Source organism: Hyperolius riggenbachi, chromosome 8 (genome assembly GCF_040937935.1).
Source record: "Hyperolius riggenbachi isolate aHypRig1 chromosome 8, aHypRig1.pri, whole genome shotgun sequence".
NCBI lineage: Eukaryota > Metazoa > Chordata > Amphibia > Anura > Hyperoliidae > Hyperolius > Hyperolius riggenbachi.
Window position 1 is genome coordinate 3,474,178 of NC_090653.1, and position 144,179 is coordinate 3,618,356.

Here is a 144,179-nt window from a genome sequence, read left to right on the forward strand (position 1 = left end):
TAATGTGGGCAGCAGACACCTGATCACAATGTGGGCAGCAGACACCAGAAAATCGTAATGTGGGCAGCAGTCACCAGAAAATCATAATGTGAGCAGCAGAAACCAGAAAATCGTAATGTGGGCAGCAGTGACCAGAAAATCGTAATGTGGGCAGCAGTCACCAGAAAATCGTAATGTGGGCAGCAGTGACCAGAAAATCGTAATGTGGGCAGCAGACACCAGAGAATCGTAATGTGGGCAGCAGTCACCAGAAAATCGCAATGTGGGCAGCAGTGACCAGAAAATCGTAATGTGGGCAGCAGTCACCAGAAAATCACAATGTGGGCAGCAGACATCAGAAAATCGCAATGTGGGCAGCAGACACCAGAAAATCGCAATGTGGGCGGCAGACACCAGAAAATCGCAATGTGGGCAGCAGACACCAGAAAATCGTAATGTGGGCAGCAGACACCTGAAAATCGTAATGTAGGCAGCAGACACCAGAAAATCGCAATGTGGGCAGCAGACACCAGAAAATCGTAATGTGGGCAGCAGACACCTGAAAATCGTAATGTAGGCAGCAGACACCAGAAAATCGCAATGTGGGCAGCAGACACCAGAAAATCGCAATGTGGGCAGCAGACACCAGAAAATCGTAATGTGGGCAGCAGACACCAGAAAATCGCAATGTGGGCAGCAGACACCAGAAAATAGTAATGTGGGCAGCAGACACCTGAAAATCGTAATGTAGGCAGCAGACACCAGAAAATAGTAATGTGGGCAGCAGACACCTGAAAATCGTAATGTGGGCAGCAGACACCAGAAAATCGTAATGTGGGCAGCAGTGACCAGAAAATCGTAATGTGGGCAGCAGACACCAGAGAATCGTAATGTGGGCAGCAGTCACCAGAAAATCGTAATGTGGGCAGCAGACGCAAGAAAATCGTAATATGGGCAGCAGTGACCAGAAAATCGTAATGTGGGCAGCAGACACCAGAAAATCGCAAAGTGGGCCGCAGTCACCAGAAAATTGTAATGTGGGCAGCAGGCACCAGAAAATCGTAATGTTTGCAGCAGGCACCAGAAAATTGTAATGTGGGCAGCAGACACCAGAAAATCGCAATGTGGGCCGCAGTCACCTGAAAATCGTAATGTGGGCAGCAGACACCAGAAAATCGTAATGTGGGCAGCAGACACCAGAGAATCGTAATGTGGGCAGCAGTCACCAGAAAATCGTAATGTGGGCAGCAGACGCCAGAAAATCGTAATATGGGCAGCAGTGACCAGAAAATCGTAATGTGGGCAGCAGACACCAGAAAATCGCAAAGTGGGCCGCAGTCACCAGAAAATTGTAATGTGGGCAGCAGGCACCAGAAAATCGTAATGTTTGCAGCAGGCACCAGAAAATCGTAATGTTTGCAGCAGGCACCAGAAAATTGTAATGTGGGCAGCAGACACCAGAAAATCGCAATGTGGGCCGCAGTCACCTGAAAATCGTAATGTGGGCAGCAGACACCAGAAAATCGCAATGTGGGCCGCAGTCACCTGAAAATCGTAATGTGGGCAGCAGTCACCAGAAAATCCTAATGTGGGCAGCAGGCACCAGAAAATCGTAATGTGGGCAGCAGGCACCAGAAAATCACAATGTGGGCAGCAGACACCAGAAAATCGTAATGTGGGCAGCAGACACCAGAATATCGTAATGTGGGCAGCAGACACCAGAATATCTTAATGTGGGCAGCAGACACCAGAAAATCACAATGTGGGCAGCAGACACCAGAAAATTGTAATGTGGGCAGCAGACACCAGAATATCGTAATGTGGGCAGCAGACACCAGAAAATCGTAATGTGGGCAGCAGGCACCAGAAAATCGTAATGTGGGCAGCAGACACCAGAAAATCGTAATGTGGGCAGCAGACTCCAGTAAATCGTAATATGGGCAGCAGTCACCAGAAAATCGTAATGTGGGCAGCAGTCACCAGAAAATCGTAATGTGGGCAACAGTCACCAGAAAATCGTAATGTGGGCAGCAGACACCAGAAAATCGTAATGTGGGCAGCAGACACCAGAAAATCGTAATGTGGGCAGCAGACACCAGAAAATCGCAATGTGGGCAGCAGACACCAGAAAATCGTAATGTGGGCAGCAGGCAGGCACCAGAAAATCGTAATGTGGGCAGCAGTTACCAGAAAATAGTAATGTGGGCAGCAGACACCTGATCACAATGTGGGCAGCAGACACCAGAAAATCGTAATGTGGGCAGCAGTCACCAGAAAATCGTAATGTGGGCAGCAGTCACCAGAAAATCGTAATGTGGGCAGCAGACACCAGAAAATCGTAATGTGGGCAGCAGACACCAGAAAATCATAATGTGGGCAGCAGACACCAGAAAATCGTAATGTGGGCAGCAGTGACCAGAAAATCGTAATGTGGGCAGCAGTCACCAGAAAATCGTAATGTGGGCAGCAGTGACCAGAAAATCGTAATGTGGGCAGCAGACACCAGAGAATCGTAATGTGGGCAGCAGTCACCAGAAAATCGTAATGTGGGCAGCAGACACCAGAGAATCGTAATGTGGGCAGCAGTCACCAGAAAATCGTAATGTGGGCAGCAGACACCAGAAAATCGCAATGTGGTCAGCAGACACCAGAAAATCGTAATGTGGGCAGCAGACACCAGAAAATCGCAATGTGGGCAGCAGACACCAGAAAATCGTAATGTGGGCAGCAGACACCAGAAAATCGTAATGTTGGCAGCAGACACCAGAAAATCGTAATGTGGGCAGCAGACGCCAGAAAATCGTTATATGGGCAGCAGTCACCAGAAAATCGCAATGTGGGCCGCAGTCACCACAAAATCGTAATGTGGGCAGCAGACACCAGAAAATCGTAATGTGGGCAGCAGGCACGAGAAAATTGTAATGTGGGCAGCAGGCACCACAAAATCGTAATGTGGGCAGCAGGCACCAGAAAATCGTAATGTGGGCAGCAGGCACGAGAAAATTGTAATGTGGGCAGCAGACACCAGAAAATCGCAATGTGGGCCGCAGTCACCTGAAAATCGTAATGTGGGCAGCAGACACCAGAAAATCGCAATGTGGGCCGCAGTCACCTGAAAATCGTAATGTGGGCAGCAGTCACCAGAAAATCGTAATGTGGGCAGCAGACACCAGAAAATCACAATGTGGGCAGCAGACACCAGAAAATCGTAATGTGGGCAGCAGACACCAGAATATCGTAATGTGGGCAGCAGACACCAGAATATCTTAATGTGGGCAGCAGACACTAGAAAATCACAATGTGGGCAGCAGACACCAGAAAATCGTAATGTGGGCAGCAGGCACCAGAAAATCGTAATGTGGGCAGCAGGCACCAGAAAATCGTAATGTGGGCAGCAGGCACCAGAAAATTGTAATGTGGGCAGCAGACACCAGAAAATCGCAATGTGGGCCGCAGTCACCTGAAAATCGTAATGTGGGCAGCAGACACCAGAAAATCGCAATGTGGGCCGCAGTCACCTGAAAATCGTAATGTGGGCAGCAGTCACCAGAAAATCCTAATGTGGGCAGCAGGCACCAGAAAATCGTAATGTGGGCAGCAGGCACCAGAAAATCACAATGTGGGCAGCAGACACCAGAAAATCGTAATGTGGGCAGCAGACACCAGAATATCGTAATGTGGGCAGCAGACACCAGAATATCTTAATGTGGGCAGCAGACACCAGAAAATCACAATGTGGGCAGCAGACACCAGAAAATCGTAATGTGGGCATCAGACACCAGAATATCGTAATGTGGGCAGCAGTCACCAGAAAATCGTAATGTGGGCAGCAGGCACCAGAAAATCGTAATGTGGGCAGCAGACACCAGAAAATCGTAATGTGGGCAGCAAACACCAGAGAATCGTAATGTGGGCAGCAGACATCAGAAAATCGCAATGTGGGCAGTAGACACCAGAAAATCGTAATGTGGGCAGCAGACACCAGAAAATCGCAATGTGGGCAGCAGACACCAGAAAATCGTAATGTGGGCAGCAGACACCAGAAAATCGCAATGTGGGCAGCAGACACCAGAAAATCGTAATGTGGGCAGCAGACACCTGAAAATCGTAATGTGGGCACACTGGGCAGCAGACACCAGAGAATCGTAATGTGGGCAGCAGTCACAAGAAAATCGTAATGTGGGCAGCAGACACCAGAAAATCGCAATGTGGGCCGCAGTCATCAGAAAATCGTAATGTGGGCGGCAGGCACCAGAAAATCGTAATGTGGGCAGCAGGCACCAGAAAATTGTAATGTGGGCAGCAGACACCAGAAAATCGCAATGTGGGACGCAGTCACCTGAAAATCGTAATGTGGGCAGCAGACACCAGAAAATCGCAATGTGGGCCGCAGTCACCTGAAAATCGTAATGTGGGCAGCAGGCACCAGAAAATCGTAATGTGGGCAGCAGGCACCAGAAAATCGTAATGTGGGCAGCAGTCACCAGAAAATCCTAATGTGGGCAGCAGGCACCAGAAAATCGTAATGTGGGCAGCAGGCACCAGAAAATCACAATGTGGGCAGCAGTCACCAGAAAATCGTAATGTGGGCAGCAGACACCAGAATATCGTAATGTGGGCAGCAGACACCAGAATATCTTAATGTGGGCAGCAGACACCAGAAAATCACAATGTGGGCAGCAGACACCAGAAAATCGTAATGTGGGCAGCAGGCACCAGAATATGCTAATGTGGGCAGCAGACACCAGAATATCTTAATGTGGGCAGCAGACACCAGAAAATCACAATGTGGGCAGCAGACACCAGAAAATCGTAATGTGGGCAGCAGGCACCAGAAAATCGTAATGTGGGCAGCAGGCACCAGAAAATCGTAATGTGGGCAGCAGGCACCAGAAAATCGTAATGTGGGCAGCAGGCACCAGAAAATTGTAATGTGGGCAGCAGACACCAGAAAATCGCAATGTGGGCCGCAGTCACCTGAAAATCGTAATGTGGGCAGCAGACACCAGAAAATCGCAATGTGGGCTGCAGTCACCTGAAAATCGTAATGTGGACAGCAGTCACCAGAAAATCCTAATGTGGGCAGCAGGCACCAGAAAATCGTAATGTGGGCAGCAGGCACCAGAAAATCACAATGTGGGCAGCAGACACCAGAAAATCGTAATGTGGGCAGCAGACACCAGAATATCGTAATGTGGGCAGCAGTCACCAGAAAATCGTAATGTGGGCAGCAGTCACCAGAAAATCGTAATGTGGGCAGCAGGCACCAGAAAATCGTAATGTTGGCAGCAGGCACCAGAAAATCGTAATGTGGGCAGCAGACATCAGAAAATCGCAATGTTGGCAGCAGGCACCAGAAAATCGTAATGTGGGCAGCAGACACCAGAGAATCGTAATGTGGGCAGCAGACACCAGAAAATCGTAATGTGGGCAGCAGACACCAGAAAATCGTAATGTGGGCAGCAGACACCGAAAAAATAGTAATGTGGGCAGCAGTCACCAGAAAATCGTAATGTGGGCAGCAGACACCAGAAAATCGTAATGTGGGCAGCAGACACCAGAAAATCGTAATGTGGGCAGCAGGCACCAGAAAATCGTAATGTGGGCAGCAGACACCAGAAAATAGTAATGTGGGCAGCAGACACCTGATCACAATGTGGGCAGCAGACACCAGAAAATCGTAATGTGGGCAGCAGTCACCAGAAAATCATAATGTGAGCAGCAGAAACCAGAAAATCGTAATGTGGGCAGCAGTGACCAGAAAATCGTAATGTGGGCAGCAGTCACCAGAAAATCGTAATGTGGGCAGCAGTGACCAGAAAATCGTAATGTGGGCAGCAGACACCAGAGAATCGTAATGTGGGCAGCAGTCACCAGAAAATCGCAATGTGGGCAGCAGTGACCAGAAAATCGTAATGTGGGCAGCAGTCACCAGAAAATCACAATGTGGGCAGCAGACATCAGAAAATCGCAATGTGGGCAGCAGACACCAGAAAATCGCAATGTGGGCGGCAGACACCAGAAAATCGCAATGTGGGCAGCAGACACCAGAAAATCGTAATGTGGGCAGCAGACACCTGAAAATCGTAATGTAGGCAGCAGACACCAGAAAATCGCAATGTGGGCAGCAGACACCAGAAAATCGTAATGTGGGCAGCAGACACCAGAAAATCGCAATGTGGGCAGCAGACACCAGAAAATCGTAATGTGGGCAGCAGACACCTGAAAATCGTAATGTAGGCAGCAGACACCAGAAAATCGCAATGTGGGCAGCAGACACCAGAAAATCGCAATGTGGGCAGCAGACACCAGAAAATCGTAATGTGGGCAGCAGACACCAGAAAATCGCAATGTGGGCAGCAGACACCAGAAAATCGTAATGTGGGCAGCAGACACCTGAAAATCGTAATGTAGGCAGCAGACACCAGAAAATCGCAATGTGGGCAGCAGACACCAGAAAATCGTAATGTGGGCAGCAGACACCAGAAAATCGTAATGTGGGCAGCAGTGACCAGAAAATCGTAATGTGGGCAGCAGACACCAGAGAATCGTAATGTGGGCAGCAGTCACCAGAAAATCGTAATGTGGGCAGCAGATGCCAGAAAATCGTAATATGGGCAGCAGTGACCAGAAAATCGTAATGTGGGCAGCAGACACCAGAAAATCGCAAAGTGGGCCGCAGTCACCAGAAAATTGTAATGTGGGCAGCAGGCACCAGAAAATCGTAATGTTTGCAGCAGGCACCAGAAAATTGTAATGTGGGCAGCAGACACCAGAAAATCGCAATGTGGGCCGCAGTCACCTGAAAATCGTAATGTGGGCAGCAGACACCAGAAAATCGTAATGTGGGCAGCAGACACCAGAGAATCGTAATGTGGGCAGCAGTCACCAGAAAATCGTAATGTGGGCAGCAGACGCCAGAAAATCGTAATATGGGCAGCAGTGACCAGAAAATCGTAATGTGGGCAGCAGACACCAGAAAATCGCAAAGTGGGCCGCAGTCACCAGAAAATTGTAATGTGGGCAGCAGGCACCAGAAAATCGTAATGTTTGCAGCAGGCACCAGAAAATTGTAATGTGGGCAGCAGACACCAGAAAATCGCAATGTGGGCCGCAGTCACCTGAAAATCGTAATGTGGGCAGCAGACACCAGAAAATCGCAATGTGGGCCGCAGTCACCTGAAAATCGTAATGTGGGCAGCAGTCACCAGAAAATCCTAATGTGGGTAGCAGGCACCAGAAAATCGTAATGTGGGCAGCAGGCACCAGAAAATCACAATGTGGGCAGCAGACACCAGAAAATCGTAATGTGGGCAGCAGACACCAGAATATCGTAATGTGGGCAGCAGACACCAGAATATCTTAATGTGGGCAGCAGACACCAGAAAATCACAATGTGGGCAGCAGACACCAGAAAATTGTAATGTGGGCAGCAGACACCAGAATATCGTAATGTGGGCAGCAGACACCAGAAAATCGTAATGTGGGCAGCAGGCACCAGAAAATCGTAATGTGGGCAGCAGACACCAGAAAATCGTAATGTGGGCAGCAGACACCAGTAAATCGTAATATGGGCAGCAGTCACCAGAAAATCGTAATGTGGGCAGCAGTCACCAGAAAATCGTAATGTGGGCAACAGTCACCAGAAAATCGTAATGTGGGCAGCAGACACCAGAAAATCGTAATGTGGGCAGCAGACACCAGAAAATCGCAATGTGGGCAGCAGACACCAGAAAATCGCAATGTGGGCAGCAGGCAGGCACCAGAAAATCGTAATGTGGGCAGCAGTTACCAGAAAATAGTAATGTGGGCAGCAGACACCTGATCACAATGTGGGCAGCAGACACCAGAAAATCGTAATGTGGGCAGCAGTCACCAGAAAATCGTAATGTGGGCAGCAGACACCAGAAAATCGTAATGTGGGCAGCAGACACCAGAAAATCATAATGTGGGCAGCAGACACCAGAAAATCGTAATGTGGGCAGCAGTGACCAGAAAATCGTAATGTGGGCAGCAATCACCAGAAAATCGTAATGTGGGCAGCAGTGACCAGAAAATCGTAATGTGGGCAGCAGACACCAGAGAATCGTAATGTGGGCAGCAGTCACCAGAAAATCGTAATGTGGGCAGCAGACACCAGAGAATCGTAATGTGGGCAGCAGTCACCAGAAAATCGTAATGTGGGCAGCAGACACCAGAAAATCGCAATGTGGTCAGCAGACACCAGAAAATCGTAATGTGGGCAGCAGACACCAGAAAATCGCAATGTGGGCAGCAGACACCAGAAAATCGTAATGTGGGCAGCAGACACCAGAAAATCGTAATGTTGGCAGCAGACACCAGAAAATCGTAATGTGGGCAGCAGACGCCAGAAAATCGTTATATGGGCAGCAGTCACCAGAAAATCGCAATGTGGGCCGCAGTCACCACAAAATCGTAATGTGGGCAGCAGACACCAGAAAATCGTAATGTGGGCAGCAGGCACGAGAAAATTGTAATGTGGGCAGCAGGCACCACAAAATCGTAATGTGGGCAGCAGACATCAGAAAATCGCAATGTGGGCAGTAGACACCAGAAAATCGTAATGTGGGCAGCAGACACCAGAAAATCGCAATGTGGGCAGCAGACACCAGAAAATCGTAATGTGGGCAGCAGACACCAGAAAATCGCAATGTGGGCAGCAGACACCAGAAAATCGTAATGTGGGCAGCAGACACCTGAAAATCGTAATGTGGGCACACTGGGCAGCAGACACCAGAGAATCGTAATGTGGGCAGCAGTCACCAGAAAATCGTAATGTGGGCAGCAGACACCAGAAAATCGCAATGTGGGCCGCAGTCATCAGAAAATCGTAATGTGGGCGGCAGGCACCAGAAAATCGTAATGTGGGCAGCAGGCACCAGAAAATTGTAATGTGGGCAGCAGACACCAGAAAATCGCAATGTGGGCCGCAGTCACCTGAAAATCGTAATGTGGGCAGCAGACACCAGAAAATCGCAATGTGGGCCGCAGTCACCTGAAAATCGTAATGTGGGCAGCAGGCACCAGAAAATCGTAATGTGGGCAGCAGGCACCAGAAAATCGTAATGTGGGCAGCAGTCACCAGAAAATCCTAATGTGGGCAGCAGGCACCAGAAAATCGTAATGTGGGCAGCAGGCACCAGAAAATCACAATGTGGGCAGCAGTCACCAGAAAATCGTAATGTGGGCAGCAGACACCAGAATATCGTAATGTGGGCAGCAGACACCAGAATATCTTAATGTGGGCAGCAGACACCAGAAAATCACAATGTGGGCAGCAGACACCAGAAAATCGTAATGTGGGCAGCAGGCACCAGAATATGCTAATGTGGGCAGCAGACACCAGAATATCTTAATGTGGGCAGCAGACACCAGAAAATCACAATGTGGGCAGCAGACACCAGAAAATCGTAATGTGGGCAGCAGGCACCAGAAAATCGTAATGTGGACAGCAGGCACCAGAAAATCGTAATGTGGGCAGCAGGCACCAGAAAATTGTAATGTGGGCAGCAGACACCAGAAAATCGCAATGTGGGCCGCAGTCACCTGAAAATCGTAATGTGGGCAGCAGACACCAGAAAATCGCAATGTGGGCTGCAGTCACCTGAAAATCGTAATGTGGGCAGCAGTCACCAGAAAATCCTAATGTGGGCAGCAGGCACCAGAAAATCGTAATGTGGGCAGCAGGCACCAGAAAATCACAATGTGGGCAGCAGACACCAGAAAATCGTAATGTGGGCAGCAGACACCAGAATATCGTAATGTGGGCAGCAGTCACCAGAAAATCGTAATGTGGGCAGCAGGCACCAGAAAATCGTAATGTTGGCAGCAGGCACCAGAAAATCGTAATGTGGGCAGCAGACATCAGAAAATCGCAATGTTGGCAGCAGGCACCAGAAAATCGTAATGTGGGCAGCAGACACCAGAGAATCGTAATGTGGGCAGCAGACACCAGAAAATCGTAATGTGGGCAGCAGACACCAGAAAATCGTAATGTGGGCAGCAGACACCAGAAAATCGCAATGTGGGCAGCAGACACCGAAAAAATAGTAATGTGGGCAGCAGTCACCAGAAAATCGTAATGTGGGCAGCAGACACCAGAAAATCGTAATGTGGGCAGCAGACACCAGAAAATCGTAATGTGGGCAGCAGGCACCAGAAAATCGTAATGTGGGCAGCAGACACCAGAAAATAGTAATGTGGGCAGCAGACACCTGATCACAATGTGGGCAGCAGACACCAGAAAATCGTAATGTGGGCAGCAGTCACCAGAAAATCATAATGTGAGCAGCAGAAACCAGAAAATCGTAATGTGGGCAGCAGTGACTAGAAAATCGTAATGTGGGCAGCAGTCACCAGAAAATCGTAATGTGGGCAGCAGTGACCAGAAAATCGTAATGTGGGCAGCAGACACCAGAGAATCGTAATGTGGGCAGCAGTCACCAGAAAATCGCAATGTGGGCAGCAGTGACCAGAAAATCGTAATGTGGGCAGCAGTCACCAGAAAATCACAATGTGGGCAGCAGACATCAGAAAATCGCAATGTGGGCCGCAGACACCAGAAAATCGCAATGTGGGCGGCAGACACCAGAAAATCGCAATGTGGGCAGCAGACACCAGAAAATCGTAATGTGGGCAGCAGACACCTGAAAATCGTAATGTAGGCAGCAGACACCAGAAAATCGCAATGTGGGCAGCAGACACCAGAAAATCGTAATGTGGGCAGCAGACACCAGAAAATCGCAATGTGGGCAGCAGACACCAGAAAATCGTAATGTGGGCAGCAGACACCTGAAAATCGTAATGTAGGCAGCAGACACCAGAAAATCGCAATGTGGGCAGCAGACACCAGAAAATCGCAATGTGGGCAGCAGACACCAGAAAATCGTAATGTGGGCAGCAGACACCAGAAAATCGCAATGTGGGCAGCAGACACCAGAAAATCGTAATGTGGGCAGCAGACACCTGAAAATCGTAATGTAGGCAGCAGACACCAGAAAATCGCAATGTGGGCAGCAGACACCAGAAAATCGTAATGTGGGCAGCAGACACCAGAAAATCGTAATGTGGGCAGCAGTGACCAGAAAATCGTAATGTGGGCAGCAGACACCAGAGAATCGTAATGTGGGCAGCAGTCACCAGAAAATCGTAATGTGGGCAGCAGACGCCAGAAAATCGTAATATGGGCAGCAGTGACCAGAAAATCGTAATGTGGGCAGCAGACACCAGAAAATCGCAAAGTGGGCCGCAGTCACCAGAAAATTGTAATGTGGGCAGCAGGCACCAGAAAATCGTAATGTTTGCAGCAGGCACCAGAAAATTGTAATGTGGGCAGCAGACACCAGAAAATCGCAATGTGGGCCGCAGTCACCTGAAAATCGTAATGTGGGCAGCAGACACCAGAAAATCGTAATGTGGGCAGCAGACACCAGAGAATCGTAATGTGGGCAGCAGTCACCAGAAAATCGTAATGTGGGCAGCAGACGCCAGAAAATCGTAATATGGGCAGCAGTGACCAGAAAATCGTAATGTGGGCAGCAGACACCAGAAAATCGCAAAGTGGGCCGCAGTCACCAGAAAATTGTAATGTGGGCAGCAGGCACCAGAAAATCGTAATGTTTGCAGCAGGCACCAGAAAATTGTAATGTGGGCAGCAGATACCAGAAAATCGCAATGTGGGCCGCAGTCACCTGAAAATCGTAATGTGGGCAGCAGACACCAGAAAATCGCAATGTGGGCCGCAGTCACCTGAAAATCGTAATGTGGGCAGCAGACACCAGAAAATCGCAATGTGGGCCGCAGTCACCTGAAAATCGTAATGTGGGCAGCAGACACCAGAAAATCGCAATGTGGGCCGCAGTCACCTGAAAATCGTAATGTGGGCAGCAGGCACCAGAAAATCGTAATGTGGGCAGCAGGCACCAGAAAATCGTAATGTGGGCAGCAGTCACCAGAAAATCCTAATGTGGGCAGCAGGCACCAGAAAATCGTAATGTGGGCAGCAGGCACCAGAAAATCACAATGTGGGCAGCAGTCACCAGAAAATCGTAATGTGGGCAGCAGACACCAGAATATCGTAATGTGGGCAGCAGACACCAGAATATCTTAATGTGGGCAGCAGACACCAGAAAATCACAATGTGGGCAGCAGACACCAGAAAATCGTAATGTGGGCAGCAGGCACCAGAATATGCTAATGTGGGCAGCAGACACCAGAATATCTTAATGTGGGCAGCAGACACCAGAAAATCACAATGTGGGCAGCAGACACCAGAAAATCGTAATGTGGGCAGCAGGCACCAGAAAATCGTAATGTGGGCAGCAGGCACCAGAAAATCGTAATGTGGGCAGCAGGCACCAGAAAATTGTAATGTGGGCAGCAGACACCAGAAAATCGCAATGTGGGCCGCAGTCACCTGAAAATCGTAATGTGGGCAGCAGACACCAGAAAATCGCAATGTGGGCTGCAGTCACCTGAAAATCGTAATGTGGGCAACAGTCACCAGAAAATCCTAATGTGGGCAGCAGGCACCAGAAAATCGTAATGTGGGCAGCAGGCATCAGAAAATCACAATGTGGGCAGCAGGCACCAGAAAATCGTAATGTGGGCAGCAGACACCAGAATATCGTAATGTGGGCAGCAGTCACCAGAAAATCGTAATGTGGGCAGCAGGCACCAGAAAATCGTAATGTTGGCAGCAGGCACCAGAAAATCGTAATGTGGGCAGCAGACATCAGAAAATCGCAATGTTGGCAGCAGGCACCAGAAAATCGTAATGTGGGCAGCAGACACCAGAGAATCGTAATGTGGGCAGCAGACACCAGAAAATCGTAATGTGGGCAGCAGACACCAGAAAATCGTAATGTGGGCAGCAGACACCAGAAAATCGCAATGTGGGCAGCAGACACCGAAAAAATAGTAATGTGGGCAGCAGTCACCAGAAAATCGTAATGTGGGCAGCAGACACCAGAAAATCGTAATGTGGGCAGCAGACACCAGAAAATCGTAATGTGGGCAGCAGGCACCAGAAAATCGTAATGTGGGCAGCAGACACCAGAAAATAGTAATGTGGGCAGCAGACACCTGATCACAATGTGGGCAGCAGACACCAGAAAATCGTAATGTGGGCAGCAGTCACCAGAAAATCATAATGTGAGCAGCAGAAACCAGAAAATCGTAATGTGGGCAGCAGTGACCAGAAAATCGTAATGTGGGCAGCAGTGACCAGAAAATCGTAATGTGGGCAGCAGTCACCAGAAAATCGTAATGTGGGCAGCAGACACCAGAGAATCGTAATGTGGGCAGCAGTCACCAGAAAATCACAATGTGGGCAGCAGTGACCAGAAAATCGTAATGTGGGCAGCAGTCACCAGAAAATCACAATGTGGGCAGCAGACATCAGAAAATCGCAATGTGGGCAGCAGACACCAGAAAATCGCAATGTGGGCGGCAGACACCAGAAAATCGCAATGTGGGCAGCAGACACCAGAAAATCGTAATGTGGGCAGCAGACACCTGAAAATCGTAATGTAGGCAGCAGACACCAGAAAATCACAATGTGGGCAGCAGACACCAGAAAATCGTAATGTGGGCAGCAGACACCAGAAAATCGCAATGTGGGCAGCAGACACCAGAAAATCGTAATGTGGGCAGCAGACACCTGAAAATCGTAATGTAGGCAGCAGACACCAGAAAATCGCAATGTGGGCAGCAGACACCAGAAAATCGCAATGTGGGCAGCAGACACCAGAAAATCGTAATGTGGGCAGCAGACACCAGAAAATCGCAATGTGGGCAGCAGACACCAGAAAATCGTAATGTGGGCAGCAGACACCTGAAAATCGTAATGTAGGCAGCAGACACCAGAAAATCGCAATGTGGGCAGCAGACACCAGAAAATCATAATGTGGGCAGCAGACACCAGAAAATCGTAATGTGGGCAGCAGTGACCAGAAAATCGTAATGTGGGCAGCAGACACCAGAGAATCGTAATGTGGGCAGCAGTCACCAGAAAATCGTAATGTGGGCAGCAGACGCCAGAAAATCGTAATATGGGCAGCAGTGACCAGAAAATCGTAATGTGGGCAGCAGACACCAGAAAATCGCAAAGTGGGCCGCAGTCACCAGAAAATTGTAATGTGGGCAGCAGGCACCAGAAAATCGTAATGTTTGCAGCAGGCACCAGAAAATTGTAATGTGGGCAGCAGACACCAGAAAATCGCAATGTGGGCCGCAGTCACCTGAAAATCGTAATGTGGGCAGCAGACACCAGAAAATCGTAATGTGGGCAGCAGACACCAGAGAATCGTAATGTGGGCAGCAGTCACCAGAAAATCGTAATGTGGGCAGCAGACGCCAGAAAATCGTAATATGGGCAGCAGTGACCAGAAAATCGTAATGTGGGCAGCAGACACCAGAAAATCGCAAAGTGGGCCGCAGTCACCAGAAAATTGTAATGTGGGCAGCAGGCACCAGAAAATCGTAATGTTTGCAGCAGGCACCAGAAAATTGTAATGTGGGCAGCAGACACCAGAAAATCGCAATGTGGGCCGCAGTCACCTGAAAATCGTAATGTGGGCAGCAGACACCAGAAAATCGTAATGTGGGCAGCAGACACCAGAGAATCGTAATGTGGGCAGCAGTCACCAGAAAATCGTAATGTGGGCAGCAGACGCCAGAAAATCGTAATATGGGCAGCAGTGACCAGAAAATCGTAATGTGGGCAGCAGACACCAGAAAATCGCAAAGTGGGCCGCAGTCACCAGAAAATTGTAATGTGGGCAGCAGGCACCAGAAAATCATAATGTTTGCAGCAGGCACCAGAAAATTGTAATGTGGGCAGCAGATACCAGAAAATCGCAATGTGGGCCGCAGTCACCTGAAAATCGTAATGTGGGCAGCAGACACCAGAAAATCGCAATGTGGGCCGCAGTCACCTGAAAATCGTAATGTGGGCAGCAGACACCAGAAAATCGCAATGTGGGCCGCAGTCACCTGAAAATCGTAATGTGGGCAGCAGACACCAGAAAATCGCAATGTGGGCCGCAGTCACCTGAAAATCGTAATGTGGGCAGCAGGCACCAGAAAATCGTAATGTGGGCAGCAGGCACCAGAAAATCGTAATGTGGGCAGCAGTCACCAGAAAATCCTAATGTGGGCAGCAGGCACCAGAAAATCGTAATGTGGGCAGCAGGCACCAGAAAATCACAATGTGGGCAGCAGTCACCAGAAAATCGTAATGTGGGCAGCAGACACCAGAATATCGTAATGTGGGCAGCAGACACCAGAATATCTTAATGTGGGCAGCAGACACCAGAAAATCACAATGTGGGCAGCAGACACCAGAAAATCGTAATGTGGGCAGCAGGCACCAGAATATGCTAATGTGGGCAGCAGACACCAGAATATCTTAATGTGGGCAGCAGACACCAGAAAATCACAATGTGGGCAGCAGACACCAGAAAATCGTAATGTGGGCAGCAGGCACCAGAAAATCGTAATGTGGGCAGCAGGCACCAGAAAATCGTAATGTGGGCAGCAGGCACCAGAAAATTGTAATGTGGGCAGCAGACACCAGAAAATCGCAATGTGGGCCGCAGTCACCTGAAAATCGTAATGTGGGCAGCAGACACCAGAAAATCGCAATGTGGGCTGCAGTCACCTGAAAATCGTAATGTGGGCAACAGTCACCAGAAAATCCTAATGTGGGCAGCAGGCACCAGAAAATCGTAATGTGGGCAGCAGGCATCAGAAAATCACAATGTGGGCAGCAGGCACCAGAAAATCGTAATGTGGGCAGCAGACACCAGAATATCGTAATGTGGGCAGCAGTCACCAGAAAATCGTAATGTGGGCAGCAGGCACCAGAAAATCGTAATGTTGGCAGCAGGCACCAGAAAATCGTAATGTGGGCAGCAGACATCAGAAAATCGCAATGTTGGCAGCAGGCACCAGAAAATCGTAATGTGGGCAGCAGACACCAGAGAATCGTAATGTGGGCAGCAGACACCAGAAAATCGTAATGTGGGCAGCAGACACCAGAAAATCGTAATGTGGGCAGCAGACACCAGAAAATCGCAATGTGGGCAGCAGACACCGAAAAAATAGTAATGTGGGCAGCAGTCACCAGAAAATCGTAATGTGGGCAGCAGACACCAGAAAATCGTAATGTGGGCAGCAGACACCAGAAAATCGTAATGTGGGCAGCAGGCACCAGAAAATCGTAATGTGGGCAGCAGACACCAGAAAATAGTAATGTGGGCAGCAGACACCTGATCACAATGTGGGCAGCAGACACCAGAAAATCGTAATGTGGGCAGCAGTCACCAGAAAATCATAATGTGAGCAGCAGAAACCAGAAAATCGTAATGTGGGCAGCAGTGACCAGAAAATCGTAATGTGGGCAGCAGTGACCAGAAAATCGTAATGTGGGCAGCAGTCACCAGAAAATCGTAATGTGGGCAGCAGACACCAGAGAATCGTAATGTGGGCAGCAGTCACCAGAAAATCGCAATGTGGGCAGCAGTGACCAGAAAATCGTAATGTGGGCAGCAGTCACCAGAAAATCACAATGTGGGCAGCAGACATCAGAAAATCGCAATGTGGGCAGCAGACACCAGAAAATCGCAATGTGGGCGGCAGACACCAGAAAATCGCAATGTGGGCAGCAGACACCAGAAAATCGTAATGTGGGCAGCAGACACCTGAAAATCGTAATGTAGGCAGCAGACACCAGAAAATCACAATGTGGGCAGCAGACACCAGAAAATCGTAATGTGGGCAGCAGACACCAGAAAATCGTAATGTGGGCAGCAGACACCTGAAAATCGTAATGTAGGCAGCAGACACCAGAAAATCGCAATGTGGGCAGCAGACACCAGAAAATCGCAATGTGGGCAGCAGACACCAGAAAATCGTAATGTGGGCAGCAGACACCAGAAAATCGCAATGTGGGCAGCAGACACCAGAAAATCGTAATGTGGGCAGCAGACACCTGAAAATCGTAATGTAGGCAGCAGACACCAGAAAATCGCAATGTGGGCAGCAGACTCCAGAAAATCATAATGTGGGCAGCAGACACCAGAAAATCGTAATGTGGGCAGCAGTGACCAGAAAATCGTAATGTGGGCAGCAGACACCAGAGAATCGTAATGTGGGCAGCAGTCACCAGAAAATCGTAATGTGGGCAGCAGACGCCAGAAAATCGTAATATGGGCAGCAGTGACCAGAAAATCGTAATGTGGGCAGCAGACACCAGAAAATCGCAAAGTGGGCCGCAGTCACCAGAAAATTGTAATGTGGGCAGCAGGCACCAGAAAATCGTAATGTTTGCAGCAGGCACCAGAAAATTGTAATGTGGGCAGCAGACACCAGAAAATCGCAATGTGGGCCGCAGTCACCTGAAAATCGTAATGTGGGCAGCAGACACCAGAAAATCGTAATGTGGGCAGCAGACACCAGAGAATCGTAATGTGGGCAGCAGTCACCAGAAAATCGTAATGTGGGCAGCAGACGCCAGAAAATCGTAATATGGGCAGCAGTGACCAGAAAATCGTAATGTGGGCAGCAGACACCAGAAAATCGCAAAGTGGGCCGCAGTCACCAGAAAATTGTAATGTGGGCAGCAGGCACCAGAAAATCGTAATGTTTGCAGCAGGCACCAGAAAATTGTAATGTGGGCAGCAGACACCAGAAAATCGCAATGTGGGCCGCAGTCACCTGAAAATCGTAATGTGGGCAGCAGACACCAGAAAATCGCAATGTGGGCCGCAGTCACCTGAAAATCGTAATGTGGGCAGCAGTCACCAGAAAATCCTAATGTGGGCAGCAGGCACCAGAAAATCGTAATGTGGGCAGCAGGCACCAGAAAATCACAATGTGGGCAGCAGACACCAGAAAATCGTAATGTGGGCAGCAGACACCAGAATATCGTAATGTGGGCAGCAGACACCAGAATATCTTAATGTGGGCAGCAGACACCAGAAAATCACAATGTGGGCAGCAGACACCAGAAAATTGTAATGTGGGCAGCAGACACCAGAATATCGTAATGTGGGCAGCAGACACCAGAAAATCGTAATGTGGGCAGCAGGCACCAGAAAATCGTAATGTGGGCAGCAGACACCAGAAAATCGTAATGTGGGCAGCAGACACCAGTAAATCGTAATATGGGCAGCAGTCACCAGAAAATCGTAATGTGGGCAGCAGTCACCAGAAAATCGTAATGTGGGCAACAGTCACCAGAAAATCGTAATGTGGGCAGCAGACACCAGAAAATCGTAATGTGGGCAGCAGACAGCAGAAAATCGTAATGTGGGCAGCAGACACCAGAAAATCGCAATGTGGGCAGCAGACACCAGAAAATCGCAATGTGGGCAGCAGGCAGGCACCAGAAAATCGTAATGTGGGCAGCAGTTACCAGAAAATAGTAATGTGGGCAGCAGACACCTGATCACAATGTGGGCAGCAGACACCAGAAAATCGTAATGTGGGCAGCAGTCACCAGAAAATCGTAATGTGGGCAGCAGACACCAGAAAATCGTAATGTGGGCAGCAGACACCAGAAAATCATAATGTGGGCAGCAGACACCAGAAAATCGTAATGTGGGCAGCAGACACCTGAAAATCGTAATGTAGGCAGCAGACACCAGAAAATCGCAATGTGGGCAGCAGACACCAGAAAATCGTAATGTGGGCAGCAGACACCAGAAAATCGTAATGTGTGCAGCAGTGACCAGAAAATCGTAATGTGGGCAGCAGACACCAGAGAATCGTAATGTGGGCAGCAGTCACCAGAAAATCGTAATGTGGGCAGCAGACGCCAGAAAATCGTAATATGGGCAGCAGTGACCAGAAAATCGTAATGTGGGCAGCAGACACCAGAAAATCGCAAAGTGGGCCGCAGTCACCAGAAAATTGTAATGTGGGCAGCAGGCACCAGAAAATCGTAATGTTTGCAGCAGGCACCAGAAAATTGTAATGTGGGCAGCAGACACCAGAAAATCGCAATGTGGGCCGCAGTCACCTGAAAATCGTAATGTGGGCAGCAGACACCAGAAAATCGTAATGTGGGCAGCAGACACCAGAGAATCGTAATGTGGGCAGCAGTCACCAGAAAATCGTAATGTGGGCAGCAGACGCCAGAAAATCGTAATATGGGCAGCAGTGACCAGAAAATCGTAATGTGGGCAGCAGACACCAGAAAATCGCAAAGTGGGCCGCAGTCACCAGAAAATTGTAATGTGGGCAGCAGGCACCAGAAAATCGTAATGTTTGCAGCAGGCACCAGAAAATTGTAATGTGGGCAGCAGACACCAGAAAATCGCAATGTGGGCCGCAGTCACCTGAAAATCGTAATGTGGGCAGCAGACACCAGAAAATCGCAATGTGGGCCGCAGTCACCTGAAAATCGTAATGTGGGCAGCAGTCACCAGAAAATCCTAATGTGGGCAGCAGGCACCAGAAAATCGTAATGTGGGCAGCAGGCACCAGAAAATCACAATGTGGGCAGCAGACACCAGAAAATCGTAATGTGGGCAGCAGACACCAGAATATCGTAATGTGGGCAGCAGACACCAGAATATCTTAATGTGGGCAGCAGACACCAGAAAATCACAATGTGGGCAGCAGACACCAGAAAATTGTAATGTGGGCAGCAGACACCAGAATATCGTAATGTGGGCAGCAGACACCAGAAAATCGTAATGTGGGCAGCAGGCACCAGAAAATCGTAATGTCGGCAGCAGACACCAGAAAATCGTAATGTGGGCAGCAGACACCAGTAAATCGTAATATGGGCAGCAGTCACCAGAAAATCGTAATGTGGGCAGCAGTCACCAGAAAATCGTAATGTGGGCAACAGTCACCAGAAAATCGTAATGTGGGCAGCAGACACCAGAAAATCGTAATGTGGGCAGCAGACACCAGAAAATCGTAATGTGGGCAGCAGACACCAGAAAATCGCAATGTGGGCAGCAGACACCAGAAAATCGCAATGTGGGCAGCAGGCAGGCACCAGAAAATCGTAATGTGGGCAGCAGTTACCAGAAAATAGTAATGTGGGCAGCAGACACCTGATCACAATGTGGGCAGCAGACACCAGAAAATCGTAATGTGGGCAGCAGTCACCAGAAAATCGTAATGTGGGCAGCAGACACCAGAAAATCGTAATGTGGGCAGCAGACACCAGAAAATCATAATGTGGGCAGCAGACACCAGAAAATCGTAATGTGGGCAGCAGTGACCAGAAAATCGTAATGTGGGCAGCAATCACCAGAAAATCGTAATGTGGGCAGCAGTGACCAGAAAATCGTAATGTGGGCAGCAGACACCAGAGAATCGTAATGTGGGCAGCAGTCACCAGAAAATCGTAATGTGGGCAGCAGACACCAGAGAATCGTAATGTGGGCAGCAGTCACCAGAAAATTGTAATGTGGGCAGCAGACACCAGAAAATCGCAATGTGGTCAGCAGACACCAGAAAATCGTAATGTGGGCAGCAGACACCAGAAAATCGCAATGTGGGCAGCAGACACCAGAAAATCGTAATGTGGGCAGCAGACACCAGAAAATCGTAATGTTGGCAGCAGACACCAGAAAATCGTAATGTGGGCAGCAGACGCCAGAAAATCGTTATATGGGCAGCAGTCACCAGAAAATCGCAATGTGGGCCGCAGTCACCACAAAATCGTAATGTGGGCAGCAGACACCAGAAAATCGTAATGTGGGCAGCAGGCACGAGAAAATTGTAATGTGGGCAGCAGGCACCACAAAATCGTAATGTGGGCAGCAGACATCAGAAAATCGCAATGTGGGCAGTAGACACCAGAAAATCGTAATGTGGGCAGCAGACACCAGAAAATCGCAATGTGGGCAGCAGACACCAGAAAATCGTAATGTGGGCAGCAGACACCAGAAAATCGCAATGTGGGCAGCAGACACCAGAAAATCGTAATGTGGGCAGCAGACACCTGAAAATCGTAATGTGGGCACACTGGGCAGCAGACACCAGAGAATCGTAATGTGGGCAGCAGTCACCAGAAAATCGTAATGTGGGCAGCAGACACCAGAAAATCGCAATGTGGGCCGCAGTCATCAGAAAATCGTAATGTGGGCGGCAGGCACCAGAAAATCGTAATGTGGGCAGCAGGCACCAGAAAATTGTAATGTGGGCAGCAGACACCAGAAAATCGCAATGTGGGACGCAGTCACCTGAAAATCGTAATGTGAGCAGCAGACACCAGAAAATCGCAATGTGGGCCGCAGTCACCTGAAAATCGTAATGTGGGCAGCAGGCACCAGAAAATCGTAATGTGGGCAGCAGGCACCAGAAAATCGTAATGTGGGCAGCAGTCACCAGAAAATCCTAATGTGGGCAGCAGGCACCAGAAAATCGTAATGTGGGCAGCAGGCACCAGAAAATCACAATGTGGGCAGCAGTCACCAGAAAATCGTAATGTGGGCAGCAGACACCAGAATATCGTAATGTGGGCAGCAGACACCAGAATATCTTAATGTGGGCAGCAGACACCAGAAAATCACAATGTGGGCAGCAGACACCAGAAAATCGTAATGTGGGCAGCAGGCACCAGAATATGCTAATGTGGGCAGCAGACACCAGAATATCTTAATGTGGGCAGCAGACACCAGAAAATCACAATGTGGGCAGCAGACACCAGAAAATCGTAATGTGGGCAGCAGGAACCAGAAAATCGTAATGTGGGCAGCAGGCACCAGAAAATCGTAATGTGGGCAGCAGGCACCAGAAAATTGTAATGTGGGCAGCAGACACCAGAAAATCGCAATGTGGGCCGCAGTCACCTGAAAATCGTAATGTGGGCAGCAGACACCAGAAAATCGCAATGTGGGCTGCAGTCACCTGAAAATCGTAATGTGGGCAGCAGTCACCAGAAAATCCTAATGTGGGCAGCAGGCACCAGAAAATCGTAATGTGGGCAGCAGGCACCAGAAAATCACAATGTGGGCAGCAGACACCAGAAAATCGTAATGTGGGCAGCAGACACCAGAATATCGTAATGTGGGCAGCAGTCACCAGAAAATCGTAATGTGGGCAGCAGGCACCAGAAAATCGTAATGTTGGCAGCAGGCACCAGAAAATCGTAATGTGGGCAGCAGACATCAGAAAATCGCAATGTTGGCAGCAGGCACCAGAAAATCGTAATGTGGGCAGCAGACACCAGAGAATCGTAATGTGGGCAGCAGACACCAGAAAATCGTAATGTGGGCAGCAGACACCAGAAAATCGTAATGTGGGCAGCAGACACCAGAAAATCGCAATGTGGGCAGCAGACACCGAAAAAATAGTAATGTGGGCAGCAGTCACCAGAAAATCGTAATGTGGGCAGCAGACACCAGAAAATCGTAATGTGGGCAGCAGACACCAGAAAATCGTAATGTGGGCAGCAGGCACCAGAAAATCGTAATGTGGGCAGCAGACACCAGAAAATAGTAATGTGGGCAGCAGACACCTGATCACAATGTGGGCAGCAGACACCAGAAAATCGTAATGTGGGCAGCAGTCACCAGAAAATCATAATGTGAGCAGCAGAAACCAGAAAATCGTAATGTGGGCAGCAGTGACCAGAAAATCGAAATGTGGGCAGCAGTCACCAGAAAATCGTAATGTGGGCAGCAGTGACCAGAAAATCGTAATGTGGGCAGCAGACACCAGAGAATCGTAATGTGGGCAGCAGTCACCAGAAAATCGCAATGTGGGCAGCAGTGACCAGAAAATCGTAATGTGGGCAGCAGTCACCAGAAAATCACAATGTGGGCAGCAGACATCAGAAAATCGCAATGTGGGCAGCAGACACCAGAAAATCGCAATGTGGGCGGCAGACACCAGAAAATCGCAATGTGGGCAGCAGACACCAGAAAATCGTAATGTGGGCAGCAGACACCTGAAAATCGTAATGTAGGCAGCAGACACCAGAAAATCGCAATGTGGGCAGCAGACACAAGAAAATCGTAATGTGGGCAGCAGACACCAGAAAATCGCAATGTGGGCAGCAGACACCAGAAAATCGTAATGTGGGCAGCAGACACCTGAAAATCGTAATGTAGGCAGCAGACACCAGAAAATTGCAATGTGGGCAGCAGACACCAGAAAATCGCAATGTGGGCAGCAGACACCAGAAAATCGTAATGTGGGCAGCAGACACCAGAAAATCGCAATGTGGGCAGCAGACACCAGAAAATCGTAATGTGGGCAGCAGTGACCAGAAAATCGTAATGTGGGCAGCAGACACCAGAGAATCGTAATGTGGGCAGCAGTCACCAGAAAATCGTAATGTGGGCAGCAGACGCCAGAAAATCGTAATATGGGCAGCAGTGACCAGAAAATCGTAATGTGGGCAGCAGACACCAGAAAATCGCAAAGTGGGCCGCAGTCACCAGAAAATTGTAATGTGGGCAGCAGGCACCAGAAAATCGTAATGTTTGCAGCAGGCACCAGAAAATTGTAATGTGGGCAGCAGACACCAGAAAATCGCAATGTGGGCCGCAGTCACCTGAAAATCGTAATGTGGGCAGCAGACACCAGAAAATCGTAATGTGGGCAGCAGACACCAGAGAATCGTAATGTGGGCAGCAGTCACCAGAAAATCGTAATGTGGGCAGCAGACGCCAGAAAATCGTAATATGGGCAGCAGTGACCAGAAAATCGTAATGTGGGCAGCAGACACCAGAAAATCGCAAAGTGGGCCGCAGTCACCAGAAAATTGTAATGTGGGCAGCAGGCACCAGAAAATCGTAATGTTTGCAGCAGGCACCAGAAAATTGTAATGTGGGCAGCAGACACCAGAAAATCGCAATGTGGGCCGCAGTCACCTGAAAATCGTAATGTGGGCAGCAGACACCAGAAAATCGCAATGTGGGCCGCAGTCACCTGAAAATCGTAATGTGGGCAGCAGACACCAGAAAATCGCAATGTGGGCCGCAGTCACCTGAAAATCGTAATGTGGGCAGCAGACACCAGAAAATCGCAATGTGGGCCGCAGTCACCTGAAAATCGTAATGTGGGCAGCAGGCACCAGAAAATCGTAATGTGGGCAGCAGGCACCAGAAAATCGTAATGTGGGCAGCAGTCACCAGAAAATCCTAATGTGGGCAGCAGGCACCAGAAAATCGTAATGTGGGCAGCAGGCACCAGAAAATCACAATGTGGGCAGCAGTCACCAGAAAATCGTAATGTGGGCAGCAGACACCAGAATATCGTAATGTGGGCAGCAGACACCAGAATATCTTAATGTGGGCAGCAGACACCAGAAAATCACAATGTGGGCAGCAGACACCAGAAAATCGTAATGTGGGCAGCAGGCACCAGAATATGCTAATGTGGGCAGCAGACACCAGAATATCTTAATGTGGGCAGCAGACACCAGAAAATCACAATGTGGGCAGCAGACACCAGAAAATCGTAATGTGGGCAGCAGGCACCAGAAAATCGTAATGTGGGCAGCAGGCACCAGAAAATCGTAATGTGGGCAGCAGGCACCAGAAAATTGTAATGTGGGCAGCAGACACCAGAAAATCGCAATGTGGGCCGCAGTCACCTGAAAATCGTAATGTGGGCAGCAGACACCAGAAAATCGCAATGTGGGCTGCAGTCACCTGAAAATCGTAATGTGGGCAGCAGTCACCATAAAATCCTAATGTGGGCAGCAGGCACTAGAAAATCGTAATGTGGGCAGCAGGCACCAGAAAATCACAATGTGGGCAGCAGACACCAGAAAATCGTAATGTGGGCAGCAGACACCAGAATATAGTAATGTGGGCAGCAGTCACCAGAAAATCGTAATGTGGGCAGCAGGCACCAGAAAATCGTAATGTTGGCAGCAGGCACCAGAAAATCGTAATGTGGGCAGCAGACATCAGAAAATCGCAATGTTGGCAGCAGGCACCAGAAAATCGTAATGTGGGCAGCAGACACCAGAGAATCGTAATGTGGGCAGCAGACACCAGAAAATCGTAATGTGGGCAGCAGACACCAGAAAATCGCAATGTGGGCAGCAGACACCGAAAAAATAGTAATGTGGGCAGCAGTCACCAGAAAATCGTAATGTGGGCAGCAGACACCAGAAAATCGTAATGTGGGCAGCAGACACCAGAAAATCGTAATGTGGGCAGCAGGCACCAGAAAATCGTAATGTGGGCAGCAGACACCAGAAAATAGTAATGTGGGCAGCAGACACCTGATCACAATGTGGGCAGCAGACACCAGAAAATCGTAATGTGGGCAGCAGTCACCAGAAAATCATAATGTGAGCAGCAGAAACCAGAAAATCGTAATGTGGGCAGCAGTGACCAGAAAATCGTAATGTGGGCAGCAGTCACCAGAAAATCGTAATGTGGGCAGCAGTCACCAGAAAATCGTAATGTGGGCAGCAGACACCAGAGAATCGTAATGTGGGCAGCAGTCACCAGAAAATCGCAATGTGGGCAGCAGTGACCAGAAAATCGTAATGTGGGCAGCAGTCACCAGAAAATCACAATGTGGGCAGCAGACATCAGAAAATCGCAATGTGGGCAGCAGACACCAGAAAATCGCAATGTGGGCGGCAGACACCAGAAAATCGCAATGTGGGCAGCAGACACCAGAAAATCGTAATGTGGGCAGCAGACACCTGAAAATCGTAATGTAGGCAGCAGACACCAGAAAATCGCAATGTGGGCAGCAGACACCAGAAAATCGTAATGTGGGCAGCAGACACCAGAAAATCGCAATGTAGGCAGCAGACACCAGAAAATCGTAATGTGGGCAGCAGACACCTGAAAATCGTAATGTAGGCAGCAGACACCAGAAAATCGCAATGTGGGCAGCAGACACCAGAAAATCGCAATGTGGGCAGCAGACACCAGAAAATCGTAATGTGGGCAGCAGACACCAGAAAATCGCAATGTGGGCAGCAGACACCAGAAAATCGTAATGTGGGCAGCAGACACCTGAAAATCGTAATGTAGGCAGCAGACACCAGAAAATCGCAATGTGGGCAGCAGACACCAGAAAATCATAATGTGGGCAGCAGACACCAGAAAATCGTAATGTGGGCAGCAGTGACCAGAAAATCGTAATGTGGGCAGCAGACACCAGAGAATCGTAATGTGGGCAGCAGTCACCAGAAAATCGTAATGTGGGCAGCAGACGCCAGAAAATCGTAATATGGGCAGCAGTGACCAGAAAATCGTAATGTGGGCAGCAGACACCAGAAAATCGCAAAGTGGGCCGCAGTCACCAGAAAATTGTAATGTGGGCAGCAGGCACCAGAAAATCGTAATGTTTGCAGCAGGCACCAGAAAATTGTAATGTGGGCAGCAGACACCAGAAAATCGCAATGTGGGCCGCAGTCACCTGAAAATCGTAATGTGGGCAGCAGACACCAGAAAATCGTAATGTGGGCAGCAGACACCAGAGAATCGTAATGTGGGCAGCAGTCACCAGAAAATCGTAATGTGGGCAGCAGACGCCAGAAAATCGTAATATGGGCAGCAGTGACCAGAAAATCGTAATGTGGGCAGCAGACACCAGAAAATCGCAAAGTGGGCCGCCGTCACCAGAAAATTGTAATGTGGGCAGCAGGCACCAGAAAATCGTAATGTTTGCAGCAGGCACCAGAAAATTGTAATGTGGGCCGCAGACACCAGAAAATCGCAATGTGGGCCGCAGTCACCTGAAAATCGTAATGTGGGCAGCAGACACCAGAAAATCGCAATGTGGGCCGCAGTCACCTGAAAATCGTAATGTGGGCAGCAGTCACCAGAAAATCCTAATGTGGGCAGCAGGCACCAGAAAATCGTAATGTGGGCAGCAGGCACCAGAAAATCACAATGTGGGCAGCAGACACCAGAAAATCGTAATGTGGGCAGCAGACACCAGAATATCGTAATGTGGGCAGCAGACACCAGAATATCTTAATGTGGGCAGCAGACACCAGAAAATCACAATGTGGGCAGCAGACACCAGAAAATTGTAATGTGGGCAGCAGACACCAGAATATCGTAATGTGGGCAGCAGACTCCAGAAAATCGTAATGTGGGCAGCAGGCACCAGAAAATCGTAATGTGGGCAGCAGACACCAGAAAATCGTAATGTGGGCAGCAGACACCAGTAAATCGTAATATGGGCAGCAGTCACCAGAAAATCGTAATGTGGGCAGCAGTCACCAGAAAATCGTAATGTGGGCAACAGTCACCAGAAAATCGTAATGTGGGCAGCAGACACCAGAAAATCGTAATGTGGGCAGCAGACACCAGAAAATCGTAATGTGGGCAGCAGACACCAGAAAATCGCAATGTGGGCAGCAGACACCAGAAAATCGCAATGTGGGCAGCAGGCAGGCACCAGAAAATCGTAATGTGGGCAGCAGTTACCAGAAAATAGTAATGTGGGCAGCAGACACCTGATCACAATGTGGGCAGCAGACACCAGAAAATCGTAATGTGGGCAGCAGTCACCAGAAAATTGTAATGTGGGCAGCAGACACCAGAAAATCGTAATGTGGGCAGCAGACACCAGAAAATCATAATGTGGGCAGCAGACACCAGAAAATCGTAATGTGGGCAGCAGTGACCAGAAAATCGTAATGTGGGCAGCAATCACCAGAAAATCGTAATGTGGGCAGCAGTGACCAGAAAATCGTAATGTGGGCAGCAGACACCAGAGTTTCGTAATGTGGGCAGCAGTCACCAGAAAATCGTAATGTGGGCAGCAGACACCAGAGAATCGTAATGTGGGCAGCAGTCACCAGAAAATCGTAATGTGGGCAGCAGACACCAGAAAATCGCAATGTGGTCAGCAGACACCAGAAAATCGTAATGTGGGCAGCAGACACCAGAAAATCGCAATGTGGGCAGCAGACACCAGAAAATCGTAATGTGGGCAGCAGACACCAGAAAATCGTAATGTTGGCAGCAGACACCAGAAAATCGTAATGTGGGCAGCAGACGCCAGAAAATCGTTATATGGGCAGCAGTCACCAGAAAATCGCAATGTGGGCCGCAGTCACCACAAAATCGTAATGTGGGCAGCAGACACCAGAAAATCGTAATGTGGGCAGCAGGCACGAGAAAATTGTAATGTGGGCAGCAGGCACCACAAAATCGTAATGTGGGCAGCAGACATCAGAAAATTGCAATGTGGGCAGTAGACACCAGAAAATCGTAATGTGGGCAGCAGACACCAGAAAATCGCAATGTGGGCAGCAGACACCAGAAAATCGTAATGTGGGCAGCAGACACCAGAAAATCGCAATGTGGGCAGCAGACACCAGAAAATCGTAATGTGGGCAGCAGACACCTGAAAATCGTAATGTGGGCACACTGGGCAGCAGACACCAGAGAATCGTAATGTGGGCAGCAGTCACCAGAAAATCGTAATGTGGGCAGCAGACACCAGAAAATCGCAATGTGGGCCGCAGTCATCAGAAAATCGTAATGTGGGCGGCAGGCACCAGAAAATCGTAATGTGGGCAGCAGGCACCAGAAAATTGTAATGTGGGCAGCAGACACCAGAAAATCGCAATGTGGGCCGCAGTCACCTGAAAATCGTAATGTGGGCAGCAGACACCAGAAAATCGCAATGTGGGCCGCAGTCACCTGAAAATCGTAATGTGGGCAGCAGGCACCAGAAAATCGTAATGTGGGCAGCAGGCACCAGAAAATCGTAATGTGGGCAGCAGTCACCAGAAAATCCTAATGTGGGCAGCAGGCACCAGAAAATCGTAATGTGGGCAGCAGGCACCAGAAAATCACAATGTGGGCAGCAGTCACCAGAAAATCGTAATGTGGGCAGCAGACACCAGAATATCGTAATGTGGGCAGCAGACACCAGAATATCTTAATGTGGGCAGCAGACACCAGAAAATCACAATGTGGGCAGCAGACACCAGAAAATCGTAATGTGGGCAGCAGGCACCAGAATATGCTAATGTGGGCAGCAGACACCAGAATATCTTAATGTGGGCAGCAGACACCAGAAAATCACAATGTGGGCAGCAGACACCAGAAAATCGTAATGTGGGCAGCAGGCACCAGAAAATCGTAATGTGGGCAGCAGGCACCAGAAAATCGTAATGTGGGCAGCAGGCACCAGAAAATTGTAATGTGGGCAGCAGACACCAGAAAATCGCAATGTGGGCCGCAGTCACCTGAAAATCGTAATGTGGGCAGCAGACACCAGAAAATCGCAATGTGGGCTGCAGTCACCTGAAAATCGTAATGTGGGCAGCAGTCACCAGAAAATCCTAATGTGGGCAGCAGGCACCAGAAAATCGTAATGTGGGCAGCAGGCACCAGAAAATCACAATGTGGGCAGCAGACACCAGAAAATCGTAATGTGGGCAGCAGACACCAGAATATCGTAATGTGGGCAGCAGTCACCAGAAAATCGTAATGTGGGCAGCAGGCACCAGAAAATCGTAATGTTGGCAGCAGGCACCAGAAAATCGTAATGTGGGCAGCAGACATCAGAAAATCGCAATGTTGGCAGCAGGCACCAGAAAATCGTAATGTGGGCAGCAGACACCAGAGAATCGTAATGTGGGCAGCAGACACCAGAAAATCGTAATGTGGGCAGCAGACACCAGAAAATCGTAATGTGGGCAGCAGACACCAGAAAATCGCAATGTGGGCAGCAGACACCGAAAAAATAGTAATGTGGGCAGCAGTCACCAGAAAATCGTAATGTGGGCAGCAGACACCAGAAAATCGTAATGTGGGCAGCAGACACCAGAAAATCGTAATGTGGGCAGCAGGCACCAGAAAATCGTAATGTGGGCAGCAGACACCAGAAAATAGTAATGTGGGCAGCAGACACCTGATCACAATGTGGGCAGCAGACACCAGAAAATCGTAATGTGGGCAGCAGTCACCAGAAAATCATAATGTGAGCAGCAGAAACCAGAAAATCGTAATGTGGGCAGCAGTGACCAGAAAATCGTAATGTGGGCAGCAGTCACCAGAAAATCGTAATGTGGGCAGCAGTGACCAGAAAATCGTAATGTGGGCAGCAGACACCAGAGAATCGTAATGTGGGCAGCAGTCACCAGAAAATCGCAATGTGGGCAGCAGTGACCAGAAAATCGTAATGTGGGCAGCAGTCACCAGAAAATCACAATGTGGGCAGCAGACATCAGAAAATCGCAATGTGGGCAGCAGACACCAGAAAATCGCAATGTGGGCGGCAGACACCAGAAAATCGCAATGTGGGCAGCAGACACCAGAAAATCGTAATGTGGGCAGCAGACACCTGAAAATCGTAATGTAGGCAGCAGACACCAGAAAATCGCAATGTGGGCAGCAGACACCAGAAAATCGTAATGTGGGCAGCAGACACCAGAAAATCGCAATGTGGGCAGCAGACACCAGAAAATCGTAATGTGGGCAGCAGACACCTGAAAATCGTAATGTAGGCAGCAGACACCAGAAAATCGCAATGTGGGCAGCAGACACCAGAAAATCGCAATGTGGGCAGCAGACACCAGAAAATCGTAATGTGGGCAGCAGACACCAGAAAATCGCAATGTGGGCAGCAGACACCAGAAAATCGTAATGTGGGCAGCAGACACCTGAAAATCGTAATGTAGGCAGCAGACACCAGAAAATCGCAATGTGGGCAGCAGACACCAGAAAATCGTAATGTGGGCAGCAGACACCAGAAAATCGTAATGTGGGCAGCAGTGACCAGAAAATCGTAATGTGGGCAGCAGACACCAGAGAATCGTAATGTGGGCAGCAGTCACCAGAAAATCGTAATGTGGGCAGCAGACGCCAGAAAATCGTAATATGGGCAGCAGTGACCAGAAAATCGTAATGTGGGCAGCAGACACCAGAAAATCGCAAAGTGGGCCGCAGTCACCAGAAAATTGTAATGTGGGCAGCAGGCACCAGAAAATCGTAATGTTTGCAGCAGGCACCAGAAAATTGTAATGTGGGCAGCAGACACCAGAAAATCGCAATGTGGGCCGCAGTCACCTGAAAATCGTAATGTGGGCAGCAGACACCAGAAAATCGTAATGTGGGCAGCAGACACCAGAGAATCGTAATGTGGGCAGCAGTCACCAGAAAATCGTAATGTGGGCAGCAGACGCCAGAAAATCGTAATATGGGCAGCAGTGACCAGAAAATCGTAATGTGGGCAGCAGACACCAGAAAATCGCAAAGTGGGCCGCAGTCACCAGAAAATTGTAATGTGGGCAGCAGGCACCAGAAAATCGTAATGTTTGCAGCAGGCACCAGAAAATTGTAATGTGGGCAGCAGACACCAGAAAATCGCAATGTGGGCCGCAGTCACCTGAAAATCGTAATGTGGGCAGCAGACACCAGAAAATCGCAATGTGGGCCGCAGTCACCTGAAAATCGTAATGTGGGCAGCAGTCACCAGAAAATCCTAATGTGGGCAGCAGGCACCAGAAAATCGTAATGTGGGCAGCAGGCACCAGAAAATCACAATGTGGGCAGCAGACACCAGAAAATCGTAATGTGGGCAGCAGACACCAGAATATCGTAATGTGGGCAGCAGACACCAGAATATCTTAATGTGGGCAGCAGACACCAGAAAATCACAATGTGGGCAGCAGACACCAGAAAATTGTAATGTGGGCAGCAGACACCAGAATATCGTAATGTGGGCAGCAGACACCAGAAAATCGTAATGTGGGCAGCAGGCACCAGAAAATCGTAATGTGGGCAGCAGACACCAGAAAATCGTAATGTGGGCAGCAGACACCAGTAAATCGTAATATGGGCAGCAGTCACCAGAAAATCGTAATGTGGGCAGCAGTCACCAGAAAATCGTAATGTGGGCAACAGTCACCAGAAAATCGTAATGTGGGCAGCAGACACCAGAAAATCGTAATGTGGGCAGCAGACACCAGAAAATCGTAATGTGGGCAGCAGACACCAGAAAATCGCAATGTGGGCAGCAGACACCAGAAAATCGCAATGTGGGCAGCAGGCAGGCACCAGAAAATCGTAATGTGGGCAGCAGTTACCAGAAAATAGTAATGTGGGCAGCAGACACCTGATCACAATGTGGGCAGCAGACACCAGAAAATCGTAATGTGGGCAGCAGTCACCAGAAAATCGTAATGTGGGCAGCAGACACCAGAAAATCGTAATGTGGGCAGCAGACACCAGAAAATCATAATGTGGGCAGCAGACACCAGAAAATCGTAATGTGGGCAGCAGTGACCAGAAAATCGTAATGTGGGCAGCAATCACCAGAAAATCGTAATGTGGGCAGCAGTGACCAGAAAATCGTAATGTGGGCAGCAGACACCAGAGAATCGTAATGTGGGCAGCAGTCACCAGAAAATCGTAATGTGGGCAGCAGACACCAGAGAATCGTAATGTGGGCAGCAGTCACCAGAAAATCGTAATGTGGGCAGCAGACACCAGAAAATCGCAATGTGGTCAGCAGACACCAGAAAATCGTAATGTGGGCAGCAGACACCAGAAAATCGCAATGTGGGCAGCAGACACCAGAAAATCGTAATGTGGGCAGCAGACACCAGAAAATCGTAATGTTGGCAGCAGACACCAGAAAATCGTAATGTAGGCAGCAGACGCCAGAAAATCGTTATATGGGCAGCAGTCACCAGAAAATCGCAATGTGGGCCGCAGTCACCACAAAATCGTAATGTGGGCAGCAGACACCAGAAAATCGTAATGTGGGCAGCAGGCACGAGAAAATTGTAATGTGGGCAGCAGGCACCACAAAATCGTAATGTGGGCAGCAGGCACCAGAAAATCGTAATGTGGGCAGCAGGCACGAGAAAATTGTAATGTGGGCAGCAGACACCAGAAAATCGCAATGTGGGCCGCAGTCACCTGAAAATCGTAATGTGGGCAGCAGACACCAGAAAATCGCAATGTGGGCCGCAGTCACCTGAAAATCGTAATGTGGGCAGCAGTCACCAGAAAATCGTAATGTGGGCAGCAGGCACCAGAAAATCGTAATGTGGGCAGCAGGCACCAGAAAATCACAATGTGGGCAGCAGACACCAGAAAATCGTAATGTGGGCAGCAGACACCAGAATATCGTAATGTGGGCAGCAGACACCAGAATATCTTAATGTGGGCAGCAGACACTAGAAAATCACAATGTAGGCAGCAGACACCAGAAAATCGTAATGTGGGCAGCAGGCACCAGAAAATCGTAATGTGGGCAGCAGGCACCAGAAAATCGTAATGTGGGCAGCAGGCACCAGAAAATTGTAATGTGGGCAGCAGACACCAGAAAATCGCAATGTGGGCCGCAGTCACCTGAAAATCGTAATGTGGGCAGCAGACACCAGAAAATCGCAGTGTGGGCCGCAGTCACCTGAAAATCGTAATGTGGGCAGCAGTCACCAGAAAATCCTAATGTGGGCAGCAGGCACCAGAAAATCGTAATGTGGGCAGCAGGCACCAGAAAATCACAATGTGGGCAGCAGACACCAGAAAATCGTAATGTGGGCAGCAGACACCAGAATATCGTAATGTGGGCAGCAGACACCAGAATATCTTAATGTGGGCAGCAGACACCAGAAAATCACAATGTGGGCAGCAGACACCAGAAAATCGTAATGTGGGCATCAGACACCAGAATATCGTAATGTGGGCAGCAGTCACCAGAAAATCGTAATGTGGGCAGCAGGCACCAGAAAATCGTAATGTGGGCAGCAGACACCAGAAAATCGTAATGTGGGCAGCAAACACCAGAGAATCGTAATGTGGGCAGCAGACATCAGAAAATCGCAATGTGGGCAGTAGACACCAGAAAATCGTAATGTGGGCAGCAGACACCAGAAAATCGCAATGTGGGCAGCAGACACCAGAAAATCGTAATGTGGGCAGCAGACACCAGAAAATCGCAATGTGGGCAGCAGACACCAGAAAATCGTAATGTGGGCAGCAGACACCTGAAAATCGTAATGTGGGCACACTGGGCAGCAGACACCAGAGAATCGTAATGTGGGCAGCAGTCACCAGAAAATCGTAATGTGGGCAGCAGACACCAGAAAATCGCAATGTGGGCCGCAGTCATCAGAAAATCGTAATGTGGGCGGCAGGCACCAGAAAATCGTAATGTGGGCAGCAGGCACCAGAAAATTGTAATGTGGGCAGCAGACACCAGAAAATCGCAATGTGGGCCGCAGTCACCTGAAAATCGTAATGTGGGCAGCAGACACCAGAAAATCGCAATGTGGGCCGCAGTCACCTGAAAATCGTAATGTGGGCAGCAGGCACCAGAAAATCGTAATGTGGGCAGCAGGCACCAGAAAATCGTAATGTGGGCAGCAGTCACCAGAAAATCCTAATGTGGGCAGCAGGCACCAGAAAATCGTAATGTGGGCAGCAGGCACCAGAAAATCACAATGTGGGCAGCAGTCACCAGAAAATCGTAATGTGGGCAGCAGACACCAGAATATCGTAATGTGGGCAGCAGACACCAGAATATCTTAATGTGGGCAGCAGACACCAGAAAATCACAATGTGGGCAGCAGACACCAGAAAATCGTAATGTGGGCAGCAGGCACCAGAAAATCGTAATGTGGGCAGCAGGCACCAGAAAATCGTAATGTGGGCAGCAGGCACCAGAAAATTGTAATGTGGGCAGCAGACACCAGAAAATCGCAATGTGGGCCGCAGTCACCTGAAAATCGTAATGTGGGCAGCAGACACCAGAAAATCGCAATGTGGGCTGCAGTCACCTGAAAATCGTAATGTGGGCAGCAGTCACCAGAAAATCCTAATGTGGGCAGCAGGCACCAGAAAATCGTAATGTGGGCAGCAGGCACCAGAAAATCACAATGTGGGCAGCAGACACCAGAAAATCGTAATGTGGGCAGCAGACACCAGAATATCGTAATGTGGGCAGCAGTCACCAGAAAATCGTAATGTGGGCAGCAGGCACCAGAAAATCGTAATGTTGGCAGCAGGCACCAGAAAATCGTAATGTGGGCAGCAGACATCAGAAAATCGCAATGTTGGCAGCAGGCACCAGAAAATCGTAATGTGGGCAGCAGACACCAGAGAATCGTAATGTGGGCAGCAGACACCAGAAAATCGTAATGTGGGCAGCAGACACCAGAAAATCGTAATGTGGGCAGCAGACACCAGAAAATCGCAATGTGGGCAGCAGACACCAGAAAATCGTAATGTGGGCAGCAGACACCAGAAAATCGTAATGTGGGCAGCAGACACCAGAAAATCACAATGTGGGCAGCAGTCACCAGAAAATCGTAATGTGGGCAGCAGGCACCAGAAAATCGTAATGTGGGCAGCAGGCACCAGAAAATTGTAATGTGGGCAGCAGACACCAGAAAATCGCAATGTGGGCCGCAGTCACCTGAAAATCGTAATGTGGGCAGCAGACACCAGAAAATCGCAATGTGGGCCGCAGTCACCTGAAAATCGTAATGTGGGCAGCAGTCACCAGAAAATCCTAATGTGGGCAGCAGGCACCAGAAAATCGTAATGTGGGCAACAGACACCAGAATATCGTAATGTGGGCAGCAGACACCAGAATATCTTAATGTGGGCAGCAGACACCAGAAAATCACAATGTGGGCAGCAGACACCAGAAAATCGTAATGTGGGCAGCAGGCACCAGAAAATTGTGATGTGGGCAGCAGACACCAGAAAATCCTAATGTGGGCAGCAGTCACCAGAAAATCGTAATGTGGGCAGCAGGCACCAGAAAATCACAATGTGGGCAGCAGACACCAGAATATCGTAATGTGGGCAGCAGACACCAGAATATCTTAATGTGGGCAGCAGACACCAGAAAATCACAATGTGGGCAGCAGGCACCAGAAAATTGTAATGTGGGCAGCAGACACCAGAAAATCGCAATGTGGGCCGCAGTCACCTGAAAATCGTAATGTGGGCAACAGACACCAGAAAATCGCAATGTGGGCCGCAGTCACCTGAAAATCGTAATGTGGGCAGCAGGCACCAGAAAATCACAATGTGGGCAGCAGACACCAGAAAATCGTAATGTGGGCAGCAGACACCAGAATATCGTAATGTGGGCAGCAGACACCAGAAAATCACAATGTGGGCAGCAGACACCAGAATATCGTAATGTGGGCAGCAGACACCAGAATATCTTAATGTGGGCAGCAGATACCAGAAAATCACAATGTGGGCAGCAGACACCAGAAAATCGTAATGTGGGCAGCAGGCACCAGAAAATCGTAATGTGGGCAGCAGTCACCAGACAATCGCAATGTGGGCAATGTGGGCAGCAGACACCAGAATATCGTAATGTGGGCAGCAGTCACCAGAAAATCGTAATGTGGGCAGCAGACACCAGAAAATCGTAATGTGTGCAGCAAGTAGTGTTGGGTGAACACCTGGATGTTCGGGTTCGGGAAAGTTCGCCGAACATGGCCGCAATGTTCGGCATGTTCGGGCCGAACCCCGAACTCCCCGAACATCCCGCTTTTGGGGGCCCTATGGGGTCGCAGGCATAAGGGGGGAGCATGCCCCGATCGCGGGGGGGTCGGAAATTCCCCCCACCCCCTCCGCTAGCGCTCCCCCCTCTGCCCGCTTCCCCATACAAAAGTTTCAGGAAGTACCGGTCCGGTGGTAGTGGGTGGCTGGCAGTGGGCGGCACTGTGAAGTGAGTGACTGAGGAGAAGGAGTACGGTACTACTGCTGAACCGCCCGCTGCTCGGCCTCCCTCAACGCGTCACTCTCCGGACTCCTGCTCCTCAGTCACTCACTTCACAGTGCCGCCCACTGCCAGCCACCCACTACCACCGGACCGGTACTTCCTGAAACTTTTGTATGGGGAAGCGGGCAGAGGGGGGAGCGCTAGCGGAGGGGGTGGGGGGAATTTCCGCCCCCCCCCCCCCCGCGATCGGGGCATGCTCCCCCCTTATGCCTGCGACCCCATAGGGGGGCAGTATTCGGCCGAACATGGCGCTGTTCGGCCGAACAGGGGCCCTGTTCGGCCCTGTTCGGCGGCCATTTAGTAGTTCGGGGCGAACCCGAACTTAAAAGGCCGAACACCATCAGGTGTGCGGCCGAACGCGAACATCACCCGAACAGGGTGATGTTCTGCAGAACCTGAACAGTGGCGAACACTGTTCGCCCAACACTAGCAGCAAGCACCAGAAAAAAAAATGCCCCTGTAAAAAGAAAAACAATTCACTTACCTGTCAGGAGTCTCTCCTGGCCTCTGCTGCGCAGCTCCCCGATGATCCTCCTGTGCACTGCAGCACATCTCCCGCGCTGAGTCTGACAGGCAGAGTGCAGGGCTACGGCAAGATGGCTGCCGAAGCCCTGTACTGGAGACACAAATAGTCTCCAGTGTAGGGCTTCTTCGGCGGCCATCTTGCCGTAGCCCTGCTCTGCCTGCCGGAGGAATATGCAGGCTGCTGGAGCAAGCCTGCGTGGAATGAACTGGCGCAGCGTCTATTAGACGCTGCGGCCAGTTCAGCACCTTGCTGTGGGGTCCAGAATCGGGCGGGCGGCGGCGGTGCTCCCCCGCGCACAGTGAGCGGGCCCTAGAGCGGCCCCGGGCCCCCTGCGGCTGATGGGGTCGCATCCCCGGTAGGTACGCCGGTGGGATTTAGCTAGAGTTAGATTTAGCGCATCCATATGGTTATTGCGGATTGGTGGCAGTGACCTGGTCTCTATATGAGATCCCAGATTGCATTTTTGTACATACAATCGAAACTGGACTGTGTGTGGACTCACCAACCAACCCAAAGGTTACTTTGCCTGCAGTGCTGACTGCCTTCAGGATTCCCTCAGGGTCTGAGGCTGAATGGTAACTGCGGCAAAGGGAACAGGAATTGGAGGGTGACTGCGCATACGTCACAAGCTGCACCTTGGTTGTCACATAACAGAGATTTTACCTAACCTAACCTGCTCATCAGGTTCCAGGTGTGACAATGGCATCTGCTGATGTGACTGCTGAGCTCCGCTGCTCCATCTGTATGGAGATCTATAGAGACCCTGTGACCTTGCCGTGTGGCCACAGCTTCTGCCGGGGCTGCATCACACGAACCTGGGACCTCCGGGATGATCTAACGGAACATAAATGTCCTGAATGTCAGCGGAATTACAGCAGGAGGCCTGAGCTGGTGAGGAACACAAGGCTACATAATATCTGTCAGGCTTTTCATGCTACAGAGACAGATCAGGAGCAGACCGGGGTCTTCTGTAATTACTGTGACTTTCCTGTTCCTGCTACTAAATCCTGTCTGCAGTGTGAGACCTCCTTGTGTGACCATCACCTGAGGACACACGATATGTCAGGACACACTTTACTGCCTCCCACCACCTGCCCGGAGACCAGGAAATGCTCCGTCCATAAGAAGATCCTGGAGTATTACTGCACTGAGGATGCCTTGTGTGTCTGTGTGTCCTGCAGACTGGATGGAGAACATCGGGGACACCAGGTGGAGACACTACAGGAGGCCTCTGAGGAGAAGAAGGAGAAACTGAGGAATGATCTGCAGAAACTGATGGCAGAGACAGAGGAGGCTGAGAAAAGAGTCCAGAGTCTGAAGGAATTCAGGAGAAAAGCACAAGAAAAAGCAGATGGAGAATCAGAGAGAGTCACTGCCCTGTTTAGAGACCTCAGGAGACGGCTGGAGGAGCTGGAGAAGAGAGTCCTGAGTGACATCATGAGGCAGGTACAATCCTATGATGACATCATCAGGCACCTGGAGATAAAGAAGGCGGAGCTGTCCAGGAAGATGCGTCACATTGAGGAGCTGTGTCACATGACTGATCCACTGACTGTCTTACAGGAATCAGACACAGGTGACTTGTGTGACACGGAGGACAGACATGATAAGCAGCTCCATGATGGAGGGGATCTGGATGTGGCCGGCATCTCACACACATTACACACAGCAATATCTAATATCATGTTTGGGGTAACTGGGGGGATCTCTGTACAGCCTGCAGACATATTACTGGATGTAGCCACAGCTTATAATTGGCTACATATATCAGATGACAGGAAAACTGCATCCCGGTCACATATAGAGCAAAACCGCCCAGACACACCAGAGAGATTTCAGGAGTATCCTCAGGTGTTGAGCAGCCGGAGTTTCTCCTCAGGGCGACATTACTGGGAAGTGGATGTTGGGGGATCAGGATGGTGGATAGTCGGGATGTGTTACCCCAGTATGGACAGAAGAGGGGGTCAGTCACTGATTGGAGATAATAACAAGTCCTGGGGTTTGTGCAGGGAGGGTAATCTGTACGCAGTGATACATGACAGGAAAGTGATCCAGTTACCTGATGGGATCCCCAGTGATAGAGTCAGGATATATCTGGATTATGAGGCCGGGCAGATCTCCTTTTATGCCCTGTGTGACCCCATCAGACACCTCCACACATATATTACCACCTTCACTGAGCCCCTCCATGCTGGGTTATATGTAAGGAGAGGCTGTATAAAGATATCTGGGAGGAGTCGGGGAAGTGAGAGCTCCGCCCACTGGTGACATCACAGGGAGAGGATTGTGATTGGCTGATTGTCCTGCCAGTAATTACTAGCTGTCTGTGATTTCCAGGGACAATTACTGGTTTCTGTCCTGAACATTTATATCCTGAAATCCTCATTTATTGTCACCTTATATATACATAAAATATTGCCTTCTTGTAGTAGGAGGATCAGCCATACTCCGCCAGGGGAAAAAAAACACATATATAAGTAGATAAATACTTGATCTACTTACATAACACATGTATTGTACTGTCCACGTTTTGATTTCAGTGAATGTTATATAGTAAATGACGAGAATTCTGTTCCTGGTGGGGGCATGACTTTTGGCCACAGTTTGAGGCTAAAAATTGATGTAATTTCTTCCCTAACTTTTTTCTTTTTTCCTCCAATCACTGAGTCACCTCAGCCTTGCTTGTAAACACAATTGAGCAGAGGATCATGTTTCAACTAGGCAGCTAGGCAGGAAACCAAAAGTATTTTATTAATCTTAATTAACCAGAAATACTTACCTGTACCTTTAAGAAAAAATTCCCATGCCAACATCCTCTTAAAAGGTCCCACACTATAATCTGTTATGTCCTACGACGACAGTATCCTCTATCTTACGATCTTCAGAAATACTTACCTGTACCTTTAAGAAAAAATTCCCACGCCAATATCCTCGAAAAGGTCCTACACTATAATACACTATTCAGATGATTAGGTTAATAGCTCATTTAGAGAACCTTTTCACAGTGGCGTACCCAGGGCTTTTGGCACCCGGTGCTGGGTATTAAAAGACAACCCCCCCCCCCCACCTCCTGGAAAAATGGGCGTGGCCACAACCTGCGGCGTGCTTCGTGTGCCGCAGCGAAACATGGGCGTGGTCATGGCCAGATGAGGACGGAGCTAACTGTAATTCAAGGTATTAGTTAGTATAGTTGCCCCCAGTATAGCTAGTACACTTGCCCCCAGTATAGCTAGTACACTTGCCCCCAGTATAGCTAGTACACTTGCCCCCAGTATAGCTAGTACACTTGCCCCCAGTATAGCTAGTACACTTGCCCCCAGTATAGCTAGTATAGTTACCCCCAGTATAGCTAGTATAGTTGCCCCCAGTATAGCTAGTATAGTTACCCCCAGTATAGCTAGTATAGTTGCCCCCAGTATAGCCAGTATAGATGCCCCCAGTATAGTTGCCCCAGTAAAGCTAGTATAGTTGCCCCCAGTATAGCTAGTATAGTTGCCCCAGTAGTATAGTTGCCCCCGGTATGGGGAAAGCTTGGAAGGAGGGGTGGCGGGGAGGGGGGGCCAGACCCCCCACCTCCCTCACCTGGGCCTTCTCCTTCTGGTGCTTCCCCCCTCCTAATCAGCAGCAGCTTTAGATATGCGGGCAGGAGCGGGGGGCGGAGAGGACTTACCTGCTTCCTGGAGATGGCGCACACGTCATCCTCACGTGACGCTGGTCTCCGACTTCTCTCTCACTCACTGCGCTTCCGCTAATCAGGAAGCACAGTGGGCGGTGGAGAAGGCGGAGAGCAGCGTCACGTGACGATGACGCTATGCGCCATCGCCTGGAACGCAGGAAGCAGGTGAGTAAGTCCTCTCCGCCCGCTCCTGCCTGCATATCTAAAGCTGCTACTAATTCGGAGGGGTTAAGCGCAAGAAGGAGGGGACACAGGTGAGGGAGGTGGGGAGTCTGGCCCCCCTCCCCGCCGCTTTCCCCACCACCCCTCCATTCTGTGTTGCTTCCCCCTCTGTGGGAGGCCTTCATGACACCCCCTGGGGCACCCGACACCCGGAGCGGGGCGCCCCCTGCTGCCCCATGGTAGGAACGCCACTGCCTTTTCATGATATGCTAATTTTTTGAGATAGGAATTTTGGGTTTACATGAGCTGTATGCCAAAATCATCAATATTAAAACAATAAAAGGCTTGAACTACTTCAGTTGTGTGTATTTGAATCTGAAATATATGAAAGTCTAATGTTTATCAGTACATTACAGAAAATAATGAACTTTATCACAATATGCTAATTTTTTGAAAAGGACCTGTATATATATATATATAGAGAGAGAGTTGGGCCGAACCTCCGATTTTCGGTTCGCGAACCGGGTTCGCGAACTTCCGCGGAACGTTCGGTTCACGGAAAAGTTCGCGAACCGCAATAGACTTCAATGGGGATGCGAACTTTGAAAAAAAAAATAATTATGCTGGCCACAAAAGTGATGGAAAAGATGTTTCAAGGGGTCTAACACCTGGAGGGGGGCATGGCGGAGTGGGATACATGCCAAAAGTCCCGGGGAAAAATCTGGATTTGACGCAAAGCAGCGTTTTAAGGGCAGAAATCACATTGAATGCTAAATGACAGGCCTAAAGTGCTTTCAAACATCTTGCATGTGTATACATCAATCAGGTAGTGTAATTAAGGTACTGCTTCACACTGACACACCAAACTCACCGTGTAACGCACCGCAAACAGCTGTTTGTGTAGTGCTGGACTGGTGCGCACCATGGCGAGAGTGCAGGTTTTGGTGGCTTTACAGCCCATATGGTCGCCTGGCTGATGTAGCTGAATGACAGAACAGTGACTGTCCAGCTGATCAAATTTGGTCTGACCACAATGAGGCAACGACCTTATTATCGTGGGTGTGCCCCCCGAGACACTCATCTAGGCGCCGGTCATTGCTTCATTGTGATACGCAAGCCCCTTCACCACGGCAAGGTAATGATCACGAAGGGGAATGGGCGCATGTACATGCCTTTTCTTTTGTTGTTGCAGCTGCCCGCAGTGCAGCCAGAAAAATTAGGCAGTCATGTACACGCACCCGAAAAATTATTACAGCAGCCGCTGCTAGCAGCGGCCTAAAAAATTCAGCAATCCGCCTGGAGTCCCGGACCCTGTTGGTGGTGGCGGAGAAGGTAGTCAAGCGGCCTGCAGGCAGACATGCTGTGTGGAGGGACTGGGAGCGACTTAGTCTTCTTGGGGCAGGCCAGGCAGCCAGTCACACGGCGTGCAGGCAGAGATGCTGTGTGTGCGGGGACTGACTTAGTCTTGGGGCGGGCAGCAGCCCTCCGGGATCCATGCCGCATTCATTTTGATAAAGGTGAGGTACTTAACACTTTTGTGACTTAGGCGACTTCTCTTCTCTGTGACAATGCCTCCAGCTGCGCTGAAGGTCCTTTCTGACAGGACGCTTGCGGCAGGGCAGGAGAGAAGTTGGATGGCAAATTGGGACAGCTCTGGCCACAGGTCAAGCCTGCGCACCCAGTAGTTCAAGGGTTCGTCATCGCTGTTCACAGCAGTGTCTACATCCACACTTAAGGCCAGGTAGTCGGCTACCTGCCGTTCCAGGCGTTGGTGGAGGGTGGATCCGGAAGGGCTACGGCGAGGCGTTGGACTAAAGAACGTCCGCATGTCCGACATCACCATGAGATCGCTGGAGCGTCCTGTCTTTGACTGCGTGGACACGGGAGGAGGATTTGTGGCAGTGGTACCTTGCTGGCGTTGTGCCGTCACATCACCCTTAAAGGCATTGTAAAGCATAGTTGACAGCTGGTTCTGCATGTGCTGCATCCTTTCCACCTTCCGGTGAGTTGGTAACAGGTCCGCCACTTTGTGCCTGTACCGAGGGTCTAGTAGTGTGGCCACCCAGTACAGCTCATTCCCCTTGAGGTTTTTTATACGGGGGTCCCTCAACAGGCAGGACAGCATAAAAGACGACATCTGCACAAAGTCTGATCCAGTACCCTCCATCTCCTCTTGCTCTTCCTCAGTGACGTCAGGTAAGTCAACCTCCTCCCCCCAGCCGCGAACAATACCACGGGAAGGTTGAGCAGCACAAGCCCCTTGCGATGCCTGCTGAGGTTGTTCTCCTGCCGCTGTCCCCTCCTCCTCCTCCCCCAAAGAAACACCTTGCTCATCATCCTCTGAGTCTGACTCGTCTTCTGCACACGACTTCTCTTCTTCCTCCTCCTCCCCCCTCTGTGCTGCCGCAGGTGTTGAGGAAACAGCTGGGTCTGATGAAAATTGGTCCCATGCCTGTTCCTGCCGTAACGGTTCCTGGTCACGCTCATTCACAGCTTCATCCGCCACTCTACGCACAGCACTCTCCAAGAAGTAAGCGTAGGGAATTAAGTCGCTGATGGTGCCCTCACTGCGGCTCACCAGGTTGGTCACCTCCTCAAACGGCCGCATGAGCCTGCATGCATTTTCCATCAGTGTCCAGTTGTCGGGCCAGAACATCCCTATCTTCCCAGACTGTTTCATTCTACTGTAGTTGTAGAGGTAGTGGGTCACGGCTTTCTTCTGTTCTAGCAGGCGGGAGAACATGAGCAGGGTCGAGTTCCAGCGAGTCGGGCTATCGCAAATAAGGCGTCTCACCGGCATGTTGTTTTTGCGCTGAATTTCCGCAAAGCGTGCCATGGCTGTGTAAGACCGCCTCAAATGCCCACAGAACTTCCTGGCCTGCTTCAGGACATTCGCTAAGCCAGGGTACTTTGTCACAAATCTTTGAACCACTAGATTCATGACATGTGCCATGCAGGGTATGTGTGTCAGCTTCCCCATATGCAAAGCGGCAAGCAGATTGCTGCCGTTGTCGCACACCACGTTGCCTATCTCCAGGTGGTGCGGGGTCAGCCACTCATCCACCTGTTTCTTAAGAGCAGCCAGGAGAGCTGCTCCAGTGTGACTCTCCGCTTTGAGACAAGCCATGTCTAAGATGGCGTGACAGCGTCGTACCTGGCATGCAGCATAGGCCCTGCGGAGCTGGGGCTGTGTAGCTGGAGAGGAGAACTGCCACTCAGCCAAGGAGGAGGAGGACAGGGAAGAGCATGTAGCAGGAGGAGAGGAGGTGGCAGGAGGCCTGCCTGCAAGCCGTGGAGGTGTCACAATTTGGTCCGCTGCGCCCTGCTTGCCATCGTTCACCACCAGGTTCACCCAATGGGCTGTGTAGGTAATGTAGCGGCCCTGCCCGTGCTTGGCAGACCAGGCATCCGTGGTCAGGTGTACCCTTGACCCAACGCTCTTCGCAAGAGATGACACCACTTGCCTCTCAACTTCACGGTGCAGTTGGGTGTGGCCTTTCTCGAAAAATAAGTGCGGCCTGGCATCTTCCACTGCGGTGTTCCGATGGCCACAAATTTACGGAAGGCCTCAGAGTCCACCAGCCGGTATGGTAACAGCTGCCGAGCTAACAGTTCCGCCACGCCAGCTGTCAGACGCCGGGCAAGGGGGTGACTGGCCGAAATTGGCTTCTTCCGCTCAAACATTTCCTTCACGGACACCTGACTGCTGCTGTGGGCAGAGGAGCAGGAACCGCTCAAGGGCAGAGGCGGAGTGGAGGAGGGTGCCTGTGAAGGTGCAAGGGAGAAAGCGGCAGAAGCAGATAATGCACCTGATGGAGGAGGAAGAGGAGAAGGAGGGTGGCTTTGCTTTTGTGTGCTGCTGCTGCTTTTGCTCAGGTGGCCATCCCATTGCTGTTTGTGCCTTTTCTCCAGGTGCCTTCGTAAGGCACTTGTCCCTACGTGAGTGTTGGCCTTTCCACGGCTCAATTTTTGTTGGCAGAGCGAACAGATGGCTTTGGTCCGATCTGAGGCACACACATTAAAAAATTTCCACACCGCTGAGCCACCCTGGGATGTGGGCACTATGGGGACCTCAGCAGCTGATGCTGAAGGGCAAGTCGGCTGGCTGTACATAGGTGGCGATACATGGTGCCGGACACTGCCACCAGCTGTTTCTGACGAAGAGCTGCCCCAGCTTCTTTCAGCAACTTCTCTCCTCCTACTACTCTCTGACTCCCCCTCTGAACTGTCCCCCTCTTCATCTCCTCTGGGAACATACAGAGGATCCTTATTATCGTCATCATCGTAATCATCCTGCCCAGCTTCGCTTGCCTCAGACAAATCCAAACATGCACCATCAGTAGGTCCTTCATCCTCCTTACACGTTACATCCATAATGTTGCCGCGTAACTCAGACATATGAGCTGGTGAAAATTCATCTGGCTGTAACAACAATGGCTGTGCATCAGTGATTTCACCACTAAATAATTCTTGCGAAGTGTCAAATGCAGCGGAAGTGGTGCTAGTAGTAGCGCTGGTGGCTGAGCAAGATGAGGTGTTCTGTGTCGCTAAATACTCAACCACGTCCTGACAATCTTGGGAGGTGATGGGACGTGCCTTCTTCCGAGCACTGTACTGTGGGCCAGGTCCACACGAAATTACATTTACACGACCTCGAGCAGACCTGCCGGGTGGCCTTCCTCTGGCTCTGGCACTACCTCTTCCTCTACCTGTTTTGTCCATATCGGGTATGCACGGAGTGGTATATCACACTGTGTGCACTCACGTAGGTAGGTGGGTTCACTTAACTGCACAGGTATGCGCACTGATGCGGTGGGTTCACTGAACAGAACAGGTATGCAGTGGCAGGTTCACTGAACACAACAGGTATGCAGTGGCGGGTTCACTGAACAGGTATACAGTGGCGGGTCCACTGAACAGAACAGGTATGCAGTGGCGGGTTCACTAAACAGAACAGGTATACAGTGGCGGGTTCACAGAACAGGTATGCAGTGGCGGGTCCACTGAACAGAACAGGTATGCAGTGGCGGGTTCACTAAACAGAACAGGTATACAGTGGTGGGTTCACAGAACAGGTATGCAGTGGCGGGTCCACTGAACAGAACAGGTATGCAGTGGCGGGTTCACTAAACAGAACAGGTATACAGTGGCGGGTTCACAGAACAGGTATGCAGTGGCGGGTCCACTGAACAGAACAGGTATGCAGTGGCAGGTTCACTGAACACAACAGGTATGCAGTGGCGGGTTCACTGAACAGGTATACAGTGGCGGGTCCACTGAACAGAACAGGTATGCAGTGGCGGGTTCACTAAACAGAACAGGTATACAGTGGCGGGTTCACAGAACAGGTATGCAGTGGCGGGTCCACTGAACAGAACAGGTATGCAGTGGCGGGTTCACTGAACAGGTATACAGTGGCGGGTCCACTGAACAGAACAGGTATGCAGTGGCGGGTTCACTAAACAGAACAGGTATGCAGTGGTGGGTTCACAGAACAGGTATGCAGTGGTGGGTTCACAGCACAGGTATGCAGTGGTGGGTTCAATGAACAGGTATACAGTGGCGGGTCCACTGAACAGAACAGGTATGCAGTGGTGGGTTCACAGCACAGGTATACAGTGGCGGGTCCACTGAACAGAACAGGTATGCAGTGGCGGGTTCACTGAACAGAACAGGTATGCAGTGGCGGGTTCACTGAACAGGTATGCAGTGGTGGGTTCACAGAACAGGTATGCAGTGGTGGGTTCACAGCACAAGTATGCAGTGGTGGGTTCAATGAACAGGTATACAGTGGCGGGTCCACTGAACAGAACAGGTATGCAGTGGTGGGTTCACAGCACAGGTATACAGTGGCGGGTCCACTGAACAGAACAGGTATGCAGTGGCAGGTTCACTGAACACAACAGGTATGCAGTGGCGGGTTCACTGAACAGGTATACAGTGGCGGGTCCACTGAACAGAACAGGTATGCAGTGGTGGGTTCACAGCACAGGTATGCAGTGGTGGGTTCACTAAACAGAACAGGTATACAGTGGCGGCTTCACAGAACAGGTATGCAGTGGCGGGTCCACTGAACAGAACAGGTATGCAGTGGCGGGTTCACTAAACAGAACAGGTATACAGTGGCGGGTTCACAGAACAGGTATGCAGTGGCGGGTCCACTGAACACAACAGGTATGCAGTGGCGGGTTCACTGAACAGGTATACAGTGGCGGGTCCACTGAACAGAACAGGTATGCAGTGGCGGGTTCACTAAACAGAACAGGTATGCAGTGGTGGGTTCACAGAACAGGTATGCAGTGGTGGGTTCACAGCACAGGTATGCAGTGGTGGGTTCAATGAACAGGTATTCAGTGGCGGGTCCACTGAACAGAACAGGTATGCAGTGGTGGGTTCACAGCACAGGTATACAGTGGCGGGTCCACTGAACAGAACAGGTATGCAGTGGCGGGTTCACTGAACAGAACAGGTATGCAGTGGCGGGTTCACTGAACAGGTATGCAGTGGTGGGTTCACAGAACAGGTATGCAGTGGTGGGTTCACAGCACAGGTATGCAGTGGTGGGTTCAATGAACAGGTATACAGTGGCGGGTCCACTGAACAGAACAGGTATGCAGTGGTGCGTTCACAGCACAGGTATGCAGTGGTGGGTTCACAGCACAGGTATGCAGTGGTGGGTTCACAGCACAGGTATGCAGTGGTGGGTTCACAGCACAGGTATGCAGTGGTGGGTTCACAGCACAGGTATGCAGTGGTGGGTTCACAGCACAGGTATGCAGTGGTGGGTTCACAGCACAGGTATGCAGTGGTGGGTTCACAGCACAGGTATGCAGCCAGACAGGAACAAGTTAAGCCTAACTAATCTTTCCCTGAGAGACAGTCTGCAGCAGCTCGCCCTACTCTCACTAACGCAGGCAGCACACGAGTGACCGTAATGGCCGCCGCTGCCTGCCTTATATAAGGGGGGGTGGGGCTCCAGGGGCTAGTGTAGCCTAATTGGCTACACTGGGCCTGCTGACTGTGATGTAGAGGGTCAAAGTTGACCCTCCATGTGCATTATGGGGCGAACCGAACTTCCGCAAAGGTTCGCCTGCGGGACGCGAACGCGAACCACGGAAGTTCGCATGGAACCGTTCGCAGGCGAACCGTTCGGCCCAACTATATATATATATATATATATATATATATATATATATATATATATATATATTAATTTTTTTTTTCCAAAACATTGTTTCCCACTACCGTTTTAACATATCCTGCAACTTTGGTGTTGCTAGGGGGTAAGGGGCCTTTGCTATTAACTGCTAAAGTCGGCGGGAATGGTTTCACTAAGAAGTGTCATTATGCATTTAAATGTAACTTTTTTCCTTTGAAACGTTAAAATCAATTTTCTCAAGAAGTATAAGGTCTTTTTGAAAAATGTTTTTCCATGTCAGAGACAGAGCCCCTAACCATCACACTATCCAGGCAGCTACTGTACCAGATAAGAGCGGTTAGATAAACTACACTCTATTCATCTATAAGTTCATATGGAAAACATACATATATTGGTCAGTAGTTCCAAGGAGGGGTATGCATTTCCAATGGAACAGTGATAACATCACCCCAAATGGTTAAAGACCAATCCAACAATCCAACATGTTTTGACAACATTATAATTTATAGTCTTCATCAGGAAAATAAAAATAAAAAATGTGCTCAATAGTGCATAATAACAGTGACATAATGTGCAGCCCAAGTCAGAGGCTCTTCAGAGGAGTAGTTACTGTAACCACTTCAGCCTACAGTGCTGTTTCACTTTATGCATCCGAGCAACTTTCACCTCTCATTCATTCGCCAATAACTTTATCACTACTTATCAGAATGAAATGATCTACATCTTGTTTTTTCCACCACCATTTAGGCTTTCTTTGGGGGGTACATTTTGCTAAGAATTATTTTATTCTAAATCCATTTTAACAGGAAGATTAGGAAAGAAATGGAATTTATTATTCCTCAGATTTTGGCCATTATATTTTGAAATTAATAAATGCTACCGTAATTAAAACCCATGTATTTATTTGCCCATTTGTCCCGGTTATTACCCTCACCCAATCGAGCAAGTTGGCCCAATATCTTGCAGCATGTGCAATCGACTTATGCGACCAATTTTGACTTGAAATTGGTCGCATTGTGGGTCGGGCATGCACTTGGCGGAACCGTTTTCATGCGATTCAATTATAATAATCAGATGGTGGAGTGGCCGGCAAGTCACCTGATGTATGGCCAACTTTACACAGACAAAATAAGAATGTACAGTTCTATGTAATATGGTCAGGCAATAGGAAACACAGTGTCATTACAGGACTAGACCTGTCTTTTCAGGCAAGATGGAAAACCTCAGGTCTCCTGTCCCTCCCTACACAATACAATCTCAGATTGGATTGTAACCGACCATCAGTGGACAATCCCAACTGCAATCTCCATTCTCATGCTTCTGCTGTGACAGTCAGCTCTGTTTCAGTCATATTAAAGTGATCGTGAAGGGAACCCTGGGAGGTACTTACCTCGGGAGGGGAAAGCCTCTGGATCCTAATAAGGCTTCCCCCGTCCTCCTCAGCAGAGGGGATCCTGCGCTGGCTCCCCCAAAAGTCTGCACGTCACCACTCCTCGCAGGCTCACCACTGGGGCTCCGGGGAAATAGCTCACCCCCAACGGGTCCATAAGTCTCTGCAGCACAACCTATAGACATACAGTATGTCTCTGCTGAGACCGTAGAGGCCTCTTTCTATGGGTTGTGGTGTAGAGACTTATTTCTATAGTTTGTGGTATACAGACCTCTTTCTATAGGTTGTGGTGAGAGAGACCTCTTTCTATAGGTTGTGGTGTAGAGACCTCTTTCTATAAGTTAAAAAAAAACAAAAGTTTGCTTTCTTAAAACAGAAAGAATTTGCGATAATTCAGGTTGGAGTGAGCTTGAGATGTCTCCCACAATGCATCACTGCTGAATATATGCAAATTAACCATTGTTACCCTTAGAAGCTAAACACACCTCCAGAACCGCTGGAATGCAATGATGTGTCAGCTTGTTTCTATAGGTTGTGGTGTAGAGACCTCTTTCTATGGGTTGTGGTGAGAGAGACCTCTTTCTATAGGTTGTGGTGTAGAGACCTCTTTCTATAGGTTGTGTTGTATAGACCTCTTTCTATATATTGTAGTGTAGAGACCTCTTTCTATGGTTTGTGGTGTAGAGACCTCTTTCTATACGTTGTGGTGTAGAGACCTCTTTCTACAGGTTGTGGTGTAGAGACCTCATTCTGTACGTTGTGGTGTAGAGACCTCTTTCTATAGGTTGTGGTGTAGAGACCTCCTTCTATAGGTTGTGGTGTAGAGACCTCTTTCTATACGTTGTGGTGTAGAGACCTCTTTCTATAGGTTGTGGTGTAGAGACCTCTTTCTGTATGTTGTGGTGTAGAGACCTCCTTCTATAGGTTGTGGTGTAGAGACCTCTTTCTATATATTGTAGTGTAGAGACCTCTTTCTATGGTTTGTGGTGTAGAGACCTCTTTCTATACGTTGTGGTGTAGAGACCTCTTTCTATAGGTTGTGGTGTAGAGACCTCATTCTGTACGTTGTGGTGTAGAGACCTCTTTCTATAGGTTGTGGTGTAGAGACCTCCTTCTATAGGTTGTGGTGTAGAGACCTCTTTCTATACGTTGTGGTGTAGAGACCTCTTTCTATAGGTTGTGGTGTAGAGACCTCTTTCTGTATGTTGTGGTGTAGAGACCTCCTTCTATAGGTTGTGGTGTATAGACCTCTTTCTATATATTGTAGTGTAGAGACCTCTTTCTATGGTTTGTGGTGTAGAGACCTCTTTCTATACGTTGTGGTGTAGAGACCGCTTTCTATAGGTTGTGGTGTAGAGACCTCATTCTGTACGTTGTGGTGTAGAGACCTCTTTCTATAGGTTGTGGTGTAGAGACCTCCTTCTATAGGTTGTGGTGTAGAGACCTCTTTCTATACGTTGTGGTGTAGAGACCTTTTTCTATAGGTTGTGGTGTAGAGACCTCTTTCTGTATGTTGTGGTGTAGAGACCTCCTTCTATAGGTTGTGGTGTATAGACCTCTTTCTATAGGTTGTGGTGTAGAGTCCTCTTTCTATAGGTTGTGGTGTAGATACCTCCTTCTATAGGTTGTGGTGTAGAGACCTCTTTCTATAGGTTGTGGTGTAGAGACCTCTTTCTATATGTTGTGGTGTAGAGACCTCCTTCTATAGGTTGTGGTGTAGAGACCTCTTTCTATATGTTGTGGTGTAGAGACCTCCTTCTATAGGTTGTGGTGTAGAGACCTCTTTCTATATGTTGTGGTGTAGAGACCTCCTTCTATAGGTTGTGGTGTAGAGACCTCTTTCTATATGTTGTGGTGTAGAGACCTCCTTCTATAGGTTCTGGTGTAGAGACCTCTTTCTATAGGTTGTGGTGTAGATACCTCCTTCTATAGGTTGTGGTGTAGAGACCTCTTTCTATAGGTTGTGGTGTAGAGACCTCTTTCTATATGTTGTGGTGTAGAGACCTACTTCTATAGGTTCTGGTGTAGAGACCTCTTTCTATAGGTTGTGGTGTAGAGACCTCCTTCTATAGGTTGTGGTGTAGAGACCTCTTTCTATAGGTTGTGGTGTAGAGACCTCTTTCTATATGTTGTGGTGTAGAGACCTCCTTCTATAGGTTGTGGTGTAGAGACCTCTTTCCATAGGTTGTGGCGTATAGACCTCTTTCTATAGGTTGTGGTGTAGAGACCTCTTTCTATAGGTTGTGGTGTAGAGACCTCCTTCTATAGGTTGTGGTGTAGAGACCTCTTTCTATAGGTTGTGGTGTAGAGACCTCTTTCTATATGTTGTGGTGTAGTGACCTCTTTCTGTAGGTTGTGGTGTAGAGACCTCTTTCTGTAGGTTGTGGTGTAGAGACCTCTTTCTATGGGTTTTGGTGAGAGAGACCTCTTTCTATAGGTTGTGGTGTAGAGACCTCTTTTTATAGTTTGTGATGTAGAGACCTCTTTCTATAGGTTCTGGTGAGAGAGACCTCTTTCTATAGGTTCTGGTGTAGAGACCTCTTTCTATAGGTTGTGGTGTAGAGACCTCTTTCTATAAGTTAAAAAAAACAAAAGTTTGCTTTCTTAAAACAGAAAGAATTTGCGATAATTCAGGTTGGAGTGAGCTTGAGATGTCTCCCACAATGCATCACTGCTGAATATATGCAAATTAACCATTGTTACCCTTAGAAGCTAAACACACCTCCAGAACCGCTGGAATGCAATGATGTGTCAGCTTGTTTCTATAGGTTGTGGTGTAGAGACCTCTTTCTATGGGTTGTGGTGAGAGAGACCTCTTTCTATAGGTTGTGGTGTAGAGACCTCTTTCTATAGGTTGTGTTGTATAGACCTCTTTCTATATATTGTAGTGTAGAGACCTCTTTCTATGGTTTGTGGTGTAGAGACCTCTTTCTATACGTTGTGGTGTAGAGACCTCTTTCTATAGGTTGTGGTGTAGAGACCTCATTCTGTACGTTGTGGTGTAGAGACCTCTTTCTATAGGTTGTGGTGTAGAGACCTCCTTCTATAGGTTGTGGTGTAGAGACCTCCTTCTATAGGTTGTGGTGTAGAGACCTCTTTCTATAGGTTGTGGTGTAGAGACCTCTTTCTATAGGTTGTGGTGTAGAGACCTCTTTCTATATGTTGTGGTGTAGAGACCTCCTTCTATAGGTTGTGGTGTAGAGACCTCTTTCTATATGTTGTGGTGTAGAGACCTCCTTCTATAGGTTGTGGTGTAGAGACCTCTTTCTATATGTTGTGGTGTAGAGACCTCCTTCTATAGGTTCTGGTGTAGAGACCTCTTTCTATAGGTTGTGGTGTAGATACCTCCTTCTATAGGTTGTGGTGTAGAGACCTCTTTCTATAGGTTGTGGTGTAGAGACCTCTTTCTATATGTTGTGGTGTAGAGACCTACTTCTATAGGTTCTGGTGTAGGGACCTCTTTCTATAGGTTGTGGTGTAGAGACCTCCTTCTATAGGTTGTGGTGTAGAGACCTCTTTCTATAGGTTGTGGTGTAGAGACCTCTTTCTATATGTTGTGGTGTAGAGACCTCCTTCTATAGGTTGTGGTGTAGAGACCTCTTTCCATAGGTTGTGGCGTATAGACCTCTTTCTATAGGTTGTGGTGTAGAGACCTCTTTCTATAGGTTGTGGTGTAGAGACCTCCTTCTATAGGTTGTGGTGTAGAGACCTCTTTCTATAGGTTGTGGTGTAGAGACCTCTTTCTATATGTTGTGGTGTAGTGACCTCTTTCTGTAGGTTGTGGTGTAGAGACCTCTTTCTGTAGGTTGTGGTGTAGAGACCTCTTTCTATGGGTTTTGGTGAGAGAGACCTCTTTCTATAGGTTGTGGTGTAGAGACCTCTTTTTATAGTTTGTGATGTAGAGACCTCTTTCTATAGGTTCTGGTGAGAGAGACCTCTTTCTATAGGTTCTGGTGTAGAGACCTCTTTCTATAGGTTGTGGTGTAGAGACCTCTTTCTATAAGTTAAAAAAAACAAAAGTTTGCTTTCTTAAAACAGAAAGAATTTGCGATAATTCAGGTTGGAGTGAGCTTGAGATGTCTCCCACAATGCATCACTGCTGAATATATGCAAATTAACCATTGTTACCCTTAGAAGCTAAACACACCTCCAGAACCGCTGGAATGCAATGATGTGTCAGCTTGTTTCTATAGGTTGTGGTGTAGAGACCTCTTTCTATGGGTTGTGGTGAGAGAGACCTCTTTCTATAGGTTGTGGTGTAGAGACCTCTTTCTATAGGTTGTGTTGTATAGACCTCTTTCTATATATTGTAGTGTAGAGACCTCTTTCTATGGTTTGTGGTGTAGAGACCTCTTTCTATACGTTGTGGTGTAGAGACCTCTTTCTATAGGTTGTGGTGTAGAGACCTCATTCTGTACGTTGTGGTGTAGAGACCTCTTTCTATAGGTTGTGGTGTAGAGACCTCCTTCTATAGGTTGTGGTGTAGAGACCTCCTTCTATAGGTTGTGGTGTAGAGACCTCTTTCTATAGGTTGTGGTGTAGAGACCTCTTTCTATAGGTTGTGGTGTAGAGACCTCTTTCTATATGTTGTGGTGTAGAGACCTCCTTCTATAGGTTGTGGTGTAGAGACCTCTTTCTATATGTTGTGGTGTAGAGACCTCCTTCTATAGGTTGTGGTGTAGAGACCTCTTTCTATATGTTGTGGTGTAGAGACCTCCTTCTATAGGTTCTGGTGTAGAGACCTCTTTCTATAGGTTGTGGTGTAGATACCTCCTTCTATAGGTTGTGGTGTAGAGACCTCTTTCTATAGGTTGTGGTGTAGAGACCTCTTTCTATATGTTGTGGTGTAGAGACCTACTTCTATAGGTTCTGGTGTAGGGACCTCTTTCTATAGGTTGTGGTGTAGAGACCTCCTTCTATAGGTTGTGGTGTAGAGACCTCTTTCTATAGGTTGTGGTGTAGAGACCTCTTTCTATATGTTGTGGTGTAGAGACCTCCTTCTATAGGTTGTGGTGTAGAGACCTCTTTCCATAGGTTGTGGCGTATAGACCTCTTTCTATAGGTTGTGGTGTAGAGACCTCTTTCTATAGGTTGTGGTGTAGAGACCTCCTTCTATAGGTTGTGGTGTAGAGACCTCTTTCTATAGGTTGTGGTGTAGAGACCTCTTTCTATATGTTGTGGTGTAGTGACCTCTTTCTGTAGGTTGTGGTGTAGAGACCTCTTTCTGTAGGTTGTGGTGTAGAGACCTCTTTCTATGGGTTTTGGTGAGAGAGACCTCTTTCTATAGGTTGTGGTGTAGAGACCTCTTTCTATGGGTTGTGGTGTAGAGACCTCTTTCTATAGGTTGTGTTGTATAGACCTGCGGAGTGTTGGAGGTTTATGTTAAGTTGTTACATAAAACGCACAGAATCACCGGGCTGCATTATTTGCATACAAGGTAAGTATAATAAGCCCACATAAGCTCACAAAGAAACATTCATTTTTCCTACATAATTCTCAATCTATGCGAGAAGAATGGCTTGTGATCAATTATCCAGACATAATCCCGGAATATCAGGCCTGTCACTGCGGGACGTGACATTAATTGTTTGATATCGGCACAAATTATGCATTTCTTTTATGTTTTTCAGCGTTTTTCGCGGCCTTTGTGTAACTTTTAATGGAAAAAGTCAAATGACAGAAATAATGGCTGTCATTTTAGCAATTACGCTGTAAGTATGCGGCGGGGAAAATGAGAGGAAATCGGTCTTTGTGAAGCGATGACACGTGTCAGCGGATGAATGTCTGGCGATAGTGTGGGCACCCTGGTCACTATGGATAATCGATGAGATGCGATGCAGGTATAACGATAATTGTATGCCCCTCGGGATTGGACCAATCAGAATGGAAAGAACTGGCATTTCAGTAGCTCAGTTTCACGCTGCATGCAATTTGCATTATGTTTGTATGTGAGGCGGGACTATTAGTGTGTCACTACCCATTCCTCACCTCACTTGTCATCAATGACGGGTAAGTGTGTTAAAGTAGATCAGCCTATTTGTTGTTGTGACGTTGACCAATCAGGAGAGCTCTCTTCTGAAGGTCCGCCTTTTAAACCAGATTTGTTTCAGTTCAATGCAAATTATTGATGCCAAACACTGCAAAGCTCACAAACTAGGTCATTGAGTAATTGTGTGTTAGGGTTAGAAAAGTGGGCGGGAACAACTCCAGACAAATACATACCCGGGCAATGCCAGGCCATCAGCTAGTATATAATACTGAACCAGAATATGGTGAACCAGAACTCCCAGGAGTGTATAAGGGGGCTGAAAGAAACCAAAAGCCTCCTTACTAATAAGTTATGAAACTACAGAGGTTTATGACCTTTTAAGGCCGGAACTGGTCATTCCTTTTGGCTTCAGTTAAACTTAAGGTAATTCCTGGTGCACCGGACATTTGTTACGGACATATGATTGGATCCAAGCCAGAATTATAAAATGTTACCCCTTTTCTTATGTTAATTTTCTTTAGAATAAAACTATTTATGCCCTGTTGGCAGAACTGGATGTGCATTCATAAAATGCATATTTAATCCTCTGCTGCAGAGAAATAAACAAATAATTTCATTCTACCGTCTTATGTGTGAAGTCTGTATTCAGACCTAGGGAGAACTAGCTAACAGATTACGAGAAAGAAGACAAGGGGTGTAGAGGTCCACTTTAATAGGCAGCAGAATCCGTCATTAACATGCTGCGGTTATCATAAAGCCAGTAAGCTCTGCTGCTTTTCCTGCTTGGTAATAATGTTGTGGTTTGGCGGTTAGGTCATGGGCACAGCCATTGTCCCCTCCACATTAATAGGGTGCGGAATCCTTCTTTAACATGCTGCGGTTATCACAATGCCAGTAAGCTCTGCTGCTTTTCCTGCTTGATGATAACGCCGCGGTTTGGCGGTTAGGTCATGGGCACAGCCATTGTCCCCTCCACATTAATAGGCAGCGGAATCCTTCTTTAACATGCTGCGGTTATCATAAAGCCAGTAAGCTCTGCTGCTTTTCCTGCTTGGTAATAATGTTGTGGTTTGGCGGTTAGGTCATGGACACAGCCATTGTCCCCTCCACATTAATAGGCCGCAGAATCCTTCTTTAACATGCTGCGATTATCACAATGCCAGTAAGTTCTGCTGCTTCTCTTGATGATAACGCCGCGGTTTGGCGGTTAGGTCATGGATGCAGCCATTGTCCCCTCCACATTAATAGGCTGCGGAATCCTTCTTTAACATGCTGCGGTTATCACAATGCCAGTAAGTTCTCCTGCTTGGTGATAACGCAGCGGTTTGGCGGTTAGGTCATGGGCACAGCCATTGTCCTCTCCACATTAATAGGCTGCGGAATCCTTCTTTAACATGCTGCGGTTATCACAATGCCAGTAAGTTCTCCTGCTTGGTGATAACGCAGCGGTTTGGCGGTTAGGTCATGGGCACAGCCATTGTCCTCTCCACATTAATAGGCTGCGGAATCCTTCTTTAACATGCTGCGGTTATCACAATGCCAGTAAGTTCTGCTCCTGCTTGATGATAACGCCGCAGTTTGGCGGTTAGGTCATGGACGCAGCCATTGTCCCCTCCACATTAATAGGCTGCGGAATCCTTCTTCAACATGCTGCGGTTATCACAATGCCAGTACGTTCTGCTGCTTGGTGATAACGCCGCGGTTTGGCGGTTAGGTCATGGGCACAGCCATTGTCCCCTCCACATTAATAGGCTGCGGAATCCTTCTTTAACATGCTGCGGTTATCACAATGCCAGTAAGTTCTGCTCCTGCTTGATGATAACGCCGCAGTTTGGCGGTTAGGTCATGGACGCAGCCATTGTCCCCTCCACATTAATAGGCTGCGGAATCCTTCTTTAACATGCTGCGGTTATCACAATGCCAGTAAGTTCTGCTCCTGCTTGATGATAACGCCGCAGTTTGGCGGTTAGGTCATGGACGAAGACATTGTCCCCTCTACATTAATAGGCTGCGGAATCCTTCTGTAACATGCTGCGGTTATCACAATGCCAGTACGTTCTGCTGCTTCTCTTGATGATAACGCTGCGGTTTGGCGGTTAGGTCATGGACGCAGCCATTGTCCCCTCCACATTAACAGGCAGCGGAATCCTTCTTTAACATGCTGCGGTTATCACAATGCCAGTACGTTCTGCTGCTTCTCTTGATGGTAACGCCGCGGTTTGGCGGTTAGGTCATGGACGCAGCCATTGTCCCCTCCACATTAATAGGCTGCGGAATCCTTCTTTAACATGCTGCGGTTATCACAATACCAGTAAGTTCTGCTCCTGCTTGATGATAACGCCGCAGTTTGGCGGTTAGGTCATGGACGAAGACATTGTCCCCTCTACATTAATAGGCAGCGGAATCCTTCTTTAACATGCTGCAGTTATCACAATGCCAGTAAGTTCTCCTGCTTGGTGATAACGCCGCGGTTTGGCGGTTAGGTCATGGACGCAGCCATTGTCCCCTCCACATTAATAGGCAGCGGAATCCTTCTTTAACATGCTGCGGTTATCACAATGCCAGTAAGTTCTCCTGCTTGGTGATAACGCCGCGGTTTGGCGGTTAGGTCATGGACGCAGCCATTGTCCCCTCCACATTAATAGGCTGCGGAATCCTTCTTTAACATGCTGCGGTTATCACAATACCAGTAAGTTCTGCTCCTGCTTGATGATAACGCCGCAGTTTGGCGGTTAGGTCATGGACGAAGACATTGTCCCCTCCACATTAATAGGCTGCGGAATCCTTCTTTAACATGCTGCGGTTATCACAATGCCAGTACGTTCTGCTGCTTCTCTTGATGGTAACGCCGCGGTTTGGCGGTTAGGTCATGGACGCAGCCATTGTCCCCTCCACATTACTCCTCACAATGCTCCAACTCTTCGGAACATATTACCTTTCATTCTCCACAAGTCCTTGAGATGTTGCATTGAAGGAACCTGCACAGAATTGTTTCCAGGAGAGAGGCAGTCATCAGAATATATATTTATCCTTCATCTTCAAACAGAAACGCTTCTACAATTACACAGACTGAATGAAGCCTGTTCTGTATAATTCATTTATTCCCTTTGCATCTAAAATACAAACCAGAAGGCTGCCTGCGGAAGAGATTGTCCTCGAAGAACGGCCAGAAAGGAATCCGAGGAAATAGAAGAAGTCGCTTCGCTTTGTAAAGTCTTTTTGTTGGTTGAAATTACTCATCCTGGAGGACAGAGCCAACACGAGACCCCCCGGCAGCTGTGAGAATGGGGATATTGGGGGGCTGCCTTTGTGTTACCAGGAGGAAACAACATGGGGATAACTGGGGATTCAATTACTCCCCCAAATCAGAGCGTAGTAACCAGTTGTTTACGTTTTTTTAGAAAGATGCAAAAAGGATGGAAAAAATGAACTAACAAATTGCAATAGCACATCAATCTTCATTTTCTCTGCAAGACCACAAGGAAGATGAAGGTACGGCCAGGGCCGGGCCGAGGCATAGGCTGGAGAGGCTCCAGCCTCAGGGCGCAGTGTAGGAGGGGGCGCACAATTCATTCAGCTGTCATTCCTAATTGTGTATGAAGCAGAAAGAAATAAGAAAAGGGGATACATAGCAGTGACTGCAAGCCAGATAACTAGATATTAAGGTGTTGGGGAGGTTGTGGGCCCTGTGGCCATCTTAATCTAATAGCAATCAGTGTGTGACAGCTGGGGTGGGAGGGATGGAAGGGCGCACTTTGGTGTCTCAGCCTTGGGTGCTGGAGGACCTTGTCCCTGCTCTGGGTACGGCTGAACAGGCACAAGAGCCGTATTTGGGGTACACTTGAATCGTAGTTTCCGGTCTAACCGAAGATTTAAGTGCAAAAACAGCTACTGAGCCACCTTTGTATAAACATTTTTGGACAGCAGGCCTTACTGTTATAGTGTCCATACAACCATCCGATTTGATAATTATTACCAAATTGTAACGATTGGTGTCAGCTAAACAGATTTTTTGATTATTGGTGATCTGCAGAATCACCAATAATACAGACGCTATACCTGATTATGTGGTGATCTGCAGAATCACCAATAATGCTAGTATAGCCAGACACAGGACTACCAATGTGAGATAGTGTTTGGTGCAACAGTAATGAGGAATATGAAGTCTCCCGAGGAGCGGATGATTCAGACAATACTGCAGCCTCCGATCACCTGAGGAGCAGGCGAGTCAGGCTGTACTGCAGTCAGTGGACACCTGTGGAGCAGGTATCACCAACTGAACTACAGAGAATGATCACCTGAGGAGCGGGTGATTAAGACTATACTGCAGCCAGTGGATACCTGAGGAGCAGGTGTTACAGACAGTGCTGCAAAGGATATTCACCTGAGGAGCAGGTGATTAAGACTACACTGCAGCCAAGGGACACCTGAGGAGCAGGTGTTTACAGACAGTACTGCAGTTGAGCTTCACCTGAAGAGCAGGTGCAAAGCTACAGATCCCTCGCCAGTGGCTAGGCCCGAGGTCAGACAAGCAGAGTAGGCAACGTACGGACAGATAAGGTACAAAGACAGAAGACTGACTCAGTGTTAGGTTCAGGCAGGGTCGGCAACTTATATCAGATAGGCAAAGGTACCGAATCAGAGAGCAGAAGAATAGTCAAACTAGCAGAAGGTCATAACAGATAATACAATGAATTAGTACTTTAAGCTATCAACAGAATCTGGCTAAGTGTGGATCCCCAGCTCCGGCTGGTTCTAGCACACTTTGGGATCTGACTAAGGTCTGAGCGCTCACACGTTAGCATTCGCAACAGCAGACGCGGAGCAACTGACAGACTACCACTATATATACATAGCAGCTTCGCAGCGCCGCCCCAGTCACTCAGCCAATCCGGAGCACTGCTGGAGTCAGCTGACCAGGCAGATCAGCTGACTCCCCTTCTATTTGCATAAAGGTCCTGTCGCCTGGCGCGTGCGTAGCCCTCAATCTATGTGCAATAGAAGGACCAGGCAGAGCAGCAGCATGTAACTGCGTGGCAGAGGCCGCCGGCTGATACGCAGAGATAGCCGCCATGCCACTTGTCTCCGCGGCGGCATCTCCGCTAACCATTACACAAATCAGATGAAAATCGGTGCCACCAAGAGCATGCCCGATTGACGATGCAACCAATTTGAGGCCAAAATTGGATGCATGTATCGATTGCATACCTCCCAACTTTTTGAGATGAGAAACCGGGACACTTAAGCCACGCCCCCAACCACACCCCCTGACACACCCCTAGTCAAAAATTTATATATATATATATGTTACGGCCAAAACCAGAAATCGGCCAATTCTAGAATTGGCCGACCGTTTCTAGAACTGGCTGATTTGACGTCGGCCAAAGTCCAAAATGCTGGGAATTTCTGACATTGGCCGGCCAGTTCTAGAAGCGGCCAAAGTCAGTTGGCCAAAGTCCAAAACGCACAGATCCCAGAACATCGCGGGGGTCCGGTCACCATGAATGGAACTCGGAACCTCCTCTCTGCTCTGAAAGATACACAACAGCATAATACCCTTCACAGGAAAAAAAAACGTTCTTTGTCACAGCGAATACACAATCCTGCAACAAATCAGCAGCGTGTCTACTTCTTGACGAAAGCAGACAAATTTATCATCCTGCGCTTTAAAATTAGCTGCTCTGCCGCGGCAGTCGAGTGACACAGGGGAATGATCAAATTACAGTGGTGATTAGTGATGGCTGGGTGCGCTTCTCTGGGCGCTTTGCATGGCTGGGGGCTTTTCTGGGTGCTTTGCATGGCTGGGGGGGGGGCTTCGCTGGGCGCGTTGCATGGCGGGGGCTTCACTGGGCACTTTGCATTGCAGGGGGTGCTTTGCATGGCTGGGGGGGCTTCGCTGGGTGCGTTGCATGGCGGGGGGGGGGCTTCACTGGGCACTTTGCATTGCTGGGGGTGCTTTGCATGGCTGGGGGGGCTTCAATGCGCACTTTGCATGGCTGCGGGTGCTTTGTATGGGGGGGGCTGCGCACTTTGCATGGCTGGGGGGGGGGGCTTCACTGCGCACTTTGCATGGGTGCGGGTGCTTTGTATGGGGGGGGGCTGCGCACTTTGCATGGCTGCGGGTGCTTTGTATGGGGGGGGGGCTGCGCACTTTGCATGGCTGGGGGGGGGCTTCACTGCGCACTTTGCATGGGTGCGGGTGCTTTGTATGGGGGGGGGCTGCGCACTTTGCATGGCTGGGGGTGCTTTGCATGGCTGGAGGGGGGGGCGCTTTTTGGCTGAGAGGGGGGGGGGGCTTTCGTGTGCGCCGGGAGAGTTGCCTGCACTACTCACAGACCTCAGATCACGGCGACCGAAGAGGCGGGGAGAAGCGGAGAGAGGGAGAGAGGCAGAGCAGCGCGCACGCTACCCGCCCGGACCTATACACTTCACATGCGGAAGTGCCAAATGACAGGCGCTTCCGCACTGAAGTATTCACGTCCTTCGGGTGACTTGTGTGCTTTGCCTCTCTCCGCCTCTTCGGTCCGGTCGCCCTGATCTGAGGTTTGATTAGTGCAGGCAGCGGGGGAGAGCCGAGGGAGCAGGACTTCGGGACTTGGCCGGCCACATACAGCCACAACGAGTTCTGGCCGCCATGAGGGGACATTTCTCGCATTGGCCGCATCAGCCGGCCACTTCTCGTTTTGACCGGCCAGAACCCGAAGTGGCCAGACTTCGGGTTCTGGCCGTAACATATATATAAATTTTTTCTGACTGAATGGTGGGGAGAAGGGTGAGGGTGCCCATGGGTGTGGAGGTAAAAAGAAGGATCGAGGCGCCAGCCGCGGCTGTGGTGTGCGGGATGCGGGTTAAGCTTGCCCCCCCTCCCTCCGAATGTGCCCCCCAGTGTCCCCCTGTATGGCGAGATACGAGCGCAGCAGAGCGGCAGTCTTACCATTCCTCGTCGCATATGGGCATCTCGTCTTCTCCGCTTCCTGTGACATCACAGGAAGTAGTTGGAAGCAAGAGATGCCGTACGCGAGGAAGATGGTAAGACTGCCGCTCTGCTGTGCTCGTATCTCGCCATACAGGGGGACACTGGGGGGCACATTCGGAGGGAGGGGGGACAAGCTTGACCCGCATCCTGCACACCACAGCCGCGGCTGGCGCCTCGATCCTTTTTTTTTCTTCCGCTGCCTCCTCTGCTGCCTGCCGGGACAAAGGGGGGCTATCCCGGGACAGCGGGACCCCTTCCCCAACCCGTGACGGTCCCGGCAAAAACGGGACGGTTGGGGCCCCTGCGATTGGATATGCTGCAAGATGTCGGGCTGACATGCTTAATCTGTGCATGGTAGTAACGGCGTGTAATAATCGTAAATAACGAATATGATGGAAATCCCTGGCTGCTGTCCCGCTTACTTTAACCACTTTACCCCCACGCATACGAATTTCTCCGTCCCTTTTTCCATCCTTTAACCCCCAGGGACGGAGAAATCCGTACTTTCCGCGTTCCCGTCGCTGTCCGCGCTCCCGCTCGTAAACACGCTGCCCGCCGCTAGTAAACTCGCCGCCGCCCGCTCGCCCGGAGATCAATGAACGGGAAAATCCATTCCCGTTCGTTGATCTAAGCCCCGCAATGATCCGCTGCTCTCCGATGGGCAGCGCGATCACTGTGATCTTACCCAGCCTCCAAGTACTTCCTCCAAGCTTCCGGAAGGATGCTTGGAGGTCGCATTAAAACAAAAAGTTACTGTGGCCATCTTGTGGCCAAATAGTAAACTACACCCTACACATTTTTTTCACATACAAATAAATTACTTTTACACAAAAAATTAACTCATTACCTCCCACACTCCCAATTTTTTTTTTTTTTTTGTAATTACATTTTTTTAAAAAAATGTACAATTAAAAAAAAAACATAAATAGTTACCTTAGGGACTGAACTTTTTAAATATTTATGTCAGGAGGGTACAACACTGTTACTTTATAAACTATGGGCTTGTAATTAGGGATGGACGCAAAACTGAAAAAAATGCACCTTTATTTTCAAATAAAATATTGGCGCCAAACATTGTGATAGGGGCATAATTTAAACGGTTTTATAACCGGGACAAAAGGGCAAATACATTTCATAGGTTTTAATTACAGTAGCATGCATTATTTAAAAACTATAATGGCCGAAAACTGAAAAATAATTAATTTTTTTACCACATTTTTCCTATTTTCCCATTAAAACACATTTAGAATAAAATAATTCTTGGCATAATGTCCCACCTAAAGAAGGCCTAATTGGTGGCGGAAAAAAACAAGATATAGTTCATTTCATTGCGATAAATAATAATAAAGTTATAGACGAATGAGTGGAAGGAGCGCTGAAAGGTGAAAATTGCTCTGGTGGTCAGGGGGTAAAACCCCTCAGTGGTGAAGTGGTTAAATGTACCCCCCCCCCCCATGCCCCTGCATTAATCTATTACCTCCTCGACGCCCATCAGACTTCTCTCTTAAGGTTATTTCAGGCAATGGCTCCACATGTTTGTGCCGGCAAGGGCTGCGTCAGGAGGCCAAGTGCCGAAATATTTCCCACTGAAATTAGTCAGGAATCGGCCTGCGGTTTATGGCGGGCAACAGATCTCTCTGCAATCAGATTCAATCAGAGAGAGATCTATAGGTCGATTGGACTCCAAAATTGCTAGATGTACAAGAACCTTTAGAGTGTGTTAAGGGTCAATGTCCAGCTGGCATCAGACAGAAGAATTAGCGATAAAAGGATGGAGAAGCACCAAAATCCTTCACAGTAATAAGTCTCATACAGCAGAATGTTTGTTAGAGAAGACTATCGGCTTTCTCCTTCACCCGACCTAACAGGCGTCAGTGTATACATGACTTGCATTGGCTGATGCCACAAACATGTGACAGCCGGCGACCTATCGACACGAGAATGTGCGCTTTCTCACGTCTTTCTGAGATTTGCAATGTAATCTTGTGAATTCGGGTCTAAGAAAACGGCCATGCCTCATAAAGATGCAGACTAACGATTCAACAGACTCACTCCTCAGGAATCCTGCTGGTCAGGTACAATTCACTCCTCAGGAATCCTGCTGGTCAGGTACAATTCACTCCTCAGGAATCCTGCTGGTCAGGTACAATTCACTCCTCAGGAATCCTGCTGGTCAGGTACAATTCACTCCTCAGGAATCCTGCTGGTCAGGTACCATGTTTCCCGGTGTCAGGGCTCGTTCACTCCAGAGGCGATTTTAGCAAATTTTAAGCGCAAGCTGTTTTTCAAAAACGCCCTGAAAGCGTTTACACCATTATTCTCTATGAGACAGTTCACATCTGAGCGGTTCATTTCCGATCCGCTCAGAGAAGCGCTGCCTGTACCTAGTGATGCTCGGATACCCCTTTTTATTATTCGAGTTTGGTCGAATTCGAATAGTAAATTATTTCAATTCGGTCGAATATTCGAATCGAATATTTTTTTCTATTCGATTCGACCTCGGACTTCGACCTCACTATTCGAGTCGGTATTCGAGCTCATTATTCGAGCTGACTATTCGAATTGGCCTTAAATAGCTTCCAACACTTGTTTTGAGGGTGAATGATGCAAGAAACATCTTTTTTCCCAAGTAACAACAGCAAGTGATTATGTGGGGATGTTCCTTTAAAAAAAAAAAGGTGAAAAGAGAAGTTGTGTCCAGAATTTTGTTCAGTACTGTATATACTTCTTCTTCTTCTTCTTCTTCTTCTTCTTCTTTATCTTCTATATCTTCTTCTTCTTCTTCTATATCTTCTTCTTCTATATCTTCTTCTTCTATATCTTCTTCTATATCTTCTTCTTCTTCTATATTGTCTTCTTCTTCTTCATCTTCTTCTTCTTCATCTTCTTCTTCTTCATCTTCTTCTTCTTCTTCTTCTTCTTCATCTTCTTCATCTTCATCTTCTTCATCTTCTTCATCTTCTTCTTCTTCATCTTCTTCTGCATCTTCTTCTTCTTCTTCTTCTTCTTCTTCTTCTTCTTCTTCTTCTTCATCTTCTTCTTCTTCTTCATCTTCATCTTCTTCTTCTTCTCCTTCTTCTTCTTCTTCTTCATCTTCTTCATCTTCTTCATCTTCTTCTATATCGTCTTCTTCTTCACTTATTTCTCTTTTCAATTTTTTTTTTTACAGAAATGCAGCTATTTTTGAGCGTAACAAATAGCTGGTGGCGCACGCATGTTGGAAGCGCCATTGTATGTGCTCCCTGGCAGTGGAAACACACAGACAGCAGGAGGTAAATTCAGCAGCAGGAGGAGGAGGATGAGTGTGTGGCAGCAGGCAGTCAATGAGGCAGGCAGCGTGACATAATAGCCCTGGTACCTAGCGGTGATACCAGGGCTGTAAATAAACACAACAGGAGGTCCCAGACAGCGGTCGTGCAGCCCACATCGTGTCCAATACACAACTGGGACAACACAGTTTTCAACCCGGGCACCTCAGAAAAATTAAACCTTTTTTTTTTTTTTTTTTATGGTTTTTTGTAGAGATGGGACGACGAATCCGGCGAATCCACGAATCCCTCGAATATTGGGAAATATTCGAGATTCATGGATTCGAATCCCGACGCCATTTCCCTCTTAACGAATCCGCCGAATCCCCGCGCGCAACCGCCGATCCCCCGCTCGTCCTCTTCCGACCCCTCCGCGCCTCCTCCGCTTGCCCCTTGCATAGATGTGAGCATTGGCTCACCTAACACCTGGCCGGGATTCCCTACCTGCCGCCAGCGCAGAGCCGCAGACCCGCAGACCTCTTGCTTCCTCCTCTGTTCCCTCTAGTAACCGCCCGGCGCTTCAGTGATGACGCGTATGCAAATGCCGATCACTAGAGGGAACAGAGGAGGAAGCAAGAGGTCTGCGGGTCTGCGGCTCTGCGCTGGCGGCAGGTAGGGAATCCCGGCCAGGTGTTAGGTGAGCCAATGCTCACTTCTATGCAAGGGGGAGGCACGGGGGACGGAGGAGGCCGTGGGGGTGAGCGGAGGAGGCACGGGGGGGAGCGACACCTACCTACCTACCACTATACCTACCTACTTACAGGCCCCTATACCTACCTAAAGGCCCCCTATACGTACCTACCTACCGGCCACTATACCTACCTACAGGCCCCTATACCTACCTAAAGGCCCCCTATACGTACCTACCTACCGGCCACTATACCTACCTACCTACAGGCCCCTATACCTACCTAAAGGCCCCCTATACCTACCTACCGGCCACTATACCTAGCTACCTACAGGCCCCTATACCTACCTAAAGGCCCCCTATATGTACCTACCTACCTACCGGCCACTATACCTACCTACCTACAGGCCCCTATACCTACTTAAAGGCCCCTTATACGTACCTACCGGCCACTATACCTACCTACAGGCTCCTATACCTACCTAAAGGCCCCCTATACGTACCTACCTACCGGCCACTATACCTACCTACCTACAGGCCCCTATACCTACCTAAAGGCCCCCTATATGTACCTACCTACCTACCTAAAGGCCCCTATACCTACCTACAGGCATCTATACCTACCTACCTACCTAAAGGCCCCCTATACATGCCTACCTACCTAAAGGCCCCTATACCTACCTACCTAAAGGCCCCTATACCTACCTACCTACCTATACTTAAGGCCCTATACCCTGCTACCTATACTGAAGGTCCCTTTAACTACCTACCTACCTACAGGACACTATACCTACCTACCTACCGGCCACTATACCTACCTACCTACCTTCAGGCCACTATACCTACCTAAAGGCCCCCTATACGTACCTACCTACCTACCTACCTAAAGGCCCCTATACCTACCTACCTAAAGGCCCCTATACCTACCTACCTACATACCTACCTATACTTAAGGCCCTATACCCTGCTACCTATACTGAAGGTCCCTTTACCTACCTACCTTAAGGCCCCTATACCTACCTACATACCTACCTATAATTAAGTCCCTATACCCTGCTACCTATACTGAAGGTCCCTTTACCTACCTACCTACCTAAAGGCCCCTATACCTACCACCTACCTATACTTAAGGCCCTATACTCTGCTACCTATACTGAAGGTCCCTTTACCTACCTACCTATACTGAAGGCACATGTACCTTACTACCTATACTGAAGGCCCCTATACCTAGCTACCTACCTATACTAAAGGCACATATACCCTGCTACCTATACTGAAGGCACATATACCCTACTACCTATACTGAAGGCCCCTATACCTAGTTACCTACCAATACTGAAAGCACATGTACTGTGCTACCTATACTGAAGGCCACTATACCTTGCTACTGATACTGAAGGCACATGTACCTTGCTACCGATACTGAAGGCCTCTATACCTTGCTACCTACCTATACTGAAGGCCCATATACCCTGCTACCTACCTATACTGAAGGCCCATATACCCTGCTACCTATACTGAAGGCCCATATACCCTGCTACCTATACTGAAGGCCCATATACCCTGCTACCTATACTGAAGGCCCATATACCCTGCTACCTATACTGAAGGCCCATATACCCTGCTACCTATACTGAAGGCCCATATACCCTGCTACCTATACTGAAGGCCCATATACCCTGCTACCTATACTGCAGGCCCCTATACCTTGCTACTTATACTGAAAGCTACCAATATTGAAGGCACCCATACCTAGCTAGCTATACTGAAGGCACCTTTACCTCGCTACCTATGCCTGGGTACCTATACTGCGGGCAACTATACCACGGATCGCACAATTCTTATGTGCAGGATTCGTTAGATTCGGGATTCGAAAGGTTCGAGATATTCGAGAACCTTTTCAGATTCGGATTCGGATTCGAAAAAATTGTGGATTCGTCCCATCCCTAGTTTTTTGGTTTTGTTTGTACAACCAATTACACAGATATATAGCTATTGTTTGACGTAATAGCTGGTGGCAGAGTGGCAGCAGAATGTAATTCTGTGTACCCTGGCAGTGGGAAACACAGACCGACAGCAGCAGCAGCAGGAGGACTTGTTTTGAGGGTGAATGATGCAAGAAACATCTTTTTTCCCAAGTAACAACAGCAAGTGATTATGTGGGGATGTTCCTTTAAAGGTGGAAGGAGAAGAGAAGTTGTGTCCAAAATTCTGTTCAGTAGATCTTCTTCGTCTTCGTCTTCGTCTTCTTCTTCTTCGTCTTCTTCTTCTTCGTCTTCTTCTTCTTCTTCTTTGTCTTCTTCATCGTCTTCTTCATCGTCTTCTTCTTCGTCTTCTTCGTCTTCTTCTTCGTCTTCTTCTTCGTCTTCTTCGTCTTCTTCTTCGTCTTCTTCTTCGTCTTCTTCTTCGTCTTCTTCGTCTTCTTCTTCGTCTTCTTCTTCATCTTCTTCATCTTCATCTTCTTCTTCGTCTTCTACTTCATCGTCTTCTTCTTCATCGTCTTCTTCGTCTTCTTCTTCGTCTTCTTCTTCGTCTTCTTCTTCTTCTTCGTCTTCTTCTTCTTCTTCGTCTTCTTCTTCATCTTCTTCTTCGTCTTCTTCTTCGTCTTCGTCTTCTTCTTCATCGTCTTCTTCTTCTTCTTCGTCTTCTTCTTCGTCTTCTTCTTCGTCTTCTTCTTCTTCTTCGTCTTCTTCTTCGTCTTCTTCTTCGTCTTCTTCGTCTTCTTCTTCGTCTTCTTCTTCTTCTTCTTCGTCTTCTTCTTCGTCTTCTTCTTCGTCTTCTTCTTCGTCTTCGTCTTCTTCTTCATCGTCTTCTTCTTCTTCTTCTTCGTCTTCTTCTTCGTCTTCTTCTTCGTCTTCTTCTTCGTCTTCTTCTTTTCGTCTTCTTCGTCTTCTTCTTCTTCTTCTTTTTCTTCGTCTTCTTCTTCGTCTTCTTCTTCGTCTTCTTCTTCGTCTTCTTCTTCGTCTTCTTCTTCTTCGTCTTCTTCTTTGTCTTCTTCTTCATCTTCTTCATCTTCATCTTCTTCATCATCTTCTTCTTCATCGTCTTCTTCTTCTTCATCTTCTTCTTCATCGTCTTCTTCTTCTTCATCTTCTTCATCATCTTCTTCTTCATCATCTTCATCATCTTCTTCTTCATCATCTTCTTCTTCTTCTTCTTCTTCTTCTTCTTCATCTTCTTCTTCTTCATCTTCTTCTTCTTCATCTTCTTCATCTTCTTCATCATCTTCTTCTTCATCTTCTTCATCTTTTTCATCATCTTCTTCATCATCTTCTTCTTCATCATCTTCTTCATCATCTTCTTCTTCTTCTTCTTCATCTTCTTCTTCATCTTCATCTTCTTCATCTTCTTCTTCTTCATCATCTTCTTCTTCATCATCTTCTTCTTCATCATCTTCTTCATCTTCTTCATCTTCTTCTTCTTCATCTTCTTCTTCATCTTCTTTTTCTATATCTTCTTTTTCTATATCCTCTTCTTCTTATTATTTTTCTATTTCGTCTTCTTCTTTTTCTATATCTTCTTCTTCTTCTATATCGTCTTCTTCTTCTTCACTTATTTCTCTTTTATATATTTTTTTTAACTAAATGCAGCTATTTTTGAGCGTAATAAATAGCTGGTGGCGCACGCATGTTGGAAGCACCATTGTATGTGCTCCCTGGCAGTGGAAACACACAGACAGCATGAGGTAAATTCAGCAGCAGCAGCAGGAGGAGGAGGATGATTGTGTGGCAGCAGGCAGTCAATGAGGCAGGCAGCGAGACATAATAGGCTGTGTGGTACCTAGCGGTGGTACCAGGCCGTAAATACACAGCATGAGGTTCCAGACAGCGGTAGTGAAGCCCACATCATGTCCAATACACAACTGGGACAACACAGTTTTCAACCCGGACACCTCTAAAAATAATATCACAAAGTATTAATAAAAAGAATATATATTTTTTTTGTTTTTTTAAAGAAATGCAGCTATTTTTGAGCGTAATAAATAGCTGGTGGCGCACGCATGTTGGAAGCGCCATAGTATGTGCTCCCTGGCAGTGGAAACACACAGACAGCAGGAGGTAAATTCAGCAGCAGGAGGAGGAGGATGAGTGTGTGGCAGCAGGCAGTCAGGTAGGAAGGCAGCGTGACATAATAGCCCTGGTACCTAGCGTTGATACCAGGGCTGTAAATAAACACAACAGGAGGTCCCAGACAGCGGTCGTGCAGCCCACATCGTGTCCAATACACAACTGGGACAACACAGTTTTCAACCCGGGCACCTCAGAAAAATTAAACCTTTTTTTTTTTTTTTAATGGTTTACTTTTTTTTTACAGCAAATTACACAGATATAGCTATTGTTGGACGTAATAGCTGGTGACAGAGTGGCAGCAGAAGGTAAATCTGTGTACCCTGGCAGTGGGGAAATACAGACAGGCAGCAGCAGGAGGAATAGAGGAGTAGTGTGAGTGTGGCAGCAGGTAGGTAGGCAGCGTGACATAATAGCCCTGGTACCTAGCGTTGATACCAGGCCTGTAAATAAACACAACAGGAGGTCCCAGACAGCGGTCGTGCAGCCCACATCGTGTCCAATACACAAATGGGACAACACAGTTTTCAACCCGGGCACCTCAGAAAAATTAAACCTTTTTTTTTTTTTTTTTTTTAACCATTTACCGCCATCCTAACGTATTAAAACGTCATGCTTACCGCTATTAACAGCAACATGACGTTTTAATACGTCGCGCATTCCCGCCGCTGCTACCGCCGTGTGTCCGCCGCTACTGCCGCCATTACCGTCGGGATCCCGTGCTGGGCGATTGGGGAAGAGGACTGAACAGTCCTCTACCCAATCGCAGTGCCTGGAGTGAATGGACGTGACCGCGAACAGCGGCTACGTCCATTCACATAAACAGGAAATGTAACAGTTTAATAAAGTGTGTAAAAAAAAAAAAAAAAAAGTGAACACGTCCTATGAGTGTTCACCAGCGCCATCTTGTGGCCAAAAAGTATATTACACTTACAAAATACATACATTTTCAAGTATATACACATCATTAATAAAATTACACTTCCAACCCTCCCCCCCAAAAAAAACACTTGTAAAAAAAAAAATCAGCTTAAAAAAAATAAATAAATAGTTACCTTAGGGACTCAGCTTTTTTTATTCTATATTTTATGGGGGAAAATTAATTTTAATTTATTACATAGGGGCTTGTAATTATGGCCAGAACAAACAGAAAAATAACCACTTATATTTCAAAATAATATACTGTCGCCATACATTGTGGTAGGGACATAATCTAAACGGTTTAATTATTGGGACCACTGGGCAAATAAAACGTGTTTGTTTTATCCACAGGAGAATGTTTAATTTTAAAACTATAAAGGCTGAACACTGAGAAATAATGATTTTTTTTCTTTTTTTTTCTGTTTTTCTCATTAAAATGCATTTAGAATAAAAAAATTCTTAGCAAAATGTACTATCCACAGAAAGCCTAATTGGTGGCGAAAAAAACGAGGTATAGATCATTTTCTTGTGATAAGTAGTAATAAAGTTATTAGGGAATAAAAGGGAGGAGCGCTGACAACTGAAAATTGCTCTGGTCCGTTAGGATAAAAACCCTTGGGGGTGAACTGGTTAATGGTCTACTTTTTTTTTTTTTTTTTACAGCAAATTACACAGATATAGCTATTGTTGGACGTAATAGCTGGTGGCAGAGTGGCAGCAGAAGGTAATTCTGTGTACCCTGGCAGTGGGAAACACAGACAGACAGCAGCAGCAGCAGGAGGAATGGAGGAGTAATGAGAGTAGCTATTGTTGGACGTAATAGCTGGTGGCAGAGTGGCAGCAAAAGGTAAATCTGTGTACCCTGGCAGTGGGGAAACACAGACAGACAGACAGCAGAAGGGCAGTACACAGCAGCCCACTGTAGATGTAAAATGTGTGGCTGCAGGCGACGTAATAGTCAAAGTGAACCAGGCTGGCTTAGTGAGCAGGAGCCAGGAGGTGGTAAAGGGTGGTAAGGCACATTAACGATGGTTCTAAGTTCCGGCAGCCAGTTCATGTCCCCCTCTCGCCGACAACAGGGGCCAGGAACTCGCCTTCCACCCACGCCTGGTTCATCTTGAGAAACGTCAGTCTGTCCACAGACTTGTGAGACAGACGTGAGCGTTTCTCGGTGACCACGCCACCAGCTGCACTGAAGCAGCGCTCGGACAGCACGCTGGAAGGGGGGCAGGACAGCACTTCCAGGGCGTACTGCGCCAGCTCGCTCCAGATCTCCAGGCGCTTGACCCAATACTCCATGGGATCAACAGGGGCATCGCTGTCAAGCCCGCTGTAGGACCCCATGTAGTCAGCCACCATGCGGGTCAGGTGCTGGCTGTGACCGGAGGAGAATGCTGCTGCATGCACCTCCTCTCTAGTCACTGCTGCCGGAGCCTCTACAGTCCTGTAGAGCTTGTTGCTGAGAGACAGCAGGTCTGTGGGGCGCTTGCTGCTGGATGCAGGCACCTGCTGCTGCCTCTGTGCTGGCTGGACAGTGGGGGTGGAAGGCTGGGGGAAGGCTTCCTCCAAGCGCTCAACAAGGGCCTGCTGCAAGCTCCTTATTTGTTGCGCTGGGTCTCCTCCTGCAGGCGGCAGGAACTGGCTCAACTTCCCCTTGAGGCGTGGGTCCAACATCATGCTGATCCAGATGTCCTCCCTCTGCTTCATCTGGATCACCCTGGGGTCATTGCGCAGGCACGTCAGCATGTGCGCTGCCATTGGGAAGAGGCGGGCCACGTGTGCTGGCACATCGACGGCAGTGCTGTCCTCATCCTCCTCCTCTGCCGCCTCATCCTCTCTCCACCCCCGCACCAACTCAGCTGCGCTGTGCTGATCCCCCTCATCAGCAGCAAGGTCAGGGACCTCCACCAAGTCCTCCTCCTCCTCCCCCTCAGAGGTGGACTGTGCAGCTGCTTGCCGCTCCTGCTGGTCCAAGGCTGCCGCTCCCTGTTCCAGCAAAGCATCGAGGGCCCTGTTCAGCAGACAAACCAGGGGCACCCACTCGCAGACCATAGCATGGTCCCTGCTCACCATGTTAGTGGCCTGCAGAAAGGGAGCCAGCACTAAGCACACCTGCTGCATGTGCCTCCAGTCATCATCGGGGACGATGGACGGGATGTTGCTGGTCTTGTCCCTTCTCTGAGCGGCGGAAACAGTGGCCAGGGCAAGGTACTGGTTGACAGCGTGCTTCTGTTCAACCAGACGCTCCAACATCGCCAGGGTGGAGTTCCAGCGAGTTGGAACGTCAAGGATCAGCTGATGGTGTGGCAGCTCCAGCTCCTTTTGCACGTCTTCCAGGCTCGCACAGGCTGCAGCCGAGCGCCGGAAGTGACGCACAACGTTCCTTGCCGTTTCCAGCAGTTCGCCCATCCCCTGGTAGGTGCGCAAGAACTTCTGCACCACCAGGTTCAGCACGTGGGCAAGACAGGGGATGTGGGTCAGGTTTCCCCTGTCTATTGCGGCAACCAGATTGGCCCCATTGTCGGCCACCACCTCTCCGACTCTGAGGCCTCTGGGGGTCAGCCAAATCCTCTCCTGCTCCTGGAGTTTGGCCAACACATGGGTTGCCGTCAGTTTGGTCTTCCCAAGGCTGACCAAGTGCAGCAGCGCTTGGCAGTGGCGTGGCTTCACGCTGCTGCTGAGGCGGGGGGTTTGGCCAGGTGTGCCGGAGGATGGCAGAGGATCGGAGGAACCTGCTGCAGTTCCCCTGACCCTGCGGGGTGGCACCACCCACTGTGTTGCTGCTGCTGCTGTGCCCGCTGCTGCTCTCCCATCCTCACCCCCTTCCACCAAGCTGACCCAGTGGACAGTGAAGGACAGGTAGCGGCCTGTCCCGAAGCGGCTGCTCCAGGAGTCCATGGTGACGTGGACCCTTTCACCAACCGCGTGCTCCAGCCCTCGCTCCACATTGGCCATCACAAAGCGGTGCAGTGCAGGAATGGCCTTGCGGGCGAAAAAGTGTCTGCTGGGGAGCTGCCAGTCTGGGGCTGCACAAGCAAGTAGCGCACGCATGTCGCTCCCCTCCTGCACAAACGTGTACGGCAGGAGTTGGGAGCACATGGCCCGTGCTAGCAAGCCGTTCAGCTGACGCACGCGACGGTTGCTGGGAGGCAGAGCCCTAACCACCCCCTGGAAGGACTCGCTCAAAAGGCTCTGGCGTGGCCTTTTGCTGGCACGGGAATCAGCGGACACAGCAGAGGAGGCCACTGAGGACTGGCTGCCAGAACAGGCCTCAGTGTCGGCGGCAGAAGTTGCAGAGGGGGGAGGAGCAGTGCGTTTCCGCACTCCTGCTGGTGCTGCTGGAGGAGCAGGAGGGCGGGTGGCTGCTGTTGCTGCTGCTGCTGCTGCTACTACAGGCTGTGCAGTGATGGGTGTGGTGCCACTGCCAGCAGCAGATGCCTTCAGCCTCTGGAACTCCTCATGCTGGTGGAAATGTTTCGCAGCAAGGTGGTTGATGAGCGAGCTGGTGCTGAACTTTAAGGGGTCTGCACCTCTGCTCAACTTCCGCTGACAGTGGTTGCAAGTGGCGTACTTGCTGTACACTGTGGGCATGGTGAAAAATCGCCAGATTGGTGACAAAAACAACCCCTACGGCCTGGAGCCGCTGCTGCCTGTCTCCCTATGGTGGTTGGGGGGGGGGCTTGGGTGCGGCTGGTGGTGGTACTGGCAGATGCTGCTGCTGCTGCTGCTGCTGCTGAGCCTGAGACACCAGCAGGCTGTGGGACCTGCCTACTGCTGCCAATGCTTGCAATGATGCGCCTCCTTGCAAGGCCCACAACGCATCCTCCTCCTCCTCCTCAGAGCTGCTGATGATGACATCCACAGGTGCTGGTGGCACCCAGTCTTTGTCTGTCACCGTGTCATCATCATCCTCCCCCTCCTGAAACATGTCCTGCTGGGATGATGACCCCCCAAACTCCTCTCCTGATGCATGGATGGGCTGCTTGACTGTCGCCACAGTCTTGCTATCCAATCCCTCCTCCCCCATCAGCATCTCCTCCTTCAAATCGCCAACAACAGCAGACAGTACCCTGATGGTGCCTGGGGTAAAAATAATGCTGAGTGACAGGTCGCCAACTTGTGACGGTGAACTGGCCTCCTTCCCAGGCCCTGCTGGGCGGCTGCTGCGAACAGGGGTGGTGGTGGTGGTGGTGAGGGTGGAGGCCTCGGATGCAGAGCTGATGGCGGGCTGCTCATCCTCCGTCATCAGTTGCACCACAGTGTCTGCATCCTTTTCCTCAATGGGACGTTTCCGACCCGGCTGGAGGAAAATAGGAGCAGGTACTACACGCTGCTGCTGCTGCTGCTGTGTCTCTGCAGCGTGAGTTGCAGATGCTCCTGCTGGGCGGCGCCCAAGGCGTCCACGGCCAGTGGCTAGAGGCGGAATGTTAGCCACTGACGCAGCTGCTGCTGCTGCTGCGGAACTGTGCATGGTGGTGCGGCCGCTCCCGCGGCTTGCCACAATGCTGCTCCCTCTCCTCCTGATTCCCTTGCTGCCCTTCCCCTTGCCCAAACCGCGCTGGCTGCCACTTCCAGACATCTTTGATGTTTTGGGCGTAAACAAAAAAGTTTTTTAAAAGGGCGGGTGAAAAAGTGGGGTACTTTAATGGAGTGGGTTGGTGGGTGAGGTGACACTAATCACTAAGTGATTAGATCGCTAAGTGATTAGTACAGTACAAATACAAAATACAATAATTCAGTAATCAGTATAAGTGTGAACAGTGAACAGTGAGTGTGTCCCCTAGTACACTAACTAGAAAATACAATAATCAGTAGTAATCAGATTAAGTAGAAGGAAATAGAGTGTGTGTACTGTACAGACAGTGCACGCACACACACACGCAGGAGCTAGCCTATGAACAGTGACTGAGTGTCCCTAGTAGTAAGTAGTAAGTAAGTGTACAACTAGAAATTACAATAATCAGTAGTAATCAGAAGGAAATAGAGTGTGTGTACTGACAGTGCACGCACACACACACGCAGCGCAGGAGCTAGCCTATGAACAGTGACTGAGTGTCCCTAGTAGTAAGTAGTTAGTAAGTACAACTAGAAATTACAATAATCAGTAGTAATCCGAAGGAAATAGAGTGTGTGTACACTACAGACAGTGCACGCACACACACACGCAGGAGCTAGCCTATGAACAGTGACTGAGTGTCCCTAGTAGTAAGTAGTTACTAGTAAGTACAACTAGAAATTACAATAATCAATAGTAATCAGAAGGAAATAGAGTGTGTGTACACTACAGACAGTGAGTGCACGCACACACACATACGCAGGAGCTAGCCTATGAACAGTGACTGAGTGTCCCTAGTACAGTAAGTAGTAACAGTAAGTACAACTAGAAAATACAGTAGTAATCAGAAGGAAATAGAGTGTGTGTACTGTACAGACAGTGCACGCACACACACACGCAGGAGCTAGCCTATGAACAGTGACTGAGTGTCCCTAGTACAGTAAGTAGTAACAGTAAGTACAACTAGAAAATACAGTAGTAATCAGAAGGAAATAGAGTGTGTGTACTGTACAGACAGTGCACGCACACACACACGCAGGAGCTAGCCTATGAACAGTGACTGAGTGTCCCTAGTAGTAAGTAGTAAGTAAGTGTACAACTAGAAATTACAATAATCATTAGTAATCAGAAGGAAATAGAGTGTGTGTACTGAGTGCACGCACACACACACGCAGGAGCTAGCCTATGAACAGTGACTGAGTGTCCCTAGTAGTAAGTAGTTAGTAAGTACAACTAGAAATTACAATAATCAATAGTAATCAGAAGGAAATAGAGTGTGTGTACTGTGCACGCACACACGCAGGAGCTATGAACAAACAGTGACAGTGAGTGTCCTAGTACAGTTACTACAAAATACAATCACTCAGTAGTAAAGGTAGGACAGCAGAAACACTGGTATAATTAGAGTGACCAGATTTTTGTGAGTCCAACCTGGGACGTGGAGAGGGGGCGGAAAGTGGGGAGGACTGAGGAGCGCGTATCGACGAAGACTGGGGGGGGGGCTGCGGCACGCGCAGCGGCGCAAAATGGGCGTGGCCATGACATTGAATGGGGGGAGCTAACGTAATGATGTAACAGCGAGGCATAAGAAAGCAGTGTTTACGCCATGATGTGGACAAACGAGACTTTGCATCATGGGTGTGCAGAAACTGTGTGATGCTAATAGTATACCGTAACCACAAAGCAGCAAACATAGCCATCTATGACCATTAAATAATAAATGCAGTAACGGTTACCCCGGACACCAGAAAATAAACGCAATAGGCAACATGTCAGCACAAAATAACCGCAATGTGGGCAACATGTCAGTATAAAATAAATGCAATGCGGGCAAACATGTCAGTACGAAGTAAACGCAATGCGGGCAAACATGTCAGTACAAAATAAACGCAATGCGGGCAAACATGTCAGTACAAAATAAACAGAATGCGGGCAAACATGTCAGTACAAAATAAACGCAATGCGGGCAAACATGTCAGTACAAAATAAACGCAATGCGGGCAAACATTTCACCAGAAAAGAAACGCAATGCGGGCGTCACAGGAGGACAGCTGCCCACACAGGCAAGGCCCTGAGGCCTAAAGCAGTGTAAGCTTGCCTGCAGCAGCTGTGTCTGTCTCTATGTAACACACAAGCTACTAACTAAAATACAATCTCTATCTAACTAACAACAATATAGGTGTGTATAGGAGGTGTATGTGAGCAAAAACGCTAGGTAGTTGACCACAATAAAGCTCTTGCTAAGCCAAAGCACAAAGGAGCAGATCTCTCTCTGTACAAAGTCAGGCAAGGACGGAAAAACGGAACATGGCGGCCGCTATTTATAGGGTAGGGGCTGGCCAGGGTCCCCCTCTGTGATTGGCTGCCGTCAGAGGGCCTGGGAGCCCTCTGATTGGCTCTAAGGACATCAATCTGGGCTATGACGCTATTCGAGCTCGGTATTCGAGCTCGAATAGCGCTGTTAGCTCGAATAGCTCGAATAGTGAATGGGCTATTCGAGTTCACTCGAATAGCCCATTCGAGTAGCTGCAGCTATTCGGAGCTCGGTATTCGAGCTCGAATAGCTGAAAAAAGAGCTCGAATATTCGAGCTACTCGAATATTCGAGCTCTGCTGAGCACCACTGCCTGTACCATTTCTGAGGCGATTTTGCCTCAATGGAAGGCATAGGAAAAACGCAAAACGCTTTGTACAGAGATTGCATTCGCCTTTTTAAAGGGAACCAGAGATGTAAAGAATAAATGCTCTACCCGATAATTTCGCCACTCTGGTGTGCCTTTTTGAGTGCTTTTTATCCATTATTCCTCCAGGAAATATCCAATATGGCCGCCGGCTCATATTCCTTCTGTTTCCAGGTTATGAGGTGTTCTGGATGTGCTGTCCAGGCTATATGAGACTATAGACAAGAAGGGCTGCTGTAGGCTTTCATCTGTGTGCTTTCAACTTTATTATTCTGGAATGCTGTGTGGCTACCTGTAGGAAGTGTCTCTCATAGTAATGAAACTGCATACAGTAGATAATAATGATGACTGGCTGCACAGACAGAGCACACAGATCACACAGCCACACTTGTCTGTTAGACAGAGATTTTTCCTGCAGCAAGCAGCCCCTGCCATGTCATCACAGCTCTCAGTATGTAAAGCATGAAATTTGAGCCAGGGGGGGAAGGCTTGGGCTTGAGGGCCCGTTTCCACTATCGCGAATCCGCATGCGGGCAACACATGCGGATTCGCACAGTCAGTACAAGTGGATGGGACTGTTTCCACTTGTGCGTTTCCCCGCACGTTTTTCTGTGCAGAAAAAATCTGCAGGGTAGGGGCCTGCAGGCGAATCGCACGCAATGTATTTAATAGGGAAATCGCATGCATTTTCCCCATGAGTTTTTTGCCGCGATTTCGCATGCGATTTCGCATAGGTACCCATGTTAATTCACACAGGCAGTGACATGGTTAAAATCGCATACAGCCTTACCTATGCGAAATCGCATGCGAAATCGCGGCAAAAAACGCATGCGGAATCGCACCCGCATGCGATTTGCCTGCGGTGATTCGCCGGCGATTTCGTAACGCTATAGTGGAAACGGGCCCTCAAAAGACTTCACAGATAAAGTGACTCAGCTACAATGATTCCAGGTCAAACCTCGACTGAATAGTCGGTGGATTCTTATCACAGCTGCTAACAGATAGATTAGACTGAGAAGAATAAAACTAAAAGCAGGGTAGGTGTTTACTGTCATGTTCCCACTGATAAATGTAATAAAATACATGAGGGTGCTTCGTCTCTGGTTCTCTTTAAGAATAAATACATTGTATTTATTCTTTTCCGGATCAATGAGTTGACTTCCTGACTTACGTCAGGAAGTGTAAAAACGCAATCGCTCTGCAAAACCACTTTGAAAAGCGTTTCACAAAAATGGCGTGCAGGTAATCGCCGGCAATCAGAAATAAAAAACGCTTCAAAAAAAGCCAGACGGACACGAGAACGGAACGCAATGTGAACGAGGCCTAAAGGTGGCCGTTACTGATGCAATCCTGCAGCTGAAAACCCACTTATCTATTGGGCCAGATTTCCCATCAATCTGATCCGTTTGGTTAGCGGGTTTTGGGCTATTAATGAGCACAACAGAAAATGTCTGATCGATAAACAGCAGACAGATTGTTTCCGACTGATAAACATCGGTGACAGGAAACAATTAATCGGTTGCAGGATTGCATAGTCAATGGGCTGCACCCGAGCTGAAGCTCTGGTACAAAATGAGATATTTACCTAAAGAGAGAAAAGTCTCAGCATCCTATTAAGGCTCCCCTCAGTGCTCTGATGTCCCTCCCAGATCCTCCACCCTCTCCCCCAGAAGCCCTGGGCCCCTCACTGTAGTGTCAGGTGTCCAGCCCCCCCCCCCCCTCCGCCCGATGGCCGCCCTGCTCCACCCTCTCCCCCAGAAGCCCTGGGCCCCTCACTGTAGTGTCAGGTGTCCAGCCCCCCCCCCCCCCTCCGCCCGATGGCCGCCCTGCTCCACCCTCTCCCCCAGAAGCCCTGGGCCCCTCACTGTAGTGTCAGTTGTTGCTGAGGACTCCCTTTAACAAGGTAACCTCAGATGCCCTCCCCAGCAAGTGAAAATATGCCAGCGGATCTTCCCATTGGTCCATGAACAAGCCAATAGGAATTCTTCTCAGGACACCCACCTTTTTCTGACTCCTGCTGCCGGCGGGGCCCAGGAGAAGACGGGAAATGTTCGAGGGACACAAATGACTTCTAGAGGCTGGAAGAAGCCCCAGGTAGGTAAGGCTAGATTTACTGTAATTATTCCCTTCAGAAGTAGTTACAGGCATCAATGGGAAGCTCTGGCAGCAGGCTTACAGATTCCTTTGGCCGGGCTTGCTGTACTTTAGTATGGAAAGTGCCAGTGGGGAGCGACATGTGAGCGGACGTTTGTCATCTGGGGAAAGATCTCATCACTTCCTGTCTACCCGTGTATGACACCCGATATATGACACCTCATGTATGACACCTGATATATGACACCCCATGTATGACACGCCATGTATGACACCTGATATATGACACCCCATGTATGACACGCCATGTGTGACACCTGATATATGACACCCCATGTATGACACGCAATGTGTGACACCTGATATATGACACCCCATGTATGACACGCCATGTATGACACCTGATATATGACACCTCATGTATGACACGCCATGTGTGACAGCACATATATGACACCCCATGTATGACACGCCATGTGTGACAGCACTGTTACACTTTATACAGCCATTTGGCTAAAGCTGCTTCCATTAGGTCTCACCACTTTTTAAACTTCAGGTTTTTGTTAATTTTTATTCCCAGCTAAAATAAAGCATGAAGAGCAGAGTGTACCTGTGTCTGCGGCGGAGGGAGCGGCGGCGGCGGCAGGATCTTTATTAAAACTCATCCATCAATGTAATTCTGCCTGTCATTATTTAGAGTCGGGCCCCGGCATTGTCAGCCTCATTGACAGGGGCGTATTTCGTACGCGGGATTCGGCTTTTACAATGTTCATTAAAGAATATAGCCGAGCTGTCAGAGCCCTTCGCCGAACATGAGATTTCAATCGAGATTGTCAAAGGAAATATCGGGGGGAAAAGATGAATTTTCTAAATGTGTTTAAAAAGTGACATCTGTTGATATTTTATTAGAGAATGGAGCGAGTGGTGGCCGGGTGGCGTCAGGTCTGAGATTTCCGTGTTTATTTCTCACTGACAGAGTGCGAGAGAGTCCAGGGCATCGGGGGCGTCTGTCCCGGCCTCCGCCATGTCTCACAGATCTCCCCAAACATGAACTCTTTCGCTGGAATTACCACACTGGGAAGGAGACCACACTGGTGAAGGAGACCACACTGGTGAAGGAGAGGACCAGCAGAAGGCTGTTATATGAGGCTTTTTCCTCATATAACAGTAATATGCTGGACTGACTCATATCTAGTCATGGATGACATTGGACAGAAACACTTCAGCTTGCAACGGGCTTGATGCACTAACTAGTGGTAATATTGTCTGCAGCTTAAAGAAAAATCTTTAAAGCAAGTCCTACCTGTGTGTGGTGGGCAGTGCTACTGCTGAGCAATCGTTCACAGCTCGTGCTCTGCAAACACCAGAAGGAACTTCTGAGACTGACCACAAAAGCCCTCGGGTAGCCCACCCCTCACTCAGGACATGATAACCGGACAACTCGTAGATGAACTCAGTGCTGAGAGACACACAGATGCAGCTGCAACTATACGTGAAATGGCCGACCACCTCCCTGATAACTGCTGGGGGACAAAGCCACATTAAGGCCCATACACACGTATGACTAAAGATGGCTGAGCTGATAATCAAGCGTGTGTATGGCAACCCTGACTCCGCCCATCGGATCTACTCACGCAACGGATGGCCAATCACCTTCAAGACGTCGCTCCCCCGCCCATCATGTGACATCACACACACATCACTCCATCATCCCTCCGCAGTCCCCGGCATAGCAACAGTACACGTCACAGGCCCCCCCCCTCCCCTGCATAGTAACAGTACACGTCATCAGCTACACAGCTGACAGTCTGTACTGGCCGGTCCAACAATGTCGCTCTAGAGGATCGGGTTCCAATGCCTGACAGGCGACATACATCATTAGGGACGCTGATTCCGATTCCACGGAACTTAAATTTCCTCATTTCCTCGAAATGTTGCGTAATTCACAAAGTTACAATTATAGCCGTAATCAAAATTTCGCAATTTTCTCAAAATCACGCAAAATTTTGTGTTTATGGGGAATTTCGTAATTACAATCTTTTTTGTAACACAAACAAATCAGAATTTTGTGTTTAACAGGCAATTTTGACTTTTCTCAAAATTGTTTTCCAGTTCAGAGGCTCCTGATGCATTTAAAGCAACAGCACATGCAAGACCCAGAACCAAGTGTCTCAGCATGACCGCTAAGTGCACCTTGGCAAAGAGCACCTGTCTTAAGCTACGTACACACATACAACAACGATCGTTCGTTGTGAACAACGAACAAACTTTTAATTGACGATAGAACGACCTAAGTAAAGTTAGCTTTTAAAGGTGTGTAACGATCTGATCGTTAGAACGAACGTTACATCACGTAAAGCAACTACTGCGCTTGCGCATAAAAATGAAAAGTTTCATGGAGAAATAGTGAAATGCGCATGGCAGGCCTAGTACGAACGACCGTTTACAACGATGTACTACTTTTGCAAACGATCGTCGTTGGAAAAAATCCGCCCAGCTAGATCGTTCGTTTTTAACGATCTAGCTCATCCGTCATTAGACTTAATGGTCGCTGGCTGCTTTTTTTTAAACGATCGTCGTTTGAAACGATCGGGGAACGATCGTTTCAAACGACTATAGTCGCATGTGTGTACGCACCTTTAGAAGTGGCTGCAGATAGAGCCTTCTGATACATTTAAAGCGACAGCATGTGCAGGTACCTTTGCATTAATGAGTGATTTTCCTGAGTCATTACCTAAATGTGCATAATTACTATTAGAAACGAAATTACGCTCATTTTCGCAACTAAAATAACTGTTTATATAGAAAACATGAAATTACAAAATTTTGTGTTAAACACAAATTTGCAACGAAACGCGAAATTGCGAAACCAAAATTTCCCTTACGGAATTCCGAATTACGGTTTGTATGGCAATTACGAAATTACGAATTCTTGTCGTAGCTGCAAAATTCACATCCGTAAAAAGGAAACACGAAATTTCGAAAATTTCGGCTCAACACTAAATCCGACTTACAGCAACTCGGGAATTTTAGCCCAGTCACTGAACTCGGAAGCATTGGACCAATCAGAGAATGGAGAATCATTCTGCAAAATGTTAATTTTCGACCAATCACAAGACTGATTTTTCCGTTTTTTCGCTTTCCATTTTTCCAATTTCCATTTTTCCTATTTTTTTTTCTATTTTTTTTCATTTTCTGATGCAAAAAATGACTAATAAATTACTCCTTAAAAATTGGAAAAACAGAAAATCTGCAGAATCAGCAATAGACATTTCCGACCATCCCTACACATCATACGTGTGTACGCACCTTTATAAAGACACCCAACCAATGACCAATCTCATCTGCTAACTCTCCAACCAACCATCTTCTGGAGGGAGAGGATCAGCGCTGGCAGAGAAAGTGGCAGAGAAGGGGTACTGCGGATAGGTACATTAAGGTTGGTTTCACAGTGGGGCGTTAACGTCCCATGTTAGCAGCAGCCAGTAACGCAGCCTAACTCACAGCACTGTAAAATCAATGGGCTGTTCACAGTGCCCACGTTGGGTTACATTGTAACGCTGCACGTTCTGGGAAAGTGCTGCATGCTGTACGTTATACTGGGCTAAGCAGTGTTAGACATTTTGCACATGCTGCACATGCACATGCTGCACATGCACGTTTGCACATGCTCAGTAATGTTGGAGGAGGAGGTCTCCCCTCCTCCTCTGCAGCCAGCCACATGGCTAATTAATATTCACTGCACTGCGGAGACTCCTGGTGGGACTGTAGTGTTGTCCGGATCATGAACGAATCATTCATTTGATCCGGATCTTTTTGTGAGTCGAATCATCCGGATCATCACAATGAAAGATTCGGTTCACAGTGGATGTCTGTCTGGAAGAAACAGGAACATACAGAATGTACAGTGCAGGGAAAGTCCTGTCCTGCTAGTCATTTCACCCAGTCTGCTTCCCTAGTAAAATGATTCAAATGATTCGGTTCAAATGATCCGAATCCTTAAAAAGATCCGGACTTCCTATCACTATCCTGGAGCGGCTGCTTTGAGATCTGCATAACACGGCACAATCGGACGTCCATCTTCAACACCACCATGCGTTGTGTTAGCGGCACGTTATGCGACCTTAACATCCCCTAAAATGCAACGTCCTGGTGGGAAAGTAGCCTAAATAAACGCGTGCAGAAAAAAAGGCTCACAGTAACGTAGTCAGTAAAATATCGTTTTGAAATACGGATATTTTACTATAAAACGTAATATCGATATTAAATAACAATATTTGACTATTGGCAAACTGAATCCTCCACACCTCCATGCATCGCCCCCTGTGCAGTTGCCTCCTGTCCCCCCCCCCCCCCGCCTCTATCGGGGAACCTCAGCGCAGACAAGCGGTCTCAGCCTGTCTCATCCTCCTCCTCCTCTTCCTGTCTGTCTACATCACCCATGAGACGGACAGACAGCGGGATGGAGACGGCTGCCTGAGGCCTGCTATGGGGACGTACTCTGCGGGGGGAGCTCTGGGCGAGGGAGAGAGGCACCTGGGGGGATGGAAGATGGTGGCAGGAGTTAGTTATCTTATCAGCGCATTTTCCTGGTGTCTGCGCTGTCAGGTTGTTTATTTGCTGGCCGTGGCTGACAGGGATCCTGCATACAGGGAGCGCAGCAGGTACAAAGTTTGCATGCAACAAGTGGACTTCTGGGCACTGCCAATACAGCCAATACAAAATAGCTCTGGTGCCCAAAGATCGCTATTTTGTATTGGCGCCTATGTCGGCGGACATGGCTGCAGAGTCTGGGATGGAGTTTTCAGAATTTCCTCTGAATTATAACTTATTAGCACAAGGCAGTTCTCAGCCATAAAACACGCCTTGTTCAATGTGCCCAAATAAAAATGGTAATCAGTCAATAGTACCGCAGCCATCCGTCACGGTAATCTCCTTCCCCCGCGTCATCGAGAGCCATTCTTTACAGCATCCTAAAATCACTGCCTACAAATTGATATTAAACGAATCGCTGAGGACTTGGGCGCACGAGAGAAATATTACCGTAACACGATTAGCCCCCGCCGCTTGCCTGAGCGAGAAATACCAAACTGATAACAAACGAGGCTGTCTGTGGCAGCCGCAAGATACTTATCGATCACATCCATTCCCAAAACGTCTCCACTGACCCCATTCAGGAATTTGTCAACAGCACAAAAAGCGTCAGATCCTCGAGAGGATAAATGATATAAATATGGCGGGATTTGTGGGGAGATCCGTCATTCTGAGCTGCGGAATCAGGCAAGGCAGAGGAGATAAGGAGGAAGAGGAGAGATAGACGGGATCTGAATTATCCACTCGCCGCATCGCTCGCCATAAGTCATTCGCCGTCGCTGCATCAGGATGAAGCCATCACAGGCAATTGTTTTGATACATGACCCAGTTAGGGCCGAGGTTGCCTTACTACGCTCACAGATGATTCCTGAGTGATTTCCCAGTTAATAAGATCAAAGGATGGAATCTTATTTATCGGGATTATTAAAGAAAGAGATTTAAAATCGCCATTATGTGGAGGTCTGAAAGGCAAAACAATCACATAAAAATAAAAGGGTTTGCTATGAAACGCGTGAGGCGGGCGCTATTAAAGGGGGACTCTCTCCAGGATGCACTATTCAGACATTCTGCGGTTTTGGCATCATGTCCCACCGATTCCTCAGACTTCCCGTGTATGAGGCACAGTTCCCACTTGTGTCAGACCACGTGTGGCCAGCGGGAGGGGACAGCGTAGTGTCCTCTGTGATGGTCCGCTGGAGTCTGGCTGGAGCCCGGGGTGGATGTGGTACCACTTGTGTCAGACCACGTGTGGCCAGCGGGAGGGAATAGTGTAGTATACAGCGTAGTGTCCTCTGTGATGGTCCGCTGGAGTCTGGCTGGAGCCCGGGGTGGATGCAGTACCACTTGTGTCAGACCACGTGTGGCCAGCGGGAGGGGACAGCGTAGTGTCCTCTGTGATGGTCCGCTGGAGTCTGGCTGAAGCCCGGGGTGGATGCGGTACCACTTGTGTCAGAGACCACGTGTGGCCAGCGGGAGGGGACAGCGTAGTGTTCTCTGTGATGGTCCGCTGGAGTCTGGCTGGAGCCCGGGGTGGATGTGGTACCACTTGTGTCAGACCACGTGTGGCCAGCGGGAGGGAATAGTGTAGTATACAGCGTAGTGTCCTCTGTGATGGTCCGCTGGAGTCTGGCTGGAGCCCGGCGTGGATGCAGTACCACTTGTGTCAGACCACGTGTGGCCAGCGAGAGCGGACAGTGTAGTGTACAGCGTAGGGTCCTCTGTGATGGTCCGCTGGAGTCTGGCTGAAGCCCGGGGTGGATGCGGTACCACTTGTGTCAGAGACCACGTGTGGCCAGCGGGAGGGGACAGCGTAGTGTTCTCTGTGATGGTCCGCTGGAGTCTGGCTGGAGCCCGGGGTGGATGCGGTACCACTTGTGTCAGACCACGTGTGGCCAGCGGGAGGGGACAGCGTAGTGTTCTCTGTGATGGTCCGCTGGAGTCTGGCTGGAGCCCGGGGTGGATGCGGTACCACTTGTGTCAGACCACGTGTGGCCAGCGGGAGGGGACAGCGTAGTGTTCTCTGTGATGGTCCGCTTGAGTCTGGCTGGAGCCCGGGGTGGATGCGGTACCACTTGTGTCAGACCACGTGTGGCCAGTGGGAGGGGACAGCGTAGTGTACAGCGTCCTGTAGTGTACACTACGTCCTCTGTGATGGTCCGCTGGAGTCTGGCTGGAGCCCGGGGTGGATGCGGTACCACTTGTGTCAGAGACCACGTGTGGCCAGCGGGAGGGGACAGCGTAGTGTTCTCTGTGATGGTCCGCTGGAGTCTGGCTGGAGCCCGGGGTGGATGCGGTACCACTTGTGTCAGACCACGTGTGGCCAGCGGGAGGGGACAGCGTAGTGTTCTCTGTGATGGTCCGCTGGAGTCTGGCTGGAGCCCGGGGTGGATGCGGTACCACTTGTGTCAGACCACGTGTGGCCAGCGGGAGGGGACAGCGTAGTGTTCTCTGTGATGGTCCGCTGGAGTCTGGCTGGAGCCCGGGGTGGATGCGGTACCACTTGTGTCAGACCACGTGTGGCCAGTGGGAGGGGACAGCGTAGTGTACAGCGTCCTGTAGTGTAAACTACATCCTCTGTGATGGTCCGCTGGAGTCTGGCTGGAGCCCGGGGTGGATGCGGTACCACTTGTGTCTGACCACGTGTGGCCAGTGGGAGGGGACAGCGTAGTGTACAGTGTATTGTCCTCTCTGATGGTCCACTGGAGTCTGGCTGGAGCCCGGGGTGGATGCGGTACCACTTGTGTCAGACCACGTGTGGCCAGCGGGAGGGGACAGTGTAGTGTTCTCTGTGATGGTCCGCTGGAGTCTGGCTGGAGCCCGGGGTGGATGCGGTACCACTTGTGTCAGAGACCACGTGTGGCCAGCGGGAGGGGACAGCGTAGTGTTCTCTGTGATGGTCCGCTGGAGTCTGGCTGGAGCCCGGGGTGGATGCGGTACCACTTGTGTCAGACCACGTGTGGCCAGCGGGAGGGGACAGCGTAGTGTTCTCTGTGATGGTCCGCTGGAGTCTGGCTGGAGCCCGGGGTGGATGCGGTACCACTTGTGTCAGACCACGTGTGGCCAGCGGGAGGGGACAGCGTAGTGTTCTCTGTGATGGTCCGCTGGAGTCTGGCTGGAGCCCGGGGTGGATGCGGTACCACTTGTGTCAGACCACGTGTGGCCAGTGGGAGGGGACAGCGTAGTGTACAGCGTCCTGTAGTGTACACTACGTCCTCTGTGATGGTCCGCTGGAGTCTGGCTGGAGCCCGGGGTGGATGCGGTACCACTTGTGTCAGACCACGTGTGGCCAGTGGGAGGGGACAGCGTAGTGTACAGTGTATTGTCCTCTCTGATGGTCCGCTGGAGTCTGGCTGGAGCCCGGGGTGGATGCGGTACCACTTGTGTCAGACCACGTGTGGCCAGCGGGAGGGGACAGTGTAGTGTTCTCTGTGATGGTCCGCTGGAGTCTGGCTGGAGCCCGGGTTGGATGCAGTACCACTTGTGTCAGACCACGTGTGGCCAGCGGGAGGGGACAGCGTAGTGTCCTCTGTGATGGTCCGCTGGAGTCTGGCTGGAGCCCGGGGTGGATGCGGTACCACTTGTGTCAGACCACGTGTGGCCAGCGGAAGGGGACAGCGTAGTGTCCTCTGTGATGGTCCGCTGGAGTCTGGCTGGAGCCCGGGTAGGATGCGGTACCACTTGTGTCAGACCACGTGTGGCCAGCGGGAGCAGACAGTGTAGTGTCCTCTGTGATGGTCCGCTGGAGTCTGGCTGGAGTCCGGGGTGGATGCAGTACCACTTGTGTCAGACCACGTGTGGCCAGTGGGAGGGGACAGTGTAGTGTACAGCGTAGTGTCCTCTGTGATGGTCCGCTGGAGTCTGGCTGGAGCCCGGGGTGGATGCAGTACCACTTGTGTCAGACCACGTGTGGCCAGTGGGAGGGGACAGTGTAGTGTACAGCGTAGTGTCCTCTGTGATGGTCCGCTGGAGTCTGGCTGGAGCCCGTGGTGGATGCGACACCACTTGTGTCAGACCACGTGTGGCCAGCGGGAGGGGACAGCGTAGTGTCCTCTGTGATGGTCCGCTGGAGTCTGGCTGGAGCCCGTGGTGGATGCGACACCACTTGTGTCAGACCACGTGTGGCCAGCGGGAGGGAACAGCGTAGTGTCCTCTGTGATGGTCCGCTGGAGTCTGGCTGGAGCCCGGGGTGGATGCGGTACCACTTGTGTCAGACCACGTGTGGCCAGCGGGAGGGGACAGTGTAGTGTACAGAGTAGTGTCCTCTGTGATGGTTCGCTGGAGTCTGGCTGGAGCCCGGGGTGGATGCAGTACCACTTGTGTCAGACCACGTGTGGCCAGCAGGAGGGGGCAGTGTAGTGTCCTCTGTGATGGTCCGCTGGAGTCTGGCTGGAGCCTGGGGTGGATGTGGTACCACTTGTGTCAGACCACGTGTGGCCAGCGGGAGGGGACAGTGTAGTGTCCTCTGTGATGGTCCGCTGGAGTCTGGCTGGAGCCCGTGGTGGATGCGACACCACTTGTGTCAGACCACGTGTGGCCAGTGGGAGGGGACAGCGTAGTGTCCTCTGTGATGGTCCGTTGGAGTCTGGCTGGAGTCCGGGGTGGATGCAGTACCACGTGTGTCAGACCACGTGTGGCCAGCGGGAGGGGACAGCGTAGTGCACAGCGTAGTGTCCTCTGTGATGGTCCGCTGGAGTCTGGCTGGAGCCCGGGGTGGATGCAGTACCACTTGTGTCAGACCACGTGTGGCCAGCGGGAGAGGACAGTGTAGTGTACACCGTAGTGTCCTCTGTGATGGTCCGCTGGAGTCTGGCTGGAGCCCGGGGTGGATGCAGTACCACTTGTGTCAGACCACGTGTGGCCAGCGGGAGGGGACAGTGTAGTGTACACCGTAGTGTCCTCTGTGATGGTCCGCTGGAGTCTGGCTGGAGCCTGGGGTGGATGCAGTACCACGTGTGTCACACCACGTGTGGCCAGCGGGAGGGGACAGTGTATTGTCTGCTCTGTGGTCCAGCTGTAGCCCGGAGAAGATGTGTTACCTCCATAGACTATATGGGGGAATGCAGCCGCCTGCCTGTGATTATTGCGGACAGCACAGAAGTGCGACCCGCTTGCTGTTACAGATCCCTAGCAGAGTGATGCTGAGAATACACAATACAATTTCCCGTCCAGTCAACGGAAATCGGGGGATGATTTCCGACCTCTCTGATCTGTTTCTGAACGAGACAGGGATCGATTTTGCAAAGTTATCAGAAAATCGATTCCTTTATCGATTGGGAGCAGTTTGGACATGTCCACACGGTACAACTTCCTGTCACCTGATCACCCGTCGATCGGACAGGAAATTGCATCATGTGTTCCCAGGATAACTCTTTTCTGTCCCTGCAGCTACTATCGATATACATAACATCCGTTATCCTCCAGCCCCAACTCCAGCGGCTGCCCATCCCCCGCTGCATCTAAACACTGTGCTGATAAGCAGCCCCATCAGAAGACAGTTCAATTTCCCACCAGGGCTTCTTATTGGTTCATCATGTGGCCCAATAGGGATTCAGCAGGTGAATTCGCCAACTGGCATCACTCGTGGCACATTTACATTTCTAACTGAACATTCCAGTTATTAGTTTATATGGATTATTATTTCATCTGGTGATGTCGGCTTATTTGTATTTGGAATGCAGCGCGGAGAGACTACATTCTGCAATCCTCTATTCAGTTATTGGAAAAAAACAACTGAAGGAGAAGGAGGCTCACTAAAATCTCAGAAAAAAAGACATATACAGAAGTAGACGGTATACAGAAGAATACAGATGAAGAAAGTATCCAGATGACAAAAGTATACAGATGAAGAAAGTATATGAAAGTATACAGATGAAGAAAGTATATGAAAGTATACAGATGTAGAAAGTATACGAAAGTATACAGATGAAGAAAGTATATAAAAGGATACAGATGAAGAAAGTATACAGATGAAGAAAGTATACGAAAGTATACAGATGAAGAAAGTATACAGATGAAGGAAGTATACGAAAGTATACAGATGAAGAAAGTATATAAAAGGATACAGATGAAGAAAGTATACAGATGAAGAAAGTATACGAAAGTATACAGATGAAGAAAGTATACAGATGAAGGAAGTATACGAAAGTATACAGATGAAGAAAGTATATGAAAGTATACAGATGAAGAAAGTATATGAAAGTATACAGATGTAGAAAGTATACGAAAGTATACAGATGAAGAAAGTATATGAAAGTATACAGATGAAGAAAGTATACAGATGAAGAAAGTATACGAAAGTATACAGATGAAGAAAGTATACAGATGAAGAAAGTATACGAAAGTATACAGATGAAGAAAGTATGCAGATGAAGGAAGTATACGAAAGTATACAGATGAAGAAAGTATACAGATGAAGAAAGTATACGAAAGTATACAGATGAAGAAAGTATACGAAAGTATACAGATGAAGAAAGTATACAAAAGTATACAGATGAAGAAAATATACGAAAGTATACAGATGAAGAAAGTATACGAAAGTATACAGATGAAGAAAGTACACAGATGAAGAAAATATACGAAAGTATACAGATGAAGAAAGTATACAAAAGTATACAGATGAAGAAAATATACGAAAGTATACAGATGAAGAAAGTATACGAAAGTATACAGATGAAGAAAGTATATAAAAGGATACAGATGAAGAAAGTATACAGATGAAGAAAATATACGAAAGTATACAGATGAAGAAAGTATACAAAAGTATACAGATGAAGAAAATATACGAAAGTATACAGATGAAGAAAGTATACGAAAGTATACAGATGAAGAAAGTATACGAAAGTATACAGATGAAGAAAGCATACGAAAGTATACAGATGAAGAAAGTATATGAAAGTATACAGATGAAGAAAGTATACAAAAGTATACAGATGAAGAAAATATACGAAAGTATACAGATGAAGAAAGCATACGAAAGTATACAGATGATGAAAGCATACGAAAGTATACAGATGAAGAAAGCATACGAAAGTATACAGATGAAGAAAGCATACGAAAGTATACAGATGAAGAAAGCATACGAAAGTATACAGATGAAGAAAGCATACGAAAGTATACAGATGAAGAAAGCATACGAAAGTATACAGATGAAGAAAGCATACGAAAGTATACAGATGAAGAAAGCATACGAAAGTATACAGATGAAGAAAGCATATGAAAGTATACAGATGAAGAAAATATACGAAAGTATACAGATGAAGAAAGCATACGAATGTATACAGATGATGAAAGCATACGAAAGTATACAGATGAAGAAAGCATACGAAAGTATACAGATGAAGAAAGCATACGAAAGTATACAGATGAAGAAAGCATACGAAAGTATACAGATGAAGAAAGCATACGAAAGTATACAGATGAAGAAAGCATACGAAAGTATACAGATGAAGAAAGCATACGAAAGTATACAGATGAAGAAAGCATACGAAAGTATACAGATGAAGAAAGCATACGAAAGTATACAGATGAAGAAAGCATATGAAAGTATACAGATGAAGAAAGCATATGAAAGTATACAGATGAAGAAAGCATATGAAAGTATACAGATGAAGAAAGTATACAGAAGTATGCAGATGAAAACAGAGTACAGGGAAAATTACTTTGTTATATTTTTTTTTTTATAAAATACTTTTATTTAAAAAATAACTATTTTGAGGGTTATAAATGAGTAAGGGTTCAAACCCTATTCCCTCGCCTATTTATTGGAGAGGGAGCAAATTTATGGGTAACTGTTATTATTTGAGGGGAGGTTTGTATCCCCTTGAGGAGAGGTAGTGACCCCCAATTCTCTTAGCATGAGGGAGGGATGGGCGGTTTGTCCATAACATCAGACTAAGGTGCTCTGCGAGGGAAGGGAGGGGGCGGAGATACTCCCCTCTTGCTGGGTGCCCCCTAGTACTGCGGGCCCTGTAGGCTTGTATAAATCTCCCTGGTGGACTCTGAATTCCCTGGCTTATAGCAGCTTGCACAAGATAAAGAGATAGATATTGTTTGGAGAGAATGCAATGTGACAGGGATATGGAGGCTGACATATTGGTTTCCTTTTAAACAATACACATTGCCTGGTTGTCTTGCTGATTCCCTGCCTGTAATAAATTTAGCCATAGCCCCTGAACAAGCATGCAGATCAGGTGCTCTGACTCAAGGGTGACTGGATTAGCTACATGCTCATTTCAGGTGTGTGATTCAGACACTACTGCAGCCAAAGAGATCAGCAGGACTGCCAGGCAACCGATATTGTTTAATCTATATATATAAAATCGGATGTATGTGTGTGTGTGTGTATGTGTGTATGTGCCGCGATCACTCGAAAACGGCTGGACCGATTTGAACGAAACTTGGTACACAGATCCCTTACTACCTGGGATGATATGTTCTGGGGGTCTCGCGGCCCCCCTGCACACCTGGGCGGAGCTACAAACAGCAAATCAGATTTCACCCATTCAAGTCAATGGAAAAAATGTAATAGGCTGCCATTCTCACAGTAATCAAGCCAGAGTCCCCACACTTGGCACAGTTGGTCACTTGGTGACTGAGGTTACAAATCCAGGAAAAGTGGGCGGAGCATAAAACAGCCAATCAAAATTCAGCCATTCATTTTAAATGGGAAAATGTAAACTGCAGCCATTCTTACACTGTTAATCGCAGGGTTCTCAAACTTGCCACACTTGGTCACTGGGTGAATAAGATTACGATTTAGGAAAGTGGGTGGAGCCTACAACAGCCAATCAAAATTCACCTATTGCGTTTAAAGGGGAATATTTAAACTGCTGCCATTCTTACACTGTTTATGGCAGAGGTTTCAGACTTGCTGCAGTCAGTCATTGGGTGACTGGGGTCCAAATTCACTAAAGGGGCGGGGCCAAAAACAGCCAATCAGATTTCTTTGCTGGATAAACTGCTTCCATTCACAGATTGTTGATGCCAGGAACCTGAAAGCTCACAAAATTGGTCATTGAGTGACTGTGTGACAAAGTTACACAAAGTGGGCGGAGCCAAAAACAAATTTTACTGGGAAAATATAAACTGCAGCCATTCTTACACTGTTAATGGCAGGGTTGTCAAACTTTGCACAGTTGGTCGTTGGGTGAATGAAATTAAGATTTTGGAAAGTGGGTGGAGCCTACAACAGCCAATCAAAATTCAACTTTTGATTTTCAAAGGGAATATTTAAACTGCTATCATTCTTATACTGTTAATAGCAGATGCCTCAACCCTGGTACAGTTGGTTACTGGGTGACTGGGGTTCAAATTCAGAAAGGGGTGGAGCCACGAATAGCCAATCAGATATACAAAGTATTGATAACAAGTACCCCAAAGCTGATAAACTTGGTAATTGAGTGACTATATGTCAAGGTTACAAAAAGTGGGCGGTGCCAGAAACTTAATTTTTTACATGGCAGGGTTCCCAAACTTGACGCAATTGGCCACTGGGTGCCTGGGATTAATATTCAGAAATGTGGGTGGAGCCTACAACAGCCAATCAAAATTCACCTATTGATTTTCATGGGGAATATTTACATTGCTACCATTCTTACACTGCTAATGGCAGAGGCCTTAAACCTGATACAGTTAGTAATTGGGTGAATGGGGACCAAATTCACTAAAGGGGGTGGAGGCACAAACAGCCAATCATATTTCTTAGATTGATTTCAGCCATTCTGTTATTGGCAGGGTTCTCAAACTTGACACAGTTGGCCACTGGGTGACTAGGATTAATATTCAGGAAAGTGGGTGGAGCGTACAGCGGCCAATCAAAATTCATCTTTTGATTTTCAAGGGGAATATTTACATTGCTGCCATTCTTGCACTGTTAATGGCACAGATTATTATACAGATAAGTGGGTGGAGCCTAAAAAAAGCCAATCAGAATTCACCAGTTGATTTTCAAGGGGAATATTAAAATTACTGCCATTCTTGCACTGTTAATGGCACAAGCCTCAAACTTGATACAGTTGGTCATTGGGTCACTGGGGTTCAAATTCAGAAAAGGGGATAGAGCAGGCACGGGCAAACTTGGCCCTTCAGCTGTTGAGGAACTACAAGTCCCACAATGCATTGCAGGAGTCTGACAGCCACAGTCATGACTCATAAAGGCAAATGCATTGTGGGATTTGTAGTTCCTTAACAGCTGGAGGGCCAAGTTTGCCCATGCCTGGGATAGAGCCACAAACCGCCAATCAGATGTGTTTCATTTCACTGGGAAAATACAAATTATTGATGCCAAGGACCAAAAGCTCACAAAAATGGTCATTGAGTGACTGTGTGTCCAGGTTACAAAAAGTGGGCGGAGCCAAAAACAAATTTCACTGGGAAAATGTACACTGCAGCCCTTCTTCACTGTTAATGGCAGGGTTCTCAAACTTTGCCCAGATGGTCACTGGGTGATTGAGATAAATATTCAGGGAAGTGGGTGGAGCCTATCATAGCCAATCAAAATTCACCTGTTGATTTTCAAGGGGAATATTTAAATTGCTGCCATTTTTACACTGTTAATAGCAGATGCCTCAAACCTGCTATAGTTGGTCATTGGGTGACTGGGGTTCAAATGCTGGAGAGGGGCGGAGCCACAAACAGCCTATCTGATTTGTTTAATTTCTAGGGGAATATACAAATTATTGATGCCAAAGACCCCAAAGCCAGGGGCGTAGCAATAGGGGTTGCAGAGGTTGCGACCGCATCGGGGCCCTTGGGCCAGAGGGGCCCCGAAGGGCCCTCCCTCAACTACAGTATTAGATCTCTATTGCTCCTGTGCTCATAATAATGACTTCTATGGATACTTTGAATAGTGGTTATCATTAACAAACTGTTCCATCCTTCTTGCACCTCTTCCATCCCCTTCTTGCACCTCTGCCACTGTAGTTGCCATTGGTAGGTTTTGGTGCGCCGTATCAATTGTTATGTATAGAGTGTTTGGGGGGCCCCATTGTAAAACTTGCATCGGGGCCCACAGCTCCTTAGCTACGCCACTGCCCAAAGCTCACAAACTTGGCCATTGAGTGTCCGTGCATTAGGGTTAGAAAAAGTGGGCGGAGCCAAAACCGGTCAAATACATACACGGGCAGGCAGTTCCAGGTCATTAGTGGGCGGAGACAAATACAAATTTCACTGGGAAAATGTATACTGCAGCCATTCTTACACTGTTAATGGCAGGGTTCTCAAACTTTACACAGTTGGTCACTGGGTGACTGGGTTTAATATTCAGAAAAGTGGGTGGAGCCTACAAAAGTGAATCAAACTTCACCTATTGCTTCTCAAGGGGAATATTTAATTGCTGCCATTCTTGCACTGTTAATGGCACAGGCCTCAAACCTGCTACAGTTGGTCATTGGGTGACTGGGGTTCAAATTCAGAAAAGGGGGTGGAGCCAGAAACAGCCAATCAGATTTTTTTTTTCATTTCAATGCAAATTATTGATTCCAAAGACAGCAAAGCTCACAAACTTGGTCAGTGAGTAATTGTGTGTTAGGGCCCTTTTCCACCAGCGCGTTTGCGCTGGCTGAATCGCAAAACCGCAAACCGCTAGCGATTTTACAATCGCTACGGTTTGCTTTTTAACATAGGAATCGCGGTAGGTCATTTCCACTACTGCGATTCGCTTTTGTCGGGAACGCGAACGCGCGGCGGAGCGATAATTGCCGCGATTTTGCTATGCAGTGCATAGCATAGCAAAATCGCGGCCGCAAACGTCGGGGGAATCGCCGGTTTTGCGATTCAGCAATCGCTAGCGTTCAGCGTGAACGCTAGCGATTGCAGGTGGAAAAGGGCCCACCGGGTTAGAAAAAGTGGGCGGAGCCAACACTAGCCAAATACATTCCCGGGCAACGCCGGGCAACCAGCTAGTAGGAAATAAAATAGTCGAGATTCTGCAGAAACACTAGGCCATTATTAATTGGGGATAATTCAGGACTGTTTTAATGCATGTATGTTAGCAGTCCGTGCACCCCTTACAGTCTGAGCTTTGTGTGTTGCCTGTAATGAGCGTGCGGACCGGGAATGGAGCAGCAGTTTCCGGATCTCTCGCTGTCGCTTTCCATCACAGATCTGCCCTTGCAGGTGGAAACTAGAGCAAGCTGCTTGATGTCAGTCGCACTCATAAAACACCCTATAAATAGCCCAAAAACAAAGCTTCAGACACGACGCAGGCCGGATAATCAGGCAGAGCAGCATGTCAGAGCGTTGCCCCGCCAAGTCTCATCAACATGACAAGAAGGTGTCACCACCCAGAGGACCTGCGGAGTAATCAATGAATGGCACCTGTCAAATGAGGCGTCACGCGGCCAAACGCCACGGCCGACCGTCAATGAGGAGCGCAAAGACTTGTTCCAAGAGATGGAGATGTCAGAACTGTGAGGATCCATCAGCTGGAGAGATAATGAGTGAGAAGGAGGAATGGCGGGCTCCTCATGGTGAGGAGGGCGAGGTGTGACCTCATGTCTGGGAATATTCCATCACCAGTCAGCCTGTCCTGACATAGTTACTGCAGCTTGTTACTGTGAGGAGCTCTCTGATCGCTGATAACAGCCAGCTGGGCCAAATGTCATCAGATCTGACACCGAATGGCAATAACCATTCTAATTTATACAGTCTGCAGACTAGCTGTCCTTCAGAGCGCGTCACCTCCTGCAGATCTCTATATTCTGTGTACGTCGCCACCGGTGTGTGTGGGTGAGGGGCAAACTTGGCAGTGTGTGTGTACAGTATATATAAATTGTGTGTATTAAGATCAGACATTTATTACATTGCCCACACTGTGCCTATAAGTGGAAAAAAGAAAAGGCCCAAAGACCCAGCCTTGAGGTACCTGATAACTTTTCCCGTATTATGGCCAGTGGGGCAAACTTATCAGAAGAGCTGCAAAGAAAGCTAGAGCAAAAACTGACCTAACAGTGGAGCAGATCTTTAAATCAGGGATTCTAATTGGCTGTTCTGAGCAACTATCCTTTTTTGCCTGTTGAGCTCCACTTTAGAAAGTTTAGAAATGTGCCCGAAGCAATGTCCATGAATTTATTGGATCATCATAAAAGTAACAATTCTGCAGATGCAAATGTCTGCTTACAACTTCCGCCCGATACAGAATGAAGTATTCAGATGCTTGACTGACAGCTCTGGAGGCACTAGAGACCACTCCCTCAGTAGTAGAATGGGCGGGATCTGTCAGGGAGAAATCATGCAACCAGGATGTACCGTCAGTAGGGGGAATGAGTGTGCGAGAGAGGAGCCGCTGTTTGCTGAGGGCACCCTCGGGTCAGGTAAGTGATGCAGCAGCTGCTAATTACACAGGGGAGGCAGAGCAGGATGCCGGGAGTGCAGGGAATCCCAGCAAGGACGGTCTACAGTATTATGTGTATACAGGGCCGGATTTAGGCCAAGGCAACCTAGGCCAAGGCCTAGGGCACCACAGTAGCAAGGGCACCAAAGCAGCAGGCTTAACTGATGCAGCATTTGCAAGCTTGCAACGCAGGGAGATCAGGCGAGTGCCTGACTGCGGTACTCTGCTGCTAGCCGCCTGTGCAGTAGCCACCTTGCTCTCTGTGTACATTTGCATTGTGGCCGGTGGCAATGGACTTGGACATGGACAGTAATGGAGACAGAAAGGAAGAGGATGCTTCTGCACTGGAGATGAGCGGGGAAATGAGTGACACTGATGGTTGCTGCAGTGTGAAGGTGAGCTGGCTACTAATACTGAAGGGGGCGGGGAGGAGGGATTAAGGGAGTCATCTGGCTACCTATACTCGAGGGAAAGGGGAGGGGTCATTTGACTACATATACTGTGGGGGGGTCATTAGCCTACCTATACCAGAGGGAAGGGGTCATCTCGCTACCTATACTGAAGGAAGTGGCCTTGGGCGGTAATGAGTACAAATCCGGCCCTGTGTGTATATCTATGCATTACCAGCTCTAAGTACAGGGTGGCAGTGCATTCTAGTGACAAGGGTCTTACTGCATCCTGTGTCTGTAAGGGCCCGTTTCCACTTGTGCGGTGGGAATTAGTTGCGGAAAACGCAAAAATGAATTTGCACGCAGATGCGAATTTTACCGCAAATTCGCGGGTGTTTTTGCATATGTTAATGAGTATGCGAATTTAAACAGGTCAGTGCCTGTGTGCTTTTACATTGATTTTATGTGAAAACGCCCGCAAATTCGCGGTAAAATGTGCATACGAAAACACATGCGAATTTCCTATTAATTACATTGTATGCGAATCGCATAGCGGTATGCGAATTCTGATGGCTCTGCCGTGCAGATTTTTTTCTGTACAGAAAACGCTCAGGGCCCGTTTCCACTCTCGCGGAAACGGCCGCGAATCCGCAGAGTTTCCCCGCAGGCAAATCGCGCGGGGAAACTCTGCCATAGGGGACAACGGCGCCGCCGGCCGAATCGCTTGCAGTAGCGATTCGGCCGGAAACCCCCACAGAATTCGCGGCGGAGGCTGCGATTCCCATAGCCGTGCATGGCACGGCTGATGGGAATCGCCTGCGATCCCGCCCACCCGCTCAGTGCCGGCGTGCGTCTACGAGACGCACGCCGCACTAGTGGAAACGAGCCCTATGAAATCCTAACAAGTGGAAACAGGTCCATCCACTTGTATTGTCTATGTGAATCTGCACGCAGGAAACACGCAGATTCGCTCTAGTGGAAACGGGCCCTTACACAGATTTCCTATGTGGCAGGAAGTTGTGAAATAAGTTGTTGTTATTCTTGGTGTGTTTGAGGCAATAGAGCCATTAGCCATGAGGATGATTAATATCTGTTTCTCCTGCATTCTACATTGCTGCACACTAAGAAGCTCATGTATATATAGCCTTTCTATCAAGAAGCCATCAATCTGTTTTTCTGTGAAGATGACATCACACGTCAGAGACTTCTGGGCCTATCAGGAGGGACCGGAAATAACACAACTCACTCAAGTTTACAGCAGAGATGTTGTCTAAACAATGATTCACTTAAAGAGAACCAGAGATGAAGCAACCTCATGTATTTTACCTTATAAATCAGTGGGAACATGACAGTAAACACCTAATCTGCTCTTTGTTACATTGTTCTCTGTTTAATTTGCCTGTTATCACCTCTAAGATAAGAATCCCGACTAAGCAGTCGGTCTGGCTTTGCTACAGAATAATTATAGCTGAGACTGTGTTCTTTGCTGTCTTCAAGTCCAAGCCTGCCCCCTGCTGGCTTTGCTCAGGAATCATTATAGCTGAGTCATTATAGCAAAGCCAGAATCAATGCTCAGTCCCGAATTCTTATCTCAGCTAGTCCTGTCGCTGTCCTGTCCCGCCCGGGGGAAGGAGGGGAGGGAGGAATAGCGCTACAGAGGGGGGCTTTGAGGAGCTCCCCCCACCCGCAAGGCACAGCAGAGCGGCGGCGATCAGCCCCCCCCCCCAGCAGGACATCCCCCTAGTGGGGAAAAAAGGGGGGAAGTCTGATCGCCCTGCGTGCCTGCTGATCTGTGCCGCGGGCTGGATAGCCCACGCAGCACAGATCAGCCAAAACACCTGCGGTATTTAAGTGGTTAAACTGAGTCAGAGAGATCTTGGAACTAGCTATTCTTAAAAGGAAAAATGGTTAGTTGCAACCTAACTAGCAAAATAAACGATTACTGCAAGTTTTATTACGACTTCCTGGTTTGATGGTCGCTACCTGAGCATAACATCAGGTTCCGTGTGCTCTGTGTGTTCCTGAATCCTCAAAGACTTTCCCTTATGAACGGATATCCTGGCTTTGATCCTTGGCAATCCTTTGTCTATCGGTTTGTCCTACGTTCCTGTACCTCACCTGATTCGGACTGATTTCCTGATTTTCCTGAACGGACTCCTGGTTTATCCCGGCCTACGTCTTCTGTCCGTGTACCAGCACCTCGTATCGGATTATCCAGTTGCACTCAGCAGTCCCCTTCGGGGGCACCCACCTGGACTCCAGGGCTGCACCCATCCGGCACAGAGGACTCACACTCCCCAGGTACATGACACCACTTTTCTCCTTATCATATGTGGCAATTGGTGAAAATAGCATGTAAGGGGGCTTTGATTGGCCCAATAGGCTGCCTATCACTTGACGGGAAGCCTATTGGGCCAATCAAATTGTGGGAATCACACCCTTTAGGCAGGGAACACACTTGACTTTCAGTTTTCCGCGCGCGTTTTTCTGCATATTTTCTCTGCACACCAAGTGTGTTTCCAGCCAGGAAAACTCGTGCGTTTTTTCACAGCAGCTGATGTAATTGATGGAGAAAACTGACAAAATGCGCAGAGTCATCATGCAGAATGTCAGTTTTTTTTTCTGCGCGTGAACAACACAGTAAGCGCCCTTTTCCACTAGAGCGATTGCCGAATCGCAAAATTGAAAATCGCTAGTGATTTTTAAATCGCTAGGTTTGTTACTTTATCATAGAAATCACGAGAAGTATTTTCCACTACAGTGATTCAATTTGGAAATCGCAATTGCTTTCTGGAGCGATTTTTACAATGATAATGCAATGCAAATGAAAATCGCAATCGCATAACAGAATTAATGACAAATCGCAATCACTGGCGTTTGTGATTTGTGATTGCGATTGCTAGTGGAGTTCTCCGTTTTTCTGTGCAGAAAACGTGCACGAAAACAGTCAAGTGTGTTCCCTGCCTTAAAGAGAACCAGAGATGAAGCAACCTCATGTATTTTACCTTATAAATCAGTGGGAACATGACAGTAAACACCTAATCTGCTCTTTGTTACATTGTTCTCTGTTTAATTTGCCTGTTATCACCTCTAAGATAAGAATCCCGACTAAGCAGTCGGTCTGGCTTTGCTACAGAATAATTATAGCTGAGACTGTGTTCTTTGCTGTCTTCAAGTCCAAGCCTGCCCCCTGCTGGCTTTGCTCAGGAATCATTATAGCTGAGTCATTATAGCAAAGCCAGAATCAATGCTCAGTCCGGGATTCTTATCTCAGCTAGATAACAGACACTTTTAGCAGTGAGGATGGAACAGAGAGCATGGTAAATGTTTTCTCTAATGTTCCCACTGATTTCTATGGTAAAATACACAAGGGTGCTTCGTCTCTGGTTCCCTTTAAATACGCAGGAACTTTGTTATATGTGTTACATAACAAATAAAATGGCTTCTCTTTTAACAATATTCACCTATAAATGATTTACTTAGTGTTTGCCCATTGTTGTACAATCTTTCCACTCGCTGATTTACATTCTGACATTTATCACAGGTGGCTATTAGGGATAATCATGCAAATCATGCAAATATAAACAGACCAATCAAGTCCCACCCAGGTTTAAATTGATTGGTCCATTTTCAAGCTGCATATATTTGCATAAATCTGCATAAACTCTGAAATATTTGCATCTCAATGATCATCACCAGTGACAACAACTTTACTGCTGGCAGGTGCATCACTGTGTATTGTTTGTTTATTGGGGGTTCCAAAATCAGTAGTAGTAACAACACCTGGTCTCCCATAATGCTCTGGGAGAAGTACTCTGCATAGCTAAACAGCCTAGGCTGAGAGTGAGACACCACTGGGAAACAGAAGGTACAAATATAGGAAGTGTTTCTGATGCTGAATCCAAGAACCTTACTGTACAAGTAGGCATCCAGAATAATTTACTGCATTCTGCTGTATGTCACTACAGGGCCTCTTTACTGCATTCTGCTATATGTCACTACAGGGCCTCTTTACTGCATTCTGCTATATGTCACTACAGGGCTTCTTTACTGCATTCTGCTATATGTCACTACAGGGCCTCTTTACTGCATTCTGCTATATGTCACTACAGGGCCTCTTTACTGCATTCTGCTATATGTCACCACAGGGACTCTTTACAGCATTCTGCTATATGTCACTGCAGAGCCTCTTTACTGTATTTTGCTATATGTCACTACAGGGCCTCTTTACTACATTCTGCTATGTGTCACTACAGGGCCTCTTTACTGCATTCTGCTATATGTCACTACAGGGCCTCTTTACTGCATTCTGCTATATGTCACTACAGGGCCTCTTTACTGCATTCTACTATATGTCACTACAGGGCCTCTTTACTACATTCTGCTATATGTCACTACAGGGCTTCTTTACTGCATTCTGCTAGATGTCACCACAGGGCCTCTTTACTGTATTCCGCTATATGTCACTACATGACCTTTACTGCATTCTGCTATATGTCACTACAGGTCCTCTTTACTGCATTCTGCTATATGTCACTACAGGGCCTCTTTACTGCATTCTGCTATATGTCACTACAGGGCCTCTTTACTGCATTCTGCTATATGTCACTACAGGGCCTCTTTACTGCATTCTACTATATGTCACTACAGGGCCTCTTTACTGCATTCTGCTATATGTCACTACAGGGCCTTTTTACTGCATTCTGCTATATGTCACTACAGGGCCTCTTTACTGCATTCTGCTATATGTCACTACAGGGCCTCTTTACTGCATTCTGCTATATGTCACTACAGGGCCTCTTTACTGCATTCCTCTATATGTCACTACAGGGCCTCTTTACTGCATTCTGCTTTATGTCACTACAGGACCTCTTTAACAGATGTGTTGACCAGCCCATTTATTGTATAATATTTACAGTAAATTTTCTATTTTAACTGGATTTTGCCCACTTTGGAGTTCCCCATCAGAAGTTGTGTAGTTCCCCTGATGAAGGGAAGCTTCGTCGCCCGAATATTTAGTGTGGAGGGAGAGACACCTCTCTGACATGCTTATCGATTGTTTCAAACGAGTTACATTTTCACAAAATCTAATTAAATGTAAAGAGATGAATGAAATCAGCCAGATATTCAGCGGTGATCCATTGTGCCATTGATCACTGGCGGATTTCATGCGGAGGAGCAGGAGGTTAATTATACAAAGTGATCGATGGGAGGGGCGGGGATAAGAGGATTCATTCCGATCAATTATACATTTCTCTGGCCGGGTGTTGTCTGCTCCTGATATACAGGTGACATACTGACGTGTCTGCTGCTAATAGCCCACAATGCAATGTGTGATGTGCTAATCTATAACCGTCCCCTCATGACCGCCACACGGCCGAAACATCGCTGCTAACTATATGGAGTGCGCCGCAAACGCCAAACTACTACCCACCGCACACGCCGCGCATGCCTAATGTGTCTCCCGCTAACAGACAACACAGCAATGTGCGACGCGCTAATCCATAACCGTCCCCTCATGACCGCCACACGGCCGCAATATCGCTGCTAATTATAAGGGGTGCGCCGCAAACGCCAAACTACTACCCACCGCACACGCCGCGCACGCCTAATGTGTCTCCCAGTAACAGACAACACAGCAATGTGCGGAGCGCTGATCCATAACCGTCCCCTCATGACCCCACACAGCCGCAACATCGCTGCTAATTATACAGAGTGCACCGCAAACGCCAAAACTACTGTCCACCGCACACGCCGCGCACGCCTAATGTGTCTCCCGCTAACAGACAACACAGCAATGTGCGGAGCGCTGATCCATAACCGTCCCCTCATGACCCCACACGGCCGCAATATCGCTGCTAATTATACGGAGTGCGCCACAGACGCCAAACTACTGCCCACCGCACACGCCGCACACGCCTAATGTGTCTCCCGCTAACAGACAACACAGCAATGTGCGACGCGCTAATCCATAACCGTCCCCTCATGACCGCCACACGGCCGCAATATCGCTGCTAATTATAAGGGGTGCGCCGCAAACGCCAAACTACTGCCCACCGCACACGCCGCGCACGCCTAATGTGTCTCCCGGTAACAGACAACACAGCAATGTGCGGAGCGCTGATCCATAACCGTCCCCTCATGACCCCACACGGCCGCAATATCGCTGCTAATTATACGGAGTGCGCCACAGACGCCAAACTACTGCCCACCGCACGCGCCTAATGTGTCTCCCGCTAACAGACAACACAGCAATGTGCGGAGCGCTGATCCATAACCGTCCCCTCATGACCGCCACACGGCCGCAATATCGCTGCTAATTATAAGGGGTGCGCCGCAAACGCCAAACTACTACCCACCGCACACGCCGCGCACGCCTAATGTGTCTCCCAGTAACAGACAACACAGCAATGTGCGGAGCGCTGATCCATAACCGTCCCCTCATGACCCCACACGGCCGCAATATCGCTGCTAATTATACAGAGTGCACCGCAAACGCCAAAACTACTGTCCACCGCACACGCCGCGCACGCCTAATGTGTCTCCCGCTAACAGACAACACAGCAATGTGCGGAGCGCTGATCCATAACCGTCCCCTCATGACCCCACACAGCCGCAACATCGCTGCTAATTATACAGAGTGCACCGCAAACGCCAAAACTACTGTCCACCGCACACGCCGCGCACGCCTAATGTGTCTCCCGCTAACAGACAACACAGCAATGTGCGGAGCGCTGATCCATAACCGTCCCCTCATGACCCCACACGGCCGCAATATCGCTGCTAATTATACGGAGTGCGCCACAGACGCCAAACTACTGCCCACCGCACACGCCGCACACGCCTAATGTGTCTCCCGCTAACAGACAACACAGCAATGTGCGACGCGCTAATCCATAACCGTCCCCTCATGACCGCCACACGGCCGCAATATCGCTGCTAATTATAAGGGGTGCGCCGCAAACGCCAAACTACTGCCCACCGCACACGCCGCGCACGCCTAATGTGTCTCCCGCTAACAGACAACACAGCAATGTGCGGAGCGCTGATCCATAACCGTCCCCTCATGACCCCACACGGCCGCAATATCGCTGCTAATTATACGGAGTGCGCCACAGACGCCAAACTACTGCCCACCGCACGCGCCTAATGTGTCTCCCGCTAACAGACAACACAGCAATGTGCGGAGCGCTGATCCATAACCGTCCCCTCATGACCCCACACGGCCGCAATATCGCTGCTAATTATACGGAGTGCGCCACAGACGCCAAACTACTGCCCACCGCACACGCCGCGCACGCCTAATGTGTCTCCCGGTAACAGACAATACAGCAATGTGCGACACGCTAATCCATAACCGTCCCCTCATGACCGCCACACGGCCGCAATATCGCTGCTAATTATAAGGGGTGCGGCGCAAACGCTGAAATGACTGCCCACCGCACACGCCGCGCACGCCTAATGTGTGTCCCGGTAACAGACAACACAGCAATGTGCGATGCGCTGATCCATAACCGTCCCCTCATGACCGCCACACGGCCGAAACATCGCTGCTAATTATACGGAGTGCGCCACAAACGCCAAACTACTGCCCACCGCACACGCCGCGCACGCCTAATGAGTCTCCCGGTAACAGTCAACACAGCAATGTGCGACACGCTGATCCATAACCGTCCACTTATGTCTGCCACACGGCCGCAACACAGCTGCTAATTATAAGGGGTGCGCCGCAAACGCTGAAACTACTGCCCACCGCACACGCCGCGCACGCCTAATGTGTCTCCCGGTAACAGACAACACAGCAATGTGCAGAGCGCTGATCCATAACCGTCCCCTCATGACCCCCACACGGCCGCAATATTGCTGCTAATTATACGGAGTGCGCCACAGACGCCAAACTACTGCCCACCGCACACGCCGCGCACGCCTAATGTGTCTCCCGGTAACAGACAACACAGCAATGTGCAGAGCGCTGATCCATAACCGTCCCCTCATGACCCCCACACGGCCGCAATATTGCTGCTAATTATACGGAGTGCGCCACAGACGCCTAACTACTACCCACCGCACACGCCGCGCATGCCTAATGTGTCTCCCGCTAACAGACAACACAGCAATGTGCGGAGCGCTGATCCATAACCGTCCCCTCATGACCCCACACGGCCGCAATATCGCTGCTAATTATACGGAGTGCGCCACAGACGCCAAACTACTGCCCACCGCACACGCCGCGCACGCCTAATGTGTCTCCCGGTAACAGACAACACAGCAATGTGCGACACGCTAATCCATAACCGTCCCCTCATGACCGCCACACGGCCGCAATATCGCTGCTAATTATAAGGGGTGCGGCGCAAACGCTGAAATGACTGCCCACCGCACACGCCGCGCACGCCTAATGTGTGTCCCGGTAACAGACAACACAGCAATGTGCGATGCGCTGATCCATAACCGTCCCCTCATGACCGCCACACGGCCGAAACATCGCTGCTAATTATACGGAGTGCGCCACAAACGCCAAACTACTGCCCACCGCACACGCCGCGCACGCCTAATGAGTCTCCCGGTAACAGTCAACACAGCAATGTGCGACACGCTGATCCATAACCGTCCACTTATGTCTGCCACACGGCCGCAACACAGCTGCTAATTATAAGGGGTGCGCCGCAAACGCTGAAACTACTGCCCACCGCACACGCCGCGCACGCCTAATGTGTCTCCCGGTAACAGACAACACAGCAATGTGCAGAGCGCTGATCCATAACCGTCCCCTCATGACCCCCACACGGCCGCAATATTGCTGCTAATTATACGGAGTGCGCCACAGACGCCAAACTACTGCCCACCGCACACGCCGCGCACGCCTAATGTGTCTCCCGGTAACAGACAACACAGCAATGTGCAGAGCGCTGATCCATAACCGTCCCCTCATGACCCCCACACGGCCGCAATATTGCTGCTAATTATACGGAGTGCGCCACAGACGCCAAACTACTGCCCACCGCACACGCCGCGCATGCCTAATGTGTCTCCCGCTAACAGACAACACCGCAATGTGCGATGCGCTAATCCATAACCGTCCCCTCATGACCGCCACACGCCACTGCTAATTATACGGAGTGCGCCCCGCAAACGCCAAAACTACTGCCCACCGCACACGCCTAATGTGTCTCCCGCTAACAGACAACACAGCAATGTGCGGTGCGCAAATCTATAACCGTCCCCTGATGATCCCACACGACCGCAATATCGCTGCTAATTATAAGGGGTGCGCCGCAAACGCCAAAACTACTGCCCGCCACAGACGCCGCACACGCCTAATGAGTCTCCCGCTAATAGACAACACAGCAATGTGCGGAGCGCTGATCCATAACCGTCCCTTCTTGACCGCCACACGGCCGCAACATCGCTGCTAATTATACAGAGAGCGCTGCTAATGCCGAAACTACTGCCCGCCGCAGTCGCCGCACACACTGGCCGCAATATAATTGCTAATTACAAGCAGTGCGCTGCAAACGCCAAAACTACTGTCCGCCCCAAACGCCGCACACACCTTAGCACTGCTAAATCCAATTATGATTGCCCAATTTTACCAGCTCCATGTAATATAAAGGTCAACAGATAGTGAATACTATGAGTAGACTGTGTAGGTAAACTTGGTCAGTGATTGGCCAATCATAATTGAAAGTGTGTACCAGGCTTCAGTCTCTAGCTGTACCTGCACTCATGAGAACAAGAAAGTTCCAATGCAGCCTCTTTCATTTCTAAGGTTTTTGTTATCAGGACGTAATAAAGACAAAGGCTAACCTCAGGTGTAAAACTGCCTGTCCATGCGCCCCCTGCTGGTCAGAGGTGGTTAGGGAAGCTCTTGTCATGCACAATGCCCGACAGTAGAGCCACCTTGTGGCGATTAACAGGCATTGATCTCAGGATTCACGATTAGCGGGGATAGCTAAATGCGGTACCTGCAACAGAGGGCCGAGATTTTAGAGCGATCGGGATTACAATGCTAAAAAAAGCATTCATTTGCGGTAAATAATTGCAGTAAAATCACCCGCGCTAATTGCTAGCATTTTGCGATTACAAGTGAGAATAGGCCCTATGAGGTACTTATTAGCAATAATAAAATCACTGAATACTGTATTTTGTTTTAACCCCCCAAGACAAATCAGCATATCCCAGCCTCCAGCAGCGGATCTGTGTAACCAGCAGCTGTGAGATTTACCAGCCTCCAGCAGCGGATCTTTGTAACCAGCAGCTGTGAGATTTGCCAGCCTCCAGCAGTGGATCTGTGTAACCAGCAGCTGTGAGATTTGCCAGCCTCCAGCAGCGGATCTTTGTAACCAGCAGCTGTGAGATTTGCCAGCCTCCAGCAGTGGATCTGTGTAACCAGCAGCGGTGAGATTTGCCAGTCTCCAGCAGCGGATCTGTGTAACCAGCAGCGGTGAGATTTGCTAGCCTCCAGCAGTGGATCTGTGTAACCAGCAGCTGTGAGATTTGCCAGCCTCCAGCAGCGGATCTTTGTAACCAGCAGCTGTGAGATTTGCCAGCCTCCAGCAGTGGATCTGTGTAACCAGCAGCTGTGAGATTTGCCAGCCTCCAGCAGTGGATCTGTGTAACCAGCAGTTGTGAGATTTGCCAGCCTCCAGCAGCGGATCTGTGTAACCAGCAGTGGTGAGATTTGCCAGCCTCCAGCAGCGGATCTGTGTAACCAGCAGCGGTGAGATTTGCCAGCCTCCAGCAGCGGATCTGTGTAACCAGCAGCTGTGAGATTTGCCAGCCCCAGCAGCGGATCTGTGTACCCAGCAGTGGTGAGATTTGCCAGCCTCCAGCAGCGGATCTGTGTAACCAGCAGTGGTGAGATTTGCCAGTCTCCATATCCTGTCTGGCTGGTGAGCTGGAAGAGCAGCTCCTCTGCAGAGGAAGTAAACTGATGGCTCAGCGTTTCGGACACAAACTTTCCATCCTCCTGCCCGGAATGTGCGAAGCGTCCGTTACGTCCGACAGATGATTAATCCGGCTCTCATTTAATGCAATTAATCAATTAAGGCTTGTCGGGGACTGATTATTAGTAAAGCGAAGGGCTGCAGCCGATAGAATCCCCCACAGACCAGTCCTGACACCACGAGATGCCTTCCAATCTCATCCAAATAAGAGCCGTATAATTGGTTGTCTCGCAAAGATGAATAGTGTTACCCTCCTAATGCCTTAATCAGATGCCCTACTGTACTTACAGGGCCACGCCCGCACTGCAAAACGCACGGGAGGCAGATACCGTGTATACCCTCTTATCAGACGCCCTACTGTACTTAAAGGGCCACGCCCCTCCTGCACCGCAGAACGCACAGGAAACAGATGCCATATATACCCTCTTATCAGATGCCTACTGTACTTACAGGGCCACGCCCCTCCTGCACCACAGAATGCACGGGAAACAGATATATCCACTTATCAGATGCCCTACTGTACTTAAAGGGCCAGGACACGCCCACAGCGCAGAACGTATGGGAAGCATACACTGTATATACCCTCTTATCAGATGCCCTACTGTACTTACAGGGCCACGCCCACACCGCAGAACACACAGGAAACAGACACCGTATATACTCTCTTATCAGAAGCCTACTGTACTTACAGGGCCACGCCCACACCGCAGAACACACGGGAAACAGATACCGTATATACCTTCTTATCAGACACCCTACTGTACTTACAGGGCCACGCCCACACCGCAGAACGCACGGGAAACAGACACCGTATTTACCCTCTTATCAGACGCCTACTGTGCTTACAGGGCCACGCCCACACCGCAGAACACACAGGAAACAGATACTGTATATACCCTCTTATTAGACGCCTACTGTACATACAGGGCCACGCCCACACCGCAGAACGCACGGGAAACAGATACCGTATATACCCTCTTATCAGACGCCTACTGTACTTACAGGGCCACGCCCGCACTGCAAAACGCACGGGAAGCAGATACCGTGTATACCCTCTTATCAGACGCCCTACTGTACTTAAAGGGCCACGCCCCTCCTGCACCACAGAATGCACGGGAAACAGATATATCCACTTATCAGATGCCCTACTGTACTTAAAGGGCCAGGACACGCCCACAGCGCAGAACGTATGGGAAGCATACACTATATATACCCTCTTATCAGACGCCCTACTGTACTTACAGGGCCACGCCCACACCGCAGAACGCACAGGAAACAGACACCGTATATACCCTCTTATCAGACACCTACTGTACTTACAGGGCCACGCCCACACCGCAGAACACACGGGAAACAGATACCGTATATACCCTCTTATCAGACACCTACTGTACTTACAGGGCCACGCCCACACCGCAGAACACATGGGAAACAGATACCGTATATACCCTCTTATCAGACGCCTACTGTACTTACAGGGCCACGCCCACACCGCAGAACACACAGGAAACAGACACCGTATATACCCTCTTATCAGACGCCTACTGTACTTACAGGGCCACGCCCACACCGCAGAACACACAGGAAACAGACACCGTATATACCCTCTTATCAGACGCCTACTGTACTTACAGGGCCACGCCCACACCGCAGAACGCACAGGAAACAGACACTGTATATACCCTCTTAACAGACGCCTACTGTACTTACAGGGACACGCCCACACCGCAGAACACACGGGAAACAGACACCGTATATACCCTCTTATCAGACTCCCTACTGTACTTACAGGGCCACGCCCACACCGCAGAACACACGGGAAACAGACACCGTATATACCCTCTTATCAGACTCCCTACTGTACTTACAGGGCCACGCCCGCACTGCAAAACGCACGGGAAGCAGATACCGTGTATACCCTCTTATCAGACGCCCTACTGTACTTAAAGGGCCACGCCCCTCCTGCACCGCAGAACACACAGGAAACAGACACCATATATACCCTCTTATCAGATGCCTACTGTACTTACAGGGCCACGCCCACACCGCAGAACACACAGGAAACAGACACCGTATATACCCTCTTATCAGACGCCTACTGTACTTACAGGGCCACGCCCACACCGCAGAACACACAGGAAGCAGATACCGTGTATACCCTCTTATCAGACGCCCTACTGTACTTAAAGGGCCACGCCCCTCCTGCACCGCAGAACACACAGGAAACAGACACCGTATATACCCTCTTATCAGAAGCCTACTGTACTTACAGGGCCACGCCCACACCGCAGAACACACGGGAAACAGATACCGTATATACCTTCTTATCAGACACCCTACTGTACTTACAGGGTCACGCCCACACCGCAGAACGCACGGGAAACAGACACCGTATTTACCCTCTTATCAGACGCCTACTGTGCTTACAGGGCCACACCCACACCGCAGAACACACAGGAAACAGATACTGTATATACCCTCTTATTAGACGCCTACTGTACTTACAGGGCCACGCCCACACCGCAGAACGCACGGGAAACAGATACCGTATATACCCTCTTATCAGACGCCTACTGTACTTACAGGGCCACGCCCACACCGCAGAACGCACAGGAAACAGACACCGTATATACCCTCTTATCAGACACCTACTGTACTTACAGGGCCACGCCCACACCACAGAATGCACGGGAAACTGATATATCCACTTATCAGATGCCCTACTGTACTTAAAGGGCCAGGACACGCCCACAGCGCAGAACGTATGGGAAGCATACACTATATATACCCTCTTATCAGACGCCCTACTGTACTTACAGGGCCACGCCCACACCGCAGAACGCACAGGAAACAGACACCGTATATACCCTCTTATCAGACACCTACTGTACTTACAGGGCCACGCCCACACCGCAGAACACACGGGAAACAGATACCGTATATACCCTCTTATCAGACGCCTACTGTACTTACAGGGCCACGCCCACACCGCAGAACACACAGGAAACAGACACCGTATATACCCTCTTATCAGACGCCTACTGTACTTACAGGGCCACGCCCACACCGCAGAACACACGGGAAACAGACACCGTATATACCGTCTTATCAGACGCCTACTGTACTTACAGGGCCACGCCCACACCGCAGAACACACAGGAAACAGACACCGTATATACCCTCTTATCAGACGCCTACTGTACTTACAGGGCCACGCCCACACCGCAGAACACACAGGAAACAGACACCGTATATACCCTCTTATCAGACGCCTACTGTACTTACAGGGCCACGCCCACACCGCAGAACACACGGGAAACAGACACCGTATATACCCTCTTATCAGACTCCCTACTGTACTTACAGGGCCACGCCCACACCGCAGAACACACGGGAAACAGACACCGTATATACCCTCTTATCAGACTCCCTACTGTACTTACAGGGCCACGCCCACACCGCAGAACACACAGGAAACAGACACCGTATATACCCTCTTATCAGACTCCCTACTGTACTTACAGGGCCACGCCCACACCGCAGAACACACGGGAAACAGACACCGTATATACCCTCTTATCAGACTCCCTACTGTACTTACAGGGCCACGCCCACACCGCAGAACACACAGGAAACAGACACCATATATACCCTCTTATCAGACACCTACTGTACTTACAGGGCCACGCCCACACCGCAGAGCACACGGGAAACAGATACTGTATATACCCTCTTATCAGACGCCTACTGTACTTACAGGGCCACGCCCACACCGCAGAACACACGGGAAACAGACACCGTATATACCCTCTTATCAGACGCCTACTGTACTTACAGGGCCACGCCCGCACTGCAGAACGCACTGGAAATAGATACCGTATATCTACCAATATTGTAGTATGTATATCCCATATGGAAACAAAATGTCTAGGAATAAAAAAAGGCCTCTATGGATGAATAGAAAGGTTAGGGATAAAATGAAGAGGAAAATGAATGCCTATAAGGTCCTAAAACAGGAGAGGACCGAGGCTGCGCTAAGCAATTATAAGGAGTGCAATAAAAATTGTACAAAAGAAATTAGGCTTGGAAAGATCGAAGCTGAAAAACAAATCGCTAGGGATATCAAATCTAACCCAAAAAAGTTTTACAAGTACATCAACTCTAAAAAAAGAAAGGTTGACTGTATAGGACTCCTAAAGGACGAGGGTGGGAACTCAATGGTGGATGACCAAGGTAAGGCAGAGTTATTAAATGCTTTCTTTGCTTCTGTCTTCACAAAAGAAACAGCACTGTTGCAAACTACAGAGGCGGAGGAGTCTCAGGGCTGGTTCAGACGGACGCTTGCGGAGCGTTTACCGCAAGCGTTCGGACCGTCGCGGTAAACGCTCCCATTCAAGTGAATGGGAGCGTTTACACCGAGCTTTTGCGCGCTTTTACCCGAACGCGGCGTTCGGGTCCCGATTTTCGCGAGCGTTCGGGCTGCTCCTGGAAGCAACATGTAGCTTCCAGGGAGCGGCCAACCGCGACGGCTAATGTTCCCCTACGGGGAAAAAAACCGCAACCGCATCACGACGCGACCGAAGGCTACTTAAAGCCTGACCGCGCAGCCGCCGCAACGCCCCCAGACGCGACGCTACGCAGACGTCCGTCTGAACCAGCCCTAAATCTTCTAACTGTAATATTAAATACTTAACGCAGGAAGAAGTGAAGGCAAGACTAAATAAATTAAAAATAGACAAGGCACCTGGCCCGGATGGCATGCATCCTCGGGTCCTAAGGGAATTAAGTTCAGTTATAGATAAACCCCTTTATCTTATCTTTTGTGACTCTCTTGCAACTGGCAGAGTCCCAGTGGATTGGCGTACAGCCCACATTTTCCCATTATTTAAGAAGGGCAAAAAATCTGATCCAGGAAATTATAGACCTGTAAGTTTAACATCAGTTGTATGCAAACTATTTGAGGGGTTACTAAGAGATACTATACATGACTTCATAGTACAAAATAATCTTATTTCTCAACATCAACATGGGTTTACTAAAGACAGGTCCTGTTTGACTAACATGCTCAGCTTTTATGAGGTAGTGAATGCTAATATGGATATTGGGAATGCTGTAGATGTGATATACTTGGACTTTGCAAAGGCCTTCGACACTGTTCCCCACAAAAGTCTGGTGCAAAAGTTGAGGATGCAAGGACTGGGGAAGAGTCTGTGTTCATGGATAGGGAACTGGCTAATGGACAGAAAACAAAGAGTTGTGGTCAATGGATCGTACTCAAAATGGGAGACTGTTAGCAGTGGGGTCCCACAGGGGTCTGTTCTGGGTCCAGTGCTCTTCAATTTATTTATTAATGACCTAGTAGATGCAGTAGTGAGCAATGTTGCTATTTTTGCAGATGATACAAAATTGTGCAGAATCATCAACTCTCAGGATGATAGTGTCATATTGCAACAGGATCTGGATAGGATGGCTATATGGGCACATACATGGCAGATGAAATTCAATGTTGACAAATGTAAGGTCATGCATTTTGGACGTACTAATGGTCTAGCACCATACAAAATAAATGGGATACATTTGGGGACATCAAACTTGGAGAAGGACTTAGGAGTACTCATTGACAACAAGTTAAATAATCGTACTCAATGCCAAGCAGCTGCAGCTAAAGCTAACAAAATTTTGGGATGCATTAAAAGGGAAATAAAAACTCGAGATGCTAGCATAATATTGCCCCTGTTTAACTCTCTAGTAAGGCCACATCTGGAATATGGAATTCAGTTCTGGGCACCACATTACAAAAAAGATATTGCAGTTTTAGAGCAGGTGCAGAGACGAGCAACAAAATTGATACGTGGGATGGAAGGTCTCACTTATCAAGAAAGGTTAGATAAACTGGGTTTATTTAGTCTAGAAAAAAGACGCCTTAGAGGGGATCTAATTAACATGTATAAATTAGGGATGGGACGACGAATCCGGCGAATCCACGAATCCCTCGAATATTAGGAAATATTCGAGATTCGTGGATTCGAATCCCGACGCCATTTTCCGCTCGCCGAATCCCGACGCTGCATCGCCGCGCATCCGCCGCTTCCCCGCTCGCAAGTGTCCTCCTCCCGCTCCCCGCAGCCTCCTCCGCTCGCCCGCCGCATAAATAAGAAGCAGCAGCCTCTCTCACCTCCAGCGTGGAGCCCGGAGCGGCAGACCTCCTGGAGACTTCCTTATTCCCCCTAGTGACTGGCTCTTACTACGTCATCAGTAAGAGCCGGTCAGGCGGCCACTAGGGGGAACTAGGAAGTGAAGTCTGCTGCACTGCACTCCACGCTGGAGGTGAGAGGCTGCTTCTGCTTATTTATGCAGGGCGGCGAGCGGAGGAGGCTGCAGGGAGCGGGAGGAGGAGGATATGACCCAGCTACCTACTGCAGTGTAAGTAAGGTATCCCACCCAGCCTGCTAACTACACTGATCCCCCCAGCCTGTTACCTATACTGATCCCCCCAGCCTGTTACCTATACTGATCCCCCCAGCCTGCTACCTATACTGAGCCCCCCAGCCTGCTACCTATACTGAGCCCCCCAGCCTGCTACCTATACTGAGCCCCCCAGCCTGCTACCTATACTGATCCCCCCCATAGCCTGCTACCTATACTGATCCCCCCAGCCTGCTACCTATACTGAGCCCCCCAGCCTGCTACCTACACTGATCCCTCCAGCCTGCTACCTACACTGATCCCCCCAGCCTGTTACCTACACTGAGCCCCCCAGCCTGCTACCTATACTGATCCCCCCATAGCCTGCTACCTATACTGATCCCCTTAGCCTGCTACCTATACTGATCCCCCCAGCCTGTTACCTATACTGATCCCCCCATAGCCTGCTACCTATACTGAGCCCCCCAGCCTGCTACCTATACTGAGCCCCCCAGCCTGCTACCTACACTGATCCCCCCAGCCTGTTACCTACACTGAGCCCCCCAGCCTGCTACCTATACTGATCCCCCCATAGCCTGCTACCTATACTGAGCCCCCCAGCCTGCTACCTATACTGAGCCCCCCAGCCTGCTACCTATACTGATCCCCCCATAGCCTGCTACCTATACTGAGCCCCCCAGCCTGCTACCTATACTGATCCCCCCAGCCTGCTACCTATACTGAGCCCCCCAGCCTGCTACCTATACTGATCCCCCCATAGCCTGCTACCTATACTGAGCCCCCCAGCCTGCTACCTATACTGAGCCCCCCAGCCTGCTACCTATACTGAGCCCCCCAGCCTGCTACCTACACTGATCCCCCCCAGCCTGTTACCTACACTGAGCCCCCCAGCCTGCTACCTATACTGATCCCCCCATAGCCTGCTACCTATACTGAGCCCCCCAGCCTGCTACCTATACTGAGCCCCCCAGCCTGCTACCTATACTGATCCCCCCATAGCCTGCTACCTATACTGAGCCCCCCAGCCTGCTACCTATACTGATCCCCCCAGCCTGCTACCTATACTGAGCCCCCCAGCCTGCTACCTACACTGATCCCCCCCAGCCTTTTACCTATACTGATCCCCCCAGCCTGCTACCTATACTGAGCCCCCCAGCCTGCTACCTATACTGAGCCCCCCAGCCTGCTACCTATACTGAGCCCCCCAGCCTGCTACCTACACTGATCCCCCCCCGCCTGCTACCTATACTGATCCCTCATAGCCTGTTACCTATACTGAGCCCCCCAGCCTGCTACCTATACTGATCCCCCCAGCCTGCTACCTATACTGATCCCCCCAGCCTGCTACCTATACTGAGCCCCCCAGCCTGCTACCTATACTGATCCCCCCCATAGCCTGCTACCTATACTGAGCCCCCCAGCCTGCTACCTATACTGAGCCCCCCAGCCTGCTACCTATACTGATCCCCCCATAGCCTGCTACCTATACTGATCCCCCCAGCCTGCTACCTATACTGAGCCCCCCAGCCTGCTACCTACACTGATCCCCCCAGCCTGTTACCTACACTGAGCCCCCCAGCCTGCTACCTATACTTATCCCCCCATAGCCTGCTACCTATACTGATCCCCCCATAGCGTGCTACCTATACTGATCCCCCCAGCCTGCTACCTATACTGATCCCCCCAGCCTGCTACCTATACTGAGCCCCCCATAGCCTGCTACCTATACTGATCCCCCCAGCCTGCTACCTATACTGATCCCCCAGCCTGCTACCTATACTGAGCCCCCCAGCCTGCTACCTATACTGAGCCCCCATAGCCTGCTACCTATACTGAAGCCCCCCATAGCGTGCTACCTATACTGAAGCCCCCCATAGCGTGCTACCTATACTGAAGCCCCCCATAGCCTGCTACCTATACTGAAGCCCCCCATACCCTGCTGCCTATACTGAAGGCCCCTATACCCTGCTGCCTATAATGAAGGCCACTATACCCTGTTGCCTATACTGAAGGCCCCTATACCCTGCTGCCTATACTGAAGGCCCCTATACCCTGCTACCTATACTGAAGCCCCCTATACCCTGCTGCCTATACTGAAGCCCCCTATACCCTGCTGCCTATACTGAAGGCCCATATACCCTGCTACCTATACTGAAGCCCCCTATACCCTGCTGCCTATACTGAAGGCCACTAAACCCTGCTGCCTATAATGAAGGCCACTATACCTTGCAACCTATAGTGGAGGCCCCTATACCTTGCTAGCTATACTGAAGACACCTTTACCTAGCTACCTATACTGCGGGCACCTATGCCTGGGTACCTATACTGCGGGCAACTATACCATGGATCGCACAATTCTTATGTGCAGGATTCGTTAGATTCGGGATTCGAAAGGTTCGAGATATTCGAGAACCTTTTTAGATTCGGATCCGGATTCGGATTCGAAGAAATTGTGGATTCGTCCCATCCCTAGTATAAATACATCAGAGGGCAATATAATATCTTGGCGGATGAGCTTTTTGTCCCTAGGCCTTCTCAAAGGACTAGAGGACATGATCTGCGCATGGAGGAAAAACGTTTTAGCCATTTATTTAGGAAAGGGTTCTTTACAGTAAGAGTGATTAAGATGTGGAATGCATTGCCACAGGAAGTCGTTATGGCAAACTCTATACCTGCATTTAAAGGGGGCTTAGATGCTTTCCTTGCGTTGAAAGACATCCATGGCTACAATTACTAGGTAATGCCTAATGATGTTGATCCAGGGATTTTATCTGATTGCCATCTGGAGTCGGGAAGGAATTTTTCCCTTTAGGGGCTAATTGGACCATGCCTTGTAAGGGTTTTTTCGCCTTCCTCTGGATCAACAGGGATATGTGAGGGAGCAGGCTGGAGTTGTACTTTGTACTGGTTGAACTCGATGGACGTATGTCTTTTTTCAACCAAAATAACTATGTAACTATGTAACTATGTATATACCCTCTTATCAGACACCTACTGTACTTACAGGGCCACGCCCACACCACAGAACGCACAGGAAACAGACACCGTATATACCCTCTTATCAGACGCCTACTGTACTTACAGGGCCACGCCCACACCACAGAACGCACAGGAAACAGACACCATATATACCCTCTTATCAGACGCCTACTGTACTTACAGGGCCACGCCCACACCGCAGCACACACAGGAAACAGACACCGTATATACCCTCTTATCAGACACCTACTGTACTTACAGGGCCACGCCCACACCGCAGAACGCACAGGAAACAGACACCATATATAGCCTCTTATCAGACGCCCTACTGTACTTACAGGGCCACGCCCACACCGCAGCACACACAGGAAACAGACACCGTATATACCCTCTTATCAGACACCTACTGTACTTACAGGGCCACGCCCACACCGCAGAATGCACAGGAAACAGACACCGTATATACCCTCTTATCAGACACCTACTGTACTTACAGGGCCACGCCCACACCGCAGAATGCACAGGAAACAGACACCGTATATACCCTCTTATCAAACGCCATACTGCACATACAGGGCCGGGACACGCCCACACCGCAGAACGCACGGGAAACAGATACCGTAAAAAGATAGATACTTTACTAAAATTCTGCATGTTTCTATTTATTATTTGTGTATACCGCCTGGATTTTTCCTTTCTTTGCTGTTACGCAGCACTGAGTTCTGTCACAGTGAACCAGGAGTTTTGTGGAGGCCCAAAAGTACCCAAAAAAAGTTTTGCCAAGTATGAGTTTCCTTTCCTAAACGGACGGTAATTGAAAGCTTTCAGCTTTACAAGAGGAAGAAGTTACCCTGTGAGATACTGGAGTATTCTGCTACCTCTCTACATTGTGAGTCTAAAGGTGGCCATACACTGGTCGATTTGTCATCAGATCGACCAACAGCTAGATCACTCTCTGATGGAATCTGATCAGAGAGGGATCGTATGGCTGCCTTTACTGCAAACAGATTGTGAATCGATTTCACCCTGAAACCGTTCACAATCTGTGGAGCTGCCGCTGCCGCCGCCAGCTATACATTACCTGTTCCGGTCGGCGCGACTCCCCTGGTCTCCGCTGTCTTCTTCTCCGCTCTGGGCTCCAGGGCTGCAGCTTCACTTCACTTCTGTCCTGGGAAGTTAAACAGTAGAGGGTGCTCTACTGTTTAAACTTCCTGTCGGGACAGGAAGTAAGTGAAGCCAGCTTGAGCCCAGCGCAGAGAAGGGACAGCGCTGACAGCGGGGACACGCGCCGGCGGAACAGGTAACGTATTGCAGCTAGCGTCGGTCGTCGGGCATTCGAACGGCGCTATCGACGCACTCCCGACCCGCTGGTGATCGAGTGAAATCTTCCACACAGACGGATCGATGGGAACGATCGATTTCGGACGAAAATCGATCGTTTGGTCAGCGTTTGCGCAATGATTTCACAGCAGATTTGATCACAGTGATCTAATCTGCTGTATTTCGGCGGGAAAATCATTAAGTGTATGGGCCCCTTTAGGTTAGGTACACACATTAGATAAAAAACCATTTGAAACAAAGGACCGACAAACAATAAATTGTACAAATTACATTGTGAAGTTTGCTGTGAATGAGCTCGAGGGACGCCGTCACACAATGATTATCTGACACAAATACCTTGTATTTTCACGGTTATCACAAAAAAAGGAAAAATTTATATTTTTACCTAGAAAATTAGCGAAAAGTTCAAAAGCGAAGAAAAAGTATATATTACCAGACACATTCTTACAGCAAAAAAACACGAAAAGCTATAATTTTTACCATGGAAGTTCACAGGAAGCGCAAAAAACAAGAAAAATAATGAACCTTTCTTCCGATGTCACTTTCGCTCAAAAATGGAATGTGAAAAGAATATTGGCATTTTCACTCATCGAGTCGGGAGATTGTTTGGCAGCAGTCCAGGTTGCTGTCTTTTTTTTAGGGCTGGGCTGGACTTGGAGGGAAAGAACAGGGTTGGCCTTCCCATTCCACACAGGTACACACCTGGCTTTTGCTGCAGCAGAGGGAGATCTCTGGTAATTTGCACATAGAGGCAGCACAGGTGCAGTATGGGGGAGGAGTTTGTGCACGGAGCAGCACAGATGCAGTATGGGGGAGGAGTTTGTGCATGGAGCAGCACAGGTGCAGTATGGGGAGGAGTTTGTGCACGGAGCAGCACAGGTGCAGTATGGGGGAGGAGTCTGTGTATGGAGCAGCACAGGTGCAGTATGGGGGAGGAGTTTGTGCACGGAGCAGCACAGGTGCAGTATGGGGGAGGAGTCTGTGCATGGAGCAGCACAGGTGCAGTATGGGGGAGGAGTTTGTGCATGGAGCAGCACAGGTGCAGTATGGGGAGGAGTCTGTGCATGGAGCAGCACAGGTGCAGTATGGGGGAGGAGTTTGTGCACAGAGCAGTACAGATGCAGTATGGGGGAGGAGTTTGTGCATGGAGCAGCACAGGTGCAGTATGGGGGAGGAGTTTGTGCACGGAGCAGCACAGGTGCAGTATGGGGGAGGAGTCTGTGCATGGAGCAGCACAGGTGCAGTATGGGGGAGGAGTTTGTGCACGGAGCAGCACAGGTGCAGTATGGGGGAGGAGTTTGTGCATGGAGCAGTACAGATGCAGTATGGGGGAGGAGTCTGTGCACGGAGCAGCACAGGTGCAGTATGGGGGAGGAGTTTGTGCACGGAGCAGCACAGATGCAGTATGGGGGAGGAGTCTGTGCACGGAGCAGCACAGGTGCAGTATGGGGGAGGAGTTTGTGCACGGAGCAGCACAGGTGCAGTATGGGGGAGGAGTCTGTGCATGGAGCAGCACAGGTGCAGTATGGGGGAGGAGTTTGTGCACGGAGCAGCACAGGTGCAGTATGGGGGAGGAGTTTGTGCATGGAGCAGTACAGATGCAGTATGGGGGAGGAGTCTGTGCACGGAGCAGCACAGGTGCAGTATGGGGGAGGAGTTTGTGCACGGAGCAGCACAGGTGCAGTATGGGGGAGGAGTCTGTGCACGGAGCAGCACAGGTGCAGTATGGGGGAGGAGTCTGTGCACGGAGCAGCACAGGTGCAGTATGGGGGAGGAGTTTGTGCATGGAGCAGTACAGATGCAGTATGGGGGAGGAGTCTGTGCACGGAGCAGCACAGGTGCAGTATGGGGGAGGAGTCTGTGCATGGAGCAGCACAGGTGCAGTATGGGGGAGGAGTCTGTGCATGGAGCAGCACAGGTGCAGTATGGGGGAGGAGTTTGTGCATGGAGCAGCACAGGTGCAGTACGGGGGAGGAGTTTGTGCATGGAGCAGCACAGGTGCAGTATGGGGGAGGAGTTTGTGCATGGAGCAGCACAGGTGCAGTATGGGGGAGGAGTTTGTGCACAGAGCAGCACAGGTGCAGTATGGGGGAGGAGTTTGAGCACGGAGCAGCACAGGTGCAGTATGGGGGAGGAGTCTGTGCATGGAGCAGCACAGGTGCAGTATGGGGGAGGAGTTTGTGCACGGAGCAGCACAGGTGCAGTATGGGGGAGGAGTCTGTGCACGGAGCAGCACAGGTGCAGTATGGGGGAGGAGTCTGTGCATGGAGCAGCACAGGTGCAGTATGGGGGAGGAAATTGTGCATGGAGAAGCACAGGTGCAGTATGGGGAGGAGTCTGTGCATGGAGCAGCACAGGTGCAGTATGGGGGAGGAGTCTGTGCATGGAGCAGCACAGGTGCAGTATGGGGGAGGAGTTTGTGCATGGAGCAGCACAGGTGCAGTATGGGGGAGGAGTTTGTGCACAGAGCAGCACAGGTGCAGTATGGGGGAGGAGTTTGTGCATGGAGCAGCACAGGTGCAGTATGGGGGAGGAGTTTGTGCATGGAGCAGCACAGGTGCAGTATGGGGGAGGAGTTTGTGCATGGAGCAGCACAGGTGCAGTATGGGGTAGGAGTTTGTGCACGGAGCAGTACAGGTGCAGTATGGGGGAGGAGTTTGTGCATGGAGCAGTACAGGTGCAGTATGGGGGAGGAGTTTGTGCATGGAGCAGCACAGGTGCAGTATGGGGGAGGAGTTTGTGCACAGAGCAGCACAGGTGCAGTATGGGGGAGGAGTTTGTGCACAGAGCAGCACAGGTGCAGTATGGGGAGGAGTCTGTGCATGGAGCAGCAAAGGTGCAGTATGGGGGAGGAGTCTGTGCATGGAGCAGCACAGGTGCAGTATGGGGGAGGAGTTTGTGCACAGAGCAGCACAGGTGCAGTATGGAGGGGGATGATGGGTTGCTGGCCTCCTGAGTAGTGTGTGAGTAGCCACACATGTACTGTGCACCGCTGGTTTGGAGGGTTTTGCACCAGGAATCAGATGAACTTGCACAGTCTGGATTTTATCATCACTAAGGACTTTCACAAGCTGATGTAAGCTATTGGTTTACTTCTCAATGTATGCTGAAGTGAAGCTGGACTATAGGACTTTATAACATGAATATTCTACAGGCGCCCGACACACTCAGCAGTGCTGGATAGAGAGGCCTCTGAGGCCTCATTCCCATCAGGGCCGTTTCTGTGTGCTTTTCACAGCGCATTGCCCTGTGCGTTCTGCAAGGTATTGATTTTCCTATGTCAATAAATGTGCCTCGTTCACATCTATGCGCTGCGCTGAGCTGCATTACAAAAAGTGTGAGCTGTATGTGCGCTGAGCTGTATAGCGCACATCAATGCAAGTGAATAGATGCGCTTTTTTAGCACATAGAAATGCATGCAAGCGCATGTGGTTTTTTTACTCCTAATTGGAAAAATTAAAACAAAGCTTTATTGACCAGTGGTGCTCAAATACCCCTTTTTAAAATTCGAGTTTGGTCGAATTCGAATAGTAAATTATTCGAGGTCAGTCGAATATTCGAGTCGAATAATTTTTACTATTCGATTCGACCTCGGACTTCGAGCTCACTATTCGAGTCGGTATTCGAGCTCATTATTCGAGCTGACTATTCGAATTGGCCTTAAATAGCTTCCAACACTTGTTTTGAGGGTGAATGATGCAAGAAACATCTTTTTTTCCAAGTAACAACAGCAAGTGATTATGTGGGGATGTTCCTTTAAAAAAAAAAAGGTGGAAAGAGAAGTTGTGTCCAGAATTTTGTTCAGTACTGTATATACTTCTTCTTCTTCTTCTTCTTCTTTATCTTCTATATCTTCTTCTTCTTCTTCTTCTATATCTTCTTCTTCTATATCTTCTTCTATATCTTCTTCTTCTTCTTCTATATTGTCTTCTTCTTCTTCATCATCTTCTTTTTCTTCTTCTTCTTCTTCATCATCTTCATCTTCTTCATCTTCTTCTTCTTCATCTTCTTCTTCATCTTCTTCATCTTCTTCTTCATCTTCTTCATCTTCTTCTTCATCTTCTTCATCCTCTTCTTCTTCTTCATCTTCTTCTTCTTCATCTTCTTCTTCTTCATTTTCTTCTTCTTCTTCATCTTCTTCATCTTCTTCATCTTCTTCTTCATTTTCTTCTTCTTCATCTTCTTCTTCTTCTTCTCCTTCTTCTTCTTCTTCTTCTTCTTCTTCATCTTCTTCTTCTATATCGTCTTCTTCTTCACTTATTTCTCTTTTCAATTTTTTTTTTAAAGAAATGCAGCTATTTTTGAGCGTAACAACAAATAGCTGGTGGCGCACGCATGTTGGAAGCGCCATTGTATGTGCTCCCTGGCAGTGGAAACACACAGACAGCAGGAGGTAAATTCAGCAGCAGGAGGAGGAGGATGAGTGTGTGGCAGCAGGCAGTCAATGAGGCAGGCAGCGTGACATAATAGCCTTGGTACCTAGCGGTGATACCAGGGCTGTAAATAAACACAGCAGGCAGGAGGTCCCAGACAGCGGTCGTGCAGCCCACATCGTGTCCAATACACAACTGGGACAACACAGTTTTCAACCCGGGCACCTCAGAAAAATTAAACCTTTTTTTTTTTTTTTTAATGGTTTTTTGGTTTTGTTTGTACAACCAATTACACAGATATATAGCTATTGTTTGACGTAATAGCTGGTGGCAGAGTGGCAGCAGAAGGTAATTCTGTGTACCCTGGCAGTGGGAAACACAGACCGACAGCAGCAGTAGCAGGAGGAATGGAGGAGTAATGTGAGCAGCTATTGTTTGACGTAATAGCTGGTGGCAGTGTGGCAGCAGAAGGTAATTCTGTGTACCCTGGCAGTGGGAAACACAGACAGACAGCAGCAGCAGGAGGAATGGAGGAGTAGTGTGAGTGTGGCAGCAGGCAGGCAGCGTGACATAATAGCCCTGGTACCTAGCGGTGATACCAGGGCTGTAAATAAACACAACAGGAGGTCCCAGACAGCGGTCGTGCAGCCCACATCGTGTCCAATACACAACTGGGACAACACAGTTTTCAACCCGGGCACCTCAGAAAAATTAAACCTTTTTTTTTTTTTAATGGTTTTTTGGTTTTGTTTGTACAACCAATTACACAGATATATAGCTATTGTTTGACGTAATAGCTGGTGGCAGAGTGGCAGCAGAATGTAATTCTGTGTACCCTGGCAGTGGGAAACACAGACCGACAGCAGCAGCAGCAGGAGGAATGGAGGAGTAATGTGAGCAGCTATTGTTTGACGTAATAGCTGGTGGCAGTGTGGCAGCAGAAGGTAATTCTGTGTACCCTGGCAGTGGGAAACACAGACAGACAGCAGCAGCAGGAGGAATGGAGGAGTAGTGTGAGTGTGGCAGCAGGCAGGCAGCGTGACATAATAGCCCTGGTACCTAGCGGTGATACCAGGGCTGTAAATAAACACAACAGGAGGTCCCAGACAGCGGTCGTGCAGCCCACATCGTGTCCAATACACAACTGGGACAACACAGTTTTCAACCCGGGCAACTCAGAAAAATTAAACCTTTTTTTTTAATGTTTTTTTGGTTTTGTTTGTACAACCAATTACACAGATATATAGCTATTGTTTGACGTAATAGCTGGTGGCAGAGTGGCAGCAGAAGGTAATTCTGTGTACCCTGGCAGTGGGAAACACAGACAGACAGCAGAAGGGCAGTACACAGCAGCCCACTGTAGTTGTAAAATGTGTGGCTGCAGGTGACGTAATAGTCAAAGTGAACCAGGCTGGCTTAGTGAGCAGGAGCCAGGAGGTGGTAAAGGGTGGTAAGGCACATTAACGATGGTTCTAAGTTCCGGCAGCCAGTTCATGTCCCCCTCTCGCCGACAACAGGGGCCAGGAACTCGCCTTCCACCCACGCCTGGTTCATCTTGAGAAACGTCAGTCTGTCCACAGACTTGTGAGACAGACGTGAGCGTTTCTCGGTGACCACGCCACCAGCTGCACTGAAGCAGCGCTCGGACAGCACGCTGGAAGGGGGGCAGGACAGCACTTCCAGGGCGTACTGCGCCAGCTCGCTCCAGATCTCCAGGCGCTTGACCCAATACTCCATGGGATCAACAGGGGCATCGCTGTCAAGCCCGCTGTAGGACCCCATGTAGTCAGCCACCATGCGGGTCAGGCGCTGGCTGTGACCGGTGGAGGATGCTGCTGCATGCACCTCCTCTCTAGTCACTGCTGCCGGAGCCTCTACAGTCCTGTAGAGCTCGTGGCTGAGAGACAGCAGGTCTGTGGGGCGCTTGCTGCTGGATGCAGGCACCTGCTGCTGCCTCTGTGCTGGCTGCTGGACAGTGGGGGTGGAAGGCTGGGGGAAGGCTTCCTCCAAGCGCTCAACAAGGGCCTGCTGCAAGCTCCTTATTTGTTGCGCTGGGTCTCCTCCTGCAGGCGGCAGGAACTGGCTCAACTTCCCCTTGAGGCGTGGGTCCAACATCATGCTGATCCAGATGTCCTCCCTCTGCTTCATCTGGATCACCCTGGGGTCCTTGCGCAGGCACGCCAGCATGTGCGCTGCCATTGGGAAGAGGCGGGCCACGTGTGCTGGCACATCGATGGCAGTGCTGTCCTCATCCTCCTCCTCTGCCTCGTCAGCCTCATCCTCTCTCCACCCCCGCACCAACTCAGCTGCACTGTGCTGCTCCCCCTCATCAGCAGCAAGGTCAGGGACCTCCACCAAGTCCTCCTCCTCCTCCCCCTCAGAGGTGGACTGTGCAGCTGCTTGCCGCTCCTGCTGGTCCAAGGCTGCCGCTCCCTGTTCCAGCAAAGCATCGAGGGCCCTGTTCAGCAGACAAACCAGGGGCACCCACTCGCAGACCATAGCATGGTCCCTGCTCACCATGTTAGTGGCCTGCAGAAAGGGAGCCAGCACTAAGCACACCTGCTGCATGTGCCTCCAGTCATCATCGGGGACGATGGACGGGATGTTGCTGGTCTTGTCCCTTCTCTGAGAGGCGGAAACAGTGGCCAGGGCAAGGTACTGGTTGACAGCGTGCTTCTGTTCAACCAGACGCTCCAACATCGCCAGGGTGGAGTTCCAGCGAGTCGGAACGTCAAGGATCAGCCGATGGCGTGGCAGCTCCAGCTCCTTTTGCACGTCTTCCAGGCTCGCACAGGCTGCAGCCGAGCGCCGGAAGTGACGCACAACGTTCCTTGCCGTTTCCAGCAGTTCGCCCATCCCCTGGTTGGTGTTCAGAACTTCTGCACCACCAGGTTCAGCACGTGGGCAAGACAGGGGATGTGGGTCAGGTTTCCCCTGTCTATTGCGGCAACCAGATTGGCCCCATTGTCGGCCACCACCTCTCCGACTCTGAGGCCTCTGGGGGTCAGCCAAATCCTCTCCTGCTCCTGGAGTTTGGCCAACACATGGGTTGCCGTCAGCTTGGTCTTCCCAAGGCTGACCAACTGCAGCAGCGCTTGGCAGTGGCGGGCCTTCACGCTGCTGCTGAGGCGGGGGGTTTGGCCAGGTGTGCCGGAGGATGGCAGAGGATCGGAGGAACCTGCTGCAGTTCCCCTGACCCTGCGGGGGGGCACCACCCACTGTGTTGCTGCTGCTGTGCCCGCTGCTGCTCTCCCATCCTCACCCCCTTCCACCAAGCTGACCCAGTGGACAGTGAAAGACAGGTAGCGGCCTGTCCCGAAGCGGCTGCTCCAGGAGTCCATGGTGACGTGGACCCTTTCACCAACCGCGTGCTCCAGCCCTCGCTCCACATTGGCCATCACAAAGCGGTGCAGTGCAGGAATGGCCTTGCGGGCGAAAAAGTGTCTGCTGGGGAGCTGCCAGTCTGGGGCTGCACAAGCAAGCAGCGCACGCATGTCGCTCCCCTCCTGCATGAGCGTGTACGGCAGGAGTTGGGAGCACATGGCCCGTGCCAGCAAGCCGTTCAGCTGCCGCACGCGACGGCTGCTGGGAGGCAGAGCCCTAACCACCCCCTGGAAGGACTCGCTCAAAAGGCTCTGGCGTGGCCTTTTGCTGGCACGGGAATCAGCAGACACAGCAGAGGAGGCCACTGAGGACTGGCTGCCAGAACAGGCCTCAGTGTCGGCGGCAGGAGTTGCAGAGGGGGGAGGAGCAGTGCGTTTCCGCACTCCTGCTGGTGCTGCTGGAGGAGCAGGAGGGCGGGTGGCTGCTGTTGCTGCTGAAGGCTGTGCAGTGATGGGTGTGGTGCCACTGCCAGCACCAGATGCCTTCAGCCTCTGGAACTCCTCATAATGGTGGAAATGTTTCGCAGCAAGGTGGTTGATGAGCGAGCTGGTGCTGAACTTTAAGGGGTCTGCACCTCTGCTCAACTTCCGCTGACAGTGGTTGCAAGTGGCGTACTTGCTGTACACTGTGGGCATGGTGAAAAAGCGCCAGATTGGTGACAAAAACAACCCCCTACGGCATGGAACCGCTGCTGCCTGTCTCCCTGTGGTGGTTGGGGGGGGGCTTGGGTGCGGCTGGTGGTGGTACTGGCAGATGCTGCTGCTGCTGAGCCTGAGACACCAGCAGGCTGTGGGACGCTGCCAATGCTTGCAATGATGCGCCTCCTTGCAAGGCCCACAAGCGCATCCTCCTCCTCCTCCTCAGAGCTGCTGATGACGACATCCCCTGGAGGTGGTGGCACCCAGTCTCTGTCTGTCACCGGGTCATCATCATCCTCCCCCTCCTGAAACATGTCCTGCTGGGATGATGACCCCCCAAACTCCTCTCCTGATGCATGGATGGGCTGCTTGACTGTCGCCACAGTCTTGCTGTCCAATCCCTCATCCCCCAAAGTGCCCATCAGCATCTCCTCCTCCAAATCGCCAACAACAGCAGACAATACCCTGATGGTGCCTGGGGTAAAAAGACTGCTGAGTGACAGGTCGGCGACTGACGGTGAACTGGCCTCCTCCCCAGGCCCTGCTGGGCGGCTGCTGCGAACAGGGGTGGTGGTGGTGGTGGTGAGGGTGGAGGCCTCGGATGCAGAGCTGATGGTGGGCTGCTCATCCTCCGTCATCAGTTGCACCACAGTGTCTGCATCCTTTTCCTCAATGGGACGTTTCCGACCCGGCTGGAGGAAAATCGGAGCAGGTGCTACACGCTGCTGCTGCTGTGTCTCTGCAGCGTGAGTTGCAGATGCTCCTGCTGGGCGGCGCCCAAGGCGTCCACGGCCAGTGGCTATGGGAGGAATGTTAGCCACTGACGCTGCTGCTGCTGCTGCTGCGGAACTGTGCATGGTGGCGCGGCCGCGCCCGCGGCTTGCCACAATGCTGCTCTCTCTCCTCCTGATTCCCTTGCTGCCCTTCCCCTTGCCCAAACCGCGCTGGCTGCCACTTCCAGACATCTTCGATGTTTTGGGCGTAAACACAAAAGTTTTTGAAAAGGGCGGGTGAGTTGACTGAGTGAGTGTCCCGACTCCCTAGTACAGTAAGTAAGTAGTAACAGTCAGGAAGTACAACTAGCAGTTACAATAATCACAAGGAAATAGAGTGTGTGTACACTACAGACAGTGAGTGCACGCACGCGCAAACACGCGCAGGAGCTGGCCTATGAAAAGAGACTGAGTGAGTGTCCCTAGTACAGTAAGTAAGTAGTAACAGTCAGGAAGTACAACTAGCAGTTACAATTATCAGTAGTAATCACAAGGAAATAGAGTGTGTGTACACTACAGACAGTGAGTGCACGCACGCGCACACACGCGCAGGAGCTGGCCTATGAACAGAGACTGAGTGAGTGTCCCTAGTACAGTAAGTAAGTAGTAACAGTCAGGAAGTACAACTAGCAGTTACAATTATCAGAAGTAATCACAAGGAAATAGAGTGTGTGTACAGTACACTACAGACAGTGAGTGCACGCACGCGCAAACACGCGCAGGAGCTGGCCTATGAACAGATACTGAGTGAGTGTCCCTAGTACAGTAAGTAAGTAGTAACAGTCAGGAAGTACAACTAGCAGTTACAATTATCAGTAGTAATCACAAGGAAATAGAGTGTGTGTACACTACAGACAGTGAGTGCACGCACGCGCAAACACGCGCAGGAGCTGGCCTATGAACAGAGACTGAGTGAGTGTCCCTAGTACAGTAAGTAAGTAGTAACAGTCAGGAAGTACAACTAGCAGTTAAAATTATCAGTAGTAATCACAAGGAAATAGAGTGTGTGTACACTACAGACAGTGAGTGCACGCACACGCACACACGTGCAGGAGCTAGCCTATGAACAGTGACTGAGTGAGTGTCCCTACTACAGTAAGTAAGTAGTAACTGTCAGGAAGTAGAATTTACAATAATCAATCAGTAATCAGAAGGAAATAGAGTGTGTGTACAGTACACAGACAGTGAGTGCACACACACAAGCAGGAGCTCGTAGCCTATGAACAGTGACAGTGAGTGTCCTAGTACAGTTACAGTATATAACTATTCAGAAGGAAATAGAGTGTGTGTACAGTACACAGACAGTGAGTGCACGCACACGCAGGAGCTAGTAGCCTATGAACAGTGACAGTCAGTGAGTGTCCTAGTACAGTTACAGTATATAACTATTCAGAAGGAAATAGAGTGTGTGTACAGTACACAGACAGTCAGTGAGTGAGTGCACGCACACGCAGGAGCTAGTAGCCTATGAACAGTGACAGTCAGTGAGTGTCCTAGTACAGTTACAGTATATAACTATTCAGAAGGAAATAGAGTGTGTGTACAGTACACAGACAGTGAGTGCACACACACACACGCAGGAGCTAGTAGCCTATGAACAGTGACAGTAAGTGTCCTAGTACAGTTACAGTATATAACTATTCAGAAGGAAATAGAGTGTGTGTACAGTACACAGACAGTGAGTGCACACACACACGCAGGAGCTAGTAGCCTATGAACAGTGACAGTGAGTGTCCTAGTACAGTTACAGTATATAACTATTCAGAAGGAAATAGAGTGTGTGTACACAGACAGTGAGTGCACGCACACGCAGGAGCTAGTAGCCTATGAACAGTGACAGTGAGTGTCCTAGTACAATTACAGTATATAACTATTCAGAAGGAAATAGAGTGTGTGTACAGTACACAGACAGTGAGTGTGCAAGCACACGCAGGAGCTAGCCTATGAACAGTGACAGTCAGTGAGTGTCCTAGTACAGTTACAGTATATAACTATTCAGAAGGAAATAGAGTGTGTGTACACAGACAGTGAGTGCAAGCACACGCAGGAGCTAGAAGCCTATGAACAGTGACAGTGAGTGTCCTAGTACAGTTACAGTATATAACTATTCAGAAGGAAATAGAGTGTGTGTACACAGACAGTGAGTGCAAGCACACGCAGGAGCTAGTAGCCTATGAACAGTGACAGTGAGTGTCCTAGTACAGTTACAGTATATAACTACAATACAAAATACGATCACTAAGTACTAGTAAAGGACAGCAGAAATACTGTCTAATACTATCTAATACTGTCTAATACTGTCTAATACTAATGAGAAATAAACTAACAGAGGACAGGAGGACAGCTGCCCACACAGGCAGGCCCTGAGGCCTAAAGCTGTAAGCTTGCCTGCAGCAGCTGGCCTGTCTCTATGTAACACAAAAGCTACTAACTAAAATACAATGTCTATCTAACTAACAACAATATAGGTGTGTATAGGAGGTGTATGTGAGCAAAAACGCTAGGTAAATGACCACAATAGAGCTCTTGCTAAGCCAAAGCACAAAGGAGCAACTCTCTCTCTGTACAAGTCTCAGGCAAGCACGGAGAAACGGAACATGGCGGCCGCTATTTATAGGGTAGGGGCTGGCCAGGGTCCCCCTCTGTGATTGGCTGCCGTCAGAGGGCCTGGGAGCCCTCTGATTGGCTCTAAGGACATCAATCTGGGCTATGACGCTATTCGAGCTCGGTATTCGAGCTCGAATAGCGCCGTTTGCTCGAATAGCTCGAATAGTGAATGGGCTATTCGCGTTTACTCGAATAGCCCATTCGAATAGCTACAGCTATTCGGAGCTCGAATACCGAGCTCGAATAGCTGAAAAAGAGCTCGAATATTCGAGCTACTCGAATATTCGAGCTCTGCTGAGCACCACTGTTATTGACAACTGCTACTGCTATAATAAGCAAAACATACTTAACCACTTGCCGACCAGTGGATTTCTGTCTGATCTGTGCTGCGTAGGCTCTCCAGCCCGCAGCACAGATCAGGATTATGCCAGGGCGATCAGACTTACCCCCTTTTTTCCCCACTAGGGGGATGTCCTGCTGGGGGGGTCTGATCGCCGCCGGCTCTCTGCGCTTTGCGGGGGGGGGGGGGCTCTTCAAAGCCCCCCTCCGCAGCATTTTCGGCGCTCCGTCCCTCTCCCTCCCTCTCCCTTCCCCTCTGAGCGGCGCAGGATGGATATCCGTCCTGCGCATTGTAGGATAGGCTTCAGCCTATCATATGCCGGCGATTCCCGGCCAATCAGAGGCCGGGTATCGCCGATCTACCTTACGGCACTGCTGCGCAGCAGCGCCGTATGATGTAAACACAGGGGATTTCTTCCCCGCATGTTTACATTTTGCCGGCGAGCCGCGATCAGCGGCTCTCCGGCTGTTCACGAAGACAGCCTCCATGAACGGACATTGAAAGGTCCATGGAAACCCGCAGACGACCAGTTTACGCCAATTGGCGTTAGCTGGTCGTCAAGAGGTTAAAAAAAAGTGCACTGCAACGCACTAAAACGCGCACACGCACATGCGTTTTTTATCATGTGCTTTTACACGTTTCTCAACGCACCCAATGTGAATGAGGCATGAAACAAATCTGTCATTTTTCCTGACATTGTGTGGGTCATATCGTACCTACGGGAGAGGCAGTGTGTGACATGGGAAGGGAGCAGAATAAATAATAGCGACAGAAAGGTGGCAGATTATTCTGGATTCACGGCTTTCTCACATTCTGAAGTTAAAGGAACAGAGAAGTATGAGAAATATGGAGGCTGCCATGCCAGTCGCCGGACTGTTATACTTATCTGCCGGCTCCAGGCCTGAGTGTGGAGAAGGGAGAGGAGCATCTTTATCTGAGCAGGGAATGATGTGAAGGAATTGCACAGCCTAAAACTAGCCAAGAACAATAAGAACATGATCACTAGCACCGGCCTACGCAAGTTTTACAAACGTGGGATAAAACGGGACTTATTACATTAACCATTTCACCACTGATGGGTTTTCCCCCTTATGGACCAGAGCAATTTTCACCTGTTAGCGATAATCCCATTCATTCGCTAATAACTTTATCACTACTTATTACAACAAAACAATCTATACCTTGGGGGTTTTTTTGCCACCAATTAGGCTTTCTTTGGGTGGTACATCATGCTAAGAATTATTTTATTCTAAATGCATTTTTACAGGAATATGTCCTTGTTATTACAATGTTTAAATTAAGTCCCTACTAGTACAGTGTATGGCGACAATATTTTATTGGGGAATAAAGGTGCATTTTTTTTTCAGCTTTGCGTCTGTCACTAATTACAGCCCCACATATGCAAATATAACAGTAATATACCCTCATGGCTTGCATGAGAAAAGGGCGCAAGGAGAAAAGGGCCCGGCTTGATAACTAAATGGCACTGGTGGATAACCAAATCTTAATAACGTTATACATCATTGTTGAACTTGGTTAATGATTTATACTGTTCTAAAAACAGAAGGGAGATAATAACGAAAAGATATTAACGTTAAAAATCTTTACGTAGTTCAACAATACAGCTTAACCCAACCCTACTCTCACACAGAACCCTCCCCTGGTGGTGCCTAATCCTAACCACTCCTATGGTGATGCCTAACCACCATCACCCCCCCCCCCCCCCCCCCCCCAGTGTTGCCTAAAACTAACCGCAGCCTAGGTGGTGCCTAACCCTAACCACTCCCCTGGTGGTGCCTAACACTAACCACTCCCCTGGTGGTGCCTAACACTAACCACTCCCCTGGTGGTGCCTAACACTAACAACCCCCCTGGTGGTGCCTAACCCTAACTACCATCCCCCCCTCCCACCCCGTGTTGCCTAAAACTAACCGCAGCCTAGGTGGTGCCTAACCCTAACCACTCCCTCTACAGAAACACCCTTTTACACATAGAAACAATAATATCTTTGATAATGTAAAATCTGTACATACAAACGAAATAATATAACAAAAACTATAATGTTGCAAGCTTCTACAATAACAACATACTTTGAAAACCTTAATGTTGTTAATAATATTTATCGAGCGCCCTTTTTTCTGCTCTTTTTGCTGTATTAACGATAATTGCATTAGAAGCTATGGTGGGCCCTTTTTGTCGTAAAATTGCAAATGATAACTTTACTGAACATGCCCCTCAGCCTCCAGGGGAACGATTATTTGTTTACAGTAAACTATGTATAAACAGTGTGAAGGGAGCAATCTATTTTACTTCCTGCTTTGTGCTGACTTATTCACCAATGACATAAAAAGAGAGAGAGGGGGGGGGGATTATGGGTATCATGTACACCAAGCTGTACACTGTTGCCATGGTTTCCTGCAGGTTTCCCAGGTCCTGTCAGCTGCAGGCAGTTAAGAAGTTGCGGCATTTAGTGTCGCTTGCGTTGATAAAATGTTATACAGCGTTTTACACTAACCTGGGGGGGCAGCAGGGGGCAGCGGTGAGGTTCAATCCTCATGTTTCCTCCCTGAAATCCTGCTCTGAGCTGAGGACATGGTGTCCCTTTATCGAGCAGTAATGTTATATATACATTGCGTCAGACAGCTATAACTGAATCTCTCCATCTGGTGAATGGAAGAAATCCGCTATATGTGGACCTGCTGGCACTGAACATTCTGTACCTCACAAAGCTCACTTTATATAATGACATCCAGACAGCCTGCTTGTCATGTATTTTACTGACTTATTCATGCAGAATAACATTCCTTCTCTCACACACAGTCACTGCAGCTAACCCCCCATTCAAGAGACATCCTATGGGAAATACTGCATGTCTGTCTACTGAAAACTAACCACTGGGGGGCAGCATTCTCCTACACACAAGCACCACCAGCCAAACCCCTCCGGACTGCCCAGTGCCAATAGTCCATTTCCTGGAGGCAGTTCTGTCTGTTTGGGTTACAGTAAAGCCGGTCATACACCATACAATTGTTTTTTTGCCCAACTAAACATTCAATTGAACAAATAAGTCTAATTGAGCACAAATTGTGTTTTCCACGGACGCTGCAATCAATCAGTGGAAGGATATGTACAATGTCCAGGGGCAGCTACTGATGGGGGGGGGCTGCTATCCCCTTATACAAGACAAGACAAATAACATTTATATAGTGCTTTTCTCCTGGCGGACTCAAAGCGCCAGAGCTGCAGCCACTAGGGCGCGCTCTATAGGCAGTAGCCGTGTTAGGGAGACTTGCCTAAGGTCTCCTACTGAATAGATGCTGGCTTACTGAACAGGCAGAGCCGAGATTCGAACCCTGGTCTCCTGTGTCAGAGGCAGAGCCCTTAACCATTACACCATCCAGCCATACAACACTGTGGATATAAACAGTATGGAATATACGCTGTACCACATATAGAGAGGGAGGAGATTTTGTAAGCTTCTCTCCCACAAGTCTATGTAGGGCCCCTTCTAATAGGCAGATTGGTGGGGGCAGTTTTTCCCCACTTGGGCGTCACACAGCCTGGGAGTCGTTTCGGTCTGGGATTTGCCCTCACCAGGAACTCGTTCCTTTTCGACCACTAGTGGCACCATCAGGAGGTCGGCACAGCGATGGGGACTCCAGTGGCCCCCACCTATGCCAGAATCTTTGTGGGACACTGGGAGGCAGAGTCTGTGTGTGTTTTCCCACAGGAATGGGTTCCTGGGGTCGGGGAAATTATACTCTGGATTCAGTACATTGATGATATTCTCATCATCTTGGATTCCAGGAGGATGACAGGGTGACTTTAGAGGGATCTGGACTAGGGAAAGTTGGTCACATTAAGCCATCAAATAATTGGTTGGTTTATGAGTCAGTCTCTAGTGATTTGGAGAAGATTAGATTGGCTTATATACGAGGTAACATGACTGGTGAGAGGTCATCTCGTCACTATAACTCTCCTGGCTTGCTGAGTGAAGTGCGGTCCGGTGTTAGTCGTGGAGCCGATATACAGACATGAAACCAACAGATGCTGATTCCGGTAATACCATTTATGGCTGCACACGGTTTATTGGAAGTTTTCAAAAACATCATTTCTTCTTCAGACATTATCAGGGCCGGATTTACCATAAGGCATGTAGGCGCATGCCTGCAGGCGCCTGATGTTGGTAAGGAGGCTCCCTCCCCTCCTCTAGTGTCTCCCTCCCTCCTGCCCTATACAAAGTCCCGAGCAGAGTGTAAATGAGAGGTTACTCCCCCGGGTATCAGCATTCCACTGACAAGATTTCACTGCAGTTTTGGCCAACTTAATACTAAAGGGTAACTCTGGCTACTTAATATTGAGGGTACCTCTGGCTACCTAATGCTAAGGGGCACCTGTAACTACCTATGATGGGCAAGGGAAGTAAGGGAGAATTGACAGCTGGGACAGCCAGCACACTTGTGGTGCAGTTTGTTGGCTTGTAGGTGCACAGAGGGTGGAGTCTAGGGTGCCAGGACATCTGTGCCTATAGGCCCCTGTGATGTAAATCTGGGCCTGGGCATTATACAGAACTGGATCGGAGCTGAACCTTCTGAGATATACAACCCTCTGATTGGCTGCCATGTTGGCAGTAAGGCATTAATTGGTCTGTCCGCTCTTTGATAAGAAGCTCATCTGTATTATATGGCAATCATTCTCCATCATTCTCCATGGCCAAGGCCGGGCTTAGATAAATGAGGCACATGGCATTTCTCATGCTAGGTACACACGATACAATTTTCTGTTAGATTTACCTGCCAGATCAAATTTTTGTTTTTCAACGTCCGATCTTAATTTCGAACAATTTTCTGATCGATTTTTTCCGATCGCTTTCCATAGACGTGAACAGAAATCATTCTGAAAATCAATAGAGATGAAGATCAGACATGTTGGAAAAAAAAACGATCAGCCAGGTAAATCTAACAGAAAATTGTATCGTGTGTACCTAGCATTATATTTTCATACCGTACGCAGTGTAGAGACATTTCATGCATAGCTGTGATTATTTGTGCATCACAATCACAACCAAGAAGGAATCCTAACCCTAACCCTGTGACTGGGAGAGAGGCGGGATCTGAGACTAGAGTACCTCCCACAGCTCACTGAGTATCCAGCATTGTCTGAATAGTGTACTGATTAAGGGTACCACCTCTGACATGGGAGACCAGGGCTGGAATCCTGACTAGGGTGAGTATCTATTCAGTAAGGAGTTCAAGGCAAGACTCCCTAACACTGCAGGGTGGCCTCCTGAGCTCATCCTAAGTGTCTGCAGCTCTTGAGCGCTTTGAGTCCAACAGGAGAAAAGCGCTATACAAATGTTTGGATTATTATTGTCTGAATGTTTATGATCTCTGCATTGTGATTGGGGAGAATAACAGCTCCAGACGGGTCCATCTCTGAACCAGGGGCATGGCCACAGTAGTAAGGCCGATGGCCGATCTCTTGGGAGGCCTCTAATGTGCTCAGGGCCCTAGGCAATCGCCCAGTGTGCTCCTATGGAAGCAGCAGCCTTGAGTGCAGTCCTGGCTATATTATGGCAAATTAAGCAGAAAGAATCATTGAGGGATATCCAGAGAGCTCGGGGAGAGCCAGAACCACCTGGACGCTATAGGGGAGCTAAAAGACACCAAATAGCCCCTTATAAAAAAAGAAAAGCTAAATGTAATTTTACCTTCTTAGAACAGAAGGAATTTGTGATAATTCAGCTTTAAGTGAGCAACTGTGGTTTACCAGTAACAGTATACATGTTACAGGGCCGCTGGTGTATAGCGAGCCTATAGCTTATACATGTTACAGAGCCGCTGGTGTATAGCGAGCCTATAGCTTATACATGTTACAGAGCCGCTGGTGTATAGCGAGCCTATAGCTTATACATGTTACAGGGCCGCTGGTGTATAGCGAGCCTATAGCTTATACATGTTACAGGGCCGCTGGTGTATAGCGAGCCTATAGCTTATACATGTTACAGAGCCGCTGGTGTATAGCGAGCCTATAGCTTATACATGTTACAGGGCCGCTGGTGTATAGCGAGCCTATAGCTTATACATGTTACAGAGCCGCTGGTGTATAGTGAGCCTATAGCTTATACATGTTACAGAGCCGCTGGTGTATAGTAAACCTATAGCTTATACATGTTACAGAGCTGCTGGTGTATAGCGAGCCTATAGCTTATACATGTTACAGAGCCGCTGGTGTATAGTGAGCCTATAGCTTATACATGTTACAGGGCCGCTGGTGTATAGCGAGCCTATAGCTTATACATGTTACAGAGCCGCTGGTGTATAGTGAGCCTATAGCTTATACATGTTACAGAGCCGCTGGTGTATAGCAAGCCTATTGCTTATACATGTTACAGAGCCGCTGGTGTATAGTGATCCTATAGCTTATACATGTTACAGAGCCGCTGGTGTATAGCGAGCCTATAGCTTATACATGTTACAGGGCTGCTGGTGTATAGTGAGCCTATAGCTTATACATGTTACAGAGCAGCTGGTGTATAGCGAGCCTATAGCTTATACATGTTACAGAGCCGCTGGTGTATAGCGAGCCTATAGCTTATACATGTTACAGGGCCGCTGGTGTATAGCGAGCCTATAGCTTATACATGTTACAGAGCCGCTGGTGTATAGCGAGCCTATAGCTTATACATGTTACAGAGCCGCTGGTGTATAGCGAGCCTATAGCTTATACATGTTACAGAGCCGCTGGTGTATAGCGAGTCTATAGCTTATACATGTTACAGAGCCGCTGGTGTATAGCGAGCCTATAGCGTATACATGTTACAGAGCTGGTGGTGTATAGTGAGCCTATAGCTTATACATGTTACAGGGCTGCTGGTGTATAGTGAGCCTATAGCTTATACATGTTACAGGGCTGCTGGTGTATAGTGAGCCTATAGCTTATACATGTTACAGGGCTGCTGGTGTATAGTGAGCCTATAGCTTATACATGTTACAGGGCTGCTGGTGTATAGTGAGCCTATAGCTTATACATGTTACAGGGCTGCTGGTGTATAGCGAGCCTATAGCTTATACATGTTACAGAGCTGCTGGTGTATAGTGAGCCTATAGCTTATACATGTTACAGGGCTGCTGGTGTATAGTGAGCCTATAGCTTATACATGTTAGAGCTGCTGGTGTATAGTGAGGCTATAGCTTATACATGTTACAGAGCTGCTGGTGTATAGCGAGTCTATAGCTTATACATGTTACAGAGCTGCTGGTGTATAGTGAGCCTATAGCTTATACATGTTACAGGGCTGCTGGTGTATAGTGAGCCTATAGCTTATACATGTTAGAGCTGCTGGTGTATAGTGAGGCTATAGCTTATACATGTTACAGAGCTGCTGGTGTATAGCGAGTCTATAGCTTATACATGTTACAGAGCCGCTGGTGTATAGCGAGCCTATAGCTTATACATGTTACAGAGCTGCTGGTGTATAGTGAGCCTATAGCTTATACATGTTACAGGGCTGCTGGTGTATAGTGAGCCTATAGCTTATACATGTTAGAGCTGCTGGTGTATAGTGAGGCTATAGCTTATACATGTTACAGAGCTGCTGGTGTATAGCGAGTCTATAGCTTATACATGTTACAGAGCCGCTGGTGTATAGCGAGCCTATAGCTTATACATGTTACAGAGCCGCTGGTGTATAGCGAGCCTATAGCTTATACATGTTACAGAGCCGCTGGTGTATAGTGAGCCTATAGCTTATACATGTTACAGGGCTGCTGGTGTATAGTGAGCCTATAGCTTATACATGTTACAGGGCTGCTGGTGTATAGTGAGCCTATAGCTTATACATGTTACAGGGCTGCTGGTGTATAGCGAGCCTATAGCTTATACATGTTACAGGGCTGCTGGTGTATAGTGAGCCTATAGCTTATACATGTTACAGGGCTGCTGGTGTATAGTGAGCCTATAGCTTATACATGTTAGAGCTGCTGGTGTATAGTGAGGCTATAGCTTATACATGTTACAGAGCTGCTGGTGTATAGCGAGTCTATAGCTTATACATGTTACAGAGCTGCTGGTGTATAGCGAGTCTATAGCTTATACATGTTACAGAGCCGCTGGTGTATAGCGAGCCTATAGCTTATACATGTTACAGAGCCGCTGGTGTATAGCGAGCCTATAGCTTATACATGTTACAGAGCCGCTGGTGTATAGTGAGCCTATAGCTTATACATGTTACAGGGCTGCTGGTGTATAGTGAGCCTATAGCTTATACATGTTACAGGGCTGCTGGTGTATAGTGAGCCTATAGCTTATACATGTTACAGGGCTGCTGGTGTATAGCGAGCCTATAGCTTATACATGTTACAGAGCTGCTGGTGTATAGTGAGCCTATAGCTTATACATGTTACAGGGCTGCTGGTGTATAGTGAGCCTATAGCTTATACATGTTAGAGCTGCTGGTGTATAGTGAAGCTATAGCTTATACATGTTACAGAGCTGCTGGTGTATAGCGAGTCTATAGCTTATACATGTTACAGAGCCGCTGGTGTATAGCGAGCCTATAGCTTATACATGTTACAGAGCTGCTGGTGTATAGTGAGCCTATAGCTTATACATGTTACAGGGCTGCTGGTGTATAGTGAGCCTATAGCTTATACATGTTAGAGCTGCTGGTGTATAGTGAGGCTATAGCTTATACATGTTACAGAGCTGCTGGTGTATAGCGAGTCTATAGCTTATACATGTTACAGAGCCGCTGGTGTATAGCGAGCCTATAGCTTATACATGTTACAGAGCTGCTGGTGTATAGTGAGCCTATAGCTTATACATGTTACAGGGCTGCTGGTGTATAGTGAGCCTATAGCTTATACATGTTAGAGCTGCTGGTGTATAGTGAGGCTATAGCTTATACATGTTACAGAGCTGCTGGTGTATAGCGAGTCTATAGCTTATACATGTTACAGAGCCGCTGGTGTATAGCGAGCCTATAGCTTATACATGTTACAGAGCCGCTGGTGTATAGCAAGCCTATAGCTTATACATGTTACAGAGCCGCTGGTGTATAGCGAGCCTATAGCTTATACATGTTACAGAGCCGCTGGTGTATAGTGAGCCTATAGCTTATACATGTTACAGAGCTGCTGGTGTATAGCGAGCCTATAGCTTATACATGTTACAGAGCCGCTGGTGTATAGCGAGCCTATAGCTTATACATGTTACAGAGCCGCTGGTGTATAGCGAGCCTATAGCTTATACATGTTACAGAGCCGCTGGTGTATAGCGAGCCTATAGCTTATACATGTTACAGAGCCGCTGGTGTATAGTGAGCCTATAGCTTATACATGTTACAGAGCCGCTGGTGTATAGCAAGCCTATAGCTTATACATGTTACAGAGCCGCTGGTGTATAGCAAGCCTATAGCTTATACATGTTACAGAGCCGCTGGTGTATAGCGAGCCTATAGCTTATACATGTTACAGAGCCGCTGGTGTATAGCGTGCCTATAGCTTATACATGTTACAGAGCTGCTGGTGTATAGCAAGCCTATAGCTTATACATGTTACAGAGCTGGTGGTGTATAGTGATCCTATAGCTTATACATGTTACAGAGCCGCTGGTGTATAGTGAGCCTATAGCTTACATGTAACAGAGCCGCTGGTGTATAGCAAGCCTATAGCTTATACATGTTACAGAGCTGCTGGTGTATAGTGATCCTATAGCTTATACATGTTACAGAGCCGCTGGTGTATAGTGAGCGTATAGCTTATACATGTTACACAGCCGCTGGTGTATAGCGTGCCTATAGCTTATACATGTTACAGAGCCGCTGGTGTATAGCGAGTCTATAGCTTATACATGTTACAGAGCTGCTGGTGTATAGCAAGCCTATAGCTTATACATGTCACAGAGCCGCTGGTGTATAGTGATCCTATAGCTTATACATGTTACAGAGCCGCTGGTGTATAGTGATCCTATAGCTTATACAGGTTACAGAGCTGCTGGTGTATAGTGAGCCTATAGCTTATACATGTCACAGAGCCGCTGGTGTATAGCGATCCTATAGCTTATACATGTTACAGAGCCGCTGGTGTATACCTAGCCTATAGCTTATACATGTTACAGAGCCGCTGGTGTATACCTAGCCTATAGCTTATACATGTTTCAGAGCCGCTGGTGTATAGCGAGCCTATAGCTTACACATGTTACAGAGCCGCTGGTGTATAGTGAGCCTATAGCTTATACATGTTACAGAGCCACTGGTGTATAGTGAGCCTATAGCTTATACATGTTACAGAGCCGCTGGTGTATAGTGAGCCTATAGCTTATACATGTTACAGAGCTGCTGGTGTATAGCGAGCCAATAGCTTATACATGTTACAGAGCTGCTGGTGTATAGCGAGCCTATAGCTTATACATGTTACAGAGCCGCTGGTGTATAGCAAGCCTATAGCTTATACATGTCACAGAGCCGCTGGTGTATAGCGATCCTATAGCTTATACATGTCACAGAGCTGCTGGTGTATAGCGAGCCTATAGCTTATACATGTTACAGAGCCGCTGGTGTATAGCGAGCCTATAGCTTATACATGTTACAGAGCTGCTGGTGTATAGCAAGCCTATGGCTTATACATGTTACAGAGCCACATACAGCCTGTTTCAGCCTTCTTGGTCCTCATCAGTACATGGCAGAGATTGATATGGCTGTATGAGACCAGTAGAACAGAGAGTAATCAAGCAGCTCGGGGGTGACCTAGAACCACCTGAATGGTATAGGGGGGTTAAAGAGACCAGAAAGCCCCTTATAAAGAAGCAAAGCTAAATGTAATTTTGCCTTCTTAAAACAATTTCATGTATTTCTCATTTCAGTGAGGAGCAGATTGGGGATTAACCTTTCTGTTGCACTTTCTGGGAGTTGGAAGTTTTGTGGAGTGATAAACCCTTGAAGTGTCCCTGGATTTGGGGACAGCTGTGTTGTGAGGCTGGGCGCAGCGGGCGATGACACGTAGCGTTCTGCGGTTATTTGTGGCGCTGTCTGTACAGCGAGGGAGCGTGTCTCGGCCTCCCATCTATCTGCATTGTTTCTATACATAGCCTGGGACACGGCGGCACGTGTGCGCAGAGACATCTGACCTAGATTGTCACCAGCAGATGCAGCAGGTGCGTCTGCCGCCTCCGTACATCGGAGTGTATAAATCACAGGCCGGCGCCATCTGCACGCGTTCCCCCAGAACAAGCCGGGACCTCACATCATTTA

At 48.9% G+C, this 144,179-nt stretch overlaps 1 protein-coding gene across 1 annotated transcript; it reads left to right on the forward strand.

The window, feature by feature from the left end:
- The first annotated feature begins 37,903 nt into the window (after nucleotides 1-37,903).
- Nucleotides 37,904-39,472, forward strand: LOC137528441 (E3 ubiquitin-protein ligase TRIM39-like). The gene has a single exon (XM_068249730.1). The coding sequence runs from the start codon at nucleotides 37,904-37,906 to the stop codon at nucleotides 39,470-39,472; it is 1,569 nt and encodes a 522-aa protein (XP_068105831.1).
- The last annotated feature ends 104,707 nt before the right edge of the window (nucleotides 39,473-144,179 follow it).

What these genes read in the sequence shown, in the direction of transcription:
- LOC137528441 (XM_068249730.1), top strand. Translation starts at nt 37,904, where the DNA reads ATGGCATCTGCTGATGTGACTGCTGAGCTCCGCTGCTCCATCTGTATG.